Source organism: Scomber japonicus, chromosome 23, assembly GCF_027409825.1.
Source record: "Scomber japonicus isolate fScoJap1 chromosome 23, fScoJap1.pri, whole genome shotgun sequence".
Taxonomy (NCBI): Eukaryota; Metazoa; Chordata; class Actinopteri; order Scombriformes; family Scombridae; genus Scomber; species Scomber japonicus.
The window spans coordinates 11376395-11520573 of NC_070600.1; the positions used below are offsets into that span (position 1 = coordinate 11376395).

The window sequence follows — 144179 nt, forward strand, 5'->3', positions numbered from 1 at the left end:
CTAAGAGCTGAAAGGTCCTCCAATCTTACCGGCAGCTTGCTGTACTGTAAATATGTCCCACTTGGTGGGAATCAGTGTAAAAGGCAGCTAGCAGCTGGTGCTTAGCAGGGTCCTGCTGGCCCAAGCCCACAGCCGCCCCGGCTCACTGATGAAGACAGATGGATTGGGCCACAGCCCCGACGCAGGAAACACCCCCCCGAGCCGTCAGATTAGAGCCAAGCTTCCTATGGAGCCCGATAGCCCGCTGAGGGAGAGAGTGCAGACTGGGCAGAGAACTAATGCTCTGTACACCGGCGCCTCTTCACATGAACTTTTGAACCAAGAGATGATTTGAAATGAGGTTGGCTGCATGTCAATGGATAAGTGAAATGTGCACAGAGGAAACGCAAACAGCAGGAATTTTAGAAAGTGTGAAAAGTTATCGGCAGGTAAATAAACAGCGTCCCATGTATCCAACTCATTTTAGGTGGAGATTGATCATTAATGCTCGAATGGATGATTTTTCATGCCAAGGTTACTTTCAAGAGCACATTACAGGCTCCAGTAAACTAATGCTGTTGCCCAATAAAACCCTGGCGTTATGTTTACACACAACTTCCAAGTAAAGCTGTGCATAAAGGTCATGTTGGGTGTGTTGTTCCTCATAATGCTCAAACTAAACCAGCAGCCTTTTTATTTTTTCCTTTCTCTAAAAACCCTTGCTTTTACATCATGGATGGATGAAATCCAAACATAGAAAGTTAGCTATTAAGGCTACAATTTACAAATGCTGAAAAAAATGTTTTAATGCAGTCTTGCTGTGTTAGAGAATGTCTCCTCTGCTGCTTAACACAGAAAAGTCATATTTTATATAACACATTGCGTGTATTATTTATTTTGGAGTAAACAAATGAAAATCATTAAATAAGCCACCCACTAAACAATAAATGAGCCAATTAGAAAGTATAAGTGGGAAGTTTTCTTATTTATAAGATGCTATAGTACCCCATGTTTCCCTTGGGATTATTGTCCAGGAGCTGTATGCTCAGGGAAATCCAATTTGTTTTTTCTCTGTAGGATCCTAATGTTGAACTAAAATACCACCTCTCTGAGATAGCCTCATGTTAATCTGTGTTAAGGTTCACGATATAAGTAGCTTATATTGCTGGCACTCTGACAACCCACGCAGCTCATTATTTTTAAATACACTTTTTTTTTGTTCGTTTCTGGCTTCTCTGCTACCACTGCTCTGTGTCAACAACAGTTTGCTCAGCCTGCTGCTAATGTTTAATGCAACTGATGTTGAGCCGCGGGCCTTGAAAATGTCTCACACAGCTATGCAAAAATCATACAAGGCAAGCCAGCCAATATAGTGTACCACTTTACCAGACTCTTCACAAAATTAAAGTCACAACACTTGAGAAAAATCGGTTTGTACAAAACACACATTTTTCTAATTTCTCATCCACCATGCCATGCGCACTGAAGCAACATGGCAACGTAAGCGGTCAGTGCTGGATCTCTGATCATAAGACCAGTGAACCATGAGAAAGCAACACCGTTTGAGATGAAATGTATTGGGGGGAAAATGTATTACCATAAAGGACCACAGACATAATATCTGTATATTTCAGCTTTCAGACACAATGTATACAAACATGTCTTAGTCTACAAAAAACAACTCTTATTTAGAGACTGTCTGTGAGGGACCAAGCTGGTCTGAACCACAGTGGTCTTTGGAGGATAGTTTATAGATTGGTAAAGCCCTTGCTAGTGTGTTATAGTTGGCTCAGGCGCACCTCTCACTGACTTAGTGTGATGAGAGCATAATTAAGATTGCAGCACATTAACAGATGGCTGCAGTATCACACAGAGCGAATGAGAGAGAAGATGCCTGGTGTGAAAATGATAGCATACCAAAGTGTCTGCAGTATACTTCAGATGCTAAGTGTAGTTCTGACTCAGTGTATGGGTGCTGTGGTTTCTTTTTAAAAATAGTTTTACTACTATCCAAACATCATGTATTTGTTATGTAGACCTAAAATTTACTAAAACAACAACAACAACAACAACAACAGCAATAACAACAATGGTTCAAGATTAAAATTAATTACATTTCGGGGAACTTCACTGAACAAGATGCTCTAAATGGCATGTCTAATCATTATGTTTACTTCTGTTTTCCATTTTTATCCAAGCTTTCATTATCCCTGCCTTTTGTTTAGTTGTGCCCCGTACAAATGGGATAAAAAGTTTATAGACGAGAGGAACCTCAGGGAGCAGATGAGAAAACAGTAGTCATGATTCAAGCCACATACAATTTGATGACATGACCAGAAAAATCAATAGGAATTCATTGTGAGAAACCCACCACCCACCACCCACCACCCACCACCACCACCACCACCCCAGAGGTTCACTGCCAGAACAAAAGAACAATTCTGTGGTGTCTAAGTGAAGCGGCAATAGCCCACAAAACTCATTCCCCTGCAGGAATCAAACCATGCGTACTCAAGCAGTGCATTATCCTTCCCGTGGCTTACCCCTTGCCACAAGCCCCTGCCCCCCCCCCCCCCCCCTCCCCCTCCTCCATCACATTCTTGGGCTTCTGACAGTATTTTCTTTTGAAACACCATTTACAATTTGAGGGCAGTCAAAAACAAGCCGCACTATGAAAAGTTTGCAGAAATCCACAGAAACAAAAGACTTTCTGCTGCTCTTTTGGCAGCCAGTTAGCTGCTTTTGTTGAACTCTGCAGAGAAGTCATAACCATTTTGTAAATTCAAGGAGATACCAGCAGCTGCTCTAAGCTCTCCTGCCAAGCTTTGATTTGAAGGTCTGCATACTACACAAAGCACTGTTGGATACTAGTATATATATAAATGTTGAATGTTACATACACCAACATATTTTCTAGATATATCTACTATGTACAGTGATGGTTTCTATAAAGTATACTGAAAAGTCTGTGTTCTGAAATCTGACCCCTCTCGACCCTGTTGCCACTCAAAACCTCTTGCTCCAATTTCTAAAATTATTTTGTATTCCCTGTGATTCCTTCTCCCACAGCTTCTTTACTGATATCTGACTCAAATTCCACTACTATACACTATGTTCATCTCTGGGGTGGAAAATGTTCTTTAAAACTCCCAAATATTAGGCTAATGCCACATTCATGTCATGTCCTTATATTTTCCTGTATCGTTTGCTTTCTCCAATATGTACGATTTTAGCTGTGGGGAACATTGCAATCAAACAGTCGAACAGAAGCATAATCACTCTCCATTCATGGCAGATATCCCTTAAGCTTATTAAATTGTACTCTTTCTCTCAAGACTCTCAAGACTCTCCAGCCTGAAGTACTCCACTTTACAGTGGCAGAGGTTTACTTACCTACTGCCCCCTGAGCTGCTTTTTAACTCAACAGAAAACCCTTATGGGGGACAATGCTTAAAAATCTCACCTGACCTTATGTTTATTCATGTGTGTAGGAGAAACAAGAAAGGCCAATTCACAACCGAGCTAGCCAGGCAGAACTAAGGCGATCACCCAGGAGAGCGGAGACAGAGCGGGCCTAACATTTAATTTAATGCGCACCCCACAGAGAGTGAGGGCGGGTGACGGCGAGGTTAGATAAGGGCAAAAGAGTACCTTTTAACATGGCTGGCCTGATGCGAGTCTTGATGCAGCTGCCCTCTGGTCCAGCGACGCAGACAACTGAAGCACGAGGACTGGAGTGGAAGCCAGGACCGAGGACCTTTGGCAGGCACGAGAGCTCCGTAAACAGGGTCACCATTTGATCTGACCTTAAGAGGATGACTCACTGCGAATGATAGGAAGATACGGTAATAAGAAAATTGCAGTAGTATCTTACAGGCAAAAGGGACTGCATGCATTTGTTTTTAATGAAATGCTTTCGGTAGTATTTATGTCATTTATGTTGATTAAATAAAGAAACATTGACTTTAATTAAAATTTATTTTGTCAACAGGTTCCACAAAATTGATTTAGGTTAGTTAAAAGCAAAATTGTTAAGGTCATCTAACATAATGAACTTGTTTTACAGTAACAATGATTGTGAATTGAGCCAACCTAAAAAAATTACTTCTAATCAAAGAGATATTTAAGCTTTCCCAAGGTCAATTATGTAATATGGACTAATACACACTACATATTTTACATTTGTTGTTTGACTATGTCCTATTTGTAGTAGTAAAACTATATATTTCAATTAATTAAAACATTACATTTTCATTCAATGTATGTATTATTAATTAGTTAGACATAATTCTAGTTTGTCAATAGGTTTCACACAAATTATTTTCCTTATTTTCTTTATTCTCAACACAGCACTGAACATTTTGGTGCAGTTGGTCCAAAAAAAACAATACAGTAACATTTTTGGTACTGAAAGTGTAACATAGCTGCAACTATTAGTCGACTGAAACAAAAACAAACTTTAGGTTGCTTTATTTTAATTCCTGTAAAGCCCAAAATATCCTGTTGTTTAGAAATAACCTGTACACGTAACATTTCCTGTGCCTGTTTCACAATAAAAGCCTCCCGCTAGTTCACGGAAGTAAAGCTTTTAATATGAAGCAATAACAGGAAGATGGTTTGTATAATAAGTAATTTAACGGCTCTGAAACTGATAATTGAAAGTACAGACAGGCACACGGAGTAAAACTAATAAAACCATCGGTTAAAAAAGCAGCCTGTTTAGAGCTAAACACAGACATGTACAAACACTTTCTCTGTGGTCACCAGCACCAATTGACATTTAGATACCTACTATGTATGGTTTCCATGGTTCCACAGTGGTAAAACATGCCTAAGGATTGGTGGTGCTAAGCGGAAAAAGGAAAAAAAGCAGACAGACCTGTGTATGCTGCTCTTTAAAACTTCACGCCACAATAAAGAACACGTCTTGTATCACAAACCCAAAATACAATCATGCTTAACATGAAAATACTACAAAAATAGGTATAGGTGAAAAAGAAATATCCTTTCCTTTTGTAACCTCAAACAAAACAGCAACTTTGCCGCCACATTAATTGTAGGAGACTATGGAGGTCATGTGGCATTACGCATGCGCAGTCTCACTCACCTCCTTAATCATCTTGAATGTAAGAAGTATCTCAGTTCTAATTCACTTGACATAAATGTTTTATGTTGAAATGACACATTAATATTTTGTAAAGACAAAATCACATTGAATTTATAAAAACACACACACACACACACAATCCCCCATTGTTTTGAGTGCACTGCTTGATAAAAAACATTTCTCTAAAAATTAAAAGTATTGTTGTGTTTTTCCATCAGAGTGTAAAAGCATTGAAAGCATTTGAGTCAGGCTGAAACACAAAAATCACTATTTGAAAAGCTGTGGTTTAATTTGAGATTGAAATCAATACAGTACACACCAGTGTAAGCTGTAATAAACAAGTGTAGTGTGATATGTGTCTAAAGTTGGAGTGCACACTGTACTCCAATGATTCCTTGTATAATAACAAAACTTTCTTTGACCTAAATTCTGAGATGAACGTATAGTAGTACAGCTACATGGTGATGTGAAAAGGTTTTTTTTTTTCAAAATCCCATTTTTCAAACAACTTTTAACCTTAAAGCTTACAGAGACTTGAGCTTGTACTGTTCTTCAGGGTTTACACGTTGTTCAAAGCGTACTGCAGACTGCAATTTGAAAGCTTTAATCCAACAACAGAGGCAGACAAAAATATGAAAAGGCAATTTTTTTGTTGCATTAAAAATTATTTACATGGGATAACAAGAGTTTGGTGACATCATTAGGTCTAAAACATGAAATGTAAATGTCTTCAATTAGCTTTGTGCTCAGTATTTGTTTTATGCTGAGGAATGTTGGGGTGACAGAATTACTATCAATGGTAGATACATGATTACCAAGTTATATAATTAGTTTGATTCCAGATTCATTAGAAACATAGTGGAAGAAAGAACTAGTCTAGAGATCAAACTATTCCTCAATTGGAAATGTTTTGTTTTGTGTTTGCTTGTTTTCTGACAGACAGCACAGTATGGTTTCTATTTATTTTTGATTGGTTTTGTTTCTATTGTTCCTACAATTGTTAATTTTTATGATTCCATTTGATGTCTTTTGTCTGTTGTAATGGATTTGTGTTAAGGTGCATCATTTATTGTCTAAACAAAGAGCTGAATTATTTATGTACCCCCATGAAGTACTTCTTTTTTTATGGAAGATATTGACTTTACCACAAAGTGTGATAACAGATGAATGTTTTTAACAGTCAAGACATTTTCCTCCATCTTGTTAGCACAAAGGTTGAACCCTGCCCTACACCCTCCTGCAGGAGCTTTAGAAAACTACTGCACACATACACACAGTATCTCTCTTCCAAGAGCACACACACACATACACACACATACCTGCATTTCCCTGATCTCTTTTTATCTTGTACTCCTCTTCAGCATTCAAAGCATTTGAAAATTTTGAAACTAACAGTCAACTCCCTGTTCAGCTGAGGCAACAGTCCTCCTCTGAGGACGGCACAAGTCAAAAAATTAAACTTCACTCATTGTGCCATTAAAAACAACCTGCAGTATTTGAAGCTGTCAGGTGAAAATCCCCCATAAGCTGCTGAACACAACAGAGCAGATATAGGAGTGGAGCAGAAAGATAAAACATGCCATCTATTCTTGTGAGTTTCCCTTTGAAACTTCTTCAGTGTGCCTCTGAGATGGAGGTTCTTTGCTCCCTACAGAGCTGCTCCAGCTTCTCCTCTCCCTGGAGAGATTTGCAGAGCGAGACAAACACCTTGGGTTTCTCTGCGGCTGTGTGTTCTCCAAAATTTGCCTGAGGCGACTTTAAATTATTACCTAGCACTGCCCATCCCCTGATAATTATATATCATTACCCATGAATGCTGTAAACGGAGGATGTTTAGTGCTTGTATAATAGGACTAAACTGTTCTGAAAAAATCTTGTGCTGGATGTAATGAATGCTGCGTCTTTTAGAAATGTGTCGAGCATCTTTACAATTACAGGGAGCTCTGCAGGTTCATAATATTTACATGCTGTTACAGCTGCGTGCCTGCCAGCTATGCTTCCTTTTGTTGCAAGGAAACTATTTGTGCCCACAAATGCAAAATGTCAATGTCTGGGATCAGCAGAAATTTGTTGCCTGCTTAGCTCTCTACTGTCCTTTAACCAGGCTTTGTTCCCCGCTACTACAAGCAGCATACAACTCTTCTCTCAATAGCGGGCAGATTGACGAGCCTATGGAGGTTTGTAACCGACAACAATTCTCCCAGGCATGCTGAATGGTGGTGGCATGTCTCTCCTGTCACTGCAGTATGCGCCCTCTGTTGCAAGGAGACTCTGCGATTAGTGGGGGATTCATTCTTGACATGATAATTGCTGTCAAATTACAGCCGACCACCAACAATTATGATGAGTGCTGACAGGTGAAGTGTGCTCGTCCCCCAATCACCGCTCTCGCACACACACGGTATGTTTATAGGGAATATAATATGTAGTTAGGGAATACACACAATTTGCACACACAATTCGCATTTGTTCAAGGTGCTGTGGTCAAGCAGCACAGTTCCATCAAGACATAACTGTTGTGCTGATTATAGAGCGAGAGCAGTCTCCAGTTCAACTGTGGCGTTGGGGTAATTAGATGCTTTGTGATGAACAGGGAACTTGCTTCTCTGTATGAATGTGTCTTCTGTTACCACACACCAGTAACTCATCCACTGCCTCTGAACCGCATGTGCCAGAGGGAGATTTCTCCAAGCTTTGCCACTTTGCTCGGCTGGATGTTCAATCATGTATAATTCAGGGAGAGGAGCAGATTAGCGAGTGAGCTAATTACATCTTTATGGAGAATAGAATTCCATGTCAATCTGGTTGCCACAAACTAAAATAGGATATTAATTTAAACTTTTAAGAATAATTTCCCCAGCTCATCTGGTCATGATTGTTTCTATGAAGACGTAAATGGTAATTTGGTCATTTCATGTATTGGTAGGCCTGCTTCAAGTGCAGCAAAAACCAGTGACTAAGCACATTTAGCAGTTCAACATATACTAACGTATAAGTTATACTAGTTATACTTACTTGTGTCAATTTATAGGTTAATTTGTGCAGACGCTCAAATATGTTACACAAGCACACAACACACTTTTAGGACTGACTAACATAATATCTATAAACAGACTTCAACACTACAACATACTACAAACAACCCCTAATGCAATATTCTGTGTAGGAGTTTTAAACCACTACTTTTTTGATATAATTGAACACATCCTTGGGTTCTTCTCAATTTTCATGTGTCAGATTCATCACCATGGGCCTCCTCAAATACACAAACACATCAGCAATCTCCTTAAATGGAATGATCAGTTCACATAATGTTCACCAATCTTTTTTAGGGACTGTTAGCGTGGTGAAGATGTAGATTACTTTGTGGCTCATGAAGTGGCCCTCTATGTATTTTCTCCTAAAGTAAGTGGTTTCAGTGCTTCAGATCCCAAACCAAAAGAAGAGATTTGTCCAATAACACTAAGAACCACATGATCCCAAACTGGCTTCCCACCCTCCGACAAGATCAACCCAATACCGGCACTTGGCCGAAGCCAGTGACATCGCTGGATCTCTGCATCGGTGGGTGAATGTTTTTCTTCTGTGAAACCTCAACACACCATGGAAGAAGACAAGCTTACAGTAAGTCTAATTAACAGAAATCTATTGATCAATCCATTTGTATTACATAGGGTAGTTTATTGAACTTGTAAATGTGTTAGGTGTCATTATGCATGACCTTTGTTTTCCTACACTCACAAAACCATAAAAGTTTGAACATTTATAATAATAATTTGCTGCTTCAACATTACATTCAAAGCTGTAAATTGTTATAGCTACATTTTGTTAAAAACACCATATTTACATTAATTGTAATACACAAATTTTATATTTGGCATACTTACATTAATCTCATCATATAATTTACAGGTTCTCAAGTACTGATTAATGTGAATATTTAATCTCAAAAATTCACAACAAATCAAAGAGTAAATTAACCATACAAAAATGAAACATACAAACAATACTAAAGCTACCCCCCCCACCCCCAAACCACCCCATCTCAAAAAATGTTTCACTGAATTTAAGATTGATGATTATTTTATGCTAAGATGTCCTCTATTTTACAAAACAGTGTGCAATCTGTCTGCCACAGAAAGCTTACCTTCACTGCAGCAATGCAATGTGGTTGAACTGGGCGACTTTTTACAGTGCCATCAACTCTCTTTTAAACAGAAAGTAAATCTCAGCTATACACATATTTGACAGTGATTAGTTTGTAAATATTTCTCTAAGTGAGTGTCATTCCTCACGTGTTTTAAGGTCACTGCTGACAGTGAAGTTCATGTTCCAATTACTGCTTTGTCAAATAGAGAATTCATGATAACAGTACATGTCATATTACAGATGATAAAACTTTGTTTGTGCTTGTCTAGAGTTACATCTGATCAGTAGATTATAGTTTAATTTTTGGGTGTCAACTTAAAAACACTTAAAAAAAATTCTTCCTTCAAATCTCTTAAAAATGTCTTTTCAGATGAGCATTTCCAAAGTTTCTTGGTTCCAGGTCCCTAAAAATTCCAGGTCTTTACAGCACATTGTACATTTTCCTTTGGCACAATACTTTGTAAACCCCCCCACCCCACCCCCAACCTAAAGATCTGTTGTCTTGTACATCATGCAGGAGGAATAGGGTGTGTTCACATAAATGGAAATGGTCAATGGCAAACTTCAAGCTCTGAGCAAAGCATGCAATTGTACCTACATATGCCTTTGTGTTTGGTCCAAGGTTAATGATGTCATTACTGTGGTGGTCAGTCTTAAGTTGTGTGAAAGGTAATAGGCTGATTTTAATACCTTTGAGAAGGTGTGGCAGTAGAGTTTGTTAAGGTGGCAATAACTCAAAATGACTGTCATTACTGTGCCCATATTTACCACATTTTTTATCTTAAGTAAAAATGTCATAGTACTGTACTATAGTAAATAGTACAATCAGGCTTAAAATGCAGGTGTTACAGCAGCTTATGAGTGTGGAAATTTGTTGGTAATGCATTTTAAATTCAAAGTGACTTTGTTGTACCATTGCTCGTGTGGATATGACTATGGGAACACACCCTTGTCTACTACACTTTACTGAAATGCATACTCGAGGCCTCTAGCACCTTTTTTAGCCATACAGTGTACAAATGTACAGAGTTGTTACAAAGAAAAAAAAAACGTGCAAGACTCACGGATAAAAGACTCTGTTTTTCAATACTTAAGGCAAAAACAATTCTCATATATACCAATATACATATATTTGAGTTTATTACATCTATCAAAACTGTGTTTTTCTAGAGTGTTCTGGTAAACATATGTTGCGATTGACTGTGGAGACCTGTTGTATGTACTAGAGCTAAAAGTGCGGAATGACTAAGTCAAAGTCAATGCAATGCCCTCTAGTAAATACAAAAAGAAACTTTCATTATTTGACAGTGTCTTCAGTTTTGTGACTGCCTGTCAATCTATAGGCCTGTGTCTTTTATTGGAGTGTAGGTCAGGAATGTCAAGCTGAAGATCACAAAAAAAAAACAAGTGAGTGCCCAGTAGAAAAGTGCAAAATACGCCAGTGTGTTTCTTCCACCTCCTGCCACGAGCCTCAGCCCTCGACCCAAACCAGCACCTATAGCTGGGACACCTTCCTCGGCAGAGGCCTTGGTCTGGGGACTCGAGGGTCGGAGGTTCCGTCCAGCTTCATGCTTCCTGTGCGGAGCTGGTGAGGCTTGGGTGGCAGGGCTGGGGGGTCCATCTGTGGGGGGATGGAGAGACTGTGGGGCAGCGGCACAGGCCTGCGAGGGTTGTTCCTCTCATACACGCTATAGGGGGGCGGTGTCTTGTTCTCTCTGCGGATAGGCTCATCCGAACTGCTGGAGACTGAGTTTGGCAAGGTGGTGGGTGGAGGCAGCGGGTGGGTGGGGTGGTCGCCTGTAGGTAACTCGGTGCCCGACGCCTCTGACACACTGCAGCGACTGAGGGAGGAGATGCCACTACTGTAGCTGCCGGAGAGGACGGGGGAGTTGGAGACCAGGCTAGTAGACTGGCACTCGGTGGGTGAAGGGGTGAAAGGTGGCACTGTGGTCTACAGAGAGAGAGAGAGAGAATGACAGGACATCTAAGTCTTTTAGGAGTTTTTAAAATGTTGCATACAGTAGAATAGTAGTTCACAACATTTTTGGTTAATGAAACCTAAATATAGAGCTTAAACAATTAATCAGGGATTTAGAGTTAGAAAATTAATCAGCAACAATTTTGGTGATCATCAGTTATTTATGGAGTATGTTAAAATGCACTGAAGATCAGTTTTTTGCTGATCTGTAGTGCTGCTGTTGTAACAATGTTCTGCCTTTCTTAGTCTGATGTGACAGTAAGCCGATTAGATTTCAGTTTAAGTTTGTTTTGAATGTTGGACAGACAATGCTAACAATTTGAAGATATCACTTCAGGCTCTGGGAAAATCTGATGGGTCTTTTTTTCTTTTCTTTGAATACCAATAAATCAATTAAGTAAGAAAATAACTTTTAGATTAAGTGATAATTAAAACAATAATTTGTAACAGCCCTTGAAGCAGTTTCTATCAAGGATTTTGCTTACTAAATTGTTTCATGTCAAGGACTGAAGCAATCAATGTGGAAAGAATTTCACCATAAAAGCAAACATTTGAGTCAGATTAATAAACAACTTGACATAATAGACCCTTCTTCTGTAAAGAATGAAAATAAAGCATTGTGTAGGTTAGATACATTTACTTTAGATTGTATTTTGACATTTTCACAACAAAAGCAGTAAACACATCACATCATAGTCTGGCATGATATGCGTTCCCTATTCTGCTCTGCTGCAACACGTGTGCTGACACAGCCATACAGCAACAATAAATACTCAGAAGAGTCAGTGAACAGATTGAGAGGGCAGGTTTTTCCACTCCATCAACTGTTCCTGTGCACCGAGATGAAAAAACACAATATGCTGCACTTCCCCACTTCAAAAATCCGATCGCTCATCAAAATGTTTTTTCTGAGCAATTACACCATTTTGTTATTATATCTGCAAAAACTTAATTGGATCTAGTGGAGTATACAATTGATCTGTAAGGTTGTACTGTTCATGCTACAGGAGGCATGCACAAAAAGAGAGCCATTTGACATGCACGACTAGACAACCCTTTTCACATTTAGGGCCAGCATGATGAAAATCGGTAGATTTAATAAAACTCTGTCCAGCAGCTTAAACTCCTGACCTACTTTTCAACACAGAGGCTACTACTAAATATCATCTCTACCTCTGGAGATGAGTAACTGCTACCCTGTCAGACTGGCTCCATGTGTTTTCTGCAGGTTGAGTACTGTCCTGGGGTTAGTGGTCCGGTAATGGGCCCCTGGCTACACTGACTGATACCTGTGCTCGGCGCGTGTTTGCTCATGTGCCAGACAATGAGGCCTTCTGGAGGTCTACTGAGGACCCGTTGCTGGCTGTGCTGTGATGGGCAGCTTGGTGCTTTGCTCCAGGCCTCTTCTATAGAGCTCGGCAAGGAATGCAGACACACACACACACACAGACATACACAGACACACAGACACACACACACAAATCTGATTGACAGAGCATGCTGAGTGCCAAGCTGTCACTCACACTTTGGTTCCAGACTTGTGCTCACTCACTCTCTGTCGCTCTGCGTCACACACACACAAACGCAGACCACACACAAACATTCTTGGTAGTTGTCACATGTAAGAACACATCACACCCGCAACAAAGCTGGAAGCTTAGCACTGTTGCTTGTGACAAGCTCACAAAGAAGATAACAGTTAGCAGGAAACAAGCTTCGATTCACCACAGTTCCAAAACAACTTTTTACCCTCATTAAAAGCTCACTAGACGCTTAGTTAACCTTTGCTGCACCTCTTTTGCTTATGCAGAGTGTTATTAACTACTAAGAAGCTCATTAGCAATAAATCAGAGCTTGGAGACAAAGGCGGAGTAATCAGTTTATCTGCAGATAAAAATAAAAACACTTGAGGTCACAGATATTAAAAGTTGCATAAACACATCTCAGTTGAGAGCTGCTGAAAGGAACACTCACTTTGAAATTCTAATTCACTGTCAAGTACACGTAGTTAGGCTGAATAAATCCTTCTTGTTTTGCATGTTTTTGGCAAGTAGGCCAGGTGATATCCTCCCACAGTGGACAACAGTTGGCATCTACCAGGTGTACATTTAGCTCACACGATAGATGCCCTCCAGCTAGTCCTGTTTTGGGACATCCAAGTCATAAAACTACAAAATCAGCAGCTCTGGAGCAGTTAGCAGCTTCAGTGAGCAGTAATGCAAAGCTCCCCAGTCTTCAGTTGACACAGAGAAGGATAAAAACCCTGGAGCTCGCCGGTAAGCAGTACAGGATAAAAGCCTGAGGCTGTCACTGAGCAAGGTCAGGCTGTCTCGGGCAAAGAAAGAGAAACTAAAAAAAGCCCAAGACTCCTACTGGTGAACAAACGGACAGAGGGAGTGAATGACACAGACGGAACTAACCTTTTGCGGCGATCTGGATGTGGGGGCAGGGGACTGCGACCTCATGTTTTTAGCTGAGGAGCCTGCTGACAGCCAGATGAAAGACATGTGAGAGAGAGAGAGGGAGAAGAAAGGAGAGCAAATTCAAATTAGTGGACTTGTTTCTTCCATTCACCAGGATGACACAGCATGAGTCATGCAAACATACACACATAGAGCTGAGGGGGCCAGTGGTTTAAAGCATCAAATATGCGGTGATGTTCTGCAGGTTCTTTAGGCTGCCTTAAGCTGCTTTTACATCCAACAGCTGTTAATGCTCTATGCAATGAGGGCAGAAAAAGAAGGGGTAAAAAACTCTAAAACAAAACCCATTGTTGAAATGTAATGGTGTGCAAGGCAACTGAAGGACAAAAGACAAATCTGGGAATTGACTGGAATCTAATACATGTCATACCAGAAAATATCAGCATTTCAAGCAGATTAGTAGAGAAGATTCTTGCATCAGTATGTGTGTGAATGGTATAAACAGCAGAGAGTCAGTAGCTGAGAGCCTCAGGTAGAAAAACACCACAGCAAGAAGAAGGTGTCAAAAGCCAGAGCGGAAGATTAGTACCATTCTTCATTAGAGGATTCACTGTGATCGGCCAGTTTACCTGAGTACGGTGGCCTAGGAGGTACAGGAGGGCATAGCAATTTGCCAACAGATTCAGAGAAGGTTGTTGTGCCCTCTTTAACACTGTCTAGGCTCCAGCTACTGGGTGTGGGTCTCACTTACAGTACACAGAAACATCACAAGTCACTCAACAGGTCATGGATTAACACAGGACAACATGGAGAACATAGTGAAAACAAAATGTGGAATCATGCATATTTTAGATGAATGGTGTAACATACAATGTACATAAGAGTGAGCATGATCAGTTCACAGTCATTTATAAAGATCACATTGAGGATTGCAGACAAACTGCAATACAGCCAGTTTCACACCAAATATGCAAGTACACATAGTTTGTGCAAGGTTGAATAAGATGCTTTACCCTTCTTAGTGATTAGTCTGTTGATCATTTTCTATTGAATATATTAATATTAAGATGAATCGCTTATCCAAATAGTTGCAGATTCATTTGCTGTTGAATGACTAAATGATCAATCAACTAATCATTGCAGTTCTGGTTTTTAGTTACATCTTAGTTGTTTCATAATTGTTACTTTTAGTCTCGTTTTATACATTTTTAGGTCATATGTGTATGTTATATTTTTATGTCTTCTCAGTATGTTGGTTACATTGTGAGGCAGCTGGATTTGCAAGTTCATGAGTGAATCCATCTTGTCAGGCCTCAAGTTATGTGCTTGTGGCTGAAGCACCAGTAGTTTGGACCAATCAGCCTCCAAGAATTACAGGAAGCCACAGGTGTGGTTTAGGTGCGACAATAGCGAGAAGTGAGAGCCCATGACAGACAGTGATAGACAGATGGCTCATCCAATTACCAGCCAAGTACTTTTTTAATATGCCTGCCCTTTTCCAAACAGTTTCCAAGGACGACTTCTCAGATGGTTCTGTGTAACAAACCATCTGGCGCATCAGGTTAGCAAGTTGGGGCTTGTCTCAGTCTTTGATGTCTGATATGTCCCAGCTGTTTTTGTTGTATCAGTTTTCAGGGGGATTGTAGATTTAGTTCATAAATGTGTTAATCTTTTTCTTCCAACAAACACTGACATCAGTGAACATTTCCAGCAGAGAGACAACATTGATATGCAACATGTCAGCACAACAGGTCTGTCGGTTCATTTTTCATATCAGTGACTTCATATTTCCATTAAGTCATCTCTTACATTATCATGTAGGTTTTATTTGCTGATGTAAATCGTAATCCTATTTTGGTTTTCAAAGATGACTTTTAATTAGTTTCAGTCTTGTAGCTGCTGTAGAAAAAAATACCCACAAATTAAGAGAGAAAATAGAAAAAAGGTCTACTAACTAATAATCTAATAACTAAGGTCTATGTCTAAATTGAATTTTATATAAACATGACTAAACTGTAAAATATAAATACACTTGTTACGGACTTGCTGACTTTTGTTGATTGCCCTTTTTTCCCCCCCTTTTTTTAGATTTCAGGTCACAGTCAATCAAAAGTTTGCTGTTAAGTAGCTTCTTCAAGTGAAGGAGCTATTTCAGTTTCAGTGAAAAACACATTTAAAAGTTTGTTTGCAGTGTGATAAACAAATTGGTGCAAAAAGCTGTTTTTCTTTGTTACTGTATATGACAAACTACAGTCTTGTGAGCATCATTTCTTAACAACACTATATTTGATAACTGAAGTCATAATTAAAAGTTCATGACAGAAAATGTGACAAACTACACTTTCATACAATCACAGGTTTCGTGTAAATTCTTGCACCTTTGATCACTGTCATATGCAAAAAAAGTGTCAAGTTACCATATTGTTGCAGCTCATCTAGCTCTCACTGCATTATTTATAGATCACACATGGAAAGGTGTGTGTGTGTGTGAGTCACAAGGAAGCTATCACATCCTCACTCCTCACTCTTCATTTCAAGGTGTCTCTTCCGTATTTCTCTAATTATTTCACAAACTGTTCTGAACGTGGTTCTGTTTTTTTTTTTTTTTTTGCAGTGAGAAGCACTAATGATAGGACATAAAGTTCATGTTCATTGTATATATATATATATATATATATATATATTGTAGTTGTTGGAGTTCAGTAACTTATTTTAATTACACGTGGGAGGTCAGCTTTCACAGGCATATTGTTCTCAGAAAAATGTAAGAAATATGCATCTTCCCTTGATTATGCTTCATTACATGAATATCACACACATCCATCAGCACAGCAGGAACTATACCTGCAATTTTATTACTCTTCCAGGATGATGAAAAACTGTAAACTAGGCAGTGTGGCTGGTTAGGAGTCGAAGGAAAATGGGAGCCCAGCATGTGTGTGTGAATGCATTTGTGGTTTTGTGTGTGTGTGTGTGTGTATGTGTGCCCATTCCGACAAGGTAATGCTCTCTGAAGCAGCTGCGTGAAGACAGATGCCTCCAGTCATGCTGTGGTCAAACTGTCACCACACACTGCATGTCGGGACAGATGACCGCCACCCTGGACGTTTGTGTAAGCATCAATGAGAAGTAGAGAAGCTGCCTGTTACTGCTGCAGAGACAACTCTTGAATGATGGGAATGAATGCTCTTTTAAGTAACAACAAGGGACACATGAAACAATAAAAACATTTTAAATTTTACACTGTAGAGCAGGTTTAATGAAGTGTGCCTTCCCATGTTGGATTTATTATTCTACTGGAGGGGATTCCCTGAAAGGTGAGAATGTATTTTGAGGTTTTTTTATGGGTGTTGAGAGTGTGTGTATAGTAAAGGATGTGAAAGAATATGCTAAAGTAGTAGTATTTTACCTTTGTCTGGTGCTGAGAGGTTGGGGTCACTCCGGGGTAAAGTGTTATCGCCTATCTGATGAGGAGGAGCTCTCTGTACAAATAACAAGAAGCTCAAGTTACTGTCAAATCCAAATAGCATGACACAGTGTAAGTGAGATAACACAGTTGAGCGGTATATAACAAAGAACAGCACACAAGCAGAGTCAAAAAGAAATTGTGTTGAATGTGTGAAAATCCTTTGCTCTAATTACAGTAAATGAAACAGCTGATCGATGGTTCTAATAATCAATTTTCCATTAGCAGCTAATAGCTAGTGGCCACTGCTGTCAGGTTGGGGGGGGGGGGGGGGGGGGGGGGGTTGTCAGGCCTCCCAGCATCTGTTCATCTGCAGACTTAAAACGACTCTTTTGATTCAAACGCAACATCAGAGCGGAAGAAAAAAACAGGTGAGTGATGCCGGCAGCAGCAGCACCGGCCGTTTGGAGATGAATGGCCATGAAAAGCAAACACATTCTTTTTTCTGTTACAGTAGCTTTGTCACAGAGAATAGAGTGTGTGATTGCATTATGTGCTGCCCTTCAGCGAGTGAAGGAACTATGTTGTTCTGGGTGGCTCTTATTATTCTGGCAACATTACTGTAAGCTTGCTTTACTGGAATGATTTTTTATGAGGTGATACTGGACTGTCTGACTTTGGTTCATGAAGGCCAACTTTAATAAAACATCTGCTGCACTTGAAAAAACTGCTTTTCTACACTGCATTAAAAATGACTTATGGCATGTGACCTCATCCTGGAGGCAATTTGTTCCTCCTCAAGTCAAAAGTCATCCATTGAGATATATTGTACAAGATGAAGGTGACCTTGTTTTCTGCTCCAATATGCACCTTTAGGGGCCGCTGTACTGTTGGATAAATATGCCTGCAAAGAGCACTGTTCAATTTGTCTTTACACCACAGCCACCTTCTATTGTTTTACTTTTAATGATATTCTCAGTGCTATTTAACATTGTTATGATCCTAAAGATTTATGTTGTGGCTGCAGTTTAAAGTTACTTTTATTTATAAGGAGTCTCAGCAGCTGCTGTGAGGGAGAGAAGGAGCTATAACATTATAGTGCCATAGCTGTTTCTGTTTACAATTACAGTATTTTAAGCCTGGTTAGAAAACTTGGACATTTCTTGCCAAAATGCAATTTAGGAGTCACAGTAATATTACCACCTTGTTTAGTTTTGTATCTTCAACTTTTTATCAACTCAACTGATATGTTTATAACAAAGCTATCCTTCTTGTAAATGGAGAAATGGATTTGTGAACTTTTGTGATTCTTCTTGTGTCAGTATACTGAAGGACTGCTTTATGTCTCATAAATGAGTGACATGTCTTGACAAAGATGCACATTTATGATGTGTCCTTCTGCTGATGGCTTACTTTTTCACTTTCCAAATTGGATTTTTTCAATTTTTCTTTCCCTATAAATCACCAAACAAAGTACAATAGCACTTCATTTTTGCAGACATGTTTCCTCAGCATTCGGTTTTGCCTTTCAATTTTTGCATGGATATAAATTACAGTGTCAGACACTACAGAATCCAGTACAGTACAGTAATAGAATCAATCAACCTGATATAGGTCATCACATTGAGTCTGCGCACCACAGTACTCACTGAACTCTGCCTGCAAGAAAGGACTTCCTCCAACTCAACAACAAGCAAAGCATGTTAGCAGAAAAAATTTAATGAGCTAGTTTATATATAAGTATTTGGTGGTTGACAGAATCAAACGCCTTCTTGAAGTCTAAAGTATAACCCCAACAACACCTCTTTAGACCATTTTTAGTTGATGTTCTCCAAGAAGGAGCAATTTGCTACCTCAGAGGAATGGTTGGCTTGAAAACTGTAATGTGTGGGGGCTTCTGTTGAGATGAGTAGTCAGCTGTTCAGCAACACATTTCTTTGTGAATTTGGAAATGACGGGTAAAATGCTAATAGGCCTGTAATTGCTCACATCAGTCAGGACTCCTGATTTATGAACTGGCACAACAATGGCTGACTTCCAGTCCTTCAGAAACTTTCCTTCTTTAATAGAGGTTTTAATTATCTTTGTTATTGGTTCAATGAATTGATTCATACAGGTTATACCGCCCATCCCTACGTGTGCGTAGATGGTGTATACATGTGTGTGTGTTAACCTGTGCAGGGTCCAGGGGGTTGGGGAATATGGCGCTGACTGGTCTCTCCCGTGGAGACAAGCAAGTGTTTTCTCTGGAATGCTTGTGTTTCTCTGCCATCTGGGGTGAACCTGGAATGGATGGTGATGGTGTTGTTAGATGTTGGAGATGTCAGAGCGGTGACACACACACACACACAGACCGTGCACGTGCCGACCAAGAGGGACCAAACAGGAGCAAGGTGTTAGACTATTACCCGCAAATACTGGCAATCAGGAAAGGCCAATCTCTCTTTCTCCCTCCAAGCCTTTCTTCCATTCTTTCAGCCTCACTAGCTCCACAACATGATAAATGGCCTGCCCCCCGCTCCCCTCCCACACACACATACACATACAGACCCACACACACACACACACACACACACACTAACTCCCTCCTCCTCCTCTGTTAAGACTGGACAATCACGAGAGCGACACGTGCTAAACCTCGACACACAAACATATGTAAGACACAAACACACATATGCTAATACTGAAATCTTCACACCTCTCATCTGATATCAGCTTACTGTATGGATCTCCATCCATTAGTGAATGTGATAGCACTAGGAAGGCTATCATATGAGGATGAGATACCCATCGCTGGCTCTCATTCAGATAAGACCACACCAGCAATAATTCTTTACAGGCTTTATAGGTAGACAGAGGCCACTTTTATAAGGCCACCGCCCGCTGCCAGCAGCTTGCCAAAGGGGAGTGTATACACTTCCATAAACGTCTTCATATATCCTTACTTTTTATGATGTGGGTCAGGCAGGAAGGCGTTTGAACATTTGAGTACAACGAGATAAGAAGGCAGTGAGAGAAGAGCACAAGATATTCGCACTTTGCTGTAGTGGAGACTTGGATGGCCGAGACCCGGGCTGGACTTGGAGATTGTATTCAAGTCCAAGAGGGATACTCCACAGAGCTGTAATCATCTGTTACTTGTTCTTGCTCCGTCTTGCTTTTCACCAGCTCCATGTTTTTTTCAGCAGCATTTGTCTCCACGTCTTGGCCCATTTCATTTTTCATCTTAGCTCATTGTGTATTCTCTTTTTTTTTCAATTTTCTATTCAGTCTGACTTTCCATTCGACCCTCACTCCTCATTGTTCTTTTTTTTTGTTCTTTTTTTTTTGCTCCCTCTCCTTCATGTATCCCTCACTGTCTAGTATAAACTCCCTCACCTCCACGAACAGGACACATCACTGGCTTGAGAGAACATCGTGTCACTGAAAGGTCAAAAGGTTCAGTCCCCTTGTTCGGTGTGTCTAGCTGAGCCCCTGTCTGCTTCCTCTGTTTGAGTCCCTTTGGATTGAAGTATCAGCTCAAAGCCAACAACAGTACAGTATATTGAATTGAATTGAATCCTGCAGTCTCACCTCTGGCACTGGAAGGGGCTGAGCTGGTGACATTGGGAGAGGCAGAATGGTTGGAGCTGAGGCTCGAGGTAGACGGACTGGGCTGTAGGTGGGATGACAATGATAACATAATTACTTTTCCTACATTATCATGACCCAGAGCATTAAGAACTTTAATATACACATTTTACAAACTTATCTTATAATGCAATATCAAGTCTAGAGGTCTGTGATGGAGTCTTTGGAGTGGCTAAAGGAATGTTTTAAATTATTCTGATGTCAAAAGAGATGATCACAGTGTAATTTGGGGACTGTGTTTTTTCATTGACTAGCACTGCAAGGCTTCAAAGTCAAAAACTGTCAAACTCAATTTCAACTCAATCCAAGTGCTTCCATTAAAGTAGAAAATAACGTTAGTGTTAAGGAGCAACCACATGTGAATATATGTAACAGAGCAACTGTGAAGCAGGAAGTTGCTTTAGAAAAAATGGCAAACTAACCTTTTTTAAATGTTATCTTATTTTAACTACTTTATTTTAAATTGACATTTTGGAAAATCCATTCATTTTCTTTCTGTGAGTTAGATGAGGATATTGATTACACTCTCATGTCTGTACAGTATATATGACGCAAGCAGTGTCATATATACTGTAAATATTATTGGAAACTTAATTCGTTATAAAAGGTTACTTTAGCTTAGCATGAAGACTTGAAACATGGTTAAATTGCTAGCCTGGCTCTGTCCAAAAGTAACACAATCTGTCTAAAGTCTACTAATAAATTAACTAATTAACATGTTATAGCTTGTTTGTTTAATCTGTACAAATAAAAGTCCAAAGTTTAGAATCCACATGTTGTGGTTTTATTGGGGTTGTGAGCTGTATTATTTTTTGGCAAGGGGTAGTGACTTCCTGTGAGTGCCTGTTGCCTAGCGACCTCACAATGGCGGCAAGCCTAAGCTAACTGGCTGATGTCCATAGATGCATATCTACAATACAGATAAGACATCTCATCTAATTCCTGGTATAAGCATACTTCCAAAAATGATCTGCAATATTTATTATATCCTATTATAATTATAATTATTATGGTGAACTAATATGTATGATATTATTCTGCTAACAGCTTTGATTAATCTTAAAGTTCTGTTTATACTGGTATTAGCTTTGCCATTAGTTTGTTGAGTTAGTTTACTAGATTGTTAAATTAATGTGAAATGCAGCAAGCTACTTTATACATGTATCATCATTTCACATAATGGATCTTAGCTATGGGCATGAATGTTAGAGGCTGAGACAAAATGGGTCTTAAAATATCTGAGAGTTTGAAGTGTGCTTTGTTGGGACTTGTAGGCTGCTAGTTCTATGTAACTATGTGAATATGAGCATGTGATACATTCCCATCATTTCCGTCATTATAGCCATTCTCAAAAAGAGAGAAAAAAAGCTGCTATTAAAAAAAAAGAAAGTAAAAAAAAAAACAGTAAAAAAGTAGTATCTCTGGGAGGTGGATGGTGAAAGTGCACCTTGTAAATTGGAATGAACTATAATGACACTCATCTTCAGAATCACCTTTCAGTGAATTCTACTAGATCTATGGATAAAAGGTTCAGTCACATCCCTGACGACAGCTTTTTCTCTCTCATGATTTTTTCTGCTTCCTGTTATTTCCAAGCCTGCCAGGTGCGGGAGACAGCTTGCCAGGAGTTGTCGGCAGCTTCTTGAATTGGCCAAATCAAGTTAAGATTATTGCCCAAATCCAGCGAGCTCCCTGGACAGACCACACAAAGCAGTGTGTCCTTATTTGACATTATCATGACAATTTTCTTGGCTGGACAAAGCTCTGAACAAGCAGGGAGGATGACAGAGAGTGAAAAGGGCAGGCGGAGAGAGACATTAGAGTGAGGGGGATTAAAAAAGGTAGGGAGCAGGAGGGCAAATATTCAGGATATTGACTCAATCTATAACTTAAACAGCCTTTGTGTGGGTGTGTTGATTGGCAACTGTTTGTTTGTCTTTGTGTACAACGGAGTGAGAGAGGTGGAAAGGTTACCTGCATGTTGAAGACTTCATCTGAGCTCTCCGATTGCCCTGTGATGTTACTGACTTCGTTGGAGGCCTGAGATGACAGAGAGGACGAGGAGTAGCGGTTCACCGCAGGGTAGCTGAGGAGACTGAGGGTGAGAGACAGACAGAGAGAGAAAGTTACCATGTGTTTGAGGAGAGGGGGAGATGAAATGGGATTATGTCTCATCATTACCCTTGAGAGGTTTGACTTACCAAAAATTCAGCGAGAGCCGCAGAAAGACGAAAAGGAGGCAGGAGACAAACAAGCAGAAAATGTCAGATTAGAAGAAGATAATCAATAAAGCAATCACAGCATATCATTAATCACAATCATCATATTTCTGTCAAAAAGCTAAAAGGGTGAAAGAAAAGTTAGAGAACCTGTATAAAGGAAGGTTAAAACAGAAATCTTTACCGAGATGATGTAACCTGGCTTTGTGTTGTCAAACAGAGCACAAAAAAATAAATCAAGACTCAGTAAGCAAAATGTGAAATGTCACTGGGAGATTGCTGCGATGTGTGTGCCTGTGTCTTTCTGTGTGGCTGTGCCCCTCTGGGATCAGACCGTGGAGACAGAATGTCGCAGGTAGACAGAGTGGCAGGGTCACTGAACACATCAAAAGACACACACACTCAGAAACACACATACACGCACAGTCTGCCTGCTGGTCTGGCAGCAGCCACGCAGAAATATCCCTGTGGGGGCCAGCCAAGCCGCCCCCACCTATTGTATGCCCAGATGGAGCCACACTGGCATGGAAGAGAGAAAAGAAGAGAGCAAAGGAACAGAGCCTGGTGTTTCAGGTGAGGCAGGGATTCAAAAAAGTAAAATAATAGAAAGGAGGTAAGATCAGGACTGAGGTTGGCAGTTAAGAGTGGCGCATCAAGAGAAAGCAAAGAAGGTTAGAACAAGGAAGGGATTTAAAAAATATCCTGTGACTGAAGCAAAATCCCTTTTTTGATATTTTTGATCTCTATTATAATATACAGAAAGAGTCACTGACACAGATCTATTCTTAACTAAACAGTAAAACAAAAGTTTGTTACCTTCGCCTGGTAACACTTCTGCCACCGTCTGGGCTAATGATGTTGGGCACAGAGTTCCTGCATGTTCGTGGGCTTCCATTGGTGAAGTGAACCGGGCTTGCACGCACATAAGACGGAAACTCCTGGGGTTTCAAATTGAACAAGAGGAAGTGCACGTAATTAAATGCTTTTTTCATGTCAGCGTGAGGTACGTAAATAAAATACACACAAATGCAGACAAAGGAAGCGTGTTTAATGAGAGGAAGCTTTCTCCTCGGAGGACCAGAGGGGTCATTCACATGCAAGTCTGAACACAGCGGTCGGCTTCAGTCGACACATACAGTGAGTGCTTCTATTAAAGACTTCAGTTAATGATTTGAGGAAAATGATGTTACGCAAGTGGGATTGTTTTAATCTTCCTAATATGTGATTGATGATCATTAGCTGAAATAACTTGTGTTTAACTTAAACAACTAAAACTAAATTTAAATCCCTCATTAAATCTGAAATGTGTAGCATCAAGAGGTGTCAACCACCCAAAACATGACCTCTGGCCTACCTGTATGCCGAGACTGGACTTCATCAAGTGAAACTGGTCCACTAACTTCTTGTGAAGAGGTCTCATGTCCTGAGGAACAAATTTCTCGTGCACGGCAAGGCCATACTCCAAAATGTGTGCCTGCAAGACGAAAGCTGGTTTATGTTTTGGACAACATCTGAAGGTGAATTATTTCAAAATGAAACAACTCTTTCATCCGTGTAAAATGCTAAATATCTGCTGATTTGCTGCAAACCTGCTCGATTGGAATAAATCTGCAAGTTAATAAATTCCCTGCAAATATTATCCATCATAATTGTGAACTGGCTTTTTTTCTTTTCATATTTTATGACTTTTTAACAAGAACAATTTGTAAAGAAGATCGGGATAAATATCTAAAAATAAAGGGCCCTACCAGTTGATACACACGTTATATTCAATTCTCAACTAAATCACAACACAGCCTTAACTCAAGGTTCACTTTCTTGCTTTTTCAGTAAGTGGATCTTGAGTTGAGATTGTGTCCAAGGTCAAGAAAGAACTGTGAAGCTCAAATACTATAAATAATATAATTCTGTTGTCATGTTAGATGATAAACATGCTGTTCGATATAAGGTGGCATATCTCTGCTCATCACTTTTAAAAGACAGTATTTCAGATTTAGCATAAATGTATACACTCTGTTTTTATCTCCTGTTACAAACCTGCTCAAACATGAGTTCTCTTAGTCGCCCGATCTTGTCCCCATCCTCAGGATGATTCATAATATAGTCCTTCACAAAAAAGGCCTGCGTGGAGACAAAATGCACGACATCTGTTATGCACACACCAGGAGCGGTAGACTTTCTGCACTGCGGTGTTACCTGAATCCCTGCTGGGCTGACACAGTAAATAAGTGTCCACATGTATTTTTTTGTTGTTGTTTTTTTTGTTAAATCCTAAAAAAAAAACATTGACACAAAACTGACAAAAGAGGCAAAAAGAGTAAACCAACATCTGAGTCAAATGGGGAGTAATACGCCGGTTTAGACTCTTGTGTTGTGATATTAATATCAAGTTCAGGAAAGGAACCAGAATTAAACACAGACTAAAAATAGAAAAAGAAAAACGTTGTGCTAAATGAGTATTAGTGATCTTACGGGACTGATTTTACTTTGATTTAGGAGCCAATTTGGTTGGATTTTATAAGCCTTTTTATGTGGCTTTTATTCATATCTCTGCTTCCTGTTAAAGATCACGTCTCTTCAGAAATGTCATACTTTTTGATTATGGCTTACAGCATTTGCTTTCTATTCTTTTTCTCAGACATTTCCTTCAAAAAGGCGACTCAGAGGAGAAACAGATAAGATTAAATATGCCCTGGTCGGCTTTGAATGATGATAACTGTTTTTGTCATATCCATACATTTCAACGCCAGGTCCTTGCTGTTTACAATACCATCAACACTTGTGATGTGTCTACAGATTATGGTAAATCCTTTTCAATCTGCATCGGAGTGCACAAAGAGGAGATGACAAGCCGATGAAAGAGCTGGCGCAAAATCTGCTTTCAAAATCTGCCACAGAGGAAAACATACACACAGAAAAAAAAAAGATGGACTGAAAGGTAAAGGAGGAGTTCACAAAAAGATCAGCACGGTTCCTCTACCAAGGACACAGCTGTCTATCTCCAAAGAGACAGAGCCAGTTGACAGTTGAAGGGAAAAGATTTCTTACTGCTTCTTCAAACACGCGCACAGAGTCACACACAAGAAAGCACACATAGATCCCTATCAATGAACGCAGGCGTCTTTGGCTTTCAGACTGTGACTCCTCAATAAAACAAGGAATATTATTATTCCAGACAAACATCCTCAGCTGGAAATCCTTATCATGATAGAATGTATTAGTATGCACTGAACGTGATATCACGCTCCTCTTTTATATCATCATGCAGCACAGATGGACATGAAATCAAAAATATTTCTTCACATAAACATTATTACACTCTTTATAGTTGATGTACTATAAAGTACATATGTAACAGTGCCAAGGTAGTAATTCTAAACAGAAAGGTGATGCGTTTCAGAAGGAAATCCTGTCCTAGGACCTCCGGAAACGGTAGCACAAATAATCAATAAACTTCTACAAAATGATGGAAATCTCTCGTCCGGCTGCGGGGAGTGAGACCCTACCATGGAGTGGTTCAGTTAATCATTAGAAAAGTCCAATTAGAGATGGAACACTGAGGGGAGGGGAAATAAATCAGACAACATTCCCCCTTAAGGGTTCCGACTCAAACTAAAGCAATAAATCTGAATATTAATAATGACAATTTCTCCTTCATTTGTAGCCGAGTAAAACCTCCGCAGCTGTCAATCGGCATTACGCGAGGAAATTAATAGCTTTGCGTCGCGCTCTGTAGGGTCCTGCAAAGAAAAATGAGTGTCGGGTGTTTTTGCTGCAGCATCTGTGTCCAACTCGTGCGAAGTCATTGAAATGTGTTATTCCATATTATACATATATGTAAATGCAAACGGTCACTGAAATGGTTGAAAGAAATCAGTTTTTAGCCCAGAAGAATCCCATTTACCCAATTAGATACATAAAAAGATATACACTAACCTGCCAAGAGTGGATTAAAGTAATGGACTGCTCTACAAGTATGTTAGAAGCATTTTTCTAATAAAATAATGATAGTAAGAGTGGAAAGAACTTCAGCGACCCTTGCCTTTGTGACTCTATCAAGTATCCTACAAACCTTAATAGGCTACTTCCACACAGAGGCACAAAACCAATATACAGTCATTCACATGCAGTATACCGCACACGCACGCACACACATACACACAGGCATGCACGTGCATCCCTACATACGCTCTCTCAGTGGAAAAAGGTGGTTGCTATGCGACACAGAGCAAGTCGCTGAGTCCACTCAGTTTGTTGAGGGTAAAAACCATTTTCTTATGTAGATTTTTAGTCCTTTCTTCAATTGGCTGCTTAAGAAATTGTACTCTTAGAAGAAAAAAATTATGCTCTTTTGGAAATGGAGCTTTGGGATATGAAGTATATGTAAAAGCTTGTCTGTTGGATTGAGTATATTTCCATTTATTTCCGTCAACGTATGTTTGTCTTTTATGACAGGTGCATACAAACACTCCAATCTTACTCATCCAGCCATTATTAGCCATCTATTGTATTCTCCTCCTTCCTTTCACTCCTCTATGTGCCATTTTTCTGACCTGACCCCTCCTTCTCCCCACATTCATCCATCCATCCATCCATCCATCAAACCAACTCCCCTTTCCACCCACCCATTCGTGTACCACCCAGCCATCCATCTAATTTTCCCTACTTCCACCTTCCCCTGCTCTCCAGACATCTGTCCGTTCGACCAAACCCTCACCCGGCCAATCATACATCCATCCATCTCTCCATCCATCTGGTCACCCGCTCCTCCCGCCGCAAAATGGTCTCTGTCCATACATCTCCCCGCTTACACCCACCTTCATGCATCATTAGGCAATTCATATGTCATCGCTGGACTCCTGCTCAGTCTCTAAAATCCTCCAACCTTATCTTTCATCTATCCATCCATACCTCTTGGTAGCGGGCCAGCCCCCCATTGACAGCGGCGTCGATGACCCCGTTGAGGCACATGGTGAGGGGGTTGATGTTCTGCATCTGCCGGTTTTGACACTGGGTGATCAATGTCCTTAATTGTAGGTTCTTATTCTCGATCACCTCAATGGCGTTCTCTAGTGGGCTAACCTCCACCTGCAAATAGAGAGATTGAAGAGGAAATCAAGAGTGTATTTAATAACAGACTTAGCTTATCGACTCTGAAAGACTTTTACTTAACCCTTACTAAAGAGTTTTACACATTTGCATACAAAAAATGTTTCTGTATATTTCCACTTAAAGTTGTAACATTAACACATTCCCACCACCTTTTTCAAAAAATGAATTATGAAAGAGGACAAATCTTTACACCTGTATTAACACATTTTTGACCACTTGGGGGCAGCATAAACATTACTTTTTCACTTAATTGGGCAAATCTGCAAATAGCAAACAGTTGCTCAGTTACACATCCAATGGATATGAGATACATCAGCATTTGTTTGAAGAATGTCCAATACTCACTCTCCTTTTAGCTCTGTTTTGGTCTCCACCAACTGCTAAGGGAAACATCAGGCTATTTAGCTGCTAAATACTTTATGATGTTCACCAGATAGATGCTAACTTGATGTGTCTTAAATTTGATGTTGGGAAAGTAGTGAACAATACATTTAGCAGAGGTTTTTTAATGGAGACAGCTGCCTGTCGCATCTGGAGACAAGAGCGGTAAGACTGACTCAAAATAGTGACATCTTGGGCCATAAAATCAACATTTAACAGTCCATAGAGTGCTGAATTTGGTTTTAATACTCTGTGGTTTTATCACTGTGAGCGATACCTTTCACATACAGTACACATGATCATTTGATTCACTGTTAATGTGAAAAATGAACTTTAGCAGGTTGAAGTAAACTAAAATTATTATATATGGTCACTTTTGGATATGGAAGCCACAGAAAAGTTGTTCCCTTCATCCTGCAGGTTTTTCTCTCCATCTTTTTCTTCCTCCCTCTCTCTCTCTCTCTAACAAAGCTTAATCCGCTTGCTAATAAGAGCTTTTGCCAGTCTGGTATTTCATATGCTATTGCACTGCATAACCATCATAGAATAACAGTGGGTTCACAATCCACAATTTCACACCGGGCTCAGCAGCTATGCACTAACGAATATGTGCTGAGACCAACAGAGACAGACACTGTGTTATGTTTTGCATACGCTGGACAAAACAGCATTTAAAATCCTCCCACTCCTTAGAGATCTGACTGAGAAGATCCAAGACGGAAAGCTTTTGTGGGGATTCATGTGTAACACAGTATGGGAATGGACTAGATTCAAATGAATGTATTGGAAAAAAAATCCCCAATATAAAAATCAATTCCAACAAGATTGACATTTTTGTAATCAAAGCTAAACCATTGATTTTTGGGGTTCGGGTGATCCAATCCAATGGAGGAAATGAAATGTATCCAATAGCCCCAAACTCATGACCTAGATCATTATTGATGTTCAGTACAATGACTTGGATCAATACTTAGTTGTTGGTTGGCAGTGCTCTAAATTGCAACCTGCAAAATAAAAGTGTATAACAGTGTCCCCCCTGCGTAAAATGTGTTGTAATTATGTCTTCATGGCTATTTTATCAGAGGAGGTCACACTCACCAGCTCTCTCTTGTCCACTTCAAACCAGCGTGAGATGCCCGGAAGACTCTGGACCAGAGTCAGTGTTGTTCTCTCCACCCACAGGCTCTGCATAAACACACAATATAAACCTTATTGTTAAACATGCTTAAAAAAAAACATAGCTACTTCTGCCTGATACACACATACACTAGCTGTCACCACACAATTTAATCACCCATATATAGTTTGAGAAAAACACATCAAGTACACCTACTGCCAAACACCCACTTTTAGGTGTAGGTCAGATGTCATGTCTTATATCTCATATCATCATTCATGTTGCACCACTTATCCTGTCAGCCAGCATGCTTGTCAATATGCCAACATCCTACAAGGTCATTCTGACAGCACGTAAACTATGGAAACTCTAGCATTCACTGCAGGCTATTAACATAATCTATTCACACCAGAATCGAGCACCTTAGGAAACACTTCCACTACAGTCTGTTTGTTGTAAACATGTCAAGAAGCAAGAAGAATGTTGTATTTTCTGCGTACGGAATTTCTAATACCAACGTATAATTTTGTCTTCTTGATAGTGTAGAAACAATTAAAAAACAAAGCCATTAATCAAGTTAAATGTAAAAACAGTCCATGGTTTCAGCTTCCTTAAATTTGAGGATTTGCTGCTTTTCTCTGTTTTATGTCAGTGTAAATTAAACATATGGGGAATTTAGATTGTTGTGTGGATAAAATAAGCAATTTAAAGATTTTACCTTGAGCCGTGGAGTAATGTGATGCTCATTATTTTCTATGTTTCTGTGTTTTTAAAATATCAATTCATCCCTTAATTAATCTAAAGAAATAGTTCAGGTAAGGTCCAGTATTCCAAGACCCAGAAATACTATCAATATAAAAAATACAACACCTTATTTATGGATCTCATGCAAAATTAAATCTATCTTGTTCACTGCAGCTTCAACTCATTTTAACCCAACATAGATAAGTTTTATTTTAAAGGACACTAACTTTGTCTAAAAAGTAAAACATCATGAAATGATTATTCTTTTTCTAAACACTAGAAGAAGCTTTGTCCTCTACTGGACCCGCTCCACAGGCAGGTGAGTCCTGACACAGTAAAGCTTAATTTATTTTAGGCTTAGTTAAGAGTCTGGCATCTTGCTCAAGGACCCTCCAGCAGAGCTGATGAGTGCTGACACAGCTTATCGATCCAGTGTCCTCAGGTTGAAGAAGGGTCTTCCGACTCACTACACAACCCAGCTGCCTTTTATTGATTTTATGCTTTTTAAGACCAAGAAACCCACCTGAAAACCACTTGGAGGAAAAAAAAAACATGTATTACAGTGTAACAGCAAGAAGTTGAAAGGAAAATCTGACAAAAACCAAAACCTTGACCTTTCTACAAAGTTATTTTTTTATACAGATAAAAAACTTCTTTGTTGAATTTTAGAAGCTTGTGCAGCCTTTTCACTTCTCTTTTTTTATTATGACTGATCACACCATATTCTGGTTGCTTCATACTCTTGTCACCATGCGAACGTTTATCATACATATTATTCCCACCCGAGGGGCAGAGATATCCAGCCCTGATGGAAATGTGATATCATGATTAAATTTAGCCAAATAGCCTTAATGGAACCGAGATGCAATGACTGCGTGGAGTGTGCGAGTGTGTGTGTGTGTGTGTGTGTGCGCGTGTGTTAGTTTTGAATATTTATGAGCCTAATATCAGGGTCTGTGTGGTGTGTGTCTGTGTGTACGTGTTTAGATTACGTACAGCTGCATTTGTATGACTGAATTGACAGTAAAGAGTTCATTTCTACAAAGCTGTACACAGCTCTGACTCCAAGTTTCTGAGTGTAATTAGTGATACGGGTGTCACAATGAATAATACATGCATTACACACACGCTAACACCTGAGCGCAGGTTCAAACCATCACTTCTACACAAGCTCACGATTGATGAAAAAGGTAGAGAGGGAAGAAAAATGACGCTGTTTCAAATCTGCGGCACTGAAATGCTAATGATCATAAAAGTGTAATTCTAGCTTCTGCAATATACCAGAGAACTTGATCTTCCTGCCTGTTTATTTGATAGTAAATCACATATTGCCCCCTTTGCACATGTGTTTATATCGTACATACTGAATGTATGTATGTAAGTATGTATGTGTCTAAATGCTTTGTTGCATACTGTACATTCATCATTATCTGTCTTTCTAATACACGTAAATTCCTCCTTTTTTCCAGTACCTTGAACTCATTCTCCTTGTCTTTGGTGCCCTTGTGGAAGGGCCGGTCATATCTGAACCTCCAGATGTGATTGAACTTGTAGAAGCTTTTGATGTTGTCAGGCACTCCATCTCTCTGCAGCACATCCTGACTCTCAGGGATGGGGGTTACGGCGTAGATCTGCAGGTCTGGAGGCACCGGAAGTTAAGGAAAGAGCAAGAGAGAGACAGAGGGGAAAGCACTGCAGACTAAAATGGACAAGCATTCTTCAGTGACCCGAAAGAAGATGGGGATTCGCACACAGGGGACAAGGACACACTCAGGATGGTGAAATGTGTGGCTTTGTGTGTGCACTTTGACATGCACACACTTACACAAATACTACATAAATACTTTATTTTCAACAACACCTTGCTGAGGGTGTACTTACTGTATAGCTACCACAACATTACCTGGATCTGAATAAAAGTACTACACACCAAGAAGACAAATGGTGCAAAAAACAGCAATTTCTCTATTTTCTAAAGCTACTTTGAATTCTACTTCGTGGTACAACCAGAAATGAAGAACACAGAAAATAAATAAAGAAACAAAAAAGCAATGCGGAATAAAAAGTTGGAAAGCTTTTGTCTTAAACAAAGGGGGAAAAAGCACACAAAGACTTGTCACTGTGAGCAGTGGAGGAGGGAAGAGTCGTCGTAAGTGATTCAGTGAGAAGCCCCCCCGCACCACAATGAGCAGCCTTACCGGTGAAATATGAGTTGAGACAGCTAACATATAAACATTCATATGCATGAGTGTTTGTGACAAGGATATACAGATGGGTGAGCAGAAGAGACTCTATTGATTACCGTTATGTGAGAATAACAGCAGTATGCTAATTTATTCAGATGTTAGCTGTCTTGTCTTGTATGGAAAGTGCATCACACATAAAAACACTATGAAAAAGACAAAAAGGGAGAAATTTAGTGCTGCTCTCTTCAGTCTTTGTGTCATTATGTTTGCCTTTTACTGCTCCCTCTACCTCTATATAGGCCAACATTTGTCCCATACATTTGTGTGAATAATTAAAAACCTCCCCTATAGCGCAGCTGAATTTGAACACAGGTAATGCAAATTAACAATACAGCTCAAGGTGTGATGATTATTTAAATAACAATGGTGTGATAAATTAGAAAGGTTACTTAAACCATTATGATAGTAAGTAAACCTAATGTTAACCTAAAGCCCAATCAGAGGACTATGATTGTAGCCTGAGACATAGCCCAGGGTAATAGCCCTCCCTGCTGCTCGAGAAGCTTATTGCTTAGAGCGCACGATAATAATTGAGGTGACCCAGATGAATGCAACATCTTTATCAACTCATAGCTTCTCCCTACTGAATTATGGCTGCTGGTCGACGAGAAGACGCTGTTTAGTGAATAAATCCATTGAAAATGCAGGAGAACAAAATAAGGCTTTTGAGGTCTCTCAAGAGGAAATGTGTACCTTGCGTTTGTGTTGATGCATATGTTTTTCATTCTACTTTCTAGTATCTGATTCTGAATACCTCACATTATATACAGTACAGTAAGAGTATGTGCATTCCTGTAAATTAGAGGCATGGTCTAATAGCTTGTGTCTCTTTATTGGCAATTGTGTGCATGCAAACACAAGGCATGCTGTGTGTGTATGTGTGTACATATGCATGTGCACTGTGCTGTAGTCAATTTGTATGCATTTCCACACGTCTGACTGTGCCTGCTCAGCATGGACAGACGTGTCCACACTCAGTGAATGAATTTGTATGTACCCCTCTCTCTATTGCCAAGGATACACTGCGCTTCTGCCTGGTATATGGTCTGGTCCGGCTGGTTGACGTGCTGCATGGCGATGGCGTGGGGGAACTCGTTGAGCATCCGCTGCTGGAAAGCCTCCAGCCTCTCGTAGTCATGGCCGCGGCACACAAACTCCTTATTCTGCAGAGGGGCAAGGAAAAGGCAGTGTGGGGTTAGTTTGACATCTAGTGGTCACACGCTGCTACTGCGGCCTTCACCAAGGACAGGCCCTGTTACATCATTAAATGGCATTGAATAAGAGTTGCTGAATGTCACCTCACACTGAATGAGTCTTACGTAAGAAAAGTTAATTCTTCCTGTAGGCCTGTTTCTTCTTTGGAGAGGGTAAAAGTAATACTGTCTTCAACTTGCTATTCATGGATCAGTGGGAATATGGAGATTTCTTTACCCGCAAGAAGAAGGGAAACTTCTTTCCATAGAATCCCACTCTGAAGAATTCAGGTTCAAGTCTTTGCTGGTCCATGATCTTGTCGTAGAGAGAGGCCTCCATCATCTGGCAATGGGAATCAGTGACAACATTATATATGAACCAACAACAATGAACCAGGGGTTTGGTTTGGCATTGACAAAGAGTAGTTACAGTATCTTAAATTTGCAGATTTGTAGTTGCATAATATGAGTATGGTAGCTTTTCAGAATCAAATGAGTCACTTAAAACTGTCGTTCTTCAGGAAATGTTTTTAACTCTTTAACTCACCCTCATCTTGCTCAAATTCCTGTAGTCGTAGTAAGACTCATACTGGTCAGCCAGCTCTCTGCACAGGATGATGCCGTTCTCCCAACACTGAGGACAGAGGCACAAACACACATGCGCATACACTCAATCAAAGTCATGCTCTAAAATCTAGTGAAAGCAACTGCATGGAACACAAATCTTTGTTTTATGATACTTCCACACGGCATGTGTTCTGCAGGGGGGCTGCTAAACTGCATTACCTCCACTGGATGGCAATAGTGAGACAACAATATCATGGCGAGTCAAATATAACCTCTTCATGCAGGTACACGCAGCACCCAGCCATCTTGCTAATTAAATGAAAAGCTTTCCTTTCCTACCGCCTTCTAATCCCTGTGCGGCAGCACCGGCAGATGGCATAGCTCGTGAATGTGAAAGAAAATTGGACTATGACTAACGAGGAGAGCAGTTTTAATGATTCCGCAGAGCTATGTTATTTCATGAGGGAAGTTGAAGGTTTTTTGTGTGTAATTTTGGAGAGTTTCAATAGTCCTGACTACAGAACAATGAGAAAGGTAGTTAGGATAAAAAGATACCATCAGAGGAAGGGGGTGAGGCGGGGGAAGAAAGACTGAAAGACAAAATGTGCTTCCTGATGAAAAATCTGTTAAGTAACAAAGTGAAATGCTGCTACATCCTGAGTCAGCTGAGCTGTGTTCAAGCTGCCAATCTCACTGTTCATTCTTTGCTGACACCTAAAACCATCCATGCATGTCATGCTTCACCTGTCAGTCTTGCTGTCATCATCTCCCAGAACGCTTCTGAAAGGAAAGGTGTAGTATACTGTGGTACATTACAGATCCTGTTTTAATTACACCTGCCTGCTATTCATCTGACTAAACGGAGGAGCTGTTGATGCTTTGAGCTGCTGTCACGGCTCATGATAGGGAGAAATTGAATGTCTGACCAGCAGTGACGTGCATTTTTGTAGCTCTGCACAGCTTACAGCCGTGCACTACTTTCCTCTTAAGAAGGGATTTCATTTCCTGTGAATTATGTCACGTCTCCACTAAACAAGCGGGGAACTTCCATCCTGCTGCTGCTGCTGCATTTCAGTATTAATGTTTAATGAATTTGTTCATGCTTGTTATGTTAAAAATCACTGTATTTATGCCGAACATGGATTTATTCGAAATGAACCATTAATAGTTTGGCTGCGATTCTTTTTCAACACCAGGTATGAATTTGAGGTACATTTGTATTTTTTGCATTTTAGAATATGTATGAGAAGATGACATGCTGCTGGTTGTCAGCTTAGCAAAATGTACATGCACTGAGCATGAAGCGTACTCTGGCTTCACAGCGGCTTAGCATGTATTAGCTTGTTGATACAAACATGCATGTGACACCCTGCCTGCGAGTAAACCGGCAATGTGCTCCAAATGTGCTGAAGACAGTAATATTCTTGTTTCGGTTTAATAGTCAAGATATATAGTACAAGTCAAAAGTTTGGACGTGAACACACTCATTGAAATAAATGGGAAACTTTTAAATGGTACAATTGTATGTTTCAGCTCACCTTCCCCCTGTCAAAGTTCTGAACAATAGTGAGATGCAGATACTCCTTTCTTTGCCACTCGCTCTGCATGGGGTAGTTGAGAAACTCTCGCAGCGGCCTGTCCGACCACTCCAGTAACTCATCATACAGCAGCAGGGTGTACGACGCCTCTGTGACACACAAACACACACACAAACAGTCAGGAGATCATTTTCAACCTCTGCAACACTTACTGTCAAAAATATCCATCTCAAAGCAGCAGTAAGCATTTTCAGAGAAACAGTCAGGACGCACTCTCATCTTTTTTTTTTAATGAGTCATGGTAGCAGTTCAGTGCAAAACATGCAGACAAACAGTACCCTAAGGATACACATATGAAAGGAGAGTAAGGATGACTGGCAATTTCAGTAACGTCAAACAGCATCAGGGTGAACACATACCTGTAGACCAATTGATAATGTTTCACCCATACTGACATACACTTTATGTTTGGGTTATTCCCTAAGGCATACCTGTGTAGTTTTGTGCTTTCAGGTGCAGGTCGTACAATTTGTGAATGTAGCGGATGTACATCTCCTCTTTGTTCAACTCCGTTTTGTAGAAGTTCTGACAGGAGCAGTGGGCGGTGATGATTTAGGACAATTGAGAGACACACAGAGAGAGAGAGAGAGAGAGGGATTATGAAAATGGTAGATAGAGTGGGAGATGCAAATGAGGACATCTTTTAAAACTGACATATTGTTCCATGGCAGCAGCAGTGTAACACTATATTTCAGCTGCTGGTTAGTGACTTCTAATCCATCTGCCTACACACCCAGGTGCTTTTGCAGATGGCTGCTGTTACATAATGATAACCTGACAAGCAGAATGATTCATTAAAGGGAAACAAAAATAACAAAAAAACAAACCTGTCTTTTGTCATGTCAGTAAGAGAAGGATTTAAATGCATTCATCTATATAATTTCAGGCTGTTAATCAGAGAGATAAATGTATCCTACAAAATATACAACAATAAAAAAAACATTACAAATTACTTAAATAAAGTTCATGTTTTTTTCATACAGTTTTATCACCAAAATGATTCAAACTTGTTAAGATTTATAACAGCAGCAAAAGATTAAAAATCAACCTAGTTATAACAATCATATTATATTCTCCTCTTTTTAGAACAAATGAAGATTGGCCAAATACGTTAAGAAGGTTAGACCTACAGAGGAGATTTTATAAAGCCTTTTGGCTCAATGCAAATATTAAGGAAAGTTCACACGTAGGAGGAGGTCAGCTTAGCTAAGGATAAAGAGTGGGAATGAGGGGAAATGGCAAGCCTGGATCTGTCCAAAGGTTAAAGAAAAATCCATCTATCAAAGTCTCTAAAGCTCCCTAATTAACATTTTATATCTACTTTGTTTAAACCTGCTCAAAAAAGAAGTTCATTAGTGAGTTATCTCGCTTCCCCCGCTTCTAGTCTAGCTGACTCACTGCTGGCTGTAGCTTTATATCTAAAGATGTAAAACTCTTGGAAAGAAAGTCAATAAGTTTATCTCCCAAAATGTCAACAAACTGCATTTGGAAACATTTCTACAATTCAGTTGACCTGGAAATTCAAAGTATGCACTCATAAGTTGTAAGTAGTCCTTATTGGTCATAAAGATACATTTAGTCAGTAATTCTCTTGAGTTTTTTTTAAATTCTTTTTCAAATAAAAATTGTGATATTAAAACAAAGAAACAAAAATAAGTGCTCACCAGTAAACTGACAGTGCATCCAATCTTTTTGCCATCCACTTCTCCCAGCTTCATACAGTCTCTATAATAGAAATATAAAGTATGTAAGATGTGAGATATACAGTGGAGAAGAAGGAAAAAGATCTCTTAGTGCTTACATATACAAATGATTAATAAGTCATCATAAGACATGTATGCGTGCATGTGTGTTGGTGAGAGTGTATCCGCACGCTCTCACCTATAGTCTAGCAACCTTTCCATTAAACGAGTGACGGTAGCGATAAGGGAGATTCCACTCTCCCTCCAGGTCTCCCTCTCAATCTTCTTCAGTAAGCTGGAAGACAAATGGAGAGAAACAGCACAAGACAGAGAGATGTGAAGACCGAAAGAGACGGAGGGAAAAGGAGCAAATGGGAAAAGGAAAAGGTGACGTGGGAGGGAGAAAGAAAGAAGAAAGTACAAAGAAAGAAAAGGTGGCGAAGCAAAAAAGAGGAAATCAATCCCAGTCACACCAGTGTCACCTATGCTTGATGCCCTGCCTGTGGGGAGTTAAAAAGAGACAATACCATAAAGAAAAGTAGGCTGTATGAATATTAAAAAACTAAGGTAGCTGATTCACTACCGTATTTTGCCACCAAAATACATTTTCGAATTGAATCTCCAAAATGTTGGTTGCTTATCTTAACTGGCCAGCAAAAGAAGACAAATTACCCAACGTCAACCCTTCCACCCTGCTACCCTTCACACAGACGACACTGAGAGAACAAAGAGGAGAGCGTCTTACCTAGGGTACGGACCAAACAGAGGAATTCTACTCCAGGCGGGAAGCATAGGCGGAATAAATTTGTATTAATACGATTAATATCAGCGCACACTCACACAGGTTAGCTCAGGGGTTAGTGGAGTTAGTAGGAAGGAAATAAATTAGAAAACCAAATGAAAAGCAATATATATTAATTAAGCAAGGAGGTCTAAAATCATAGAGAACTTTAACATAACTTATTAACTGCATTCAGAAATTCTTTATGCATGATTACACTATGTAGATTTAATTATATGCAGTGATATCACTCTATTTTCCATAATGGTTCAACATGTAATAATGGTGGTAAGAAAGAGTGATTGACTATGAAAGACAAAGGATCAATTACAGTACACACATACTGAGAAAACACACTAGAGGAGATGTACTGTGTGTTAATGATTCCTTTGATGCAGTAATGTTTGGGAGGCTAATCTGAAATGTAAGACTGAGTTTGAATATATAGTAGTCTGTTGTGGAGGGCGACATTAAAAATATGAACAGGTACAGAACTATGAAAGAAGCAGGTATACACACACACACACACGCACGCGCACAAACAAAATAGCGTGAGTTCAAACACTAAGCATGCAGGAGCACAAACTTGGGAACACAAGGATGGAGTAGACATGGACGTGGGTATGAAGATGAAGGTGACTGGAGCTGAATATTGATCACTTACCGTTGATTATTATTTCATCAATCAACCTTATATCAACACTTGAATCTAAAGAGCTAACTAAGGCATATTCATTGAAACTATTCTTTGTTTTTTCAGCATGTTCTGTAATCAATCTAAAAGCTCAACATGTTTAACTGTAAAACACCAACAAGACCTTCTTTGAGCTCTAATTTTCTTACCAAGGTACATGAGCCACAAACTGCAGCCCACACTAGCCTTGTGTGGGTTGTAACATTTAGGTGATTAGATGCCATAAATGGGTATTTTCTCTGTCAGGGCTAATGTCTTGGTATCCTGAAATGGCCTCTGTCCAAGAAAATGTGTTTAGGCATGTGTTGTGATTTTAGGGTTAAGCTAGTTGAGCTCTTGTGGCTAAGTAAGTAAGTAGCTTCAACAGTAAGTAGCAAAAGGTGTATTTACATTAGATTGTGGCAGCTTTATCTTCAAGTATGATATCACCCTTTACTTACAATACATCACGTCAACCATACGCTCATAATCCCCATGTCTATCTCTATTGCTGTTGTTTTCCCTCTAACTCACATGCTGTTGAAGAGCTCCCTGTACGTCTCATCTCCTTTGCCCTCAGACATCAGGCTGTCCAGCTTGTCGATCAGCTTGGCCTCCACCTGAAAGGAAGAAGCATTTACAACTTCAAAGAACTGCCAGTTCAAATGATACCGATAAAACGCTTGGGAGGAAGAGCAGCTTGGATGGTTTACAGTTTAAGACTAAACAGTTTGTTAAATCAAATCACTTCACGCCATGTCAAAGTCAATCATTCGTTGCAAGGCTTTGGTAGAACAAGAACAGTCTCACACACAAGTCCAGTTTTAGGGTTTAATCCAGCACAGACTACATAAAATGATGTGTCTGATCTAATCTTGGGATTAAATATCAGTTTCAGCAAGCAAAGGTGTTTTTTTTAATAGCTGTGTACCTGTTTGAAATTGCCACTGCGTCTCTGCTCCCAGTCCATCATGTCATGGAAGATGGGGATCATGACATTCCTGAGATCAGGCTGGGGCACCAGCGTCACCTCCAAGAATGGGCCAATCATCGCAGGGATAAAGTTCAACTTGTGTTCCCCTGTAGAAGAAATAGAGGTCAACACAGAGGTTAGGCTCTCACTTTATCCCTGACAACAGAGTATTTCAGGGGGAAACTCAACTCTGGAGAGCTTCATTTCTTCAGAAATTTCAACTACAATAAAGGTTTAAGTGCACGGGCACTTTACCAAATTAAGGGAAGCAGTGTTTTCATAAACTGCATAATGACAGTGCCTGTGATTTTTTATAAGCTATTGTTAGTACAGGGACAGAGCTGCTCATACTGACATCAAATAAAACAAAAATGATTTCAAAATGTGTCTCAAATGTTCATAAAAGAGACTTGAATACAACATAAAACGCTGGAAATTATGGTTAACACAGAAAATTGTACAGATCCATCACAGGCTCAGAGAAGGAGAAAAAAAGGATCCACACAAAGCAGAGTGAAGCCTCCAGCTGGTTGCCATGGTGACATGCTTTTTTTTTTGACATTAGGAAAGAAGGTGGAAGGTTTATAAGTCCCGTCAGCTCGAGTACAAAGAAACAGAGAAATGATTTGATTTTACTTTCTCTGATATTAGGTCTGTACGTAAAACAGACTTCAACATTACTAATTTGGCATCAGAATAGAACAAATGTTGAGACTTATACTGCATGTTTTTAAAGATTATTCGGAGATACTAATTGGTTGAATGGAAAATAGCCTATGCTTATTTACAGATTTGTAGAATCAGTTATAATTTCAATTTAATTCATTTGATGAGTGTAAGTGAGTCTTTTTTCTAAAGAATATATCATCTGATGATCTGAAAAACAGCCCTCATGAAATATTTATGTGACCCATATCAAAGTAAATGTCATCATGTGTTGAGATGACAAATGATTTTCATCATCTTACCTAAATTCTGCCACATGCTGAAGATCTCACAGCCCATCATCACTCTCATGTCTCCGTACCTGAACAGATATAACGACATGGTAAGAAATGTGTGCATGCTGCAGGCTAATACTGAGAGAGGTGGCACAGAACAGCATTTTAAGTAGTTATACAGTTTTACATTATACAGTATGAGGCATACAGTTCAGTGTGTGTGTGTATCTGTTGGTGACAGACGGCAGGTGCAGGGTAGGATGACTCTTTTAGCACTGGTGCTCATTAGAGGCCCACTTAACACCTGAGGCTGTTTGCACTGGAGCCTGACAGATATATCAGTCAGCTGACATTATCACAGATATGATGGTATTAAAATATATTGCCCGATATGCACTTATACTTTTAACATTATAAAGGCAACATTTTATGTATATTTGATACTTTTTCTTAATTCAACTTTTTTTGTTGTGTATGGCTTTTGTTGTGTATTTATAGTTAGATGTAACAATTCAATTCACAATGAAGTTTACTGTTTCAGTGCACTGAAAGCCCAGTATCTGTCAGGCCCTAGTTTACACATGTCTGTGTGTGCAAATCCCCCTTCCCAAAAACAAACCACACTCACTTTTCCAGTATCTTCTTCCTCTTGGAGGGTGAGAAGGACTCCAGTTGAAGACATGGCTGGTTGATAAATATTACAGACAGGTAGAAATACGAATCCCACACCTGAAAATGTGGGAAAGGGGGAAAAGGAACATCTTGTCAAATGTGTACAAAAACTGGAAACCTCAGCCTACATTTTCGTGAATTCAGGTAAACAAACAAGCTTCACAGTTTGCCCCTGGTATCCATGGATTCTTGGCTTTTGAGTTTTCAGTTCTATTATTGTGTTACATGTTGAACATGAGCTGCCACAACAAATGCATGTGCTTCCTTTAAACACACAGTAATATTTAAACACACTAAACAATAAAACTTACAATAGGAAATAAAAAAATTATATTATTTAAGATAAACATCTCATCATAATTTAATTAACTCTTCTTTTAATTGCTGTTCATTCATTCATTCATTTGTTGGCTTTAAGCAAATTGTACAATCTGCCCTAAGATTTTCATTAATAACAAACTCTATTTTATATTTTTACTCTGTGAAAGCTTTTGTTTTAAGAAGTCTGATAGATCCTTTAATTTGATCATAATTGAATACCTGCCTGTGTGTCTGGGTGTGTGTGGTTGGGGGGGCCTTTATGAAGTAAGGCTGTTTGATAATCAAACAGCTTTGATGCACTGAAGCAATGCATGATGTAAACATACACACACACACACACACACACACACACACACGCGCACACACACCAACTGGCACATTTACCCTACCTTGTAGTCAAACTTGTCATTGAGAAAGTTTTTCCTCAGAGCGTCAGACAGGTAGAGGACAGTTGTGATGATGACACTGTGAGAACAGGAGAGAGAGTTATTGTATCACCTTGATGGAAAACGCAGCACTATGAATGATTCACATGTTATTCAAATGGCTTTTGTAGAGTAATAGTACGGCGGTAAAGTGATAAAACACAATGACAAAACACAGAAAAAAACATTTGAAATTATGTTTCAAACCACAAAACTTTGTTATGATTCAGTCTTCTGAAGTTTAATACTTTTAAGGCTAAAAAGATCCAGAGACTTTTCTACTGAAGATACATGGAGATTCATTACTACGCAGATACACGTATTTCAGTGACCTTTATAAATCAGATTATCTATCCACTGCATTTGAAAATGTCCTCCAGAGTGACACAGTGCAGTAGCCTTGGATTCACTCTCATTTGAACTGACAGCATGCATAATCAATTTTTAGGATCCTAACAATTTGGTCAAATATTTGACTTGTCTTTGTACCTCCACTGAGAAAAGTAAATATCATCTAGTTGTGTTTTTAAAAGAAAATGTAGAGAGGTGGGACACACTGTCTGTGAAGACAGACGAGGCTCTTCATACACTATCAGCAGATGAAAGCTCTTTGATTTAACAAGTTGTCATTCGGATGTTTAAAATTTCATGTCTGTATCATGTAAAACCCCTTGTCTGATTCTCACTGACATTTCTTGAATGTCATTCCCCTATCTGAATTTCCACATGCCCTCTTTTGATTTTTTTTTTCTTAACTATTTTCTATCTTGTGTGTATCTCTGTGTGTGTGTGTGTGTGTGTGTGTGTATGTGTGTATTATCTTACTTGTTGGTGACCAATCGCATGACAGTCCAGTCTTTGGGGAACATCTCTGGTCGGATTAGGATCCTGAAGACTGTAAAAATCTGAAGAAGGAAATCCTGGAACAAACACACACAGCACCGGCATGTTATCAGGAGATACAATACTGGTTTAAGGCATCGGGCTGAACTGTAGCTTAAACATTTTGGAAGTTGTCAGGCCCAAAACAAGCTCAGGGCCTAAATGAATCAGGCTGCGTTTGTTCAGTACTCTAAATTAAAGTCTCTCTCTGTGTCTCTCTCCATGGTGCTGAAACATCTGAATATGACCTCTGTCCATGGTGCTGAAACATTCAAATTCAAGCTTCAGACGGTTCAGGATCATCTTTATTGGCCAAGTAAGCTTATACCTACAAGGCAATTTAATCAGGTTTGATGGCTTTCATTGTAATAACACAAGATAACAATACAACAATATCCAGAAACATACACAAGGAATGGTGAAACGGTTCTATGAGGTGTAAACAGGATACATTATATACATTTTACATGTATTATTCAGACAATCCAAATTCTGAATATACAAATACTCAGTTCTCAAAAATAATGTGTTGGAGCCAACCTGCCTGTTTATGACAACTGCACTGTGTCATGTGACTGAATGGCAATGCTATCATTTTACACTGATTGAGGCCCCAAAGAGCTAAGCTGAACTATAGCTTCTGATGCTCCAGTCCAGACATTTACTTTTTATACTTGTGATGAAAGTACCAGAACTAGAGAATAAGAAGATGTCCTTCTCCAGTAAGTGCTTTCAAACTAAGAAGAGCATATCACCTCTCTACGGTGTCTGACATTCAGTGAATTGATAGTAATTCTCACTGGAGTGAACCTGTGACCTCATTAATTTTCCTTGTCTCTCTCTCTCTCTCTCTCTCTCTCTCGGTGTTCCCATTATCTGCTCCTCTTTGTGTGTCCTGCCACTGCTGACCTTGCAGCACAGTTATGTTACTGTACTGTATTTGTGCACAGGTCAGCATAAAGACACCTAACTGACAAAGAAGCAGTCAAGAAATAGAAAAAACAACAACATATATATGGCAATTCTACTTGCACTCTCTAGCCAATATTTATCCATGCATTTGCACAAGCTGTAAACATTGCAGGACTGCCTCTGGACAAATAAAAATGTATGGTTATGTGGCTCGAGAAGAATAAATATCTGAAAAATATTGAAATGGTGTCTCTGATCCTACACTGGGATTGCCTGGCAGGCATTTTAATTAACACCCAGTAAATCCAGCTACAGCACACGTACCCCACCTCTGTAAATATAACTCAGCCTCATTTGGCTTCTTCAACATGTAAGCTTGATACCTGGCAGCAATCACTTCCTACACTATGCAATCACACAGCAATCACAAGCTAAACTACAAGCGAGACTCAAACATCCAATCCAGTGTCATTCATTTTATTATTTATTCACTCTCTGAATCACATAGAGACACATTCAGTCGTATAGAGCTGGGGAGAGATGAAAGCGGTGGTCTTACCCTCAGGTCGTCTTTGCTGCTGAATGCTTGCAGCAGCTGCTGGTAGTGTCTGTCACTCATCTGTCGCAGCAGGGCTAACAGACACGCCACAAACTCTCCCTGAAAAGACAGCACACACAGAAAAGAAAGAGAAGACGGCGTGTTCGTCAGTATTAACACTGCGGTAAACTGTAATCATCTTTATCTTTAGAGGTACCTTTGCCCACACTATAAAAAAGAGTTTCTCTGAAATAGAAACACAGCTTATAACAAGCATGAACTGAAATTGTAATGTGTTTGTAAGCATTTATGGGGTTGCATACTCTAGTAGTTTAAAATATTTATGCACAAAGTTGTTATTTAATGATAAAATGCAAGTAAAGTATGATGTGCAGTAATTGTATCCAATCTAAGGCGATAAAATATAACAATGTATGAATGACAATAAATGAATGAATGACCCTTTCCTTTCAAATTCAGAAATTATGGTGTGTTGGAACAATCTTGTGTATCATTTTCTGAAAAGAAAGAGGAAAGGAAGCACTCCGACTTATCAAATCTGTGCCCTTTATTAACCTCTATTGGCAACCGGAAAGAATTGTAGCAACATTAGTAGAGCTCTATTACAAGTGGAAGCACCCCCACCCCTCCTTGAGTTTTCCATCAGCACACAATGATGATGATGATGATGATCTCATTATTACCCACTTCACCGTTCCCCCCCTTTTGTGCCATGTTGTATTAAAATTCTTAATTATTGTCATTAATGTTAATAATGTTGGTGGAATTACAGCCGCTGAGGTAACAACTCAATTTCAAAAATCTATAATTACTCTTGTATATTTTGCTTAGTCCCAAAACAATTTGGTGAGCACACACATACATACACACACATACACACACACACACAAACTTAGGGCGTACTGTACTATACATCAGGAAATACACATACAGTAACATCCTGAAACTGTAATCTCATGGCAGGACCGGCAGGCTGGGGGCGGTTGCTTATTTCCAGGATGGTCCTCAGTAAAACTCCCAGCAGGCTCTCCACAATCAGCTCCACCTCTTCAGAGACCACCGGCTCCTGCACAACAGAGAAAAACACAAACTCATAAAGTTGCATGAATGACCTCCTACTGTTATCTTGAGTAATTTGTATTCCTCATGTGTTTTTTTTTTCTTTCTGTCAGCACAACCTTGAACCGTGATCCACAATAGGCGTCACTTTCATCACAGTTTTAATGAGTCTTGAACTAGTGAGTGCATAGAGATTAATGAAAAGTTTCAAGGCCATGAAAAAGGATTTAAGAGAAAGAGGAGTATGGAAAAGAATGAAAGAAGGTAGAAATCAAAGGGAAAGAGACAGTTAAAGATAAAAAAGCAACACAAAGGGAGTGGAGAGAGTGAATAAACTCTGGTGTGTGCGTGTGTGTGCGTGTGCATGTGTGTGTGTGTGTGTGTGTATGTGTGTGTGTGTGTGTCTCCATCTTCTCTCCACCCCTGACAAGACAGATAGGTTTTGGACAGAGTGATAATGAGAAGGAGCTTGAGACTGGCACATTGGCTGCCACTGTTGTCACTTCCCTTTAGATGTAGTGCCTGTCTCTGTGTGTATGTGTGTGTCCTACTGGGCGCCTTTACCAGTAGCTGCCCCTCTGGCAGGCATCAGCGCATGCTAGGCAACCCGAGCAGCCACACACACACACACACACACGCAGCTTGAAATGACTGCCACAACGACAATGCCCATTGCTAAATTGATGGCTCTCATTACTGGACTGCACTGCTGCAAATGTCCCTCTTACCAAGACTAATTGACCATATATACACACAACAAAGCAATCTGCTATTGCAGTATATTGGCTAGGAAATTGCTGTAAGATTAATTCCCCTAGCTTTGACTTCCTTTAAAGTTATTTTCCAGTTATTACAGTGGTAATTCAATTGTGAGTCTGGTGGAATAGCAGAGGGAATTTGTCACAGCTGCTCAGGATGTAAAGTCAATTCATTTAGTTTTAAGTCAAAATCTCTCATCTATAACTTGAACATCTTATAGAATTTATTAATTATTTAAGGTTTCAACAATATACTGTACTCCTTTGTGGAAATTGAATCTCTACTGCTGCCACTGAAACCAGGGATCTGAGACTTTTATCAGGTCAACATAAAGGATAAAAGTTACAGAATCAGCCTAACAGCATCTAGCAAGCTCACTAATTAAAGGAGAAATTTGTAACATTGACAATAAGCATTTAAAATGGACAGCACAGCTCAAATTCTAACTACTGAAGAGAGTTGTCTCCTTCCTCCCCAGACTCAAAGCTCACACAGGTTTTTAGGTTGGGTGGAATCTATCACATTCTATCTAGTGTGTTTGCTTGCTTCCATGGCTGCAGCACTCTGTGTTTGCATGCCATTGTTTCATATCTGGCAAGCTGGGGTGTTGAAATGAGTGTCAACCTGATCTCACACATAGGTAAAATGACCACAACTGATTAATACCACATTATGTGGTCTTAAAATTGTGTGCCAGCACCATGATCAGGTTGAATGGACAGTGAGGAAAATCATACAGGCCAAAACAAAAAGAGACGATTTGCACTGGAATAGTATTATAGGTGTTTCAACTTAGCATGGTTCCTTAACATATATCACAACAAATCATGGTCATTTCATGAGTTAGAACAGTAAATATATTACATATTGGTCATTTAATTGCTGGTCTCTGCTGGTTGCCTGGCAACCTCACAGTGAAGACAAGATGACTCTAAGAAATGGCCAAGAAATAGTTCAGCAAGTCACTTTTACACTTTTGGTATTTGTACAGATGATGTTTTGTACAAATGAGATCTAATGCATTAATTAGTGAGTTTTATATGTGCCAGAGAGGCAGAGCCAGACTAGCTGTATCCGTCTGTTTCTAGTCTTTGTGCTAAGCTAAGCTAACTCCGTCCTGGCTGTGGTTTCACTCATTTATTTCCAAAAATGTCAAACTAGTCCTGAAAGAATTTGAGGAGGGGGGAGCCTAAATAATGGCAATTGTCTATCCCTCCATTACTCACCGAAGAGACATTTTCTTCCTTCTTGATGAGGGACAGCATGCTGGTGAGGATGCGGGCACACATGACGAGGTCTCTCTGCTCCTGCATGTGGGCCTGGAGGACACGGAGCACCACTGGCAACAGGATGCACCGCGACTCTTCAAATGCACAGACATAAAATATAATAATGATGCATTAGAAAAAAAAGGGAAAACTTAAATTTCCTTAAATAAATGTATTATCTGTGGCTGATTTGTTTTCTTGCTACGTATAGCTTGCGAGAGCATGCTTGAAATAAAACAATGTTGGTAATAAGTGTCAGTGTAATTTAATGTCACATGTTAGGTGCACTGTAGGGCAACAATTAGCAGTGGTGTGTCCTCAAATGAATGCAAAGCAGGAGTGCAAAACTGAAGAGTGTGATATGGACTAACAGGCTGTGTGTACAAGCTGCAGGACAAGACAAACATACAAAGTATTGCTGATCATTGTCTAAATTTTGCGGATGAATCTAACTGTTCAAATCTGTTTGTTTCCATCTGTGCTGTTTATTTTTCCTGCGTATTCATAATCTGTACGCAAGGATCTATGTTATTTGTTAAGATTCTTCTTCTTCTGTGTTGGTATTCCAGCATTTTAACAAGCTTTAATTATGCATTTACTGTACAAAGACTGTGCACCTGTCTGCTTGTATGCATTTTTACCTGGGTTAATGTAAAGCTGGCTCTCCACAGTCTTGGCAATGCACTGCAGTCTGACGGCCTCCAGGGGGCAGTCAGCGTGAACAGTAGTCGGCAAGCTCCCCAAAGTCTCCCTGACGAAGCCTGCCACCTCTCTCACTGTGAAGATCTTCAACAGCTCACCATAAACTGCAGGAAACGTCCGTAGGAACACCGCCTAAGCAGAATGAGGAGATGTTTAATCACATGCACACCTAATAAATTCATCATTGTCAAAACAGATTCTCCTCAAAGACGGGAATGAAAAAAAGGTTAATATTTTAATAGTGTTTGTATATATTGTACATATTTTTAGACATGTTCCACTACATCAGCATTACATATTTAATCTTATCGGCAGCCTGGTGTGCAGGTTCTGTATAGTTCATTGCTCATAAAAAGCGCTTCAGTGTTTTTTGGAGAGTTGTTTTGTTGGGAAAACAGAAGTAAATATTTATTTTTTTGTCATGGATCGCTGGCCAGGACCGGATTTGGTTGGAGCCCCTGACGGTCAGGGATTATGTGGATTAAACTGAAGGACTGCTCCAGTGGGATTGCTGTCCGATGCCGTTGTAGCTCTCTGTCTGATGCTCTGTATTCCTGTCATGTTCTGTCAGATTGTGGCTGCACTATTTGAAAAATGAAGATTACTAAAGTCTGGCAAAGTGTGTGTTATTGTCTCATTCGCTGTCTTTTACCTTTATCTATCTGGGAAAGTGTGGCAGAGGATTGAACCTTGTTTCACTGTGACAGATGTTCAGTTTTACAGTATTGTTACTTATTAAAGGCTCCTAGGTGGTAACTGCTTATGATAAAATGGGGACCACTAGAGATTAAAATACATAATGGAGCTTCCTTCCATCAAAAAATAAACTTGAAAATTGGAAACAAAGGTGCTAAACTCAAATTCACACAGGATCACACACACAAAATGTTTGAGAAGTCCTGTTTTAATTGCTTAGAGGATGTACGTGTTCCCTGAGACACATGCTTCCGGCTGTGCAAAGATATTAACTTGACATTCACTTCACAAACGCAACACCAATCAGAGTGTAACCTGCTCTGGCAAGACACAGCCTCTGTATTTTGTGGAACAATATAACAGTGTGTTACATTATCCTGCGATGCATTTGTGCCTGTTGATCGCATGTCACAGATTAACTGGAGCTAGCATTAGCCTGCATCCTCCCACTGCTATTGTTGTGTTGAGAATAAAGATTAGTCTAGATCAGAAGTCAGTGGAGGGATGAAGCAAGCTTTTCAGACAGGCATGGAGAGGGCATGACTGAAACAGATAATGTTACACTAATAATCTCACTGTCACGGCCTCAAAGGTGTGAAGATATTATTATAATTGGCTGCATTTAATGGGGATGAGCCAGTTCCAGCGCTCTGTTTTTGTGCATGCTCGCTCCCTGACATGGTTTACAGTGGCAATTAATTGAATGGAGTCATTGTTGATGTTTTTATTATTTATACCTGTTTTTTTCATGCTTTAACAAGTCAAAAGGACATTATTACCACACTTAGAGGGATAAGCGCACATGTCTGACTTGAGAGCCAAACAAGAAAGAGAACATGGAGTAGGAGGAGGACAGAGAAAGAAAGTGGATGCAGGTAGAGGCAAAATCACAGGTATTTCCTTCCCATGAACAGCTGTTTCTGGTGTGTAATTAGGATTATTGGTGGTGTCTTTAGCTTGTTTGTTTTGGTCTCATTTGAAATCAGTGAAGTCGGCTGCCCCGCTGTGCGAGACCTCCCAACGGAAAAGGATTCTGCCACAGAATTACCCACTCCTACTCCAGACCCTCTGGCAGCATGAAATTCAATTATAGCCGATTTCTCACCTATCACAACTGTGTTAACTGGAGTACTCAAAAAAGAAAACATAATGCGACGCACATGCTCCATCAGCCACAGAAAAGTACACACATTTACACATTTGTGTATGTGCACAAGGAGACAGACGGAGATAAACATACGTACGGGTGGAGAGGAATTCATGCAAGGCTTGTGCATACTCACACACGCACAGACATACACATACACACACCTGTGTTTGTGCGACGGGGGTGGTGCTTTTGTTTTCCTGCGAGAGGAAGAAGCGGATGGACATGAAGAGTTCGAGGATGCAGACTCGGAACTCCTCCTCGTTCTGGCCTCCCGTGGCCAACGAGAAGAGCCGGCGAGATTGGATGATGTACTTGAAGATGTACTCGCTGGCCTGGAGGACAGAGAGAAACATTGTCATTTGTTGGGTGGTGGAAATGACCACACTTTACATCCAGTGAAGAAAGAACATTGTGATATTTTAATTTTTCCCCAACGAACTTAATCCAAAGTTTTAGGACATTTATCTGGAAGTGAAACGATGTGTATACTAGTGCTGTAATGATGTTTTTGATATTTAATTAATCGTTTGAATTATTTATCAAACAAATATGCAGAAGATTGCGGATTCCAAATTCTCAAACGTGTTACTTTGCTCCTTTTCTCTATTTCATATCTTTGTAAACAACCTAATCTTTGGGTTTTGAACAAGAGGTCAGACAAAATAAGGAACCTTCTGATGTCACCTTGGATTCAGAGAAGTTATCATGGACAATTTTCATGATTTCTTTCATTTTATAGATTGCAACTAATTAACTGAAAAAACAATTATCATTTTAACCTATAATGAAAATATCTATTAGCTGCACCCCTTAGTGTACAGACTTTACTAATTAAATAGAATGGTGTTTGCTACAATCAACCAGCTCTGGATGAAAAACAATGTTAAACAGTCTGTCTGGTTTACTACCTTAAAAGAACCCTTTTTTTATTAGAAAGGTACGCCAAAAATAACCAAATTAACATTCAAAAGTTCTAACAAAATCCTACAAATCCCACAAACAAAATGCAAATGCATCTGTAGTGTGATTGATTGACAGAATAACATTTGCACGTGGTGCAGAATGTACTCCGTGAATGATAAATGAGGAAAGCGCACTACCGAAGGAGCGTGATGTGCTGCTCTGACGTGTTTCTGCATGAGTCATTAGAATAATGTGATGTGGATCCCCAACACCGGAGGCACTGCATTTCTGCTGATTAAAATTGCATGCAGTGTAATAGAGAGAGGAGGGGGATAATGAATGATGGCAAGATGTATTCACTGCTGATGGGGAGGGGGGGGGAGATAAATCAGCAGGAGTGGCAGCAAGAGGAAGCAAGTTTGTTTGTTTGTGTTTCTGGATGCATCTGTGTGGAAGATGAATCAGTGTTTGTGTGCCTATAAGGGCAGCTGCATGTCGAGTTGCGCAATCTGAAAACAACACTCGAGCTGCCTCGGTGTGTGTGTGTATGTGCGTTAGGCCGTATACAGAGTAAATCAGGCATTGTGATGCTCCTCCGCAGTGTTGCGTGGAGGTGCGGGGTGGAGGTGGAGGTGTGCTGTGAAGCAATCAAAATATTATGTTTTATTCTTCTCATTCACCAGCTTTCTCACTACCACTGCTCGCTCTCTTCATTCTTTCTCTAGCTCGATTGACCACCGCTGCTCTCTTACTCTTTTTCTCGTCTTATTAAAAATGAGACACTTTACTTTTAACGTTATCAAACAAAGGAGAACCTGTAACATCTGTGTCAATTCTGGCTCAACTTTCTCGCTGAAGGTCACTAGGACCGCTGTTTGTTGTTGCGAGGCCTGAGTTGTTGTGAATTCAGCTTCAGAGCAATACCTCACCTTGAGCACCTGCTGTATGTGGTCCTGATGCTCTGCATCAATGATGCGGTCCACGTACCACTTCAGCACTTTGATCAGGTCCCTGGGGAGGACACACACACTTAGTATCACCATTTACCTCCAGCTACATCGAACATAAATTCCCTCACTGGATTTAGGAAATATGGATGAGGCAATGCAGCGTTTTAAAATGAAACACATCACACACATACACACACATGTCAGTGGCTGAGAAAGTCCTTCGCCACTCATTTAATTTCATAAATACAGCTGATGTAAATGTTACAGCTGGAAGCAATGATCTTAAAGATGTTTTTGCTGCGTTTATAAAATTAGTTTGGGATGAAACTCCTTAAATCCAAGGCAAATATTTCAAGAGAGGCATCCTCTTTGTGCACAGATGAGCTGGTGACAGTGAGGAATAACTGAATTTTCTCATTTTTACTCAGGTCTGGGTAACATATTGGTTCCACACAAACAACTTAAGGTAGCTACAATAACAAAAGAAGAAACCGTGTGTCTGCACTGTTTGTGTGATCATTAATAAAAGAGTGATACTTCTCCTTTTAAACTGAGCTAGTTAAACGAGTTCAAAGTCGATGGATGTGTAGCAGCGTTTTGTGCGTCTGTGTATACCTGAAAGCTTGAAAAAGAAAGCACCAGCAGGGTATCTTAGCAGGTACAGAGAGTGTGAAGGAGACAGCCAGAGAGAACAGCAGGTTGCAAATATGTGAGTCTGTATGCGTGTGATGGGTAAAGGGAGAGGCGAGGAAGGAGAAACCGGCACACTTTTCTTAGTTCACTTTTCATCAGCCAGGGGGCACCATAAGCATTTTATTCACACTTCTATTGACTAAATCAAAGCGCAGAGCTGAGGAGAAATGCCTCTCATACCGCCTGGCCACGTGATATGTGATGAGAATACAATATGTGGATAAAGCTGAGGTATTGTACACTCGTGGTGCTGCTTTATAGCCTCCACACATCTGCAGGTGTGAAGGCTGAAACGCCATATACCTATACGACAAAGCTCCAGCAAAGTGGCTCTCGATATAGGTGTCCATGACGGGTTTGAAGTGCTGGAATTTGCTGTCCTGGAGAAGGTTGATGATGTGGACCTGGGAATAAACAGACAAAATATATTACTGTAGCTTTATGGTATACGAGATAAGAAGAATGAGTATCAAAATACTTATTTACTTGTACAGATTTTTTTTTTTTTAACAGAGACAAAAGAAAATGTTTCAGACAGTGGTTGCTCATATTGCTCCATATTTCTCTTTGTGTGCAGGCTGTTGTAGAAGCCACTGAATTTGTCCGGCCACAGAAGATAAGTTCACTTGTCAAACTTGTAGGATTGATCTCAAAACCACAAAAAGGAAACTTGATGACTGCACTGGCTCACTAGACCTTTTCATCACTTGATAACGCCACGCTGAGAGTAGAACGCGTGTTCATGTGTCAGCGTGAGACAGATGTAGGAGACGGAGAGAGAGATAGAGATAGAGAAAGAGAGAGAGAGAGAGAGAGAGAGAGAAAGAGAAATCGATCAATGGCCTCGCTCTATCAGCGCAGTGCAGCATGACTGGGGTGAGATTGGTTCACCGAGCTCTGAAGCGTTACATCACTAGATCTTTCTGTTTCTGTTTTCTGTGTTTGAGTCAAATGCTACGCCAAGGGAAAAAAGGAAACAGAAAATACGAAAAAAAAATAAAGAGCCATGGAAATTATCGGAGCATAACGACTAATTACTTACCAGTGAATCAAACACCTTAAGCCCATATCTGAGTGAACTTTCATCCAGAATACCAAAAAGAGTGTCCAGGGTGTCTTGTAGAAACTGAAGAGAGGGAGCAGAAAAGAAAAGTATTTACGTGTGTGCAATCTGACACAGAGCTTCACTTTTCTTTTTTTTTGAACATCCTCATCATCTCGATCTCAACTTAAAAACATGTGGACTGAATCAAATCAGGAACAATCAATACTCAGAATGCCAGTGTAGCGAGAGCAATTCTGGGTTTGGAATCAGATTGTGGGGCCTACTTTGACAATCTCAGAGCCATCGATCTCCTTCAGCTTAGAGAGGCTGTCGTTGATTCTTTCGGGGTGGGCTCGCCACTTCAGCAGATCCAGCATGTCACCTGGGAAAAGACAGAAAGAGGGAGATATGAAGAGAGACGGCGTTGTAAAAGAAGAGGATACATAAGGAGACGTTTTGTTTATTTGTAAAGAAATGTAAGCATTAGGAGAGCGACGTGCCCCTCTGATCACAATCCGTCACCACACCTTTCAATTATCACCCCCAAAAAATTCTCTGAATCTAAACAAATGATGATATTTTCAAGTAAAGCAGGATAAAGGAGATAAAAAGTCATTTTCCTGAGCCAGAGTCCCCAGACATAACCATGAATAAAACATAACCCCAAAGAAGAAAGTCTTTTAGCTGTCTCTTCAGATGCTGTTCAACCTGAGGCGGGTCTTTTTGCAACTTTGTGTTCATTTGTGTCTGCGTGTGCCATGTGTGTTTGTTTGTGTGCATGACCAAATTACTTTGTACCAATCTGTCAGATACATTTTTTCATCAGAAGTCTACAATATTTCTATATATGAATTCAGCAGCGACATCTCTTCTATTCGCCTGTTGCAAGTAAATTGTGCCTGTAGCTTTTTTTTGTTTACATATTCTAAATTTTGACTTAATGAGGTAAAATATATATACAAGTCTTTCACAGTTTTTCTGCAATCTGAAAGTAATGCTGTCTGGTAAAATACTAACAGTGTCAACTGAAATTTGGAATGAACGGATGACTCAGACCGGTACAGGAAAACAAACGTCTCCTGTGCCGCTCACGACTGTGTGTTCATTCATCTTCTCGCTACATGATGAATGAGGGCAAACGTATCAGCAGCCAACTAGTTCTGCGGAAATAAGACTACAAATCCTGCTCTGCAAGCCTAGTTCTGAGAACAGGGGGATGTACTAGTTCATAAGTAAAGCTCGGAAAATTGGAAGCTGTTCAGCCCCCCCTGCATATTCACAGGTTTATTCACACACTTGGATTGCTTCATCATCACTCTCTCACTCGCAGTGTGTGAATGTGATGTTTTTTTTCTCTTAAACATATGGCATTTGAACATTTTGTTAGCCTTTTGTGAATGTTGCTCACTATCTTTGGCAGTGTGTCTTCTATCCTCTACACAGGAGCACAGGAAGAGATAGCGTGGCACTGTACTGATGCCAATTTGAAAGGTGAACATCGCAGCCAAACTAACCTCATCAAAGAAAGCTGCTAAAATGTCAGTTCCTTGAGTCTAGTTTTACCGTTTTGTGTGAGCTTAGTGGAGCACAGGAAGCTGGTGATCCAAAAAGACTCTTTGGTGCCTTTCAGCGTCTGGTTGTTGGACGGAAGGTTGGCTTTGGAGAAAGGCAGCTTCAGGTAGCGTGTACAGTCTGCCAGGTTGGTGTTCTCTTCACACTGGAGAGACATTTAAAAAGAAAAGGACACATTTTGTGAACTGGAACAGAGAAAGAATGTGATGCAATCAAATTTCTGCTCTAATGTTGCATTTTTCATGGCCAATTTGTCAAAACATTTAATTGAATCCTATGTGGTTGATTCCAAAAATGTCACAGGCAAAAGGTTGTAGGCAGAACACTGACACCAGTATTAAACCTTCTTAGTTTCTTAGACAGAAATGCAGCCTGCTGGGATGATAAAATTGCAGAGTTCCTCAATGAGAATTTGTTATTTTAATGATGTATCGTGCAGCTTTAATGCACAGCTGAGGCTGTTTGAGCTCCAAAGCTACCACACAGTTTGGACTGATTCTTCCATGTCTATTTTGGGTCTGAGGAGAAACTAGGCCATGCCAGTTTCCTTGAGCTTTTCAGCAACTTCCATCTGGCATTAGAACAGGCCCTTTCCCCACAACAGTGGGAACACACAAGCCTACCAGAGTTGTCCATAGTTTAGTAGGGCTAAATCTGGCAGCCTGATCGGAAAAGAAGACAATGAAAAAAAGGTTATTTGTAGGCCACTGAAATAAACTACGGCTAACAGCAGAGTAAATAATCAGACTTTTTGGTTACGTTTCTGCCTCACTGCCAATAAAATCTATGAAAGCACTCCATGCTTTCACTCCACAAAGCCTGAGTTCATGCACACACCCTTCGCCTGCAGCTGAGGAAAAGCATGTAGTCTGCAATTATTCTGAATTACGCCCAAGCAGTAGCTTTTAACCAGGGATGCTGGCCATTTTATTTACTGTAGTCTTTTGATGTGTCAAAACCAAAATGTGTGAAAAGATGAGTGTGAGTCTCTTAACATGCATAAAGGTCATGCTGAATAGAGGAAAATAATCTATCACAATCACTAACACGTCTGTGCTACGTAAGTGGACATTACTTATCGGTCTGATTCTCATAATCTTATACAGCATGTAATCTGGTCTGAAGTAGCCTTTGTGACACCTGTGTGACGCAAAACAGTGAGTGTGTTTGTGTAGAGAAACCACAAGCTGCAATTTACCAATCCAGAGGATAAAAATGGAACTTAGTTCTTCTTTTCACAGTGGAAATATTTGCAACTTAACTAGAGCAGCACACTAATACAAACTCAGGAATCAATGGAAAATTGTAGAAAAAGGCTTCAAGGAAGGGAGCCATGAAATGCAAAAACATGAGATAATGGAATATATTCCACATGTGCATGAATACAAATCCTTTCTTTTTTCAAAGTGAACTAAATTATGTCTTAAAATAAGTGTAATGCATTGGAATCAGTGAAATTATCTCATTTTATGAATAAAATAAAACTTAACTTAATCCTTAATATAGTTAAAAATATGAACAGAAACCGTTCAATATATCTTACAAAGGTCACATGTTGCTCAGTCAAACACTTATTTTGATGGGGTATACAGGCCTTACCTTATGGATAATGAGCTCATGATTGCCATCTGGCAGAGTCCTGCCATCCTCCTGCATCAGAGGAACAAAGGAGTAGCCAAACAGTTTCTTCTCTCCCTTGTCTTTAGCTGTCAAACAACAACAACAACAACAACCAATCAACACATGGACATGACCATGAACACAAAATATACAAACACAGGCTCCAAAAAAACTAATGATTTATGATCTTCCTCTCAGGGGCAATTTCACCCCAAGTTGAACTCATAGTCTCTGAAATGTTTGAGCAGTGGGCCACCTTTTTGTTTACATCTTATACTTTACTAACGAGTGTATCAGCAGCATCATTACACACCAACACCGTGGGGTGAGATTAGAAGCCAATGGCACCTGTAACCACACACATCTGTGTCTACACAAGGGTGTACTGACACTGAGCCCTGAGTACATCAACAACACTTCAAACACTGGCAAAAAGTAAAACCTAGCATAGAAGATTTTTAGATGCTGTTCAGATACTCTGCGATGGTGTGATTAACGTGGACTCCTGTGTTTTAAAGAAGCTTTCTGAAATCTCTGGGCATAACTTGCATTATGAACACATGTAATCTGATTTATCTGCTGCAGTAGCAATTAAGTGCTATTGTTTGCCTAGTAGGAAGTGAGGAGCTTAGTGCTTTCATAGCAACAGCAATGATTCATTCTACCAGTCTTCTCTACGTGTGTATGTGTGTGTGTTTGCTGTCCCAAGAGAAGGACAAGTTGTACTGTATTAAACTTAGAAATTGTTGGAGCACTATTGTTATTTTCTTTCTGTACCTCTGTGTTGTGATTAGATTCTTATACCAGGAAAGTTATTGCTTACAAGACTCTGAAGATTGTGCACTTTTGCTTTTGTGGTGCATGGTTCTCTTCAGACAGGTTTTCCTAATCTATAAACCCTCATAGCCCCGAGGCACTATGAGATTAGTAAAGATCAAGTGGTACTGTGTAAAATGCAAGCTTAGCACAGCTTTGTAGAGCAGGTAGAGATGGATCTATGTTATATTTTCAAAACTGTTCTACCAAATACAAAATTCTATAACCTACATAAGACAATGTAATCTGATCTTGCTCATTTAACAGCAGCTATAGTATCCAACGATCTAATCTAACTATAAAGCAAAGATTCTGTGTCTATCTGTGCATATGTATGTATCTGGCGGGTGTATGGCTGAGGACCCAAGGAAGTACAGTGTTGAGTGCAAGCTCATTATACTCATTACAAGAGATAAATTATTGAGAATGGTTGTTTCTATTTTAACCAGCCTTTACAGTACTGGTTCAGCAGCCCAGTAAACTCACAGACATATTGCATTCATTGTTAATCATCTCACGTGATGCTACTCAGTCAATCAAATCAGAGGGAATGAGAAATGAGAAGGAGAGACTGCCAGTCAGAGAAATGAGCAAGTCACATAAAAGTAATTTCACATAGTGCGCTCTAAGTAGAGAGAAATAGACAGTGAAAACAGAGCTATTAATTTAGACTGGACGGACTCTTACAGGTTCATTATAGAACATATCAGTACAACAATCTGCTGTAATACAACAAAGTATTGCACTGCTGACACTGACAAGTCACTTCAGCCCTTCTTAGCACCATTTAGACACAGTGGACTCCCCACAAACAAACTAATCATTATCGTGGCTACATAATGAGTGCAAAAACTAGATAGCATTTAAAGGCAGAATCATAAAAAATGAGCATTGTGCTTTTTCCTTAATTGAAAAAACAGAGCCTGCTAATCATATTTCTACAGGCTGTCCCCAAGTTTGGGACCCTAATAGTATGTGTAATGTCATCTCCTTAGTTTGGTGTCACCACAGGCCTAAATTGGGCTCTTAATAGGCAGCCCTTGGGTAGCAATGCTAGCACTGCCAGAAGTAATAAGGCTATTATATCTACTGCACACAGCCACACAGCCTCCCAGCTTGGCTGCAAATGACATAATAATATCAGCTTGTTATGAGATAAGAGACTCGGCCTTCTCCCCATAGCCCAGAAAAAGGATGAGAGAGAGCGAGAGCAATATTTTGGTCATAATTAAAGTTTTGTCTCATTAGGAGGTGAGAAGTTGGACAAACTAGTCTCATTATGAAAATGCTAAAACAAGCGTACATTTATACGCTTGGACAACGTCTGGAGGTTGTAGCAGCCTCTGGGCTTGAGGCTGGAGGGTTGCCAGTTTCAGGTGGGAATGTGAATGCTCTTCTCCTGTATCAACAGCACCTCTTTACCTTCAACTCCCATAGAGAAGCAACTGAAATCACAGATTGTTGCACCAGATGACAGCTCAAGTGTTCACACCTTGGCCAATGTGTGAAAGCGTGTGAAAGCCTGGAGAAAACGTTCACTTGACCTTTAGTGGATGAATAAAGGTTACACACAACCTCATTTCTACTTACTGGAACAGTGTCGGAACTCAAACCGAACGTGCGATCCCCGAAACATGTCGACAGGGATCGGCAGCTTGATCTGCTCGGCCCAGCGGGGGCTGTTGTTGTGGTACAGGACCAAGGAGTGGTAGTCGTCCCCACCTGGTTCACCAGAGCCAGCAGCCACGTGACTCTGAGTGAGGAAGGAGGACAGAAAGGAGAGAGCAAATAGACAGAGGTGGAGAGGAAAGAATGATGCAGAGGAAGAATGGGAAGAAAAGAGAGGAAATGAGAAGCCAGGCTCAAGGGTTAGGTAACCGGACAGAATGAATAAATGTGTCACATGCATGAAAAGATATGAATATAGTCGCTGAAATCTGCTATGTATCCACCACAAACACAATGAAGTGACATGGTTTACATTTGTGTGTTTATATGTGTTCGATGGTTGCGTGCATTCAGTGGCAGCAGCACTTATATTTGAATCTATTTTCTGTCTAAGGCTGAGGCAGTGCAGGAAACCACAGAGGCAGACTGTCACAGTGCTGCACCAGAAGCGGGCAACACACTGGAGAGACTCTTAGCTCTTATCTGGGTCAGCGATATTTAAATGAAGGGTTTCTCTCCAAAATAGACACCCGCTATTAAGAAAAAAATGTAGTAAACTAAGGACTTAAACAAGTTGTTTACTGTTCTTAAACAAAGTGTTTAGCCTTGAAAATGGTTTATTTTCCCCAGTCAGTTATGTTTTATGAAATATTAAGACAAATGGACTCTGACAAACAGTTGCCAAATAAGACAAAAATACACGTTTTTACCTTGAGGATCTGTCCATCGATATCCAGCACATAGATGGTGATCTCTACATTCCTGGCGACGCTCTTTCCACCCTTTTCAAATTCTCCTTTTTCCAGTGTGACGTAAAGGTCATTCCTCATCTCTCCTGCAGGAACAGGGAAGTAAAAGAGGCAACAAGACATTGATTATGCATACAGTATTATTAATGACCTCCAAGCAGCTTGACGACAATTTCTAGCATAATACTTCATGACAGGGGTGGACAGCATTTACATTAGTAGCATTTAATGATATATTTTCTGCTGACATGAAATCCAGGCCAGTGCTATGCTAAGACATTTAATGATCTTTAAAGTCTGCTGTAAGTAGACTTGAATACATATTGTTATATTTATTTATTTGTTTGTGTGCTTTAAGACAAAGGTGTCAATTCATTAAATGAAAAAAAACATTTGTATGCTGTCGTTATCCAAAAAGTGTCAGATATGTCATATCAAACTGTCAGCGATGTGACAGTGATTAAAACAGGCTACAGAGTGAAAAGACATCGAATGTACATACAAAACCCAGCAAAACAAAAGGCTAACAGCCTAGAGTCATCACAATGCTGCCAGTACGACTACATTATTACATAATTCACAACAAATACAGAAAGATCATTATTTGTATGAAATTTGATTTCCACCTCCATCCACATGAAGTCAAGCAGGTGCTTCCTGCCTGCCAATACTGATTTACAAAGATAACAAGAGTCCATAAACAGTAACGAAGATCAACACACACAAGGGCACCTTTACTATGTATAATACCAAAACATCCACATAGTTTTGTTTTAGCCCACAGTATTACTGGCTGTTCTTCCTTCATGCAGATATAAGTGGACATCTGACCCACATACTACAGTATATACTGTACAGTATGTAAAGAAGCATTCATAATGTGCACAATGAAGAGCTGCAACAATAAGTGATTTAATTGATCAGCAGAGAGAGAAAATGAAATTGACTAATCGTTTTATTCACTTATTCAGCAAACATGCCAAATATTTGCAGCTTCTGAAATTTAAGGATTTGAAGCTTTTCTGAGTCATACATGATGGCAAACTAGATTACTTTGGATTACAGACTGTCGATCAGACCAAACAAGACGTTTTAATATAATGTCAATTTTCTAACATTATATAGTCAAATGGTTCATCAATTAATCAAGAGAATAAAATAGTTAGATACAACCCTAAAACATATATTTGTGTCAAAGAGCTCATCCCATAACCACAAGATTTTGAGTATCAATATCAACTTCAGTGACGACAACAGTGAATTGAGTATCTGGGATCCATTAAAACAAAATATGACCTATAACTGCTCCGGTAACTCAGCCTTTTCCTGAGGCTGCTGCTGCAATCTGTCAAAACACTACAAGGAAAATAATCCCAGGAAGTAATATACTACATCTTTTTTTGCTTTGTTACAAGCAGCTGCACGTACAATGTCTGGGCCAAGTACACATTTATTTCCTTCTGTAGGGGAAGTCAAAGTGTTGCAAAGCGCTCTGGGTAAAGAAAAAGAACAGGCCTGTTTCCTCTGCAGCCACGCTGTGGTCAGACACATTGTAAAAAAGGTTCCCTATATAACCTCTGTGTGAGTATATGAGTGTGTCTGTTTGTGTCTGTGTGTGTGTGTGTGTGTGTATGCTCATCATATCTCTATCTCTAGGGTCAACATTGATTTTCTGCTCTTGACAACGGTAACCATGGTAGCATGAGGCATTCTATACACCCTTACTGTATGCACGTTTCATACGGACAGGCACACAAAGAGAAGGTAGAAACACATGGGGGCAGTTTCCTGATGTACAATGGGGGGAAAAAAGGGAAGAGGAAAGAGCGGGGGTGAAGCAGCCGGGTGCAGAGAAGAGTCTGATTGTGTGCAAGTAGAAAAAAGAGGAGAAGAGATAGATGCAAATAAAGAGGAGAGAGAGAGAGAGAGAGAGAGAGAGAGAGAGAGAGAAAGAGGGATAGACGGTTTCCTTTGCCCAAGGGCAGACTTACACAGACAGGAAGGGTGAGAGCACTCAGCGTTAAGGGTTTGTAGTCAGACGAAGACAAAGAAAGTGAACATAAATCTGTGTTAGTGAGGCGCTGGGGGACCCACAGTCTGTGGTTCCTCTTTATCTGTGTGACCAGTCAGCACACCTCACTTATATAAAACAAAAGCTTTTCTAAGGATTTCCCAGGAAAAAAAAAAATCAGTCTCTTGATGTCCAGCTCTCATAAATCAATGTACAGACAAAGAGGAAGCTAATGCAGACATCGCTTTTCCTTTCTGTGATTACTTCACATGTAAATATAAACATTTACAATTTCAGTCCCTCGTTTCATGTTACATTGAAGCAGTTGTTCATTTGTTACCATGGCAACAAGGCCCCATCCTGCTAAGCCTGAGGGTCTCTGCAGGAGTCTGTGTCATTTAGAGAAGCTGCTACCAAAGTGATGCCTGTTTACCTGTAACACCCTGCATATTTCATCTTCCCGAAGGCAATATTAGGTGTGTAATTCAAAAATCGCTGTGCAGGTAGGGGTGTTAAGCGTTACCAAGGCAACCACACTAGGTGTTATAAGGCACGTCAACATATGCAAAACAAAAACGAGAGAATACTTTATAAAGTTTATAGCCTCAAAGCCTCAATAAGCTTCAACTGAAATATTATTTCATGCTAAAAAAATATGGTTTCAAAACACTGAGTGACTTAGGAATCAGATGTGTTTTGTTAAAGTTACCTATTGGTTGTACAAACGTCATAATACCCAGTTTATGAACGCCTCTTCACACCTGCTGCCAGATAGACGAGAAACCATCTGATGCATAAAATATCATATATCACATGTGAGTATATGTCACATTTCCTTCTGTGACAAGCAGTTTATTGGGAATAAAGAAACACTCCTGCCACACAATGAGAGTCCTTGTTCAAATGGGCCAGCTGGGGCCTTGTTTACAGTGTTGCGTTACATAATGTTATCTTCCTTAATGTGACGTACTTCCAGCTGAAATAGGGTCCTGGGGCGTAACACAGTCAAAGATCAAACTTAATTATGAACAAATGGAATATCAGTCATGGTGAAAAGAGCAGTTTGATTTTATAAAGTGGAAAGAAAGGAGGAATTCTGGCATTTTTTGTACGGAAAAAGTTCAAGACACTCTTTGACCGCAACCTTCCATTATTTTTTTATGTAATGTAGTCTTGCAGAGGCTAGGTTCTTAAATTAAACCCTTATATAAGGAGCAGCGGTGTACAGGAACATGCTAATCCATCAGCAGACCTAAATAAAAGCAGTCTATAATATGTTGAGCAAAAGCTGACATCTAGTAGAGAAACAGCTGAAAATGTGGTTGACACCATATCATTTATGCAATATGAGCTTGTTTGTGGCATCCTACCTGGCATGATGACATCAGAGAAGCCCAGTTTCCTGGTGATGGACACACCGCGAGTAAAGAGGACCATGTATTCCCGTCTCAGCTGCTCGATGTCCCCATGAAGGAGCTGGAGAGCCACAGCCAGACCTAATAATGACAAAAAATATAATTATTAAAATTTTAAAGAAACATATTCCTCTATACAGACACAACATGGCTGAGATTTTCCCTCCCTTATCCCCTACTCAATAAAAACACTCCATATATATCATAACCCTATTCCCAACACTGTAAACAATCTTGTATTGGTGAGCTCAGAAAAAAAGAATTCACGAGGGCATATTTCAAGTTTTATTACAGCCACATGGACGTGTGAACCAGACAAACACAGTTGTACCTGCCAACAGCAACACTTGTGAGGACGGGAAGCAAGCACACGCCCCCGCACACGTAAACAAAAGAAATGCAAACAGCCTGCGAGTCATCCCCAGCTCTTTTTTATTGAGAGGAAATCCTACGCGAAGGCTGTCGTATACAATTAATATCCTTAAGCAATAACTCCAAATGTCATTTAAATGAAAGGTCCAGCTTGTATTTAGAACTCAAAATGAATCTCCTTGATGTGTATGCGTGTGTGCATGTGTCTTATCATGCTCGTGACGAGGAGAGGCAGAGCTGTTAAACAGCAAGGGAGTGTAAAAGACTCACGAGATGATGGTTGTTATTGTTGTGGATGTTTTCTAGGAAATATGAGAGGCAATGATGGAATGGTTCATTAGCTGCAGAGGGATTTTCCGTCATAGAGAGCCAACACATCGACGTGACTTGTTTGCTAACCTGGTAGCAGTGTACCGAGATGCACTGCCCTACAACAGCATAGAGCTGTAAGAGGCAGAGAAGTTGGAAAAAAAAAACAGGTTTAAAATTTGGACAGCATTTTGTACCTTTTTAGGCTGCTTATTCTGCTCAAACTTTGCTAATTAAATCCTGATTTAATGATTATTTACAGTCCATAGTTCACAGGTGTCTGCCCATGTGCTATAAAAATGTATGTATAATATGTGTTAAATACATTACAATACAAAGTAATCATAATTATATTACAAGCTCTGGCCTTGTTTAGTTATTGAGAACAACAGACTGAATTACCAAGATGGCAGCTCATCAAAATGGAAAGTGCTAGGGATGAATCAGGAAAGGAGATTCACTGAAAGTTAGCTGCTTTCACTGTATAGTTGGCTGTTTCTCTGTGGCAGAAAGTGCAGTGTGATGGCACATGTTCAGGGTCAACAGATTACCTAACCAAATTCACTTACCGCAGCCTGAGTAGCAACACAAAGCAAAAATGCAGGAACTACACAGCTAGAGTGTACCTACTGCAGTTTGGGCTGATAGCATAATTTTGTAGGGTTCAAAGTTTTCATGTTTTGTAGTTATGAATCACTTAACATGTGTAACTAATAGTCAGATTTTGGCCAAATTTACAATTACTGGATTCTTCTCTGTAAGGATGAAATCTCTGCGACAAACTAAAAGAAAAACAGAGAGGGCATGAGAGGTGACTGAGACACGACAGAGCAGTCCTCTGATCTGAATAATTCAAAAGTAACACACACAGTCCATCTACAGTGTGTTCACTGTGGCACAAAGGCCTAGTGGGAATTGAAAGGAGAGTCCCATTAGGTTCAGGGGAGATTTTTTTTCCACCCAAGCCTAATCTCCCTGCCCCTTAATGTGGATCAAGCCTTTGGCATTTATACACACATACACACACACACACACACACACACACAGACACACACACAGGCTCTAAAAGCTACTGCAGGGCAACAATTAGGCAAACCAGCTTCATTACTATTCTAGCTGGTCGATGTAGCTGACGCTGACAAAAACAACACCCTCAACCTTTGCTGCCCTCAGCCCACCCGGCCTGCCTCTTCACAAACTCAAAACAGAGGGAAAAAAACCAAACTCAAAAACAAAACAGTTGAGTTGTCGCAGCCTCTTCTGTCACTGCCTACGCTCACATGGAGGTGGGAGCTGAATTATCTACCTGACCTGCCTCACACAGAACCAAATCCCTTTTACCGATCGCTGGGCTACATGTAAACAAAATCATCACTCACACTGTTATTTCAAATCTGATTAGCTAAGAAGCCCCCCGTGACCCTATAACACAGGTGAAGAAAAATGAGCTAGCCATTAGACTACATAGAATCAAATCACTGTCTCTCTGCCTCTTTATTACCCCAGCAGCTTGGCGTTCTTTATATTTCAGTTCTTTATATTTTAAGGGCAGTGCATTCATCTCTCCTCAGCTAATTGGCTGCTAATAAGAGACTTCTGGCACACCGCCAGCTCAGTTTAAAAGGGGAACCACACAGTGAGACACATGGAAACACAAACACTCGTGAAAAGACGAGGCGCTCACACACGGCAGAAGGCACATATATAAGTACGTGTACACACAAACACACATTACGTTATCTCACTCCACTGCACTCTGATACTCCGTTTTAATTGCACTCCTGACACAAAGTATAATAAATCGCGGGCCTTAAATTATGCATGGTGTTCCATAACTCCTGCATGGACGTTTTTACAGGGACAAACTGGAGAGGAGACACTGACCTGTTTGCTAGAAATGAAATATTGACTCCAGTTTGCACATTTTGCTGTAGAAAGCCTGACAAGCAACACAAGTATTATCTACTGTGTAATGTTGCTTTGCAGCAGAATAATGTGCCTTGGGGAGGAATTGACTGTTCAGATGAAGATGGAGCCTGTTATACAATGTGATTTTGTGCATAGCAGTTTTGAATGTAGAATGAGCAGAAAAACAGTTCAGATTTAACATTATAAATTGGAGACAGTGTGAGAGTTTGTGCTGGTGATCATTCCTGGACTTAGAATTTAAAAAAATGTTACATATTTTTTAACCTCTTGTGTCACTCCTGTAAAGTATTTGAGTAAGAGCAGGTGTGTTAGCATGTGCGTGTGTGAGAGAGTGACGGAATAAAAGAGGCAGAAAAGTTAACAGAGAGCCAATAAGAGAGTAATCCCACTCTCAAAGCTTTTAAAATGATAATTAATACATTTGATCCACTCAGATTATCTGTGCACATGATACATAAATGATACTCAACATTCAGAGCTCATTATCTAAAAAAATTGAAATTATTACCTCTAATACATTTCTACTTTGTGATTAAAGCATTTCATTTTGTTAGATCAATGTCAAATTCAGCTAAGTGGTGGGTATGTAATTTTGGAACGAGCCTACCTGAATTATGCATGCAAGAGCATTGTGACAAAAGACCTGCAGCTCTCCGCTAATGCACTTTGAAAGAGAAAGCGCTGTGGCAAATCAGGCCTTCAGTTGGATCAATTTCAGTCGCTGACAGCTACTCAATAGTTAACATCCAAGTGTTTCTGATAAAGTCGACCCTGCAGCCAAAGATTGGAGAAACTTGACAAAATACTTCACTTACATGTGTGCATGTGTGTGCCGGAGTGCACGATACTGTCAAATGAAAGCAAACGCTTGAATGTTGGATCCCTTTAGAGAAAAGGCAACATGTTGTCTTGTTTTTACCAATCAGTGTGAATAATTGTTTTTGATTAAAATTTGCTTATCTAAAAGTTTAAATATGTCACTGTCATCCACACTGTGAATCATGGTGCAGCTTTTACTGAGGAAACACATATAAGCAGAGTCAAACACCAATGGTCTCGGAAGGTTAGCAGCAACAATGTTCTACCTTATCTGTCATTAAATCTGATAATACGTGCACAGCTGTGTGTTATCTATGCTAATACAGCCAGTCAACTATTTAAGCGGCAAATAAAGCTGATACAAGAACTTCATTAAGAATTAGTTGGAGTTCAAGGTGAGATAAGGAAATAGTAAAGTCAATGGTTGCTTAATACTCCTGAGTTAGTGTCATTAAGATTTTTGCAGCACTTATCAACTGGGCTATGCAAAACGCTCCAGGAGTTCAAGGGTAGCTCCGTTATATAGGATTTCAGCTGGATCTTGCAGTTTTGTTATGAACCGACGCTGCTCGGATTACGCCCACAGTGCTAAACGACTGTGTCATTGTGTGTAATTACTGCATCTCGTCACGCTCGCGCGAGATTATTCATGATAATTTTACTATCTTGGAGTTGTATGACTTCTCCTGAAGTAATTATAGGCCTTCTGAGGGAAGGTGGAAAGAGGAGCTGACTCATGAGATCAGTCTCACAGATTCTTGACATTTGTGTAATCTCCCATTTCTGCAGTTGCTGATAGCGCTCAAACAATTATCAGACTTTTCTATGGAACAAGCTGCGGAGTTCCTCGAAGAATATACGGATGTAAGAAGATGGCGATTAACCAACAGAAGATGAGTATTTTCATTATGTAAATACCAGCATGCAGCAAGTTTGTTGGAACCATTTTCATATGAACATATTTATGTAAATCAGCATTAAGATTCTTGATTGCTTACAGTTTGCTGCATGTTTGCCCCTTGATGCAAACAGCTGCAAACAAGTGAAAAAAGTTGGTGTAGCAGCGTTTCGTTTTATATTATGTCCTCTTGCTTCACACTTTTCAATCCTTTCATGCCACATTCACTTTAGTTTATAGTTGAAGTCATACTCTGATGCCTTGTATCATTATTTTATGTGCAGAAGAATATTAGAAATATGATTCATCCGCAGCTATAGTCATTGTATAATCCACAGAAATAAAGTACAGATCTCAAACCTCTTCATTCTGTCACATGGTATTTCTTTGACGTTTGAAGAACTGAGTGTTCTGATTCTCCACCAACCTGTTGCTATGGGAAACTGCTGATGCTGTTGTTCAGTATGGTGCGAATGCAGCTATTTATAAAAATCGTCTGAATGCATTTGCGACAGCTCCGAGCTTCCTGCAGACATAAGCATGTAAGGACTTGCCTGCTCCGCCTAAAGAGGAACTTTGATCGACACGCAGACTGACCGGAAACTGACTAGCTCATGATGCAACTGAGCGGCTAAGTTTGTCACCGCAGCATAATGTGTTTTGTGAAAGAAACAAAACAGATAAAAAAAATTGCTTTCAGAAATTGTTCCCTGATTTAAAAAGAACTGTGAAATTATGATAAAAATGAAGGAGACAAACGAGTAGCATTAGTTCATCTTTCTGTGGTTTAATCCAAGAAGTGTAGGTGTGAGGAGGCAGGGTGAATAAAACTGATGTCATTCTTACCAGTGTTAGAGCTGGACAAGTTGTATCTGGAATTGGCCTTTTTGATGATGTTCTCATGGATTTGGTACCACTCACTCTCAGTGTTACACCTGAGAGAGATGAGAGAGAGAGTAACAGAAAATAAATCAGCTTTATAGATTTTCTACTTCAAGCTATTGGTTATTGCTCTTAGATAAAGTAAGGGTACTCATAAGGACAGGCTACTGAAAGAGTGGTCAATACTGATACAGCAGAGGCACGAAGCTCAAAAAACTGGGTAGTTCTGTGTGTCTTAATGCTTATAATATGCTATCGCTAGAAAATGGCACTAGTTGCTATTCTGTTGCACTGTGCCTTGCACTCTGAGTAATTGTTGCTTATAGTGTTGGCGTATGTAACGTATGATTCAGTGTAGCATGAATCACAGGTGCAAGAAAAAAACACATTTGAGGGTAGGCTGTGACTACTTTACAAAAAACCCATGATTTATTGGTATATATATATATATACTATTATACAATTTAAGTAGGGCACATCAGTTACTGTGACGTCTTGTCTGTGTCTGGCAGTATTTCTGAAAACATCCAGCTCAGAACTTTAACGCTAATCCACCTAAAACATTCCTGGTGTCCCTGCAGTTACAGAGCAGGTGGTGTTTTTTCTTCTGAGCAAAGGGTATTTGGCCAGTCAGTCTGATCCAGCTATAATTTAGGTCAAACTACGATAGCAAGGCAATATGTAGGCTGTGCTGGACCACAAAACTGGTGGTGAAAAAAACAGTAAAGCAGCAAAGAAAATACACTGTGATATTGTAACAGGAAACTTTTTTTTTGTTGAAATATTTCTATTATGTTATATTGATTGATTGATTGATTGATTGACTGATTGATGGATTGATTGATATATTTATTATCATGTCATATGTCCAGCTCACATGGGCTTACTAGAAACCACAAATTCACATTACCAGCTACTAACATGAATTTAACCTCATTGCTTTGTAAAAGGGAATTCTGGCATTGGGATTTTGAGGAATGGTGTCTGTATTCTGAAATAAAAAAAACTTGATAATTTTAGCAACAAACAAGGAGCTCTTAAAGTACAGCATGGTTCACTGTTTGTGTGAAAAGACTCATTAGCGAAATGTTGTACAGTGACTTACGCATAAACCTTGAGCAGGTGGTCATCCTTGGAGTCAGCAGTGAGGAGGTCGGCGATGCTTACGACAGCACAGCCAAACGGTCGCCTGTACTGTACACTACACAGGTTCTTTTTCTCCCCGGCACCCATTCTCCCTGCACACACAAAGAGACATCCAAAGACACAACACTACTGTTACGGAAGCCCAATAGATTTTAAATAACGTGTAGTGCTGAGCAGAATAAAGGAGCGGCATTGGGACTCCCACCTATTCTTATGATGTGTACAACAATGTAGACATCCTTTCGTAGATCACTGCTTCCCAAATCCTGACAGGAAGACAAGCAAAACATACTTCAGCATCACATTCAATACATGTACAAACAAGCAGCAGAGTATTGACTTTGCTTTTAGTTTATAGGGTCACAGAATATGACTTTACAGAGTTTTAAATTGCTACCAATCAATCTTTACAAACACACACTCATGTTCACTACTCACCACAAACAGCGTGCATTGTCTTTCTGTCTTCTCTGGCGACTTGGGCAGCCCGCTCTTATTCAGCCTGACAAAGAACCTTTCACTGTACAAGTGAGGAGACAGAGGGAAAGGAACACACAATGAGATGAATGGGGTCAGAAGTGATGGCTGACTGTCACTGTAAACAACTGCATCCAAGCCACAGCTAACAGGAACAGAATAAATATTAGAAACAATGTCAAAAATGTCAAGCTGAGCTGTGGGGCACTGGAGAGATGGCTTCAAAAGTTCAACCTTCAAACTAAAGCTGTCTGAAATCTTGAAACAGAACATGAGGCAGGAGAAAAGACAGGCAGAGACAGAGGGGATAGACGGAGAGTAAAAGATATACTGAATTTGAATTACTGAACCAAATCCCCAACAAGAACGCCTGTAACATATCCGACAACAAGTGCATCCACACATGGCTCCTCCACGGCTGACTAAAATATTCATTGTGTTGCTGCATATTGTGGATTGCCTCTGACACGTTTAAGCCCAGATACTGGACTGTCAGCAAGAACAGTGATGCGTTACAACAAAAAAATGTGCAACCTCAGTGTTATAACTGCAGAGCTGGTTGTCATAAATCTTCTGACTGTGACCCTGTTAGACAGAAACAATTAATAACATGGTGAATATATAGACACAGTGATAAAGTGATTCTGCTCAATGCTGGTAAATATATGTGTATGGTCAATACAAATATATGGACAGATACAGCTATTGTATTGGTCTAATGTCAGCATGCTAAAATGCTCAATTTGACATTGCTAACAAGATGATGTTTAGCAGTCAGAATATACTGTTTACCATGTTCCCCTTTAGTGTAGCGCCTTAGCATGCTACCGTTGGCTAATTTACACTAAACACGAAGTACTAAGGCCTGAAAATTGGAAATTAGGTGATTATTAAAGTTTTTAGAATAGAAACATAAATATTAAATTTCATGACAATCCATCCAATAGGTGTTGAGATATTAAACATAAGAACCATGAAAGTTAATCTGTGGGTAGCATTAGAGGACAAGTCAGGGCATGACAAAAGTCAGTAGGATTCAATATCTGGGACCTGGGGCCTGCACAAAATGCTGTACCAATGCATTGAGTAGCTATATAAGGTTAAAACCTGAGGTATGCTCTTTTGTTGGCATTAGATTAAGAGGCAGGGGACAACTCACAACAGTATGATTCATCATCTGGGTACCATGGATATCTGTACCAAATTTCATAACAATCCATCCTGTATGTGTGGAGATATTTTTAGTCTAGACAGGACAAAAGGTGGTGGACTGTCCCACTGACACTGCCATCCCTCACCACATGGCTAGAAATAAAGCTTCACAGAGACAATTGGGGAAGCAAATTGTCTGGCTTCCTGTCTAAACAACAATGAATCATACTTTGGATAGTTTGTACATTCTCTATGAAGTAACTTTAAATATAAGAGCTTCTCAGAACAGAATGAAGTCTGGAAATAACAACCCTAGCCTCAACATGCCCTGCACTCCCCCATTCATGCAGGCGGGAAATGAAGTGCATGTCGGTCAAAAACAGAAAGGACAGACACAGATCGCCTTTTCATTCTCTTTGTACTCTGTTCTTTTTCTCTCTATCTCACACGCCCGCTCACTCAACAAAAAAAAAAAAAAAGCGGAGGCATCCTGCTGGGCCCCGTCTCATCCTGGCTGGCGAGCGGAGGGCTAATCCAGTTAGGTGACTTTCACAGTCCACCGATAAGCAGAGAGAAAACCTTGTAATGCACCAGCGCCTGACAATGAGCCAAGTCGCTGGCACGGCTAGCAGCCCAAGCTACTCACACAAGCGCAGCCTACACCCCAACAGATCGTATATAACTTGACTTCATGCTGCATACAGCGACAATGGATTAGGACGTCTTATAATAGCTTGTGAGCTATTAAAAGCTGTTATTACAAGCTTGAAAGTGTTTCAGTCTGGTACAAGATGTAAATAAAAGGTTGCTCCTTGCTCTGTAATTCAGTGTTTTGTGTATGTAGGGCAGTGGGCGTCCATGTTTGAATTAATTAGGCTCCTCATTATTAATTATACAAATGCTTTTGATTTTTCATACATGTATTCCTTCAGTAAAGTTTTCCTTTAATCGTCCATATTGGAATGAACCAGTTGAGAGCAAATTTGATTTAGACGCGTTAGCTCCTTCATTAGCTGCTCTCTGTAACTTTCCAGGCCATTTATCCGGCCATATGGAGGAGGATTCCTATGCATCAGGCATGAGACTTTGCTCACGCTTTCCTCAACCCTAATTAGTGCTCTATTGTTAAAGCCCTGGCTGCCAATTAACAGCCACTCCTGCAAATGCAGACACACACACACAGCCGAGTGTCTCTCCTCCTCTTGCCACCAACTCCTCTCCCTCACAGCTGCAGCGTGTTGATCACCCGAGCTAAGAGGACTAGTGTTCCCCCCAGTGGGACCTTATCTCACTCTATCACTGCTCGCATTAACATAACATGAATGGCCGATTTCCCTCCCCTCTGGGCCCTCACGGAGCTCACTATTCCCTCTCCTGATATCGATGATTGCATTAGGAGCCGCGTGCCCACCCGACACGGGGGCGGAGGGGGGGGTGGGATGGTGAGTGACTGGTGTGTAAAATACTGGATAAATTACCATCCACTGCTGGCAGACCGCTGCTTCCCCCCCCCCCCACCCTCTCCACCTCCTCCACCTCCACCCCCACCCCCACCCCACCCTAAAAAGCTAAATCTACACCTAAGGGATGTATGGAAGGACAAGACGAGCTTCACAATGGAGCAGCAGAGGAAAACTTAAAACCTTATTAAGCACAAATATACAAAGACAGACAAGGGCAGACCTACCAACTACAACCATCCACATCTGTCAAAAATACACATTGAGTACACAATAAACAGCTGCACACAGTAAAAAAAGACATGTCCAGCCATCCATGGGTGACTTTGTACGAAGCAAGCAGAGGTCAAGTTTGAAAGAGGGAAGTGCGAATGTGTAATAAGTAACCATAAATGTGTGTGTTTCTTCAAAGCCAAGAGTGTGTGTGAGCGCGGTATGGTATAGCCACTGTATCCGTTTGTGTGTCCTTCTGAAGGAGCCAGGCTAGGCTAGGAGTCTGTATTGAGCACAAAGAAGCTGCCATGGTGCATAGGGGCCGGTGGTGTTGGCATGGTACCGAGACAACGGGTCGGACCCCCATCTGGTCTCTGACACTCAGTCACATACACAAACACGCACGAACCACCAGCACAGAGGGGAAGCATCGAAATGGCTCCCTGCCAGGCAGCTTGCGTAAATGTGTGTGTGTTTATGTGTGTGACCAGACAGTGAGAGACAACGTTGGCAAGCTGCCACTGAGAAATTTTCCTCGAAGACAACCGATGTGATCGCAATACACACACACACACACACACACACACACACACATACACACACACACATACACAAGACTGGAAACACAAAGGCACAATGGTTGAGGCCTCTGACTGTTTTTCTCCTTGAAAAATGATTGTTGTAATTGTAAAAAAAAATGTAATTATCCGATTCAGGGAACGAGATAAACTGTTATCAGAAAAATAGTTTTTCATTGGTTTATTATAATATTATCTGCCACTTTCATTTTGGATAAATGAGCATTGTGACTGTGATGTAGTTTGGCGTTTGATAGTATACAATAAATGACATCTTTCAGCATTACAAATGAAGCCGACTTCATTCTCTGTCAGAGAAAAGTGCCGTGAATCGACTTGAAACGCAAGGCAGATTTCAAGGAGTCTAATTACTCTTAACTGGCTGAGGTATTCAATCTTTCAAAGTAGTAAGAAGACAGGAAGAGAGAAAACGAGGGACATGTAATGACAGAGAGGCAGAGGAGCAGGAAGTGCTTTAAATGAAACTTAATATGATACCACTGGACACAAATTACCCACTTCAAGACAAAGTGTAGGGTGGGAGTGGACGCTAAAAAAGTACCTTCATAGTGTGGAAGTTTTTCACTTAACAAAAAAAAGGAAAAAAATAACCTGGATGTGTGAGTTAAATAAGAAAAGAGAGCATATTTAATAAACCTTGTGATTAAAAGAGCTTTGATCCACTGATGGATTCTGTCTTTCTCTGAGATAAACCACTTCATGAAAACCAAATCATAAAATTAGATTTCTCTTTTTCACACAGCCATAGAGGAAACCACATATACTCTACATGCAAAGTTTAAAGTAACTTTGGTTGACAATGTTGAAAACACAGTGGGGATTTCTGCCAGTAATGTGCTGAGTAATGAACTGGATTCCAGTTGTCACAGTCGCAGAGTTACTCTACGCAGAAAAAAAGAATAAAACAATGAATCCAATCAATGTCACCGTTGTGTCTTTGATGTGACCCTGCGGGGCGGTGAGCGACGTCAAACACGAGCATGACTTATCAAAAGAAGTTTCACTGCTGCCGTTCTGGGTTTTTTTTTCCAACCCACTCATTTTCTTTGCCTGACGAATCCACTTGTTTGTGACATGAAATGGAATTTCTCCGCTTTGAACTATGAAAACCGGGGGATTTAAGCGGGAGTATGTTAGTGTGTGAGCGTGCATGCAAGTGACGTCCGTGGACTCCCAGGGTGATCCGAACTCTTTCATGTGGACGCCGCTGACACTGTTTTATTATGAGAAAATAGCAGAGCCTTGCCCACTTTTATGTGTCCAAGTTCACTTTAACAACCTACTTTGTTTCATAAATCTTCTTGAATATAATTAGAGCCGACTTCTTGACATCAGAGGGGGGAGCTGTTAAGGATACCCCCCCTCTGGGTCAAAAAAAAAAAAAAGAAAACGAAAAGAAAGTGTAAAGCTATAAAAATCACAGTTTAACATCACCCCATGACACATATATCAGTCATTGCATTTTTCATGATTACTTCTTCAATTATGGGGGAATTTGTTCCTCTAAAGTCTCTACCTGAGTGGTCGGTTCTCTCTTCCATCATAAATGTGAAAGAAGACTTCTAGCTCCTCTCCTATGTTGGCGCTCATTAAACTCTTCACGTGGACGAACAAGTGATGAGTGCTCGCAGGCGCAGGGGTCTCCTTCTTGCGATGCCGGTGTTCCATCTGCAGAGGAGGGAGGAAGAGAAGAGAGGAGAGGAGTATTTTTGAGTAAGGACATCTTTATATATCATGCAGGAGTGCAAAATAAAAAATGTATGATGTCAACGCCCTGTTCTAATATAGGTGAGAAAAGGTGGTTTTGTAAAGGTTCAAAAACAGTAGGAAGCTCTAAACTGAGCTCGCTATTAAGATCCTGACATACACAATTAAAAAGGAGTTTTGCTGTGGATTGCATATATATCTTCACTTACAATGAAAAAAATAGGTTAAGATATAGATTTTCTTGATTTAACATGTAATATCCAAGACTGTCAACAGCACCAGAGGGTAAGATATGAGAATTTCAGCTACATTGTTTAACTGTTTCTTTGTTTCAGTCTAATCTTGTGCTCTTCCTCATTTATTTACCTCAGGCATTTATCCTTAAGCAGGCTAATTATTTTCTTTACACAAAGAAATAATAGTGTTGTGATTTGCATCCTTTTCAACTGGTTGCTCAATCTTGGAGCAATAACAACCTAAGCGCTAAAATTCACACTGAATATAAAATAACAGACAAACAGTAAAACACAAAAGGCAGTATCCAATTTGACCGCAGTAGCAATCTCTGATATTAAATAAATGAATCAATCTATATGAAAAAGGAATCAATATATTACACAGCACTGTGCTTGGCGTTGTGAATAAAGTACAGATCAACGTGCACATTACAGTTCTGTTTATGAGGAGGTTCATCCTAATCTGCTGTCAACATCCAAAAATACAAGGACAAACACACATACACATACACACACAGAGCACCAGATGGCCGATAGAGACACTGCCAAACTGTGCTCCACATTCACTTGTGTAGTAGGATGTAAAGAGATTGGGAGGGGGGACAAGCGGAGGATAAGGACAGAGGAAAAGAATAAAGAAAAAACAAGGACTAAGAACAGTAAATCACCACCATAAAGACAAACAGTATAAAGAGTCACACATTAAAAGGTGTGACCTGTATTAATAGATGACATGGAGTGTGAAAAGCAGGATTCTTCTTTCTACTGTATGTTTTTTATTGTCCAAGTTATATATAGCTGGGCCATGGTGCAGAAACAACTGTGTAAAATTGTATTAGTGTATTTTTTTTGTCATCATTGTGACCTGAAATTATCCAAAAAGGGTGCAAATTCTTCATTTTCATGCTTAAAAACTGCAAACCTACAAAGAAGAAACTGCAACTGGGAATGAACTCCCAGAAGTAATAACCTATCTGCAAAGGAAGTTGGATTGTTGAGGCTGAGGATTGATTTTGACTTGGGCTCATATCACCAGTTCTGAATTGGATTATTTCATGTACAAAGTGACAGTGATGGAAACAGATGGGCAAACATTTCTTCCAATTTGGCCATTTCACCAGAGATAATGAAATCAATTACCGCAATCATGAGATCACTAATTCCTGGTGGGACTATAATGTTGGAAAGTCTAACCCAAAAGACAAACAATGAGCATCATAATGTAAAAACACAGTTAGAAATTGGTTGTTTCTTCCATTACTAATATAGTGTTCAGCAGCTGACTGTCCAGGCACTGATGTTGTAACGTTCTTGAACACAGCCTAGAGTTTCATTATAATAATATCGAATCCCAAGTGTATTAACAGAGCGATGGCAATGTTGCTTTGATAAAGGCAATAAAATGTTGACCTGCAGTATCTCAAAGAAGATTTAGGCATCTGAAAGTTGATTTTCTTGCCGTAGTGAAATGTGAGTAAAAACAATGGATGCCTAGAGGGACTTCAATCCATCCTAGCTTGGAAAAAGTTGTGATATAAATATATATACACACACACACACACACACACACAGAAAAACACACGGTCCTCTAAGACTTAAACATACACCACAAATCATTCTACAATTGCAATATCTGTCAGAATGATGAATATGTTTTGCTTTGTCCTGACTTGATCTGCCCTATCTGAGATCCCAGAAGAAAACACATTAGAGAGTGATTTAACAACAAGGCACTGTTTTTATTTTTTTTCCCCAGATCAGTTTTCCTTTAACACAACAGGGTTGAGCTCCTGCTTTGGCGCAGAACGACTAGGTCTGAGGAAGGCCTAATTTATGCTGTTGGATTTTATTACGAGGTTATTTTCAGTGTGTAATTTAAGCTGCCCGGCGGGAACAGTGTGTGGTTATATGACAGCTTCAGCATGACTAGACACAAAGGACAGACATGACAGCCTTGGAATAAGTCTAGCCTAACCCTGCTGGCATCACATAATGCCGAGGACTTCAAGGAGAGGACGAGAGAGAGAGAGATAGCGGAGCAGCAAGAGCATGACCATGTGTGCTCGCCCAGCCGTCTTATTATTGTTCACTTGGTAATCTTTTCCTAAACAGCATGAAGCAGCACCAAGTGGAGTGACTGTCAAACTACAAGGAGCTTCTGACAGGAGACAGAGGTCAAAGTGAGGCTATGGAGAAACTTCTAGACTTTCTACAACCTTGTATCACAGCTTCCTTTCATAAATCACTTCTACAACTGCATTCAAGCCTCTTTTTTAGCCTCCTATCTTTTGGCTTGTGGGAGAGACACCTGTATCACACAAGCAGGAGTGAGAGAGTGTATGCAGGCTTTTAAGTGTGGGTGTCTCTCATAAGTAATACCTGAAGTCACAGAGGAAATTTTGCTACCACATGTCCAAGGCCAGATTTGAGTTATCTGTCTCTTTTGTGTGATCTGCCACTGTTACGGAATTCATCATTCAGACTCCGGTCGGCTCAACAAACAGTCTGTGCTGAACTCACTCTCTGAGGAAATGACGGGAAGTTTAAAGCAGACTCCCCTTTGCACTACAGAAAGCTTTAGCAACTGAGCATACTTAACATGAGATTGGGGAGCTAATTAGGGATTTGATAAAGGTCTTTTAACTCACTTTAAAAAGCTACTACCAAATAAAATGCTTCAAAGACTGTCTTTGGGAGTTACGTCATATAGAAACTAGGCCTGGATCTCTACAGGAAAACTTCCTTGTAACAGAGCAGCTGTGGCTCAGGGGCTAGAGCAGGTCGTCAACTAATCTGAAGGTCGGCAGTTTGACCGCTATCTCCTCCAGTCTGCATGGTGAAGTGTCCTTGGGCAAGACACTGAACCCCAAATTCCTCCCAAAGGCTGCTCCAGTGGCATGTGACTGTGTGAATGTGCATTAGGTTCGATCCTGTTGAACAGGTTGGCACTGTGCATGGCAGCCTCTGCCATTATAAATGAATGTGTGTGTGAATTGGTGAATGTTGACATGTATTGTAAAGTGTTTTAAATGTCCAAAAAACTAGAAAAGCACTATATGAATGCAGTTCATTTACTATTTACTAAAGAGAGGACATAGTATCCCTAGACTGTCTTCTCAGAGTCTATGTGCTCATCTGACCAAACCTTCCAACTGACCATATTTAAAGTTACCAAAAATTCTAGTTTCATCATTATAAGTTACTTAAACAGTTGTACTTTTTTCATAGGTGCTTTGCATTCATTTTGAGTTGTGTCTCATGCCACCTGACACATTTAAGTCCAATATTTACCCTTCTTTTACCTCTGGTTTAGTCTCCAGCATCGCCTGAAGTAAACATCTGGCTCTTTAGTGGCTAAATGCTCCATTATGTTCACTAGTTAGCAACTGACTTTGTCTGCCTTTTGGTGCTGGGCAAGTGGAATACTAGAGGGTGCTTATTTGAGCTTTTTTGCTGAAAACAGCTGTCTACTGAGGTTGGAAACAAAGTTAATGAGAGCGGGGAGAGTAAACCAAAACAGTAATATTGTCATTAAGTGTGAACACAGAGCTGAAAGATGCCAAAATGCAAATAAAGCTGAGGGGAAATGCAAAGTCATCTGAATGAGCCACACCTTTCATGTAATTATTCAATTTTATCATAAATTATGTTAAATTAGTCACTAATCTTGGCATTACAGCATTTTGGTTGCACTACCACATAAACACTTAAAATCAAATTATACATATTTCTTTTTAGAATCACTACATGTCTATATGGAATCTCACTCCTTCAGTGCACTGAATGTCTTCCCTTTATCCTTCTCAATATCCTCTTTATTTTCCACATAGGGCAGATATTATTAATCTTTGCCACAATGGTGCAGTCGGGCTTCATTTTCCCACTGTAACACCCCTCTGCCCTTTCCGCACACAGACACACACACACACACCATGTGATCCCCATCTCAATTTAATTAATCCACTCTATGGCGGCAGAGTGCATGATAGAAACAAAGACGCTGCTCTCATAAACAAAGATCTTGCTGAGAAATACTGATGTCATTTGGACTCGATGTGGCAGTGTGTTTTGCCCGAGTGCTATCGAGTGTCTGTGTGTTTTTGTATGTGGATGACAGCAGTGAATGCCTGTCCCTTTATCTTGTCCCAGTATAGGGGAATTTGCTCATTTTGTAAGCCATTTAATGGAGGTGCATTAAGCTTTCATCCTGCTATGCCGCCTTTTGTTTTGACTAACAAAAAAAGAAACAGATGGATTAAGAGCTTCAATTACCCCTGTGAAGGGAAAGCCGTCACAATGTGTGTGTGTGTGTGTGTGTATGTGTGTGTGTATATGTGTGGGTGATACAATTGTTCCCGCACTGTATCAGGGCAGAGAAGTGGTTGCCACGGTAACAGTGGTTGGGGCTTGGAGAAAATGGGAAGGAGAAGCAGGGAGCAAACAGTTGGGGAAAGGAAGGAGAGAATGAGCGGGAGAGGCATAGAGATAGATGGAAGAGGGTAGACACACCGTCCTTTTAAATACTTGCTACATATGACAAAACACACTGATGCTAGAATTGAATTGAGTGACTAATGAAAACATGTGTTTTTTTGTTTGTTAATTAATGTGAAAGGTAGATAAAATACTCAAAGTTACCAATGAATACAGTGTCTTTTAAGTGCCATTGGAGAAAAGTTGTGAAATTGTTGTATAAAGTTGGTTTGAGATGACAGATTTTAAGATAGATGGTAACCAGCTTGTTGAAACATGACCCATTCCACATATACATGGCAGAAGCACTGCAGTAGAGCCAGACTGCATTGCATCATAAATAAATCATAAGAAGAAGAAAGCAAATTAGGCATACACACATATTTCAATAGCACTGCTGAAATATGATGTCATAGACCTTGAATCACTGACTCCACAGTGACAGACATTTTCCGACAAACATGGCCAGCTTAGAAATGGATCAGGTGTTGAAACCAGGTATTATAATCAACTCTGTTCCTCCACCCTGCCTTCTAAATGAGGTGTAAGTCTGAGAGTGGAGCAGGTGATTACTGCGTGGAGAGTTGTGAAGTCACTTACCAGTCTGTAAAGCTCTGTGACACTGATTTCATCTGGGTCCACCATGCTGAACTCTTGCCTCGGGACCAGGTCCAAGCAGAGTTGTCTGCAACACAAATACACACACACACACACACACACACACACGGTATTGAATTCCAAACAGATAAGACTATATATTACTATGATTCTCAGATTCCTGCTCTGTGATAGGCAAAACAGACTTTATTGAGCGTCAATGACAAAGTGAACAAACGCACACCATACAGTCACGCATATGCACACACAGCGTCATTCACACACAAACAAGTGTCAGTCATGTAAATAAAACTAGACAGATCTGTGTCTTCTCTGAGCAACAGATGAAAGAAAAAAATCTTCTCCCTTGTAGCCCCCTGCCATGCCCACTGGTGTCTATACCCACCTTCATTCAGCTGCTTCCCTCCATCTATTTCTCTCTCTCCATCCTCTCCACCAAAATCGTCTCTGCTTCTCACTACTGACCACACTCCTTTCTTTATCCTCTACCTCTCACTTTTACTCCCTTCCTCCGTTTTTCTCTCCCCTTGGCTCTCCATGGACCAAATCAGCAGAGTGTGTGTCCTTGTCAGCAATAAAAGAGACAGGCCTGGTCAACCATACAACAGCCCACAGCAAGGGACTGTCCATCCATCCCCTCACTAAAGACTGTGTGTGTGTGTGTGTGTGTGTGTGTGTTTGTGTGTGTCTATGTCTGTGTGTCCTGAATGTTTGAGGACAGCCAGCAGCAGGGAAATGAAGGAGAGTGAAGGGTACAGATAGACAGAGAGAGAATGACAGAAGTTGTGAGGTTGTTTTTTTTAATATCACCCCCATGGCATGGAGAGGACAGAAAGAAGAAAGAGAGAGAGGAAGGATGGAGAGGGTGCTGTCTGTAAGAGAGGGAAAAAGAGATTTGATTGAGTGAGGAGTGTGCCTGCAGGGGAGGTAGGTGTCAACAAAAGACAGAGTAGCACAGAGAGAAGAGAGAAGAGAGAAAGTCTGAGAAAGAATGAAAAGATGAGGTAGAGAGCTGACAGGAAGCTAGGAAGACAGAATATACAAGTAACTATATGAAATATATAATAAGTTCATTTTCCAATTTAGTTTTGTTTGCTTTAAGTGTTAGTTCAGTTAAAACACCAGTGTTAAATGAACCAACTTGTCATTAAACCATAACAGTGTTTTTATGTGTTTTTATGCAGCCCATTAACTATAAATCATATATACTTATATACAGTGCAGAACACTTCAAACTCTACTACTACTTTTTCGAAGACATATTGTCCTAATGTGGTTATGCAGCTGTGAGCAGGGACTGCAGATGAGTTCTTGTTGCTGCTTTAAAGCAAAAGATATTGAAGATTTGCAGGAGCTAATAAAGGAACTAAAAGTCCTCTTTTCTCACTTTTCAATTACTTATTATTACATATAATTCAACAACACAGAGTTGAGTTATTCTTTGTCATTTCTTCATGAGTCATACTGTGATGGATTGAAGCAAAGACAACACACAGAGCTGGAAAGAGAGGCTAAAAAGTCCCTGACTGCCTTTCTCCAAAGTAGCAATGATGCTTTGATGAGTTGGGAAGCCAACAATATAATTTTGTTCTTAACATCAATAAACACTGTCTGTGAGAGTCAAGCTATATAAGAATTGTGTTTGACCAGATAGCAAAATTTAGCCTCAGTGGTTCTCATAACACTGGAAAGTATCGTCAGGGCTTACGACACAGGGAACTAAATTATTAGCCCTTTGTTCCTTTGAGACAAAATAGGTTAAAAAAACCAAACAGCTAAAAATGTTCCTGGGTTACTGGAAGGGTTTCTGCGGTAGAAACTGGCTATTGCAGGACAATAATAAGGAAAGATGGAAACATAAATATGGTAGTGTCTTGTTTTTAAGGAGACTGCAGTTCATCAACCAACTTTCAAATCCCTGATGTCATAACCTTTTCATAAAAATTCAGTCTGACTGAATGTTCTCGGTGATGGATTGCTGCTCTCAAGCAAAGCTTGCAATTTGATTTTCATACAGAATTGGAAAATGAATGGATTCCAATAGCTGAGCACAGGGCAGACAAATCAATCTCAGAACTTTAAGTACACTAGTGGCTGGCAGTAATTTAGTAATATTAACTTCAAGTGATGACTCATTAATGAGCTCAGACAGGAAAAAGCAAATATTTGAAATGGAACAATGTGTGTGTAAGCAACTGTCCCTGAAGTCATTTTTGGACTTGGTCTACTCACTCGTTGCCCCAGTCCAATCTCGCCGTGATGTGCTGTTTAACGTCTCTCATGCGGTCATGGGTTAGGTGGCCCACCAGCACCTGCCTCCTCAGGTCCAGGATCTCATTCATCACGTGCCAAAGCCGGTGGAACAAATCCCCCTCATTCTTCTGTGGAAGGAGGAAAACGGTAGGAGAGGAACAAGGAAGCAAAAATGAGCACTGAGTCAGTCAAGGGCCATGAATGAAAGGGAAATTGACAAGAAGGGTTAAGATTAGGGTCAGGACAGGGGTGAGGGTGACAGATAGGGGGGAAGACACAGATAAGGAGATGAAATTATACAGTCACATCGGGTCGCCCCAAAAACATAAGTGAAAAAGAAGTGACAGAATGCGCATTATAGAGCCACATCAGCACAGAGGAAGAGGCCGACCCCAGCGAGAAAGAAAGAGGAGCCGACAGAGGGACTTAAAATGGATTTGTGCAAATTAGCTTCAGTGTCCTGCTGCTTTTTGCCGCAAATGTATGCACTTTGATCCGCACGTATTCATCAGCTCAATTTAATCAGCACCCCAGATAGCTTAATAGGCCACAAACACAATCAATCCAACTAATGAATGTGTATGAAAGAGCTTTGGGTGTTTGTGACTTTTGAATTACCCAGGGCCAAATAAATTCACCAGAAGCCTAAAGAAGTGGCTTTGCTTGTGTGGTAGATATTCAAATCAATGCAAAGTCTGAGTGCGTGTGTGTGTGTGCATGTGTGTGTGTGTGTTCTTACCACATAGAGCTGTTTCCACATGGCACCCCAGTCTCGCAACGTCGACGTCATCTCTGTGATGACTGAGTCTTCAACAGGGATGACTGTCTCAAATTGCCTAAGTTACACAAAGATGCACACATAAAGAAGAAATCAATAAGAGCTTTGCCATGACCTTCACACACACACTGGAACGCAAGAAGAGAAAGAAACACAACATCACTCACCCTTTATTCTTGACGTGGGCATTCTTCAAGTGGATGTAGCTGCATGGGAAGATCCCCTTTGAACAGACGATTAACAAGTTAATGAACAAAACATGCTTTCTGCTAAGTCCATTAAGCTAGACGCTGCTAAATTCTACACACTGCACCTTTAACTGTTAGCGTGTGGAAAAGATGCACATAATCAATACAGGGCTAAGTGTGTTTGTAGATTAAAAGAGGGGAAGCAGAGAGGAACAGACAAAGGAGTAATGGGATTAAGGAGACAAAAAAGATGAAAAGTGTGTTTGTGTGCGCCCTGTTTGACGGTAATAAACTGCAAGTCGCTCCCTATTGACTCGAGGAGATCAAAGCAGAACTTATGTTTTAAGTATCTGAGGATAAATGCAACACATTCACACACTGAGACCCTGAACGCACAGCTAACACTTGACGCTCAACTACTGTAGGTTTATTATCATATATTCTTCTGCACGACAGCTTTTAGAAGCCACATCTATTACTGTCAGTCAGACCTGCAGCTCAAAGCGGGTTTTTTTTTTAAAATTTCTGAGTGTTGTGCTTTTTGTGTGTTTTGTGCTGTGTGGTGTGTTTTGTGCGTGTGGTGTGGAGTTTAATTACCAGTAATGATTCAGTTTGATTTAATTGGCTGGTTTTGAGGGTTTTCATTTTCAAACTGTAATCAGCCAAAGATTTATTGGTGCCAAATGGTGTTGGATTTGAGTTGAAAGAGCTGTCATTAACTTTTTTTTTTCCTGCCACCATTTGTAATACAAATAGTTGGAATGCTACACTTTAAAACTGTGTGAGCACATATATTAGCTATCCTATTGTAGGAGCTTGAGTGTATACAGCATGCATAGAATTAGATGAAATCATTAAAACACTGACATTCATGTCACGTAATATCAATCTGTTACCACATTAAATAATCATGTGCAATGCATTACATGTTCATTTGGCCTTTTTCAGAGCATGCATTTTGACACTAATGGTTCCATTATATTTAAATGTACCACTAAGCCAGGCCAGTGTGCCTTCATGCACACTATCAGGGTCTTGGAGCTACTGAACCTAAATGGAAAGCAGCCATTATTAATGCTGTTAAATATATTTGTGGTTTTCTTGCTACGACATGTGAGAAAAAGCTGTTTTGGGGTTTTGGCACTTTCAGCAGATGAAAGTGAGTAGCCACAAGCAGCTGTTACAAAACTGGTGGACACTTTCACCAAAGTGTTGAGGTTGAGCAACTGAAGGAATGAAGTATTTTTTGATACGAATAAAACTAAAGCTGATGAAATTTGTCACTGACAATTGTCATCACAGCATGTGAAATTGCTAGCTGCGGCCAAGCCTAGGGGAGACTTTTAAATGTCATTTTGCTGCTCTGTCAGGTGACATACCATTCAATAAAAGAAAAAATCATGAGAGTATTGATTGAGTCTACAAATTAGTTAGAGGAGTAAGACATGCGCGCACACACACACACACACACACACACTCTCTCTTACCTTGACATTTGGATTCTTCAAGATGAATCCTCGGTACCAACCTGCAGAGAAAAAGCAGCGTTTTAATTTTCAGGGTGTCACCATGAATATCACACCTTTATAATCTTCATATCTGGCTTAGATTCCGCAGAGCACATAGGGGGGGAGGAAGTGGAGAAATATGAGATGCTGTGCAATTCATAAGAGAAGGATAGAGAAGATGAATGTGAGTGTGTGAGGTGACAGTGATTTAATGAAAATGATCCAATCCTCCCCACAGCTGCATGAATTCCACCACATGCCTACCAAACATTAATGTCTATTCTAATTCAATGTCATATGAAGAAATGAGAGGTGTGCGCTCTGACTGTGTTTTGGCTTTAATTAGCTGTAAAGTAGTTGAGTTAGGTAACAGTTTACATTCTCATTTGCACTCATGTCACATTTTGTCAAAACCATTTTGAAAACTTACAAACTATTTAATTGTGATTTTAATTGAACTGCTGATTGCTTGCCCTTTCCTGTGAGAAGCACTACAGAGCTCTGTGGTACAAACCAACTTGTTTTTTGTTTTTTCCATAAGCTGTGTTTGCAGTGACCACAAGCTGACGCACAGGAGAGCTAAAAGGGGATGGGGGGCCTGACATACACACAACCACAAGGCAGGTGTGAAAAAAACATGAGACTTAACAGCATATGGAGGCTCAGGATTGTGAAATTCTACGCCAATAGTGGATACCAATAACAATGTGTGTTAGTGTTTATGTCCCTTTTGTGCCAGCTAAACAAAGAAAAAAACTGTTTTAAAGTCTTTCAGCCCTTCATCACATTATCTTTGAATGAGCACCAATTTAATGATACAAATTTATGAAATAGCCTTTAATATGACCTTCTTCGACATGACAAAAATGTTTTTTGTGACTGTTTCAAAAGCCTTTTCAGCCTGTTTACTCAATAAGAATATTTTGTCAGTGTTTACATAGCCCAATAATATTTTTTGTGTGTGAAATATAAATGAAATGTAATTAAATGTGAATGTATTAGAAAAAAGCTGGAAAATGTCAAATCAAATATAAAATAAATAATAAATACAAACATAAACCGGGCTAGCTTTCACCTCTTGTGCTCATACAGAATGTAATGTTCTTTTGTTCTCTAAGCACAAACTGGAACAACGGCTTCTTTACAAAACTAAAATTGGCCTCTTAGGAAAAGTCTTCCCATACAGAGAGCCTCACCTTCTGAATAATAATGATACATGTTTTTAATCACTAGTACATCATAGCCTACTATTTGTAAGATGAATGTTTTCTTCATAAGAATCTCTTTCTTGTTGCAGCTCAAGTCTATTTCAATTGCTCATGTGTTGAAATTGTTGTCATACACATCTCAGACACCCTCACGTAGTCCTCTCAACACCAATTGCATCATCTAGAAAGCACAGCAGAGACTGTATTTTCTGAGGCATCTTAAGAGGTTTATTATGAGCACTGAAACTCTTGTCGACTTTTATGGCTGTACCACTGAGAGCGTCCTGACAGGCTGGAGACAAAAGGAAATCCCTAAACGTTATGAAGGACACCAGCTACCCCGCTCATGTTCTGTTCTTGCTTCTTCCATCTAAAAAAACATGACTGGAGCATCAAATCACACACCACCTGTCTCTCTAATAGCTTCTTTCCACAAGCAGTCAGTTTGCTGAACAGCTGCTGCACATGTTTACAAAATATACATATGAATGCATAGTCTATTCAGGTCTGTAGTGGGCTTTTTTGGGATGCTGTGTCCTTTGTGTTAAGGCAGAGAGCCTAATCCTAACCCTTCTCTAGGTATTTGCAGAGTGGGCCATGCCTCACCTGTTCATGCCCCTGTATGTGATCAGCTGTCTCTCTACCATGTCTCTATCCATCAGCATCAAGTGGAGCTGGTGCGCATTGTTTAACATCTTCATGAAAGTAGCAGTCCTCATAGTATCTATATCCAGTTTGTTTACAGCCTCTAATAATACTGTTGTCTGTTAAACAGCGTGATCTGCGGCAGCCTCCTCGCATTAAAAGTTCTCTCAGGGCTCTCACCGGGGGCAATCACGTCGGCAGCCGATGCCTCTGATGAGCTGACTTCTACTGTCAGTTGTTCAGACAGGGAGAGGAGTGTGGTAAAGTTTTCAGCTAATCCCCACTGGTGCGCATTGAGGGTTGCAGTGAGGTTGTAGTCTGCAAGCATATGTTTCAACTGGATCTGAACAGCGTGCAAACTCAAGATGGCAAGGATGGAGCGTTCGGGTATCTTCCACATTCGAAATCCTGTACTGGCAGAATTTGTTCTTTCTCAATGTCCTTTTTTTTTCGTGGGGTTTTTGGCTTTCAGGTAATCCTTGAACACTTCATGTCTGCTTTTCAAATGGCCAATGAGATTTGATGTGTTAAAATTCTAGCCTCTAGTACCTCCTCTTGAAATGTCACTAGCACACATCATACAAACTGCATATCTCTGATCTTTCTCCCACCAGACTCACATTTTCTGTCCCTTTTATTTGAAACCAAACTATACACATACACAGCACCCATTGCCCTCTTATGTCATGCCAGAGTCATGTCCAGCCAGTGGCTTCTTCTCTGAAACTGCAGCTGGGTAGGCTACTGTTGTCCGAGTCAGATCATTAATAACCAAACACAACATTTAGCCGGCTCAACACTGATATGACATGACACAAAAACATCGGTCACTGCCATTGGGGAATGTCATCTTATCTGCTGATAGGCCAGTGGCAGTCAACAAGGTGAATATTGAGTGATACCAGTGTTCTGCTGTTAAACTGGTACATCCCTAAAACAGAAAACGGCGAAAAGGCTGCGGTTTGCCTGCTTTTCACACCATTACACACTCCAATCTGGGCTCAAGCTAAATGAGTACGTGCTTGATGCTTTTGCAAATCCCAACACTGATAGAAGCAATCTAATACATTTACATCGTAGGCTTTTGGGCTGATGCTCTTTTCCAAACTGATGCTTTAAGCTCATTCCACTGTTGCAGCCATTGTAAGTCCCTCCAGATAAGAGCATTAGCTAAATAGCTCAAATGTAAATGTATTTGATTATTCTAATCACTGCCGGGCTTCGCCTGAGCATCTGCGACTTAGGTAGTGTTTTCTCTGTGATTTGTTTGGAGCTTGGATGGTCAGAATAGCGTTGAGTAACTTGGGTCTGGATTGTGTTTCCTAGATGAGTCATTTTTTCAGCAGCAGGAGTCAAACAGCGTGGCAGCTCTTTGCTTTTCTGTTATACGCCTGTGAAGGACAGCAAGCATGTGTAGCAGATCAGCAGGATGTGATAATGGATCTGTGTTAGTACACTCAGTATAATGTATGCATCACTGTCAGGAACTTTGAAAAGAAAAGTTAAAGGAGGCATTGAGTCAAAAATCAATTGCTGAGGAGGTGCGTTTACAAGCAGGAGTCACATGTCAGTATGAAACACTTTGATTAGGAAGCTCCTGTGTGAAGTGTCAACAGTATCAACATGAGGCAGAGCCATTAGACTGTCTCCTCTGCTGTCAGCAGCCCCTCCATCTCTCAGCCTCCTCACTGCTGGCAGGGTTTTGATTTTGTTCCTCCCTTCTGGGCCAAGCATTCCGCTGGCTGTGCTATTGTCTGTTTCCTCTGGGCCTTTTTTTACCGCAATATCACATCCCTCTAGCTGGCTGCATGACTGGCTGCTCGACTGGTTGACTCTTTCAGCCTGTGTGTGTGTGTGTGTGTGTGTGTGTGTGTGTGTGTGTGTGTGTGTGTGTGTGTGTGTGTGGTTTCGTCTCCCAACAGGAAGTGAGAAAGAGTGTGTCAAGAGCTCCGGAAGAGGGAGGTGTGTGTGTGTGAGGCTGCTTATTTGTGTGAAGTTGTGTGTAAGAGCATAGATTTGCTATGGTTTATCACATTATTATGGAAATTTAAAAAAGGTGAAGACAAAATGCTGAACAAGTATATTGCTCCACTTAAAATAAATTAAATCCAGGTGTGTGGGTGTGTGATGGTCATAGTGATTGTATTATCTACTTTATCTACACGTCCCAGTTTTTTCCTAACTTTTGGATTATACAGATGGACAGATAAGGGGATGAAAAGAACACAGAGAAAAAGATAGAAGCAGAAAACTATAGATTAACATACACAGGGAGAGAGAGAGAGAGAGAGACAGCAAAAGAGAGAGAAAGTACAAGAGAAGGCAAGTAGAAGAGGAAAACAGACTCAGCGTGGGCAGAGAGGCAGAAAAAGCAGCCAACTTGTGGTGCAGGAAACAGCAGCAAACATGAATTTCCACAGGCCTTCATCGCAGAGACAATGCTGCTCATTTAGTGCACCAAGACCTGCAAGAGGTGTGATATTACCTCAGTGGACTTTCAGTACCACAAACGTACTTCAGAGCGTCCCCTTGTGCGTTTATGCCAGTAATGTGTTTGTTTTGGAGCCTGCGTGCAGCTGCAATGCATGAATGTGCGGGTCATGTATGTTCATGTGAGGATAACGTCATCTGTACACTTAAAAAAAAGGGGAAGTGTCTCTGTAATTTTGTGAGGCTGCATGGGCATGTGCCCCTTTTACCACGCAAGCAAAAGCAAGTGTCTTTTTTTGGTTTCACCACAGAAAGCAGATAATTGTAAGGTAATGCAGATGAAATATGTGTGTGTAACTATACGGTACCTTCACATTTCTCCAGGATCTGCACCGTGTCTCCGATTTCCAGCGGGAGGCCGTGCTGGACGGTCCCTCGGAAACTGGCCAGCACTGAAACAAAACCAAAAAAAACACACCCACATCAGTTTTTTTGTGTTTATGCTGAGTTAGAAAAAGGTCCTGAGACATGAGCAGAGTGATAAAAGAGTAATAAAAAAAAAGCTGCTAGAATATCAGTTTAAAAATATAACCCAGAAAGAGGAGGCGCAATCAATAATCTGTGTAGGTGAACTTAAATCAAAGCTTGTGAAATCTCTATTTTTCTGCACATACTCAAAATAGTAAAACCTTACATAAATACAATCTTAATCTACACAGATTATATGGAGTGTTATTTTTGCTTTAAGGCACAAACAGAAGTGACTTTTGTCAGGTTAGCGAGGACAGCTACAGCAAATGCAGCCGTCCGCTCCGTCCTCAGCACACAGGGGTCATAAATCATTTTGCATGATGCAGCGATAGAAGGAGCAGGCTGTATTTGATTCAGCATGAGCTGTTTACTATAAGCGCTTCTTTTCCTACTGAGAAGCAAGCCAGCAGACGACCTCAGAGACACGTACATGTGGTTAAATACCATCTCTGACGATTTCTAGACATCTATGACGACCCCTTACTTTATAGTTTATTTGATGAAAGCTGATAGAGCAGACGCAGAGGAAACAAGGGAGTGGTGCTATATATGAGAAATATACAGAAATGTCACGTTTTTTTATGTTTTGTGATTCTCAAATCAAAGCAACATAGACAGAAACCAGAGGTAGAGAGTTATTTAAAGGGACATTGCACCAATTTTACACATGAAGGTCGTAAGGTGTGCTGTCAGACTGTGAAAACAGTGGGAGGGCTGCTTTCTCAAGTCTGAAAAATAACCCCTGGTGATGTCAATGGGTTTAATTTGAATTGGACTAGAAAATGACAGTAAACCAGGGTCAGAAACTGCGGGGGCGTGCAGTTTGAAAGACATTTGTTGAGTTGAAATACGAAAAGTACGAGGGGGTTTTTTGGAGCTAAAAGGGAGTAAATAACAGGATATCTCAGCCTCTGCAGTGCCACTCGTTTTGTAATCTTCCCCACTTTGGGGTCCCCTGACATTTAAGAATCGCATGTATGTATGTATGCATATATATACATAAACATATTGAGTTGAGATGTCTGTTTATACAAGTTTTGAAACAAAAGCTAAAAGAAACAAGAGATTAAATGGGGACACAGAGGCAGAGAAATGCTGCTGATCCATTAGCAGTGAACAGTACTTTGAGCTGTGAGAGTGTAACAGGCAACAGGAGAGGCAGTTGACAGCTCTTCATGATGCGCTTTAAAAAAGAGCTGTGTCCCACTGACACACACACACACACCAAAAAAATTAACCCACACACTTAAACCTGCATGTACATATAGATATGTCAATCACTGTGCCCTGATGTTCCCACTGCAAACACAAGCACCCACTGTTAAAATGTCCACACATGTTCTCTCTGCAGCTTCACAAACTCACACAAGTAGCCTATTCAAACAGCAACAAGCACACTAACACACACAGATATGCATTCACACACACGGAGGGAGAAAAAAAAAAAGACAGCTTCACTGGGATTTGGAGTGGAAACGTATAACAAGAGTCCCTGCCATGCAGAACTGAGAGGGATCCCGCTCCAGCTAAAGTGTTTAGAGAGAATTTCATTTCTCCTGCCAACAGGGCTCGTCCAGCGTACCTGAACGCACCGTCCAAACAGCACTGGGAGTGTTTCCTCGTGCTGCACAGGGATTATATTTAATCCAGCCAAATTTAAAAACACACACAAAGTGAATTCGCACCCAGACAGCACTGAGTACAAGCACTGCCTGTATCTCAGAATATATAACATTCAATACTTTATATAAAAAACACAATTTGATTAGAATTTGGGTGATTCAGATATTGTTTGAGTTTGAGCATTTCTGTTATTGTGCTACTTTCTTAAAAAGGCACTCTGGTGCATAATCAGCAGCAAATTTACATTTTCACACCTTTTTTCCAGCACTTTCTTGAGCATTCCTGAACTAGACTCAATTTGGATGCATAAAGTATTTAAATTTGGTATTTAAAAAGTAATTTAAAACAAAAAGCATCTGGGTATTTGTTTGTTGGAAATTGTCCAAAACTAAAATAATTACTTTTATAATACACTAAACTGCACTCAATGAGAAATATCAGCTGCACATCAGAAACCGACTGCCAGAGGTGTTTCATTTGTAGTTTGACTCTTTTTCTGGCACAGTAGACCACTACCCAACAGAGGATTTAGCTGAATTACCCATCCACCCACTGTTTCATGTTGACATAGAGTACAAGTCTGCTGATGAAATCAAACAGCAGCGACACACTCTGTACTGTCAGTAAGTGTGTGTGTGTGTGTGTGTGTGTGTGTGTGTGTGTGTGTGTGTGTGTGTGTGTGTGTGTGTGTGTAAGTCTGTGTCCTTCTGCAATTTATGTTGAAGCTCCGCCAACTCCTTGTTATCCCTCGAGCAGCAAAAACACTATCTTTACAAAGGATTTGTCACAAGTGCACATCTGACTTTGTAATGCATTCAAAGACCAACCACTTGCGCACACACACACACACTCACACACACACACACACACACACGAAAAAACCTTGAAACTTTTTTTTCTAATTCATTCAAAGCCCTATCAGTCACACACACGCATGCACGCACAGAAGCAATCACAGCAAACACGCTTGTGACCAATGCATGAATTAACCAAGTGACTTCCCCAGCTGCAGTCAACTAAATTATTCAGTTTCAAGTATTCTTTTTTTCTTTTTTTTTCTTTTTTTCTTCTTCTTTTTTTTCAACATTCTGCTGTGCAATGAAAGCATCCCCCGCCTGTCGATCCACAAGCCAGCTGCTGTCTGTCTGTCTGTCTCTAACTGCCTGTCATGCGTCTGGCTCTGACTATCTGTCAGTCAACTATGTGGGCCGGCCCGACCGCCACATGATGCACTGAGGAGAGGGGAAAGGTGCTCACTCTACAGGGAATCGATCTGTTGTTGTTTTGTCGGGATGTGTCCCATTACTTCCAAAAAAAAAAAAAAAAAGAGAGAACAGCGAGTACAAATGGGGGGGAAAGATGCCGTTCATGGCTGCTCAACCACACAGCTGCAGCAGAGTGCAAAAGTGCAGGCGTAGCAGGGGGAAAATCCTATAAAAGGACGGATGGCACACGTGCTACTTAATATGACACGTCTAAGTGGATGCCACTGATGCATGAATATACTATTGCATAAACTGAACAAAACCAGACCTGCTGATGCCCTGATATGACACACACACACACACAGACACACACACTGTATTTCTATTGAACCTGTTACATCTAGTTTCCAGATGGCCTGCCCTGACCAGCACTTGAGCCACCAAAAGGCAAACTCTGAACCAGTCTGACACAAACACACACACTCTGCAACACCGTGTGACATCGTTGCCTGGTTCACTGTGAGGACACTGCTATTCTAGACCAGACTATCATGCCCCTGAAACTAGACATTACACAAGGATGGCAGCCGGGCAGAGTCATGTGCACATGGATGAGCACAGAGGAACACAAATGACAAAGAGACGGGAAGGGAGAGTATGTATGTCAATTTTATCAAGAGACAACAAGAGAGATGAATGAATGGAGAATGACAAACGCATCGACAGAGCAACAAGGAGCAGATATAAAGGCTAAAATAAAAATTGTGTGGGTCACTGGTGGAGAGTTGGTGGTTTGACATAGATCGAGAGTGTCATAATCCTTTCACTGACAAAAGTTGTGGGTTTGTGCGTCTGTATGTCTCATATACAGAAGTGGAGCCAATCAGATTAGCTATTAGCTCTGATCAAGTTGCTCATCAAACTCATCACTGGTCACAAAGTATTCTGTGAAGCTAAGAGATGGACATGTTTGATGCTTGGTTGGTCCACCTGCCAACCGTTGGTCCACACTGAAATATATCAACAACTATTCAAGGGATTCACATGAAATTTGGTACTTCTTAGGATGAACTTTTGCAATACTCTGACTTCATTAAGCACCATAATCAGGTTTTATTTGCATGCTAACACACTAAATGAAAATGGTAAACTGGTGAACTAGCAATTATCTTAAAGCAGTACTGTGCCTAAGGACATCCTCACTCACAGGCTGTAGACTCTTGCTCAGTGTTACAGTGTATTTCTACCTAAATGAATAATGATTAACCAATTAACAGATTATAATCAACATAAAATAAATCAATAATAACTCTGAAGATTAATTGTTTACTTTGGAAGCAAAAATTGTAAAATATTTTTTGGCTCCAACTGGCAGACCTACTGTATGGACTCCTGGCCAAAGAGGTTCACTGAAGATGCCATCACAGTATTTTGGAAAGGTTGCTCTTATTTTTGACAACTTATAGACTCAATGATTAATTTAATAGTTTTTAAAAGCAGGTGGTAGATTCATCAATAATGAAAATCATCATTAGTTGCAGACTGCACCCAGAAATCTGACTAAACAAAAATGCACTGAAAGCACATTAATTATTCATTTCAGACCTGGTGAAATGAAAAATACATTTTCATAGTTTTCATCCTGTGTCCCTGTTTTAATTCTTCATTTATGTCTTGTCATGACTCATCCTGCACTCAGGGGCGTTCACTAAAGCATCCAATCTAATGTCACTTTGGGCGATTAGATTAGCCACATTGCTCATATCAAACCACATTTCACCACTTGTGGGTTGTATTAACCGACAGAGGCATTTTCATTTCTGAATCAATGTGGCTGTGCTCTAACTCATTGCTCATTCACCTCCCCTCATCCTCTTCCTGATCTAACAACAGGTCTGGGTGTGTGTGGCGTCAACAGTCCTCTGTAGCTCCATATCACGCTAAACTCTCAACTACTTTTCTTGCAGCCAAATCAAATGCTAAGAATTTGATTGAAATCCCCCAAATATTGTGTTTCACTGGTAAATATGTCACAGTAGAGAAGCTAAAGACACTCTAACGTTTGTGTCACTGAAGACTTTGACTGACAGCGATTTTGTCTGAGGTCAGAGGTCGCATTTCAATCTTTTTAATACGTTCTCACCTTAATCCACGACTTTGTGTGTTTGCTTTGATTGCCAGTTCATTCTTCTGAGGGAGTCAAGAGACCCCAAGAAGGTCTACAGGCTGGGATTAGGCTTACGTGTGTTTTAGGCTGCCACTTGGAAGTGGAGGCTTGTCAAACCGTGTTACATTTGGTTTGCTCTGCGCTGCGTCTAAGCTCCTTAGAAGAACAAACACTGCCACGGGCCTCGAGTGAGAAGAACATCGGGGCTCGCTCGCTCCTTCAAGAAACAGCCCCTTCAAAAGGCGACGGCTGAACGAGGAAGGTGTAACGTCGCCGATAAAGGAGTTGATATCATGTCGCTGCTAGACTCAATTTTACAGAGATTTTACCATTAGAGTAAAAACCAACATGCAAGAAAAAGCATGAAGATGCAACTGATCTCTTTCTCGGAGCCTGCAGCTTTTGTCAGCATTTTTTTTTTTTTTTTTTGCATTAAGTAACAGCAAATTTCATTGAAAGTGCTCATTAATGTGCTTTTTAACCTCATTAGCCTGACCCTTTCTTCTCTCTAACTGATCTTACAATGATTCACGCGTATAATCCACTCCCACATGTTAATTATACAGCATTTATATCATTAATATGCTAATTTGACAGCAAGGCAACTGGTGGCACTCCACTGGCCTCCATTGCTGCCAAATGTAGGCATCATGAATATTTCATTCCTGTGTGGGAATATACATGTGAACATTATGAAACATGAACATGCAAACACCTACTGTGTCTATGAGGATGTACTAAGATCACAAGGGAAGGTTAATTTTATTGAGGGGAAGAAGATTGTGCCAAAAAAATGCCAAAATGGGGAAGTAACACTTGTTTCATTCTCACCTGTTTACAAGATGATCACTTTCATAAACAGTTAAGATATAGAAGTGAGAGTTATCTACACTAATATAAAACCTCTTCACTTCCTCATGAGGCACATTCACTGTCCAAAAAACCATAACACTGTCAGAACTGTATGAAGTGCCCTTTATTTTAGCAACGTGACTAAAACATTCCCTCTCAGACCAAAACTAGCTGAGCTATGTTTTGTCTAAGCCAACTCTGCACACACTGTGTTCCTAACCCAAGGCTTCAGGCATTCATCTCTCTATGTGGTGAAGTAAAAGGGGCTGAAATCCATCCATGTCATGCCAAACAAGCATACTTCTCCCACCGCCTCATGGATTGGAGGCCGCCAAATGTGGTTACCAACACACGAGGACTTACTCAGGGCTCTTGTACGCTGAGAAAATCCAAACCACAAAGACGTGTTTATGCATATACGGAGAGCACAAACACACACGAGTGATAACAGAGGGGTCTGACAGCCTGAGTGTGAGCTGGAGAGAGATTAAAGCAGTCGGTGCGCGCTCGTGTACATCCCCCGCTGCAAAAAGAAGGTGATTTCTCTGGTTTGAGCTTGGCATGCTGGGAAGTGGCATCATGCATTTTAAAGCGAGGGGAATCAACAGGGGTCGGCCAGCGGGAGGAGAGAGGAGGCAGATGTCTGAAAGTAGCTGTGCTGAGAAGGCCTTGAACAGGACTCAACTTGGCAGTTGTGCGCATGGAAACAGACAAACACACACACACACAGGTCTGATAGGCAGAGCAGACAAAAGCCAGGCCGGCAGAATCACCCAGGAGGAACGGCTTTCATTTCGCCTTCTCCATTGCCGGCCGCCAGGTTCTTTTCGTCTCCTTTGTGTGTGTGGAGATGGCGACCTAACCGCCAGCACAAAAGCGCTCACTAGCGACAATGACCCTTCGCTCAAATCAGATTGGAGGAGAAGGAGCTTTCACAGAGCTGTGAGGATTTTTTTTAAGTGGCTGCATGACAAAAAGTGCAGCTCAGAGGACAGCATCATCTCAGCGTTGCTTCAACGTCGGAGAACTATTGTGAAACCTTATCTTATGCTTGAAAGTAGACCAAAATAAACACACGCAAACAGACAGACACTTATTAAGAGAAGGTGTCTGTGAACTCCACAACTCAAACATGATTAGCACTCATGAACCTGTCATAAACACAAGCCCATACTTAGTCACTTCACACTTTATAAATGAAGAGCTGACAGTGGTTCACATGGGGAGGGAGGGGGTGTGGATTTAAAAAAACACAATATATTTTTATCATTGGTGCCATCAACAGCTGACGAGACGAGCAGATTATGCCTCGGTCACAAAGTGCAGAACAACAAAGGCACAGAGTGCGATCAACAAGAGCAACAATCAATCTGTCTGATGAGGCCGGGGCAGCAGAAATCATAAATGACTCAGATTAAATAGGAATATAGGTCAGTGCGCTAAAGCCTCACCTCACCTCATTCCCAGGCATTAATCTGACTATGTGGTTGGTGTGTGTGTGTGTGTGTGTGTGTGTGTGTGTGTGTGTGTGTGTGTGTGTATGTGGTTTTAAAAGCTAGCTAAGTGCATCATGCATTTGATAGCCAACTGATGCCAAAGTTGAGATGAGATGATTATAATAATCCTCTTGAGAGGATTTATCTCACCTGCATGAATGTGTTATTTTTTCCCCCCTCATCTGGACTATTTATCTTTGGATTACAACATCATTATTTCTGTTCATTATCTCACCGTGATGGCTTAATAGTCAAGGATCAATGCTCATTCTGAAGGAGTCGTTATACACAAAACTCATCTTCTCAACAGCTCAGCGCTCTCACGTCTTTGTAGTGAATAGTTAGTTAAAGTCAGTGGGGTGAATGATAACATAAGGGACACTTCCTGTGACTGGCTAGAATGGTATTCCTGCCAGCTCGGATTTCGGGAAGTGATCGGATGCCAGCTTTCCCTGGAAGACAAGAGGACGCCCGTCGAGCCAAGCCATGATTCAACTTCAGTGTTTTTAATCTCTGTGAATACAAAGAGCGCCAAACATGTCAAGCGTGAAAGCAAATTCATTACCCTCATCGAGTATGTTTATTTTCTAAAGAATAGATCTAGTTTGTTACAGCTAATCCTATTTTTGTAGTTTTGGCCACGATTTCTCAGTTATGATCCAAGTCATTGCTGATCAACAGAGCCAGAAACACTGACTTGTTACCAATGAACCAGGAGCTGTAAAGATGAATCCATTAGAGCTGACAGGTAGCTTATTGATCCGACTGCCATTCCTGCATCATCAGCGCAACGTGGACCCACATGGGGACATCACATTCAAGTGACTGACAGCAAGTCATGTTGCACTTAAAGGTTCTCTGATTATGAGGTTGATTAGAAAAGACTAACACTTCATTCCTTTTACCACTTACAGGGAAAGGCATAAAGTTTATACAACTTTTTAATCAGGAACTGCCAATATCCATGGCATCAGACAAAAACACTGACATGTACAAGTGCTACCATTATCAGCAAATGATTCACATTAATATAGACGTCACTTATAGGTTTGGCTTATGGACAGCTCACAGCTAAAGGATTTAATACTTGTTTAGATTTTGTTATATCACATAACATATCTGAGCTTCAAAGCAGACCCAGCCCAACTGTTTCAAGCTTACTCAGTACGGTAGTTTGCTCTGAACCAAACAGGTAAAGTGTGAAATCACCCCATAGCATTTTACTTGAAGACAAAACCACATGTGACCGCATCAAAATTCCCTCACTGCACAACCAACTGGGTGTATGCCCATAGTACCCAGTAGTATTATGTGTTCAAAGTTGAAGCAGGAAGCTGGTCTGTGAACTGTGAACCATTTCTCTTCCAAATCAGTTAAGACAACCTGAAATGTGCTTCCTTTATCATCTGACTGCTTGATGCCTCTTGCCCCATCAGACATCTTTTTTTAGCAATGCTGCTGTGTTCCATCACAGAAACGATGACCTGTCATGAAAATAAGACCCAGAATTATCTCTTAACTTATTTTGTAGTTAGTGGAGATCTCTGGCAGATCACATGAGACCTCTCACACTCATAACACTTCAGCTACAAATGCAGGGAGCTGCTGCAGCTTTGGAGTGTTTGGATTTTTCAATAGCAGCTGTAGTCACGCCGACACCAGTGCCTACACATCCTCCCACCCCACGGAGAGAAAGATGGAGAGAGTGGAGGAAGAAAGAATGGCTAAAATATACAGCGGGAAAGGAGGCGAAAAATTTAAGGGTGTGGGTGTGGCTGATGAGAGAGCGATAGAAGGAAAAAGAGTTGGGGAGACAAAGAGATACTGTTGAGAGAGAACGAGAGCAGCAGAGTGGAATAGCAGAGAGGAGACTGCAGCTCCCACTGACAGATGGAGAGCAAGAAAGAGAAGGAGATGAGCAGAAAAACATCTGCTTTTCTTCCTCCAGGTATAACGGTTGAAAGTGGGAGTGTCAGATGAAACCAACTGCATCAATCTGTTTCTCTCTCATTCTGACTCACTGCAGCCTCTCCACCTCCTTTCTATTCCATCTATTTTACCTTCCATCAATCTCTCTCTCTCTCTCTCCTCTCTCAGGGGAGAGGAGGTGCGACTGACCTCTATCTGCACTTCAGGCTCTTTTGGATCAAATTACAACAAATTATGCACTTGCGCTGCAGTGGCACACGAGAGCGTAAACACAAAAGTGACAGGAAATCAACGTAGTGAGGGAACATGTGAGTGTGTGTGTGTGTGTGTGTGTGTGTGTGTGTGTGTGTGTGTGGCTTGCATAGAACCCGTGCACACGTGAATGCTGCGAGTATGCGCAAAACACACATGTGGGGAGGTTTGTGACGCATCTGGAAGTGTCTGATATCATATCTCACTGACAATGACATCAGAATCACCACTGGTAACAAAAATGAAAATAAAATATACACACATTGGTTTTTATTGCTTCGGGCCGTGTAGCAGTCAGGTCCACGCTGAGGATGATGAAACTGTGATGAAAAAGTGATGAAACAAAATCCACCAAAAAACAGCATCCGTGGTTTTATCTCGCAGCTCTGGCCGGGTAAATATCAAACACTGAAGTTGTGGCATTTAGAAGAAAAAAAAAAAAGGGAGGGAAAATGCTGCCCAGAGGTGAAGTTAAATCGATGGGATTGTATCAGCAGAGCAGGTAATGGCTTAGTTCAGATTTTTATTTGTGTTACGCGCCTGTCAGGAGACTGAAAACGTGGCGAGACAGGCTGAGCGTAGCCCAGAGCCACAGCCTCGAGCCTGCAGACACACACACACACACACATACACACACACGCGCTAGTGGGGTTTGTGCTGACTGAAGAACAAGTAGAGGAAAGACTGGGTAAGGAAAAGGTAAAGGACAGATGAAGACAGCAGAGACGGCGAGACTGACAAACAAAAGCGGCAGTGAGAGACAAAAGAAAAGAAGAGAGACAGGATGAGAAGGCCAAACAGAAAGAGGAAGAGAGAGTGAATCAAAAGGTGAGAGGCAGGAGAGATAAGTGGCTGTCAGCTCTCGTGCATCTCACTTCACTTTTGTTTGCCCCCGCTGGGTGTCAGCACGTGGGGGGGGAGAGGGGGGGCTCTCCCGGTCGGCTCAGCGACCTACAGCAGGGCCAGAGGAGGGAGATGGAGAGAGAGAGAGGGGGAAGCTAAGCACATGAGAGTCAAGTGAATTGAGAGGGAAGAGAAGAAGAAGAGGTGATGATGACTGCATGTGAAGTGATACATAGGAGGGATTCAGTGGTAGAAACAAAAACATTCACAAAAGACACCTGCAATTCATACACTCCCACATTTTTATCTTTTTAACAGAACGTATACTTTTGTCAGCCCCGAGGCTTCCACTGTGATGACAGCTTCAAGTACAGAATGTGCAATAAAACTACTGAAACTTAGTCACTTGACTTGTTGCTCAATAAAAAGGCGCAAACGTCAGAGCAGCTCTGGAGACATATGACAAAGTGGAGCAGATCAGAAAACTGCAAAGCTCCATCCTGTTAGGTAACATTAAAGGGCAGTGATGTATGCAAGAGAGAAAAGGAGACATTGTCACAGCAACCACAGCAAACACTACAGTCAATACCTTTCCATAGAGACACAAGCATTTAGTCCAAATACTCTATAATTAAGTGTGCGGTTGTCAACACAAGTACAGAGAGGTGACAGATCAAAGGAATTAAAATATCAGTGTCTTTTGAAAGATTGATGTTCACCCCTCCAGAAGAGTTTCAGAGATCTATGCCAGGGCTTAGGCAGCTGTCCCAATCTGCATGTCTACTCAAGAGTTTAACAAAGATTAAGAGCGCCTGCTATTTAAACAAACTGATCAAGCCAACTGATTTTCAAGGCTACAGTTCCTGTGCTCATGTAAACTCAACCAGAAAGGATGATGGTAAGGAATCGGAGAAAAAAAGGCCAAAGATGCTGCTGTGTGACATTATGAAACACATCATCATTGCATAATTCAAACATCTGGATGCTGCATCAATCCATAAAATGCTGCTGTATTACACGAAGGCAACTTTTGTGGGAATGTTCAGTCACAGATTACAATGTCCTCTATACAGTGTTCCTCTTTTCAAATTACTATGCTTGTCCTGTTCAGTGAGGATTATCAGGAATTCTTGGCAGTGGTGCAGATGCCACGTCTGCTCTTCTATGATCTATTTTATTTATTCTCTTATCTTGTTTGTATTTACATTTTAAGGTTCATTCAAAGAGCATTTCCTTAGTTTATTTATGTTTTTGTACTAATCTTTAATCTGGGTCACAGCAGGAGAACTGTAATTTTTTATGCTTTTATAAATTAATAAAGTGGACTTTGAACACTAAAGAGGGTTTTTAAGCCTGAGGATGATACAGTACACGGTCTGTGCATCTCCACGTTTGAATGATGCCTCTCATTTGTACACTCAGCGTGTGTTGCTGTGTTAATGTGCTGGTATCATACCATTTGATTCTGTCGTATCATACTGGACAGCTGGTGCTTATCACCTCATTAAAAAATGTTTCCCCCACTCCACTCTGATGAAAAGCATGCTGCTCCGCATGCATACAGTATCTCAGCGGGCACACATGCATGGAGATTGCGCAGATAGGGGCAACTGGAAGCACACAATACGCACACAAACACACCCACACGTGTGTTGTTGGTGTGGAGAGCTTGGGGTGGGGGGGGGTGCATGTGTAGCCCAGCATCTCTGAATCAGCACCGAGCCGTGAACAGCCATATGGAGGCTTTCTTTCTTAGGAAAACCCGCTGGATTGTTGCACAACAGTAGCCAGAGAAGGGGTTACATTACATTTTATTATACACAGATGCGGGCTGACTTTTGTACACTGATTTGTTGTTAAGGCAACATACCGCTGCATCATCGCTGCCACGCTCACGATTGCAGGGTACGAGCCGTGACACAAAAGCCCACAGAGGACAAGTGAACTTCCAGCACACACAGACCACCTCCGAGCTAAAATTAAAAGTATTGTTGAGCGTTGCTCACTGCAGAGGAGATCTATCCATGTATCAAGGCACACATAAACACATAGATGCCCTTAAAAGGGTAATTTGATCATGCATGCATGATAATTAAAAGGCAGCAATGCTCTATAGCTCTCCAGGGTTTAGGGCTACGGGGGGCAGCAAGGAAATGAAAAGTGAGATTTTACAGTTTCATTTTCTGTGAAAAACCACAGCCTGGCCTCTTTCTGTGTACACACACATATGTCGGTGTCTGTGTGGCTTCATAATGCGTCTGTATGTTTTCAAACGTGTGTGTTTGTGTGCTAAAGTGCACTCATGCCAGCAGTGTCTAAACAAGCCTAAACAACAGGCTGTGTTAACACGGTCCCTATGGACAGGCAGGCTTCTGCTTCATCTGATTAGCAACACTGAGCCCAAGGGCTACACAAATGACACACACACAGAAGGCAAAGATGGCAAGAAGGGTTAGACTGAGAGTTGGGTCGATCAACAAAGGTCGACAGTAACGGTGACGGTGAAGAGATGAAGGAGTGAGACTTTTGGGAGACTGGGGAGGACAACAACATTTAAATAAGAACAGATCATTTGAGGAAGTTAAAAAAAAGAAAGAGGATGATCAGGGGAGGAAGAGAGACCCTCAAGATAATTGTCAGCAGAGGACCACAGGGTTAATATTGACTTCAACCCTATCAGCCATTTTCATCTCATTAGCGCAGCCGATCATAAGTCTTCCATTAGTGATGAGCCTGACCATACGTGTCCCTTTGAAGCACAAATATCACAGAGTCGAGGAGGAAACGACCCCATGCCGCTACTGCTAAATGCTAAGCCTCCCAGGAGACGCAGTGAATGGAGTGCAAAGAAAAAGACAAAGAAAGTGGGAGAGGAGGGAGAAGAGTTGATGACAATGTTGATGACAGGGTTGAAGCTGGAGATGAAGACAGCACGGAGAGTTTTATTTAGACTACTTTGCTGCAAACAATAGTAAAAAGAAGTGTCGCAAAAACTGATGAGAGAGAGAAAATCCCAGCAGACTCGTAGCCCAAATGCTGCACAGTCATTACTCTATACGTTCTCCTCACATCCTGGCCTAGTAGCCGAGATAAAACAAAGAGCTCAGTGACAAGCATCAGTGAGTGATTCCAGTCAGCGGGGAGTGTATGAAGAGCGAGAGAGTGAATGAAAAGACCACAGTGTCGGGGGGGGGGGGGGGGTCTGAGCTGGAGGGCCAGGTTTGGATGTGAGGGGGTATAGGATTCGCCGAGTGAGGTCGAGACAAAGGAAGGACTGAAACACGCTTGGTCACGCAAACATGACATGGCGTGAATACAGTATGCGGGCTAATAAGGGCGCACACACGCTCACTGCCAGACGGTGATAGCCTCCGAGCACAGCCAGGGCAAATTGAAGACACTTGACTTCACAGGACGTGGCAGTGTGCAGTAACTCAGAAACAGACACACACACACACACACACACAGAGGTTCCACTAAAAGACACACAGATGGCAGGTGCTACACAAATACAAGCCACTGGAGCATACCTTATTATCAGCTAAGCCAGCCAGTCAGCTAGCCAGTCACTGCCTCACAAAAGGAACCAATCTGCAGCTTTGAATACAACAGCACCCCTTAACATGAGCAAAAGAGGAACTAAGCTAACAACTTAAAAAGGAATCCTGTGAAGCAGAACGCTCAGCAAACCAAATGGAAGCTGGAGTGAAATGAAGGAAATACGGACCACTAGACTGGACAGATACCTGGGGGATTGATTGTTTCATGATAAAGACATAGATTGGAAACTCAACAGTGTGTGTTTGTGACAATGTAAGACCAGCTTTGAAAATATACCATATCACACTAGAAATGATCTGCAGTAGTGATCTCTGGCTAGCTACTAAAAGTGAAGGAGTACTGCTTTTCATAGCTTACAGATTGGTATCTATTACAATCTGCAGAACTGTTACCAATAAGAGTTTTTTTTTTCCCGAACGTATTAAAACAAAGAGGCATTCAATGGCCGTATTTACAAAGTACAAAGTGCACCATTGGGTATCAGGAAATTCTGAGCAAACAGCAAAAGTTCTGCTGCAAATCCTTCCACCGCTACAGTAGAAAGAGCCGAGCAAAGACTACAATGGAGCTGAACTAACAATGACGAGACAGCGACAGTGGTGATGGGGGGGGGGGGAACTGAACCGAGATATATGACAAGTACGGAATCTGTCATCTAACCCAAAGCCCTCAGATTATAAATAACATGTTTTCATGTGATATGCATTCCGCTTTCCACGAGCCACAAGATATGGAGAATGAATGAGTGTCAGTGTGTGTGTGTGTGTGTGTGTGTGTGTGTGTCTACATTGGCACTGATTCTCATTCTTTCCTATGAAAACAGCTTCACACACTAAAAACTGAAAAAATGAGGGTTGGATTCTGTGGCTTACTGGGCTGCCAGTTCTACCAACATCTGCTATGACTTGAGATCAATACACACACACACACACACACACACACACACACACACACACACACACACACACACACACACAGAAATATGCAAGTCAGACTAGGAAAGAAAGTTTTGACATAGGTATACACACATAAGCCCACATGACATGCTGATTTGCTGAAACCTACAGTGACTTTCAAGCAGAATTTTCCCTTCCCACAAACATACAAGGAGGCTGTATTAAAAATATATGAAGGAAATCATTTGTGTATGCTAATGGGTTTCTTCAGAAAATGGGTTTCCTTCCTTATAAGTGCTTTGGTCACCTTTCATGTCAGGAAATGTAGGCCTCAGAAGGCAAAAAAAGAAGAGTTCTCTCATGCTCATCCACAGTCTTCATAAACAAGAGTGAAACTGAGAACAAGGGCGGGTGGCTGGTTGCAAATGATTCCTGAAGAGCAACCTCTAGAATGAAGCACTTTTTTGGGTGCTACCAAATGTATGGCCTCTGTGTGTTTCTGTGTGTGTGTGTATGTGTGTGTGTGTGTGTGCACGTGGTCGGACATTCCTGCAGGGCTAAGGGGTTCAGCTGTCGTCGGGGGCTATTTTCCTGTGTGCTGCATGCCATTGGTGGATCAAGGAGGATTATTCCTGGGATTGGGAGAACTTTGGGCATACAGTAGAGAGAGAGAGAGAGAGAGAGAGAGAGAGAGAGAAAGAGAAAAGAAGCAATGCGGTTTGGAACGGCTTCGCCCAGGAATCAAAGTCGGAGCTGTGTTTGTCAAAGCAAACCACGTAGGAAATCACACAGCCAAGAGCCACACTGAGAGAGAGACACAGAGGGAGAGGGAGAGAGAGAGCAGCCACTCAAGCCATCTCACGCCATAAAAATAATTAACCGATACTTGACTGTCACACAAGGAAATCCCTGGTGCCTGCTTTGAATTTTGCTTTAGCTCCCGGAGCTGCTTCACACTCTTGCCTTAATCTTGTCCATTACTGAGTCTACATCAGTGTGAACAAAGAGGCTGCTCTCCAATTTGTTTTATAATGGCTCTCGTCCTGTCAGGGACCCCGAATGGATGAGATTCCCCAATTCCCGTACACACATCCTCCAGATTAAATTGGGAGGAGAAGGAGCTGTGGCCAGCTAAGGGCCGGCTAAACCAGGCTTATTCAGATGTAGAAGCAAAGACAGAGCGGCAGGCTGATGGACGGAGTCAGAGAGCCACAGTGTCAAACTGATGGCAGTGCTCAGCTAATTTGCTCGTGCTCAGGTCCACACAGACTAAATCAATAGAGTAGAGTAAGAAAGTTGGAGGGGGCGATAGGAAAAAAAAAAAAAAACGCCCCAGTTTCCTGATTTAGGTCAACAGCAGTTGTGTGCACCCTCTAAAGCTGTCTGTAATTAAATAAAACTAGTTAAAAAGTCTGCAGGAGCTGTGAACTTGAAGGGGGGGAGAAGAGGGAGTAGATGAGAAGAAGGGGGAGGGACAAGGCTAGAGTGATTAATTTCATCTTAGTTTTTCTCCTCCCACAGTTGCGAGCGAACACCGTTGTACAAAGTAGAAAGGTAACCTCATTTGTGTGCCCATTCAACGCCTGGCGTTCCCTGCGGGGGTAAAGAAAGCGTAAAGATTCTAATGAGCTACAGAGAGAGTTCCTGAAACACAAACGGGCAGATAGAGACACGCTGGGACGGTGCTCTGCCAGCCTTGGCAGCTAAAGCTCTGAGGAGGAACTCCATGTGGACCATCAATTGACAGCCCGTCAACACATCTTCTGTGACTGTCTGATTCTCCCCGCCTCCATCTCTCTCTATCTCCTCCTCTTTTTTCCTTTTCGTTTCCCCTCTCGATTCATATTCTGTTGTCGTCTTTTTCTTTTGCACACTATTCAGCAACAACGCTAGGTCAAAAACTAGTATATGGCTGGACTGTGTGTGAAACACTGGAGGGCGTTAAATTTGAAATGATGGAAACAGGAAGTGGCGACACAGGGTGACCAAGCCCCAAGAAGTGTGCCGGGCTATTTTACTGAAGCCAATTTGATGAAGGGCTTTTCTCTATACCAAGTATGCCATGTTCAGACTCAAATTCTCCATCATCACAGCCACTTGGTGCGAAATGTTTTATGGGATGCTTGCCCGTCCCAAGCTTAGGATGACCAACGGTGTAACTTCATCCCTGAGTCTGTGAGTCTGTGAGTGAGGGAGTGTTCTCAGGGACAGACATTTGCATTTATAGCGCTGGTTTCTGTGGTCCAGCCAAAAAAAGCCTTGTTTTGGATACAGCACTATACAGTATGTTAAGGATGCATCAATGCAACAACTATCATTATCAGAGAGTTTGTCAAGTCATTTTTAAATAAACCTGCAGTATAACAGAAATTGACTCTCTGACAACATTTCAACATGTTGTGCTTCTTGAGCTGAAACGATTAGTCAGTGAGTCAATCAACAGAAAATTAATTAGCAGTTCATTCAAATCAATTACTCATTTCATTTCTCAAACTGAGATGCCATAAAATTCTGTGGTTCCAGCTCCTCCAATGTGACAACTTTCTTTTATATTGCTGTGTATAGTGCTAATCTGACAATTTGCATAGATAGTTGGATGTAAAAAGCTAAATAAGTACATTAGTACTCCTTTGGGAATTTGTCATAGGCGTTTTTCACTTTGACATTTTATAGATAAAACAATTCATACAGTAAATAAATCAAAAATGATAATAATTGATCTGCGTAAACCCATTATGCACCAAATATGACTTAATATGACCATATTTCTACATTTATTTTCATACAAATATATCACTTTCTGCTAAATGTGAGCAGTTACATTGATGTTTAATGCAATGCACTGCACTACAATGCCATGTATTACATCAGACAAAACTCTGATGTAATACATGACATGATACATAACATTACATGATATGATTAAAAGTCTGACACAGAACACAAACTCTCAACCATGCTGTGCAATTCCCTCCTCCCCCGATGAGCTTAACCTATCTGCTGATTATGTTTAGCTTTATAGATTTAGGTTAGGTTAGGTTTGAGGTTAGGGGAGGCAGCTTGACAGCCTGACAGCATTGCTCTGCCTGAGAGAGGCTAGTGAAACTAAAAATAGCATTGTTTTAAAACACAATTTAAAAACTTCAAATAAGACAAAAACTGCATATTACTAAACGGATCAATGCTTAATTGGTAATATAAAAGTTTTGTGTTGATCAATATTGAGATGGAAATATCAAAGGCTGGAGATTGTCATTAATATATTCATATGCATTCATATATCACTGCATGTTAGTGTATCACAGCCATAAGCCTTAATATGCTCTGTCAGACCCAGCCACTGCCACCCTGTATGTATTCCTGGGTGGTGATGGTAAAGTTACTGGTGCATTAGGACAGCCTGTGCAAAGAGGATTAAGGCTGCAGTCCAGATGAGGGTCCGGGGGGAGCTTACGGGTGACGCATCACCACTGATGATGCCTGGAAACATTCCCCTACAAATCAATGGCCTGGTTCCAATCCCGTTCAATCACTGCCACCACTGCACTAACCTCTGAACTCGATACAAGCTGGAGGAGATGCAGTTGCAGAATGTTAAGCTATGTCCAATTGGGTACATGCCTGCACCTGTAGATATGAGGATGAAGTAGGTGCTGGTTCAGAGCTGAATTTTGAATATGTGTAGTCCTGGTAGCTGCCCACTGATCAAATGCCTGCTCAACAGAGACTGCTTCACATTTGATGAATATCACAAACCAGGGCAACAGCAGCATCATCAGCCGTGCTAACACATATGTCAGAAGTGTGTGTAGTGCAGCATGCTCTATTTGTGCATCAGTATTTTTAGCATCACCATACTCATTATGTCAGCGTGGCACAGAGCAAAAAGGCCCGAGCTGGTCTGAAGGACAGGAAAGAAGACAACTTACGGTTCCACCTCAACTCAGGCATGCAAGCCACTCGCATGTATCCTGGCTGTGAAGAATGTGTTTTGCTTTCCGCTACTCCAATTAAATGTATTTTTGAGGGTGATGGAAAACAAATACGCCTCGTTTCACTGCGGTAGCCACATACCAGCAAGCTTTCGAGGTGCTGCGAAAACAACGGCCAGAGGATGGGATTCATGTTTCAAAGACGGGAGACATAAATCACTGATGTTAAGCTATCCCCCTCACTACTCTTTCAAGTTAAACTAATGAAACAACATGAAAGTGTCTTCCTTCAAAAAGCCCTATGTGCTCAAAGACTGAAAGATGATACTGGACTTTGTGATGACCTTCAAGGTCAAAATGGAAGCAGTGACAGGTCATTAGGCTGTAGATAAATAGGTAGGAGGATACGTGATCCAAAAAGAGATTTCCATTATTGATCCATTAACAGCAAAGATTACTCTAAGGCAAAAATACTTCTGGTTGAGTTGAATGCTGTTTTTAAATTCAGGTGCCCTTGGGAGCGAAACGGAACCACCACAATCTCACTGCATTCTGTCACTTGACCAACAAACCCATCTGGATCTTTCTCAATAAATGCCAGTGAAATGTGGACACATGCTAACTGGCACCCAAGCTTCTATACTATTTCCATGCCAGCATTTGTATACATTATCAGAGGCCAGCTCTCAACACAAATTGCTTGTTAGCAAGAATAGCCGGGGGCCTCACGAGGTATGAGAAGCCTCAAGTGAGAGGGATCACGGTTTGTGCCCATGTTGTGCACATAGCCAAAATACATGCACACAATCCATTTTCTTTCCTGTCATCTTCTTTTCTGCACTGAATCAACTGCCCGAGGTGTCCATCCGCCATCCTCACCCAGGCCCGAGTGCTTTTACTCCCCACACAATGGCTCCCACAGTGGGGGTTTTTCCCTCGCATTTCCCCTCTCGCCCACACAAAGGGGATCCATTTCAACTGCTTTTAACAGCACCACTTTTAACTTTTAGGTCTTCACTCCTCCCCTGAGGGCAAGACTGGTTGAAGGAGGAAAATAAAAAAAATACACCAGGTGGATGCTTAGAGAGGTTAAAAGCTAATCCCACAGTGGTTTGATGTTGTCTTTTTTGGTAACGCCTGGCTAGGGGAAGAGAAACTGATACCAGTTCCTGGTGTGGCTCTAATTCCTGGCTGTGTTGCTATCTGAGAGCTGGTCAAAACATCTCCTGAATAACATATGATTTGGGTTCTTATAAAACGAAACAGTTCAATATTTTGGGAAATATGGTTATTCAATCTTCTTATCTAACAAGAGTTAGATAAGAAGATTGAGACCACTCTCATCTCTACACTAAATATGAAGCTAGAGCCAGCAGCTGCTTAGCTTAGCATGAAGACTGGAAGAAATGGAACAGCTAGCCAGGGTTTTTTTGTCTTAGTGTATTGATTAAACAAACAATATATAATGTTTTATTACATTAATACGAGCCAAGCTACCCATTTCCCCCTACTTCCACTCTTTATGCTAAGCAAAGCTAATCGGCTGCTGGATGTAGCTTCATCTTTTAACATACAGACAGAAGGGTAGTGTCAAAGTTCCTGTATAACTCTCAGAAAGGATGCAAATACGATATTTCCAAAAATGGGAACAACATGTAAATCGTAGAACTCATAAACATATAAAGACACATGATCAACATGAAAACTGTATGTTGACTCCATCTCTTCACTCTTACATGAGAAGAGAAGAAAAACCAAGCTGAATCAACAGAAGGAAACCTCTGTGCAACCTCCAAAAAAAAAAAAAAGGAACACAAACAAAGCAAATCAAGCCCGCAATGCACAGCGATGCCAACCTTTGGCGTTGCTGGAAGAATGCTGAAAAGGCCTCATTCAATCAACGATGAGAGGCAGGAAGCGGTAAGACACTGGGTCTTCTCCCCTCAGACAAAACAAAACGTCAAACGATCTGGCGGCTCAGATGTTCGGGGGCTTATTAATTCAAGGCAAGTATTTAACTAAGAAATCTGTTTCTGTCTGTGCGTGGTTTGAAGGCTTTCCTCTTAACTGGATAAACATTCCAAATAGGAGCAGTCCCCCAAGAGAGGCTGGGTTGAAAAGAGTAAGGAGTGAACTGGGTCGCAGTTGGAGGTTTAGTCAACCTGATGAATTAAACAGACTCTCTGAGGCAATAACACTCTACAACACTCACACAATTAATTTTGGAACTCAGAAGAATTGTTCAGCTGGGGAGAACCAGTCAGTTTCCAAGTAATCATATTTTTGGGGCTTTGTCACCGAGATTGTAGTTAATCTCATTGCAAAGTTGTAACTCCTCTGTGCTTTTGCCCCATAAATCTTAAATGAAGAAAAATCACATGCATGCAAGCACATGTAGAAAACCATACATCCTATAAAGCCTTTCGTCAGTAGAGAAAAGCTATTTCAATCAACTGAGCAGTCGGGCTTGCCAAAAATCAATTGCAATCGGCCTGAACACTTCAGTCTCTTCAAATTGACTGAAAAAAAAGAGCCGTGACGAAAGCGAGCAAGCGAGTGGCGGTGGGCTGCTATGAAAAGCCCTTTTGAAAGTCAACCTGACATTAAACTGGCTTTTCTGTGTGCGCGGGCAGGGAGGAAGTGAGGGGAGCTGACAGAGGAGAGGTGAGGAGGACGGGCTGCGAGCCACCGCTCATGCAGCAGGTTGACATGCAGAGGAGAGCCAGGCCATCGACTCCAAGCCACAGCGAGAGCAGAAAATACATCGCTCGCGCACACGTGCACGCACCTGAAAGAGGACAAAGAGTAAATGTGGAGTCCTCGTACACACCGCAACCACAGTACACTCATACACACATTTAGCAGGTAATAAGACAGCTAACAGTGGCCAAGGTCGGAGAAGCTGCTGCCCAGAAATCAGCCAGGCAGCAGCTGATCCTCCCAGTGTGATCTTTACAGAGAGAGTGATGAGAAACCGGCAAAACAGTTCAATCTCAGAGGAGGACAGAGAGGGATATAAACCGATCAATGTCACCCGCCTCAGCTCTTGAGCGCACAGTCAATATACACTAATAATATGGCATACCTGTGTTGTATGTGTGCAAGCATCTCTATTTGCCACTGAGATTTACACGGTCAATTCTGAAGTGATCAACACTAAAACCTGCGCTGATTCAAATACGTGTACACAGCACATAAGTAAGGGCAAAAAAAAAAAAAAAAGGAAGGACAGATAGAGACAAAGACAGATAGAGACACGCTTGGTGAGGGTTAAAAGAGCATAAATGACAAAAATGCATTTCCTTCTCCATTAAGAAAACACTGATGACACTGGTACCAAGGAGATAAACAGGCTAGATGTGACAAAAACCAAATCCAGGAAATCATCAGTCTGCCTGCTACATGACAAATAAGAAATAAAATGAGTTCTCTGCAGCTATCAGTTGATTCTGATAGCTGCTGCTGTGTGTATGGAGTTGTAGTATCAATTCAAATACAGTGTGAAAGTTACTTGGATGACTAGGCAATCAATTTGGCTAAAGAAGTAGCTATTTGATAGCTATAAAACTGCAAGAAGCCAGATTCTCAAATGCTTCTACTTTGCCCACGGCGACTACATCTGCTTACTATCAAAGGGCAACAACGTTATGATTGCACATTTTTCTCAAGCAATAACTCCAAAAACTGCAGTTTTCAGTGTTTTCAAATCTCATTTTGGAATGATGTGCTGCTGCTTAAGGGAAATGTGTTCAATAAGACTCAATGGGAGGCCGAGATAGTGGCACATTTTCTGTGGTTATAGCTCCACTCCAAAGTCTACGGGGCATCTGTAGTGCTTTATCATCTTCAGACTTCCAAGTCTCTGAGGCTGCTGCAAACACACAAGCATACCAATGCACATGTGCACTATTAAATACAGAGCACAGCTACAAATATGTATGTATGCTTGAATATACACAAGAGAGGCAGACACACACAGTATCTGGGGATATCTGGGACAGGTGAGTATGGATCCAGAGGGAAGGGGGGGTTGGGGGGTGGACACATGTGGAAGAGAGATAAAAGTGAAACAGACTGAAGTACTGAAGTAGGCTGCAGACAGAAAGGAATGCCAGATAGAAAAAGGATGAGTGAGCGACAGATGAGAAAAAAGACGCAGAAAGTGAGATAAGGGTCATGGCGGTGTTAACCTACTGTCTCTGGAAACAGGAAACAGGAAGCAAAAGGAAACCAATTTAGTACAAAAGTGTTTCTATCCAATTAAGACAAAAGTAGAGGAGAGAGGGAACAGCTGAGGACAGCAAGGTGTAGGAAGTACAACCAGTGAAGGTCGAACAATGGCGTCTACAGGTTTTCTATCTGAAGACCTTTCAACCTTTTCTTCTGTCCCTGTCTCTCTCACCGACATTAATCCTGACCGTCCTCCCGCTGATTAACTCCTGACAGCGTACTCAGTGACCCGAGCCCGACTGTGATGCTTTTCAGTGCAACTGAACAGGGTGGAGCTGCACTTTCCAAAGGGCATTACTTTGTTAAAAGTATCTGGGCACTTTGGATACATTGAGGCCACATCCATAAGTGCAACTTTAGTGCCGTGCTATCGCCTTCCATCCACACTAAGCTGGTGATTTATACTGCTCAAATCTCATCTTTTTAGATAATGCTCTGCAAAGTAAATATACAGTTTTTGCTTTTAAGTGTGAATGCTGTGGCAGTGCATTTAGAAAATGCTTAATAATGCTCGTGAGATGACTCGTCGCATATAGAGATGGATATGTTTTGTAAATTTTAAATACTGGTGCCAATATAATACATTTTAATAATAATAATAATAATAATAATAATAATAATAATAAGTATTGATGATAGCTTTGGTGACTGTAACAAGTCACACTTCTCAAACACAGCAGAGTTAATGGTCATCTTAGAACTAGCAGCTACTGTGTTAACCTTAAATAGTATAAAACTGACAAAGTTAAGACATAAACAAGGAAATATCTCATCAAAGAATATGTTAGACCTGATAAAAACGGTTGGTGCAAACCTTCAGTAAATGCTGAAGTTATGTAATAAAAATGCATATTTCGATATATATCGATCAGAGAGCATTGACAAGTTTAGTCTTTAACTGTAGAGCATCCTACTCGGTATGTATGTGCTGAAGCAATCCTTAACAAAATGTTTCTTCATGTGATGTGTTTATCTACAAAAAAAAAAAAAAACATCAGCTCATACACAAACTGATTTTTTGATCCTTCAAATACTCACATCTGCCTCAAAAATCCAGTGTCAGTCAACGACCACAAAAGAGATTGATATCATATAGATACATACATTACAGTACATATATTTTAAGCATGTAGACCTAAATGTGATCAGCTACTGTATGCTGATACTGATGACATATAATTAGCATAAGACTGAGCTGAGTACAGCTAAGTATGTCATTGGCCACATCAAAAAGGTCAAACCATGATGTTGGCAGTTATGAGAAAGCCAGAAGCCAAATGTGATCATTTTCTGTTGTTTTGGGCATTTCATACATATTTTCCCGCATTATTGTGGACATATCATGAGACCACAACGGAAGAATGAAGAGTAGTGAGTGATGCTCTGAGGAAAAACTGGCCCAGTGTAAAAATTTGAACTGAGGGTCAATCATCCCACAGAGAAATAGATTACACTGCAGAGCGAAACAAAGACATGGACCAGAGTGATCTGTATGAGACTCCTCTGGTTACACATCCCCCACTGTGACTGCATGAGAGAGAGTGTTAGAAACCACTTCTCTATTCAAGAATTAACAGGGTCATTAAAGACAGAAGACAACCACAACCATTAGCTCTTCACATTCTTAAATAATGCATATATCCTTGCAGCCTTCCTTGACAATTTATTAGACATCAATAATATATTAATGATATTAGATTTAACCTGAACAGATCATTACTATTCCTTTTTATTAGCATGTTAATAATGAATTAAGCACATTGGTTTTAGTAACTTGAGGGTGAGCAGAGGTGGCTACTGCTATAGTGAGCTCTATAGGAAAATGGAAGCCTTGAGGTCATTACAATGCACTGGGTCACCCACACAACCGCTCCCACGGATCAATGTACACTTCCTTTATGGTCAATACATGCGAGCGTGGATTACAGCCACGGGACACAGATAACTGGTGCAGGACCGGCTCAGGCGATCATTTTTCGAGCGTAAATGAGCACAAAAAACAAGTGTCTCTCAGTGCATAAACGAGCTCTTCTCACCCGCCAATCACGGTGATTGTCAGCGGCAGACGCCCTTCGTTTATGAAAATAGCACGTCAGTCATTTTTTTTCTCCCCTCCCGGCCCACACAGATGACAAACACACACACACACACACACACACACACAAACACACACATAGATGTACACACGCTTCTGTTGGCTCCACTACAGGGGCGCTACTGATCAGTTAAGCTGCTGAATTCCTAATAGGACATATCCCATTAACCTCTCTCGAGCAGGGATCACAGATTGATATCGAAGAAGGGAAACTATAAACATACTGCGCCACACCAGGCCTATTACACAGGCAAGAGAGGCTGTTTCATAACAGGGAAGCTAGCCAAAGTCCGCTCAGTATTAAAAAAAAAGGAAGAAAATCGAATCACTAGAAAAATCAATTAAGACCTGTATGTGGCATTGTTTTCACCTCATAAACAAGAACCTCTTCTGTAAAAGCTCATAGTGCACAAGAGCACCTTTATAAGCAGGATGAGAAATTAACAGACAGACAAGCAGATGAAACCAGTAATTCATGTGAAGCAAATGTGAAATAATGGCCATTATAACAGCCAAATGCATTTCTGTTAAACTGGAAATCACTCAGCCGTCTCCGTGCAGAAGCATCATCTCCCTACAGCAAAGCACGCTGGGACGCCACTGGAGTGGAAACGCAGGAAAAGCAACCCCCAGCTGCCTGTCTCAACATTATACATGGTTGTTGACTATTGCTGCATATTGGTTTGTCTGTGTCACCAACTCTGATGGGATTAACCCGATATATTAAAAGAAAGGTGAAAAGAGTTCTACACAAAACACAACTCAAGCACACACAAACACACACAGTCTTCTAATTGTCCTCAGCATCTTTGTGTTGTTGAGAATGAAACAAACAGGCTATTTGTGTGGTCCGGGTGTTTTGTTTTTCTTTTTTTTTCTTTTTTATAATTGAGGGCTCCATAATAAATAGAGCATGATTTAATTGAATAACACAAACAAACCAGAGGTGGCATTTTTCCAGCGTTGTCCTGGCGTCTCGGGCCATGTTTGTGCTACAATGCCTTTTATTGTCAGAGTGAATCAGCGATTAAGAAAAAAACCTTGAGTTCATCATACTGTATGTCACACATCCATATAGATTTATTTAACCCTTACACCACACACACACACACACAGCAATGAACAGCTGGTGTGTAGTGGGGCTGGGTGGTTAACTCTCTCTGTCTCTCTCTAGCGCTATTTTTTTCTTTTATTTTCTGCATCTGTTCAGTTCTCTGGGGAGCATCCTGCAGTGTCTTTCCATGTTGAATGATTGTGTTGGACTAGTTACGTGTGCACACACAGAGGAGGAGAAAAGGGTGCTATTTCTGCAGAAGGAGACGAGGCGGCGGGCAAGGAAGCAATTACAAGCTGGTAGGCTTCACCTCACCACGCCCCCTCCACTCCCCAGCCCCCCATCCTTTCCCATACATCGCCTTAGGGCTTGCTGCATTAGGGAATCATGGGTATAATGGTGGAATGGGCCTCAGGGTCCCCTCCAAAACAACCTGCTAATCCCCTGTGGAGTGAGGGGGGGTAGAGGGAGGGGAGTTTTGGGGTAACAGGGCAGGGCGGCCGCCCTGACAATGAGTCCAACCCCTGACACGCGCCAGCACCCTCAACAACCCATCACCCCCTACTTCTCTCCTTCCCCTACTCCCCCATCAACCACAGCGACATCCCCCCAGGGAGGAAGCGGTGATGTCAGCCGACGGAGAGCAGGAAAGCTCCAGGCCCGATGTTGGCCCTCCATCACAGACGGTCCTCCAGCAGGGAGGAATCAATTTGACCGCTGTGCCATTCTTATATTTATCTGATGCTGCTAGTTTCCTTTCTTCCCGTAACGCTTGGTGAACGGAACGTGGACGCATACTAAATCAAGCTCCGCCGATCAACCGTCAACGCAGACTTCAACCCGGATGCAAACCAGCTCGTTAAAATGGTTTAATTACGTGCCTAAATTATGATGAGCAATGACATGCTTGATTGGTTGTATCAAAGGGCCTTAATGAGGAGAAAGGCCTCACTCACTCTCTGCTGTCTAAGTATGACACAATGCAGCCTCAAGTGACTGAGTCAAAGTGCCTTGTCTTCTGTGACATTTGCGACAGATTATCCATCATCTACTTCCTCGAGTATGTCTTACTCCCGGATTCAGTTATCTCAACTAACTCCATGCCTCTTTGTATCCCAATTTTACCCAATCTCTTCATTTTTGTGTTCAGACACATGACATCATATTGACCATGAGGACTATTTTCTCCACCTTTTACATTCCCCCCAGAATAATCAGCTCTGATCATCCCTCTGTACATTATTCCAGGAAGGACAAGTTTTTATGTCTAACTCTGGGGATCAACATCTATATTATATGTAATGTTTCCATAGCCCAAGCCCAGCAAGTCCATTTAGGAATCAGATATTAACATCATCTCATCAATCTTCCAACGGGCTTCCTCCGGGTTAAAAACCAGTAATCACTCCACTGGTGGGCTAATGGGCGCCTTAGCATCAACTGGCCGAGAGTCCATTCATATTTCATCAATGGCAGTGGCATTGTCCTGCCGGGCCCCCCGCTTCACTGGTAAGACGGATCGAGATCAAAAGGCGCAACTTTCCAATTAGACAGCGAGACGTTCTGATCTCATCTCAAATGTTCCCGCAAGGATCCCATGAATTCCAAACCCTACCTATCAAAAGGGGATAAAATGTTCGCTGAGAGCACCTGCAGGAGATCGCATTTAAAATGGCTAACGTAGGCACTCACTTGTACCAATATTTAGATATCACAGCAACTTTGGCGGTGTGGATGTTCTTCAAAGACAAGTCAAGATGGCGCAGTGAAGTAAAAAAAGACGTGAGGATCAATTATGTTAATTCCACTGAGGCTTGATACCTTATCGGGTACTGTTTTGCTCTATGAGTTGTGGATACTTGTGAAAAGGCATCAACTCTTCCTCCTGCCATGAATAATTTAGGATGAGATTCTCCATGTTATTTTCTGTGTCCAGACGGGGATCAATGTTTCATTTCAGGGTCATTGCTGGTGTGAGGATATTTTGCCACTAGGATAAACATGCGATTATACATTTCTTTGCAAAATAAGCCAACAATTTAGAGAATAGCTGCCTTGCCTTGTGTAATAACCATTCTAAACGTCTTACATTTAACTGGATTATATGTTTTAAAGCACATAGTCTATCTGAAGTATACAATGATCCACTTCAACAGAATGAATGGCAGCCACTCCAGATATTGATGGAAAATGAACAGTAGAGAAACCATCCACTCGACACACTGAAGCTAAAGTTGTTGTTACCGTAACTTAAACCGACGTGTTCCTCCCCGCAACTTCTCACCATCTTGTTGCGTGTGTATCGTGTAAACCTGCATTTCACAACAGGAAAACACACTAATTCCTTCCTCAAATAGGGAGCAAGCGACAAAAGAAGTGCGCCGCTGCCAAAACATGTCTTAAAAAATAAATCACAGCCAATTAAATGAGTCTTATTGCTGTTATTGAGGAGAGGAGGAGAAAAGGGGCGGAGGGGGGGATAAAAAGCTTTAATCCAATTAACAAGGCCCCCCTCTAGTTTGAGGACAATGGCAAGTATTTAGCGTTCAAAATAAATATCCTCCTTTTTATCCAGCCAAGTGAACTCTGACAACAGGTTTAAGAAGCTAAATGGAACAAATCTATTCTGCTATACCAAAATGTGGAGGCTATGGACTCCAGAAAGGACTGGCCCGCACCGGATTAAGTATGATATAATGTAAGTGCATGGTGACTCAGGTCAGATCTTTAACACAGTGGACAGGGAAGAGGAAAAAAAGTCTATATCAGGGGAAAAATTTAGCAGGGCAGTCAAGTGACCAAACCGCAGAGTGTGACAGGGAGAGGCCAAAGGCTAGTTCCTTGTTCACTTTGCTTCACTGATTTCAGGTCAAGGTGGCAAGGTGGCTCCTGGTGTTTTGGGTTTTTTTTTTTTGTAAGTAAGCAACATTTACATGCTGTAGCCTGGGAGTATTATTATGCAACCAGTTAAGCTTCATACAAGATTTTAGGGCAAATATAGCCTAAGACAGCAAAGTGATTTGTTTCTCATCAATCCGAAGATTAAAAATGTCCCTTTTACCAGCCACTTTTTTTTTTCCTTCCTGGCATCCTTGCACAAATTACAAAATGATTATTGGCATGTTTCCACTGAGGCTGTAGGATCATGAAGGGACCGGAGCATCACACACGGAGCAGACCAATATCTCTAGGGAATATTATTATGAGACATTTAAGCCGCCTCTCAGCGGTCGCATCTCAATGAGCCCCCCCTTCTTTCTTATTTTTTGTGCGGGGTAAAAGACAGGCGAAGAAGAAATTCCTACCACATCAACAAAACACAGTCTGTGTGAAGGTTTTTTTTTTTTCACCCCTCTACATTTGGCTGTGTTGTTGTCCCTTGTTTGTCTCACTTCAGGGTTTGATTCACAGCCTCCCACAGCCTGGAACAATGCACTGTAGGATACACACATTTCCAGGACCTCTCATGGTCCTCAGCAATCTCAAACCCACATGCACTAGGATTAAAAGAAGATCTATGCTGTGCTTTGCCTCAGATTTGTCTTTCTTTCGAGGAAACGACAGAGGTTGAGCAAAATTGAAGGAGCAAGGCAACTGATTTTTTTTTTCTTCCATTCAAACAGACACAATATAGCAGGAGCAAATACAACAGCCCCTCAGAGTTAACATAGCAAACTTGTTTATGCCCTGACAATGCAAAGGGGGTAAATAGGGCAAATCATGAGTGGGGGGAAAAAATCAAAATGTGGCTGTTCATTTGGCAAACCATGGGGGGTCAGAGCGACAACCCTATGCTTTGCAATGTGGCAGTCCAAGCTCTCATCACGGGCTGTTTGAGAGACAGCGGATGCTCTCTTATAATTAAAAAATAAAGAAATCACTCACTATAGGTTAACAATTAGCACTGGTGAAAATCAGTTCACCTCTCCACACACACACACAACATGCCCTACAACTGAAGGCGAGTGAACCCAGAGGACAGCAGTTTAAAAACATAAAAGCAAATAAACTTACCGACGCCGTATTTTTCATGTTCTGTAGGTATCCACATGTTTACGGTCGGTGCATTTAAGTGTGCGGTCGGAATAGCAGCGAAACGCAGGTTTTTGGTGCTGTGTAACGCATTCTATTGGTGTGCTTTCCTCCAGTCTGTGGCAGGAGTCATTGTTTAGGTTTCAGGGGGAGAAAGCGCTGCTGCTTGCTGCTGCTGCCGCTGCTCGTAGTGGAGACTTGGGTGCATTCAGGTGCTGTCGGAAATTAGAAAAAACAGAAGTCAGCGCACTTAAAATAGGATTTTCCATGATTTCCGAGTAACATGACAGAAGAGCGTGACAGCTGTACTAGTCTGTGATATTAAAATTAACGTAACCTATTGAGAAATATTTTATTGTCTGTGCTGTTCATTTAACATCTAGTTGTCAGTTATGTTAGCACGAACACATACTCATAAGTCGTGTGAATATGTTAAGTAACCAAAAATAGTCTACTGGGTTCATAAGCTACACTAAGTTTTTTTTTTCTTTTTGACAGTTTTTGTAGCAGTAATGTTAGCTGACCATATATTTGCTTTTTTACCCTCCTTGCTGACAGTGGGTAGCCCATTCCAATTAAAACTGAACTAGCGTTTTCACAGGTCAAGAAAAATAAGCTAACACACACCAAATTCATAAAACTCAGCTATGATAGATAATAAGACAGACATTGTCTAACATTGCCTAGCTTGAGCATTTCCACAGGTGTAGCCACATCCACCAAACACACCAGTCTCCAGGCTAGGGTCAACAATTTGGTACAACAGACGTTACCTTTGTAATGCAAGAAACACTTACATTAGGCCTGTGGCCTAATTGTCTGTCACAGCACTGCAAAGTTACTAAATGTTTAATTATTCCAAATACAGGCTATCCACCAAAACCTTCTGGTTTTCCTATCATCACAACCATAGCATACTCGAATGTGAAGGTTACAACTGAGATTTACAAAATCGGATATAGGAATTTCCAAGGAACACTTGAATGCAGCGTCATCGCCAGCGCAGCGAGAAACGAGAGCAATGCATTATGGGGTTTGTAGTAGCCCTCAGTGACGTCAATGTGGATGTGAAGGTCCCGTTACCCACAGCATGTTTACTGTTGAAGACACCAAAGTGTATTCTTCTGTTTGTTTGTTTTACCAGTGTAACGATTACAAATAATCTTTTTCAATAAAAAAAGTGGAGAGGGAGGGGATGGGGGGGATGCAGAGTCAATTAAGGACAGATTTTCATTTACATAGGAGATGTAATGTAGACCCCTAATCTCAGGGTAAACGTGACCTTGTAACAGTGGAGTATGTGTGTGTCCTTTCATGGACACACAGAGGCCTTCTGCTGGGACAACTAGTGCATGAAAAATAAATGAGACTGTGTGAGGAGGTAGCAGAAAACTGGAGGGAGTTCCACAACCAAAATGAAAGAGTTCAACACACAGCTCTCTTGTGCGTGTGTGTGTGTGTGTGTGTGTGAGTTTGTACATGTCTGTGCCTGCATGTGGAAGTGTATGTGCACTGAGTGTTACACATTTTTTATGAGCAGTCTGTCCTCGCCATCTAATAGGCCTACAAAAATTGCACTCATACACTATATTCTAATGCATGTTCATTTCCCATGCTGCAAATGGTGCATTAAAATGCTTTGAAGTGTCAAATGTGCCCTCTGTCTCATCATCAGTTCGCATGTCCACTTACGCATCCACCTTTGTAGTTTATATGGTGAATTATGAATGGAGGTGCCATGAAAAAGCAAGCAACCTGAGGCTTTGTAGGTTGAAGTAGCCTACATATCCCATTTACTTATCCAACTTGTTCCTCTGAACTGTACACAAACATACTGTATGTGCAGAAATTGCCATGGAATAAAACTTGTAATTAAAAAGCAGACTAGCAGATAGAGCTGGATTAATTTTACAGTGCATTTCTATGTTGCTCTGCTTGATCCCCATTCGGACTCCTTCGATATTTCTGATTGGAGAGGTGGGGGGTTGTGGGTGTAGTAGGCATGGGTGAGGGGGATTGTCAGAATGTTCCACTCTACATATGAATAAATCATAAGCTGGGGAGCAAAGTAAGACAGAAACCCCATGGATTCATCCCTGAGAGGACACAAGATTGGAGCCAGTGTGCTCTTTTAGAAAGTAGGAACTAGATTATGTTCTACATCAGTGAATCAATGCAAGAACTTCAGCATGTTGTCACATTTGGGTTGCGATACAGAGGGGGGCAAAATAGGGGAAGGTAAACAAGACAGCAGAAATGGGACAGATACAATAGGCAATGCTGTCAAGAGCCTACAACTAAATGTGACTTGACTGCAAGGGTATTGTGTATTTTATTGTCAGCTGCTTTGTTTTTTGGGATTCATGATCATATTAAAGACCACAAGCTGAGCCAGAAATCTCAGTGTAATCATGGACTCTGGCCTAAATTTTAACATCCACAAAGACGATTACAAAAATCAGCCAAAGTCAACAAGAGTGCCACAGCTGTTAGAGTCCATTAAAGCAGGGTGCGAACTACAGGGGAGCCAGGGGGAGTCCAGCTTCTCTTAATAAGACATGAGCTCCCCTGAAAACCTGAAAACAGGATTTGTGAATTTTTAGTGAGGGAGGGGGTCTAAAATATTGACAATATGCTGCTTTTGCCATGCATGTCTATTTTTCTGTATCTTCATCATCATGGATCATACATAAAAAGTGGGTTAGTGTTGGTGTATGATTCACTCATGAGGGGTTTTCATTACTAATTCACTCAGTCTACGCATTACTTTGCATTTCTCCAAACTGCTATTCTCATTTCTCTGTTTTGTAATCAACATATAGATATGAACCAGGAAGCTTACCCAAAAGGTCACCCCCAACTGAGAGCCATGGGATAGTGTTGCACCCTGCATAAAAGCTGAAAACAATATGCCTAGTTCTTTGCACCGGTTTTCTGTATATCAAAGAGTTGAGTTTAAAATACAACAGCTGGTTTATAAAGCACTGCAAAGGAAAGGTCTAGGAAACTAAACATGGAGAGACAGCATCCCATTTTTATGCACAATATATCTGGAAAGAAAATCGAGGATTTAAAAAAATGTGTTTGCAAAGAGCCTTTTATGAAATAGAATTTGGGCCTATTCATTCACATCTTACACTGCAACTGTCTTAACGCTCCTGTCTAATTAGTTTCTATCAAGTTTAAGCTTTGCCTTCTGTTTATTGTACTCTTTTAAATCCTTCTGTGTGTCTTTTTGTATTGCAGTGTCGTTTTTTTTTTACATCCAATGTAAAGCCATTTAAATTGTTTTAATTGTTACATTGTGCTGTACAAATAAACTTGCCCTGCCTAAAATGTCAGTGGAACATAATTACCAGAATTGTGCCACTGTGCTCTTATAGTTCAGGTTATAATGAAGGAATTCATTTGTTGAATATAATGTGTGAAAAGATGGATAATTGCCTGTTTTTTGGCTCTAAGGATGTTAATGTTGGTGTGTTGTTTCATTACTTTGGCACAGACTTAAGTAATAATATAACCACACTAACTACATGAAATTTGGTACAGATATCCATAGTGCCCAGAAGATACGTTTTAATGACTTTAATGATCCTCTGATCTTACCTGTAGCAACACCAGTAGATTCATGTTTGTCATATTCAGTGAAAAAGCACCACTTTATCTAAGTAAGTAATAAGTACAGCCTCATTGAACCGCTATATGACTGTCGCCTTTTGGTCAGTAAAACACACTAAAACTGCTCTCACATTGTCCACCAAAATATAAAGACAAATGTTCTGTCATAAAACCATGTGATACAGAAAACCCACAGGCTGACAGAGAATGATGAAGTGGCAGCTGATGGGCTGAAGATGGAAAAAACAAGGAGGGAGAGGGATCAGAGGTAGTGTATCTGTTCACTGACCACACTGTAGAAGGATTATCACAGTAGACGGGGGGCAGGTCGAGTCACCCGGCATTCTGCTCAGGTGCACAATTTTTTTTTCTTTCTCCTTCCCTTCACCCCACGCTCCCGTTTCCCCCCTGTGTCCACTCCCAGTGTCATTGCTTTCCTTCATGTTTGCTCCAAGTTTCATCAGGGGAGGACCCATATGTTCCCTGCAGGGAATAGTCAGAGTTGAGGTTGGAGATGATGGAGGAAAGATGGAGTCGGCTATTGCCACTGGTCCAGATGGGCTCTGAAGATTGCTCAGCATTTCCGCCACTCAACCACGAGTCTCTTTTTATCTCTGGCTCTTGGCCACAAATAAACGGAACATCTGTGAGGCATAAATCAAAATGGCATGGATGAAGAGAAGAGAAGAGAATTGTAATATCTGTGCTTCTGTTTTAGCATCAGCCATTTCTTTGCTTATATCTAACAAAGCAAATGAGAGATAACATGGCGACTGATGTATTTTAAAGCCACAGTAGAGCTTTCCAATGTAATTTGGGGACAACCCAGGTTTCCTTTTCATACCATCTCACTCATCCCCTTCAAACCACTCCATAAGTGTATCCAGTTTATTTGTCAAAAAGTGAGACTACACAATTTACGATTTTCTTTGCTGGCCGGTTAGAGCAAAAATGACACTGGCTTATCTTGAGAGATCACTGCCCATCAGCTCTTCTCAGCACTTCTCAGCTTTGATTTAATTCACACCAGGAAGTGTGGGTCAGATGGGGGAAAAAACATATGCCTCCCTCAGCTCACGCACAGCAGGCAATATCCTCACCTCCAGTAGGAACAGGCCTCTAAATATAGCCACAAAAATAGGCTGTGCCTTACAAGAAAAACACCCCTCTCTGTACATTATACCATATGATGACTGGATCTCACAACCCAATGCCTCTGATGAGGGATTTTCATGTGGCCTTAATTACTTAGCCTTTTCTGAACAGTACATTTACAGTATTGGCACGTTTACTGTAGCTTAGAAAAGGATTATTCATTTGCTCTTTCTATATATTGTGTGTAATGCCCTCTTAGGATATAATCTGCCCATGAAAGGCCATTCATATTCACACAAACATGTGAATCTTCACACACGTGCATACACACTGATAGATATTCACACATAAGCAAAACCTGTTCCTCCAGTGGCATTTGTGGATGTGAAAGCAAAAGGGCAAATGAGAACAAGCACATATGAAAATGTGGAAGAAAAAAGGGGAAAACTTTTAAAAAAGACACACAGAGGTATGAAAAAAGGTACATATTGTATCATTCACATATATGAAAACAAAAATACCCCAACAACAGACCATTAACTGATCAATAAACTAATAAAAATGTACATATTGCTGCTTATCTGACAACATTTTATGATAGTTTCCTTCTGAACAACATGAATGATAAAGCAGCATTTGCAGATCAGCGCATCAGCTCGACTTCTCTTCCTCCTCTCCTCAGCTGAGCTTTCACTTCAAAATGTGTTTTGGCGAGATGTAAAAATAGACCTTCTCCGTCTCCCTCCTTAGCTTCAACACAACGTGCACCACAGATGATGTTTCATAGGTTTGATATGCAAAACTGCACTTACAAACGATGAAATATGATATGTTGCATGGGAATGAATCCTGTCACCTCAAAAGACTGAAAACTACAGTGTCAAACCCCCCCCCCCCCCCCCCCCCCCCCCACTTCGTCCCCCCATCCCATCTTCTCTCTTATCTAGTTTAACCGCTTCTCTGATACACTCAAAACGTTTACTATCAAAAACGCTCAAAAGATGAGCGAGATCCAATTATTTTTTATATTCTCCTAATGCTTGTTTCCTGCTGCTTTTCACCTGTGAAAAGATTTCTTTTTGCTTCTTTTGTGACAAAAAATGTTTCGCTTCTCATCGTATTCCCAAAGTGGAAAGATCTTTGATTGCCTTGGGATCTGAACTCTGATCTTGTTTTAAGAGATCAACAAGTGGAGTTGAAAGAAGCAGCTCAGTCTTCTTTACCAAACCTCATCTGTTATCTGCTCTGCTCTCTGAAGTGGCCTTTTCCATCTGCTTTGCCTCCAGGATTATCACATGGTCATTTGCGACCCTGTTAAAACTCCAGACATTTTCATCTAAAAGCTTGTTCCACTGTGTGTCTGTGAGTGGTCTTCTAGTCCATGATGATCTTGGATTCTGTGGTAAACACTAACAAGCACAGATCCTGCACAGTCCCACTGTGAATAGCTCCTTTGAAGATGAGCAGAGGAGCTCATGTAAGATTATCTCTCCAAATGCTTTCCAAGTGTTTTTTTCATGGTAAGCCTTCTTGCTATAAAATGCTACCCGCTACTTTTTCAAACATGCCAACATTCTTTGATTGTTGGATGTTTTCCCAACCTTCCTTCATTCCTTTCCATCAATGTCAGCATGACACGACCAGCCAACTGGCTGCGGGTTGACAATAAACATTTTCCTTGTCAAAGTTATGTAGAAAGCATGTGGCTTTAAAAGTGGAGGCCACTATTCATATTGCATCTCCAGCCATTATAGTAAACACTGGTACTGGGACTACTGCTTTCCCTGCCCTTAAGGCTGTTATAGCTGCCTAAACCTCAACAATAGAGGTTGCAAAAACATGGTCCATTTTGGATGGCAATGATTCACTATTTTGCTGAGAAATCTATGTCACCACAAAGTCCATTAAGTAGCTTTGGCTTGGAAAACATCAGTGGAGAAATCAATCTCACCATGAGGCCCATTTAGTAGCTTTTCTAGGACTTTCAGTCATATGACTTCAGAAGGAGTTTACCCAATTGTCATTCATGTGATTTTTTTCATTGTTTAGGGCAGGACTTTATTTCATGGCCTAGTGGAAATTATTGGATTCTTGGAAGGTGGGATAAGGGCATTTAATTTTTTGAAATAAACACAGTGTGCTTTGGGAAATGGTTGGCAGTGACTTAATGATTATGTGATTTGTTTTGCAGGGATCTGTAGCATGGATAAAACACTGACATTGTGTTTTTGATTAGGCCGATCATGAACAGGAACATAGGAGCAGCAGAGGTCACGGTCATATTTGTGATTACAGCTTATATTTATTGTTGACAATATTAGGTTTATAAAACAGTTATAACAATCATATAAAGTGTGCTAATCTGATTTTAGGGTACCTTTATTGTGATACTGATAAACTCAGGCATGGCCAGGTAAACTCATATTTCTAAAATGAGATGTAATCTGAAGTACCAGAGTTCTACAATTTTCTCAGGTTACAGTTTTGGTTCATGCTTACATGCCCCAGATTGATTCCATGACTGTGTCTTTCTGACTAACATGCTCTTCTGGGCTCCCACAACCACCGTGCTGTTGCACACTGTGGGCGCAATATTACAGTATACAGCCACCTGGACCCCTACACCCACCAGAGAAAACATAATTGTGCCTGCAAGTGTATGTACTGTATACACACACACACACACACACACACATGCTGGACAGATGGCTGTCATAAATGGCTGTATCTGTTAGCAAGTTGAAAGCAATCCTTGGCAATGTGTCCCCTCCCCACACCTACCCACCGACCCACATGCATGTTTCATCTCATCAGCCGACAGCACACTCATACAGATACACACACACATACACATACACGCACACACACACACAAACACAGAGAGAAAAATATCTGGTTTGAATAAAATAAGAATAAATATATTTATGGATGTAATATCACCAGCTGACTGCTAGCTAATTCTGACCATCAACAGTGATTGTATAGGCATAGCTTAGCAACTGTAACAGCAGCCTGTCAAGTTTCAGTTTTCTCCACATGTTTACTGGCATTTAAAATGTTTAGAGGGTCATGTCGTTTGCAGTTAGCCTTTCCAGAACCAAAAACACATGGTCAACAGTGGGAAGGAATGGTTTAAACAGTATAATTGCTGTCCAATGCAAGCTGCAAACATCTGCCCTGTTCTTTTCTTACATTACACACTCCAAAAACCCCAGTCTAACTGATGACCTGAGACAGCATTATATCCGCTAAACACATTGGGGAGTCATCCCAAGCTTTTTCTCTCCTAACATTTTGAGACATGTTTGAACAATAAAGCATATATTGAGTCTATGGCTTGATTGTCCAAGTATCTAACCTAAAACAACAGAAAATCCAACAATGCTAGAAACTAGAAAATGAATAATAGAGAAGTATCCCAGCTAAAAGTGGACAGAAAAGTTAGAATATACTTATTTTTGCTTTTTTGATGTACTCATCGAATTCCATGTTTAGCAGCGTACAATCATGCAATCTTTTGTTTCTATGCTTAGTCATCTATCTTACTTACATCTCCAAAACCCCAGACTGACAACAACCGGACTAGCTCTCAGTGTCATTTGCTCTTTTTCTGGTTGGTGTTTAGCTGTTCTGTAAGCCTGTTGGTCTGTGGGCGTTGGTGTAAGGAGCAGTCTGTGCTGTAAGTGCCCCGCCTACGTCATCTAATCCACGTAAAGAGGTGGTGTATAAGATTCACTAGCCGAGTAAGCTGTTAATTTCTGCTTTTCTGATTCATTGGGCCCTCGATGCATAAAAAATGTCACGAGGGCTGTGATTATCATGGCTGCATGTTTACATGGACTAATAACATAAAAACACACTTACACATTTAACTGCAGCCTGTGACACCTGATGACATGCAGTGGATGCGCTGGAATAACATACTGTAATTGCTATATGATTAGATTTTGTTGAAAGTCAGCAGTTGCGTTATCTCTAGAAAAAAACATGGCTGTGGGAAGAATGAGAAATATATGAGGCAAATGTGAATTTCCATATCACTCTTTAATACAGTATACATTATAGAGATGATAATGTGATCACGGGGAATATGTACAGAATGTAGTGTATGAGAAGCTGGGTGAGTACATGTGCGTGCAAGTGTGTGATTTGCAACTTCGATTCTTTGATTTTTGGATAAATCTGTAGCCAATTCCTTTTTTTTAAAATGTACACTGACTTTTTAAGTAAAGAATCTCTTCAACATTTCATTTGTGTTCTTAATTTCATTTAGCTGGATCGTGACGGACAGATAACCCAAGGTCAACGGATCAGTTAATTCAGTTTTGGTGGTGATCAGGATCTGGGATTTCCGACATTATGACATTATGACATTATGAGATTACGATAATCTTAAATCATTATTATTATGGTCATTCTCATTACGCTAGTGGGGAGGTCTGACAGTTTCCTGCAGCAAGTTGAATCACTTTCGTTTGGGTTTGAAAGACACTATACTAATACATATTATTCTTACAACCATTATTACGTATATGTGAGGATGTGTGTGTGTCTGTGTGTGTTTGTGTGTGTGTGTGTGTGTGTGTGTGTGTGTGTGTGTGTGTCTGTGAGGGCACGGCTGAGTATAGTGTGGCTTTAGCTTGTCAGTGAAACCAGAAGCAGGAAAGACTGATCAGGACTGATAAGTCAAAAGAATTACAAATCACAGCAGGATATGAAACAGCCAAGATTTACAGCCTTTGGCGGCCCTATCAGGCATACTGCCTCACATATTGTATACATATATCATTTACATACACATTTTCTTTGTTCTGTATAAAATATGGGACAACATATGAATAGTAATCATGCATTCATATATTTCACACAGCATTAAGCATACGTTTCAATGTTTCAGTGTCTTTTCAATGCCCTGACTATAGTTCATCTTAACTGGGTGAAATAATCAATGCTAATTTAACCAAGAGTGTAAATTCAGCACTATAGCACTAAATGTCCGTGCCTGCTAAAGTCTGCAACACATCAGAGTTGAGTGAACACTTTTTGATGGGTTTGAGCACTCAATCCAGAGCTGCATCAGCTCTATCAGTGAACAAACAACACTCCAATCAACAGCCAATACTAATTGTCACTGAAAAATCTACATTCATTAACACTGGAAAATTTGCTGCCCATGTTTGCTCTTGTGCATCAACTGTTCTTGAAAGAACACAAAGATGATTCAATTGATGCGTTAGCAATCTGGGTTACAGCGAAGGGGAATATAAAATTTATGTGACATGGTGGAAAACCCTGGCGAATAAATAATGTGTGTGTTTCTGTGTGTGTGCATATGGAGTTGCATTAAGGCATAGATGAAAGCCAGTGGTGGAAAGGTCTGTGTCTCCTGGCTCAGTGGGAGACACACCAGGCTTTACTCTGATAACCCTCTGACAGAGAGGTGAAGGGGAGGGCGGGGGTGGGGGGGAGGGTGTCTGTGAGCCGCTGCTTGACGCACCAAAGACAGCACGGCAATACAGACAGGCAGCTGACATTCACACATATACACATGCTTTCACTTCAAGCGTGCTGAAACATAAAAAATGCAAACATCGGTGGGGGGGCAAACGAAACAAAGAGAAGGCATAAGAGAGAAAGGAGTGAAATTATGAAACTGACAGAAATAAAGACAGACATGTGCTGAGAGGCGGAGAGAGAGAGAGAGAGAGAGAGAGAGAGAGAGAGAGAGAGAGAGAGAGAAGAGAGAGAGAGTGAAAGAAAAAAAAGAAGCTATGGGCAGATTTGCAGCAACAGAGAGACAGGAAAACAAACACAGTTCCATTCTGCCTCCCACATCAAAAAGCTTTGTCTTCCAAATGTCAGGGCAGTTGGATATCAGGCCTGCCTGTGTTTCTGTGCCTGCCCTCATGGTTTAATTTACTGTCCTTTCAACTGTCAGGTGTGTTTTCTGTGACCAGAGCCTGCACTACAGTCTTTTACAGTTCATATTTTAGATGCAGCCGCAGCTACAAGGCAAGTATACACTGTATTGACCATTTCTAGCTGGATGAATGAATGGATGTATGAGAGGTTGGGTGAGTGACAGACAGTAGAAATATACAGTGGGAAAGAAACAGCGGCTGTGTTCCCATGATCAGGATTTATCACCTCAGGTAGTGTATGTTTAATACAGACAGGCCAATCATCCTTCTGTTCTCACCATCACACATCCCTCGGAGGGGGAAGTAAAAAGGATTGCGCCAACATGCCTGACCGCAATGTTGTTGGGCGAGCAGGGCTTAAATTTATTTCTGTGCTCGGCTGTTGTTTGGCACCCTGGAGTGAAATTGAAAAAATTCACACACTTAAATAAAATGACACAAGTTCACCTGGGAAAATCGTCTGTGGATGACAGTCCAGGAGATAAAAAAGCATCAATTCAAAGTCTTTTATTCTTGCTATCATTGCCTTTATTAAATGTTCTTATTTCACTAAAACAGATTTGCCTCCCCTTTTCTTTATGTCTCTCTATCTCCCATCCTCATCTCTGGCCTGACAGACAGAGCTGAGTCCCAGCAGATATTCTTTTCTCCTCCAGCTGACACAAACAATGACATAACCTTTAAAAAGCCCTTTGGCTTGGTTTCTTACATCAGTATGCTCTATTTCTGAACAGCACCCTGCCATGATTGCTACAATTTTTCACTGAATGCTCAGCTCGCTTTGTTATTAACGATACTCGACATATCGCACTTCAAAATGAAGACCAAATCAATAAAATGAGTGCAGTGCCAGGAAATGGTACAATGCACCGTAATATGACTCTGTTAATAAACTACTAATGGTGATAAAAGAGTGAGGAAGAAGATAGAGCAACACTTTGATTCACACATAAGTTTTTTTTCTACATGCCTTTCTATACAATAATTTAATCTTTTCTACATAGTCAGTGGATGATAATGCATAAACTGCCTCTTTGCTCTTGTAGCTGACATTGTAGATGGGTGTGTGATGAACTACTGTGTATAACTTTATGTTATATATCCTGCAATATTTAGTTTAGTACTGCTCTGTTACTGCACGTGTTTTAATCATGGCCTGCCAAGGGCCTGCAGATGAAAATGTAAGCTAACTCTGGTGCAATGCATCAAATAGTAACATATATGTTTAATATTGTACATGTATTATTCTGATGTTGAAAGAGATACTCAGTGTAATTATTTGGTGACAGTTTTTTCATTGACAGCCACTGCAGGGGCTTCAAAGTAAAAAAAAAGAAAATCAAAATTCAAACTCAATTTTCAAGATCAGCAGCTTTTGCCAAAGAAGTGCTTCAGTCAAAAGTAGAAAATGACTGTAGTTTTAAGGAGCAACCACATGTGGATTTATGAAACAGAGCATTAAAGGTGACTGAAGAAAAAAGTGCAAAATATCAGTTAACTATTAAAGGAACAGTTTGACATTTGAGGAAATTCACTTATAAGCTTTTTGTGCCAAGAGTTGTCTGTTAAGGCTAGAGGCAGAATGTGCCTACTATCACCTCTGATGCTTACAAAGGAACATTTTGTATCTCTATTTTGCTTAATCTGTCCAAAACAGAAGTGTAAAAATGAAAAGATGACAAATACTCTCTTATATCATTGGGGTTATTTGTCAGACTATTTCTTGGCCGTGTGCAGTGATTTCCTGCTTATAGTTTTTACATGTCAGTTTCCCTGTTTCCAGTCTATGCGAAGATAAGCTAACTACCCGCTGGCTATGTATCCTATCAACATAAGAGGATCGATCATGTCAACCAAATCTCAGCAAGAAAGCTAATAAGCGTATTTCTCACATTTACACCATGTGATAAAGCAGTTCAGTCTGCCTATTTCAAAGCCCTGCTGTGGTGTGTTAGCAGGACTTGTAACAAGCTCTGCAGAGTTGTATTTACTTAAGGTCAGTGGTCACAAACTGGCATGGCTCTGAGCTGAGGCATCACATTAGGTGATTCACCTTCATGCTGGAGCCGTATAACGCGACTGCATATGAAAATATGAAAGGCAGTGCACAGAGGCATCTGACATCAAGACCGGCATTCCTTGCTCTCTTGCCTCGGGCCTAGTCATGGTGCTTTTGAAGATACATGCCTGTTAGCAGCTCACATACATGTACGAATGCACACACCAAAATATCATCTATGTATCTTTGATCTCTACGCTGGCTGCATACATTACCAGGGTGGATTTGTGGTAAAAGCACCTTGGAGGAGGAGAAAGCTGGAAAATTATGAATTCTACGGCAATTCTCTGGAGAGAGTTGAAGCTTTATTATACATGAGGAAGGTTGGGGGATGGATTGGATTCATGGTTGTCATTTTTTTTCTGCAAATGGTGTTTTAACAGTGGAAACAAAATGTTAACAGTTAGATATCAGTAATCCAAGTCAAATCCCAGTGTCAGTATCAAAACATACCATTAAATATGGGCTCACAGATATGAGCTACAGAATGTGCTAGTATGCCAGATGACAATAAACGATAGCTATAGCTCAAAGTTTAAACCATCATGTAGGGCAGAAAAGCATAAAAATCCTGATTCCCAGCCATGATTGTGAACGTCTTGCACCATTTTAGTGCAGGAAGACAACTCATCAGAAAGATGCAAGCACTGATATCATGTCCACACACAGGAAAACACATATGAATGTGCTTACAGGGTAAAACACACAAACACCCAGCTGCCTTAGCGGGAAGTAACACACCCCTGAACATTGTGTTAGTGCTAAAATCAGTCATCAATAAGAGGAGGAAGGAAAACACACTCATGTGGGGAGAGATAGATAGAGTGAGAGCGAGACATAGAAACAACAGCACAGATTTAAGCATACAGTAGATAAAAGCAGAAACAGATTGAACACTCAAATACACACAAGAAAAAAATATCAGCAACATAAGTAAGCAGGGAAGCCATTCTGACTCTGTGCCAGGGCTGTTTCATGGAGTTTCCTTTAGCTGATAGCAGCCAGACAGCCAACAAAGTATCCAGGTGGGAAAAAACAAAGCTTCCTCAGCCAGCTGTTTATTCCCTACCAAAAATAAAAAGCTTGTAATATTCAGCCCAAACACACCATGAGCAGACGCCTGCAGACCAAACAAAACAGGAACAAGAGCTGTTTGCTCATTGGATTTTTATTGTCTGGTATGAAAACAGACTTGAAAATGAGAAGCATCACAACTAACAAACAAATACTTAAATCATAACAGTGCTACAGTGGATTCATTTGCACAGTGATGAAATGCAGAAGTGCAGTTGTAGCACATGGTGAAAGAAAAGGGACATTTTGACACTCCTGCTGTGCTTGAAAAGGGTTAAATCCAAAAACCAATCTGTTATATATGAGCTTTAATTTAAAAAAAACAGCACTTTATTTTGGTGCATCACACAACAAGTGTCATCTCTGGCATGGTGTGTGTGTTTGTCTGTGTGGTATGATGTAAGAAATAAAGCATGAGAAAGCCCCGCCCTATATAATGCTATACATCTGGAGGGCAGGTGATGTGTATGTGTGTCTGTGTGTGTGTGTGAGTGTGTGTGTGTGAGTGTGTGTGTGTGTGTGTGTGTGTGTGTGTGTGTGTGTGTGTGTGTGTGTGTGTGTGTGTATCTACTTTCGTATCTACTTAGTTGGGGACACGGCTTGACTAATGAGGACAAAAGCAGTGTCCCCAATTTGGAAATTTTTGGATCAGTGGTAAAGGTTAGGGTTAGGTTAAGGTTAAGGTTAAGTTTATGGGTTCGGTAAATTCTCAGGAAAGTAATTTATATGTAAGTCTATATGTCATGTCCCCAGAAGTGACCTAGCTGTGTGTTTGTTTGTGTTTATGTGTGTATGTGCACTGTACCAGGTGTGCAGTGAGATGTGAAAAAACAAAGTGCAACAAAGCTGCAGCCTGTATACTGCTGGAGGACAGGTGATTTTTTAATTTACACAATATTATCTTCTTCTTCTTCTTCTTCTTCTTCTTCTTCTTCTTCTTCTTCTTCTTCTTATTATTATTATTATTATTATTATTATTATTATTATTATTATTATTGTTATTATTATTATTATTATCATCATTATTATTATTATAGGATTTGATTACTTTTTTTTCTTCTTCAACATTTATTATGTATTTCTCTGAATAAACAATTCACAATTAGTACCAGGTCAAAGTTGACCCAAACACAAGAGGAGGGTTCATTGAAGGTAATATTACTGATGTAACGTTGTAATTAGATTACATATTAGAGGTAAAGGACACATTCAAATAAAACTAAAATGATGATGATGAGTAGGTGACTGGATTTCCAACCCTGGTGTTTGAACATATTAGATGTAAAATGCACCCTTAACAAAAAGGCATTTCTCATATATCATTTATCAACATGTGGAGAGTAATGTGAAAAGATGTGGGATTAACATTTTGATGATCCCCAACTATACAAACAAACAGTACACAAACAGCACAGGCAATACTAGTATTTTTTTCAGTAGAAGGTTTCTGCTGGTCAGCACCAGCAACAGCCACCAGTTATTCATACAGTAGTATAATTAATAGTAAAATATATCTGCACACATATTAACATAATCTATAAAGTCACATTTTGCAGATATTAATAAACAGATACACAAAGACCAAATAAATCATTTTGCTGTTTGAGTTTTCCAAGGTGCATATTTGTACCTGTGTGTAAGTGTAGCTGAGGGCAGCAGTACTAGCGATGGTTTTGGGTCTCAGGAGCCCAGTGCCCTGCTTCTGCCCACGGCCTAACTGATCTCTGCTAGAGCTGATCTCACTCTGCTAGAGATCTAAGCTCTTTTTCCCCACACTCACTCTCACAACCACACACACACACACACACAATCACACGCACACACACACACACACACACACACACACACACACACGCACACACCTCTCACTCACTCTCTCTAGGTTAGGAAACCAAACAGAGGGAGGAGACAGGAGGAAAATATTGAGGCAGGGAAAGCTGGAAAACAACATAAAAAAGAAAGAAAAGTATCATAGTTTTAGACATAAATCATTGTTTAGTATCCACTCTCTGGGATTCTTTCACTTTTTTCCTTTTGTGTAATTTTTTGGAGTAGTTTTTTGTTGGCAGCTTCAAAAAATGTTGTCTGGGTCAGGAAACTGCTATTGAGACTGTGAAGCTGATTAAGACACTGTGATATTCTCATATTGGGCTGTATTATTACATAAACTTGACTTGAACTGAACAGAGACTATCCAAAATGGGAAACAGGGTATCTAGAAAAAGATGTAATAATTCATTACATTTAAGAAAACAGCTAACATGTAATTTAACATGGTATACGCCTATCTTCCAGGGTTGTCTTATTCTCTGCCCTCCTTCCTTTGTTTCTGTCTCTCTGAATTACAGAGTGCCCATTGGCTTAGCAGGCAAGCAGTTCCAGTGAGCTCACAGTGGCAATAATTCACAGTCAATCTGTGCACTGGACCGCCACGCAGACTCATTTAAATACTGCCCACAGCCATTACTATATTCTTCTGTCTGTATCATTATCTGTATCTCTCCGTTGCTTTGCTCACTTGACCTCCCAGTGCTTCCTGCCATGACTATTTTTACTTTTTTATTTTATTTTTTACCCTATCACTTATTTGTGTATTCTCTGCATCACTCCTTCACCTTCAAATAATTATCCGACCCATACTGCCTTTCATTTCTCCTCACTTCTCTCATACTATTGCTATTTATCTGTTCATCCAATCCACGGAGAGCTCATGGGTAGGTTGCCAAGATGCCAGGAAGCACAGATTTACTTATCTTTGTTTGTGGCCCCTGGCAATAATGTCGAAGCTGAGGCGGAGTGCACAGCAAGGTCTATGTCAATGTAGGAAATTAGTATGCCATCAAGATGCCTGGATGCACACACTGACTGAATACTGAATGAACATGTGCAGAGTGACATGTATAATACATGCACAGTCTAGTGTCTTTTGTATGTTTTGCACTTTTCTCTGTACTGTGTGAGGTCCTGATGTTTTCATGCCATCCATGAGTACAATGGTATGTTGAGATGTTCTGCTCAGATTCAGTCCATCAGTTTTCTATGTACATGTTGGACTGGCTGAATAAGGCAGATTTAAATGATGCTTCTTCAGAATACTGCAGCTGTGGAAATGTTAAAGGAAGTTTCCACTTTCTGGTAGTCTATCGGAAATACATGTCATTTGGTTTAGGATTAGGGAAGGCTGTGTAGGACCATCTCTGTAATTTTCACAAATGACCATCTGACATTCACACCCACTTCAAGCAGTGAATGGGTAGCTGTGCAGAATTGAGAACTTTGTCTCTCTAGCTCTCCTTTCATAAGAATTTCATCCACAGTATGAATGTTTTCCAAAATCTGAAGATATCCCCATATTTAAACAATATCACATATCTGCCTTAGAGTGCAGCTGTTTGGAACGACTACACACACTTTTGATTTCCAGTGTACTCTGAAAATGCTTCGTACTTAACACTTCCAATGAACCATAAACTTACCCTTACTCTGTCATTTTGACGAAATTGACCGTTATTATTCCTTCCCTGGAATTATTTTGTAAGAATGTTTGGTAATTTAATTCAACAAAGCATTATGGCGTGATTTCTTTGGCCTCTTGAGGGGAAGCAGAAGGAGCTGTAACCTACTATGAATGATACTAAAAGGTGAATGTGCAGACTCATTGCAACATTAATATTAATTTGGAGTGAGTCCTTAATTCGCTCTCTTTTACAGTAGCTCTGTTTAGGTCTCACCATCTCCTGGCTCTTTACCTGCAAAATACTCTTGCATGTTCACCATAGCTACTAAGTCTTTCTTTCTACTGCTAGTCCTGATCAAGTAGGGTTTATCAGAGAATTCAAACTGAAAACAAGATTGCTGAGAAGAAGTAGTAAGAGTGAACCAAAACAGTGAAGTAAAACCGAAATTACGAGCTGAAAGACATTAAAACACTGAGTGAAGTTGAGGGGAATAGCAGAGTTGGGTCGCTCTTTGTCGGTTTGTTACAGTGACCACTTCCCACTTTCACATTACACATAGATCCGTTCCTTATATAAGTATTGATTAGCTCAGCTTTAAGGTTTTCCCAAGTGAGCTCAGATTAGAGAACATGTCTGAACTTGTGACGATATGTCTTTGTTGCATTGAGGTTATACTCTATAAGGGGAAGCTGAAATCTGTCTCAACCCTAGAGAGTTCAGTTTTTGCACCGATGACTGAACTCAATGAACTGTTCTGTTTTAACTAGTATTTTTTTCTGAAAAGCAAAATACACAAAACAGACCCACAGTGCAGCATACATTATCAATAGCTATTTGTATTATTCACTCACCCCTTGCTTCATAAATATGTTATTTGGTTTAATGTAAAAAGCCATAGGGATTGTGCACCACATGTCTAACTGTAGTGGTTAAGGTGTGAGTGAGTGAGTGAGTGAGTGAGTGAATGAATGGGGGAGTGAATTGTGAGCGAGCACTATGAGAGAGGCATCCTGGGAATCATAACCATCTCCCAGTTGCTGCCCACCATCTCTCCCCATTTCCTCTCTGGTATTTCCTTTTCTCTCTTGATTCCCTGCTCTTTCTCCTAATTTCCCCCCTTCTTTTCTTCTCTCTCTACCCCAGTGATGTAATCTTCCACACAGCTGCAAGCAAATCCAGCTCAGGGTACCCATGGGCTGTGTTTATCCAGGGCTCCAGGCTCCACAGGCAGGTGGGCGAGGGAGAGAAGACCCCCCCCCCCCCCCCCCCCATCGAGTCACACTGCAGGTTCACCGGAGGTTCTCATGGCTTCACTGTATGCCACCCTGCAGCGCACAGTCAATGCTGACCTACAGAAGAGACCATGGATGGCAGATAAGTTGATCATATAGGATTATGAATCAATAGAACCAATTGTGGAAACATAGTTACAGTATTAAGCAAAATCTATGACTGTACTGAGTGAATAGGCTATGTTACACATTGAGCGTGTGGTGAGCTTGTCTTAATTCTGCTTAAATACATTTTTTCTTTCAATTTTGTTTTCCCATGTACTCTCAGGAGAAGTTATAGGAATGGATTTGTTCATTCTTTCTCCTGAAACTGATCCCTGCGGTTATATAAGGCGTCATAACCAGAACCAAATTTCCCCCTCTTCACGGCTAGAGGGTTGCCAGGCAACTCCAAGAACCTCTTTCTGCCTGCGTCCCTGCAACCTTTTGTGACACACAAACACTCCCATACACACGTACAAAAAATCCCAGTCATTTTAATCACCTGTTCTATCCTGCAAGTGTCTTGCTTTAGAGATAGATTAGGTTACAGGGATCTATTATCTGTGTTTACCTAAGCTAATAACACTGCCAAAAGGAGAAGCATGAAAAGAGAACAGAAACTTCACTGGAAACCAGATGACTGTGTGGAGTTTCCAAACTAACTTCCTGGACAGAGACGGCCAAAGGAACTTGGACCTGCACTGAGGCTTCGTCTGAGTTTGTGTCCTCTTTGAAGTCTTGTCTTTTTCGAGCCATACTTTATTGTCTTGGCCAAACTTTTTGCTGACACTTTCTGCTCTCCTGTGTGACTGATTCAGTCGGATTGAAGCTGGATCATTTGCAACAAGTACATTTGTGATACTGAAAAGGAAAAATACAAAACAGACTGAGCTATTCAGATGCACGACATCATCTGTGCAGATTTTTGCTGGAAGCATTGAGTGCCCATCCGGTGTCTGGTCACTTTTAGTCAGAAATACATGACTTTGACAAATATAGATCTTCTTTCCTAATGAATGTAGAACAATTGTGAACCAGAATCATCAGGGTCAAGAGGGCTTCAGACTGAGCTTACTGAGTTGCACTGACAGCTAAATACAAATATTCCACACCAATATATTTAAATGGGATCATGTCAATGTACATGCACACATATATGAACATATAGTAGTGTCTAAAGGGGTAGGGGTACAAAACATACAGTTTCTTATTAGCTCATGTTAGCTTAGCTTCATATCATTCATGCTTGCCTGTCTCCAATGTAACTGCCATGTCTGTGATTTAATTCAGTATATCGCAGGGTTGCTACAATATACTGTGATTACAGTCTGATTACTGTGCTTTACTCTGAGACTGGGTTGTAAGGGCTCTACGATTGAACAATCCATTCACTGTCTCTCCTTTAGAATGAATAATTATAGGCTTGAAAATGAATTCACACTAGACATCCTCTGTATGTTGAATGCAGGTGCATAGACACTGCGTGGCGTAGTAAACAGAGGCAGCCCTCATAGCCCTGAACGGACATGAATTCACTTAACAACCCCTGTCTCCAGAGAGATTTGTACAGGCTGAGCTTGTGTTATGTTGCGTTTTATAGTCACTTGAAGCAGGCTGTGACATTATTATACAGGCCATCTTTTAAGTAACAGGATTTTTCCTCAATGAGGCACTGAGTAATACTTAGAAGTAGATTGATTCGCACTTCTGTGACACATGGAGAAACTTGTTGCAAGGATCATACATCTCATACATCTGACATCTGCATATTGATTTTAATTTTCCTTGTAAATGGGTTAAAACAGAAAGGACTCAGTGAGGGGAGCAGGGGGTGAGGAGAGTGATGATTAAGGCAGATCTATATAGAGGGGGAGAAAAGAAGGCTACAACACTGAGGTATAATGCAAAGCACTAGAGATTCCCCAAAAGATTGTCTGCCTGTTCAAATAGCCTTTAGGCATAATGTCCTCTTTTAGATGGGATTCCATTGTCTGCTGCCTTCCCAGACACACACAGACTCCAGCAGCATCCATGATTACCAACAGCATTTTCTTAAAGAGGATGTCTTCTTTCGTTAAAAGCATTCTGTATTATTTGATTTTTATTCATACCTCTCAGGACTGAGCAGTGAGGCTGAAAATCAAGGAAGTCATAATATGCACAATAATAATAACTCAGACTTGTCAGATTTGAACCTTAAGGTGAGTAGGGAAGATGGCTTTCGTTTAAAATGAGTTAATCTCACCACAGAACAGTCCTCGGACTTCAAACGGCTCAGTCAGTTAGCTTCTCTGGATGGCTGTGCTGACTGGCTGCCTCCCACATGAGCCTTTTGATAGGATGTCTGCACTTACATTCAAGTACTTTCCTGCCAACCCTTTCCACAATCTCTCCCACAGTGGAGGAAGGGAGAAAATAGAGGAAATTCCCATAATAGGAAAGGGGCTTTTCTGAGGAAATGGAATTGAACAAGCTGTCTAGTATAGCTCAGCCCTCTATTGATTCAAAGCCCAAGGCTCTGGGTCTATCTGTCTGTGAAAACCTGCAAAATGGACCTCACATAGAATTGGCTTTTTGTTGTCTTCAACTGGGCTAAATAAGCAATAGAAGCAATTAGACAATTTGTTTGTAGAGCATACACATGCATCTTCATACCCCTGTTCGTAAATCAAGCTTTAGACTAAAATGTTGCCTCTTGCTTATTGGTTTAATCTTGTGTGTACAGTACAGTGCATTATATTGTACTGCAGCTGCAGGTGGAAAATGGCGGTTAACCCTAGAGAGGTAGCCAAAGGAGGCAATGAGCATAGTGGAGCAAAGTGTGTAAGAGTGCCATTTAACCCTTATGCAAAGCCATCAGAGTTAGAACTAGCCTTTAAATGTGCTTTTAATCTACTTAATCAGATGGCCAGATGACAAGAACATTACCTTATCAGCTTTGTGTTTGTGTGTGTGTGTGTGTGTGTGTGTGTGTGTGTGTGCGCGCGTGTGAGAGTGAGTGTGTGCTTGCGGGGCCTTAATGGATTTTCCCCAGGACACCGATAAGTCTATACCTGGAGTGCAAAACGCTTTCATTGCAGATTATTCTTTAGATTCTGTAGTAAATTGATGATCACAGCTTTTGAGCAAAATACAAGGTAACCTTAAAATAAGATTTACTAGAGAAATCAGAAGAAACTTATTGCAGTACACCCAGCACAGGCCATTGAAAGGTGTCTAGCTTTTAACAATTGACACATATCCTCAATGTTTCATTGGATGAATGACTACCAAACTAATTTGAAAGTAGCTATTCAAAGAGAGGCTGTGACATAGTGACTTTCTGCTCTGTGATTGTGATTAGGTTTGAAGTTGAGATGAAAAGGCAGAACAGAGTTGGGGCATACAGGTCTTTTTGGCTGACCTTCCCCCAACTCTCTCTCAACTCCTCTTTTTTTTTGTACTGTCTTTGATCAATTAAAATCTATGTTAGGGTTCTTGGTAAGGGCGCGGCACACTACAGCTTCAGAACAAAGGCCTCTCTCTGCCTCCCTCCCTCTGTCTCTGGAGCCATCTTAAAAAGGTTAATGGATTGAGATTGAAGTTGCAAAATGTGAGCTAGTGAGACAAATGTGTGCCCGGATGGAGAGGTAATTACAATGACAGAAGCGTAGCCTTGCTGTCATCATCATCTGCCTGATAAAATGTTAAACCCCTCTCAAAACAAGAAAATGAGAGGAAAGAATATGGGATTCAGCCAATGACTAACAATCTGTAATTAGGAGCTGGATGCTCTAATTTGAGCACCATGCCTCCATCAGCCAGCAGTTGTTTTATATTGCTGACAGAGCTATTTGATAAATAATGTTATTTCAAATTGTGGCAGTTGGCATCCAAAGCAAGTAGAGTGAATGCCAAATGATACAATTTACACTGGTCGCATTAAGTCAAGTTCATTTAGAGTGGTATTCATAGATAGATACAGTAAGACAGCCATGGTAAGTTAAATATGTCATGATCCCTGAAGGGAAACAGAAGTCGCATAGCATTAAAAACAGGCTACATCACAGAATATGAAATGGGATGAATGCAAAAAATATATGTTTTTAAAGTTTAACTTTTTTATGGCATCCAAATATTGCCCCAAATGAAGGCAACATAAAAATGAAAGGAAAATGATGCATGATATAGGAATTCAGAAATCACATTCCTATTAAAGGAAAAGCTTTGACATTTTGGGAAATGCACTTAGAAAGATGCATTAGCTTAGCCAGGTTAGCTGCTTTTGCTCCCTTTGTTTTCAGTCTTTCTGTTAACTCACTGAGCCCTGGCTGTAGCTTCATATTTAGGTATGAGAGTGGTATCAATCTTCTTATGTAACTCCTGGCAGGAAAGTGAATAAGCATCAAACTATACTTTTATGCTGCATATGTGCATCAGAAACTGCACACCTGAGCCCCAACTGCAAATGACATAAATACAGATGCTTGGTGATACCTGGTTTGGATGAAATTCTTACATTAGATGTCAAGAAATCAAACAGGTAAGAGCCTCTTTTTAAGGCACTTGGGGCCTTGTCTAACATAAATGACAAGTGAAACAAAAGCACACTGCAAAATGTCAAAGTTTGGGTTTTTAAGATCACCATTGCAGCGTTTTTGATGTTCCACCTTTAGACCACAGATCATTTCCTAACCCTCGCTCACTCCCCAACAGGCTTAACCCATGCAGCCTCTCCACATTGCTCCAGGCCATGTCATTTATGAATTATTTAGAAACAGTAGCATTGCACATGAAATTAATATTCAGACATTTTCTATTATCTGCTGTCAGCTCTCTCTCTCTCTTTCTCTCTCTCCCTGCTATCTGTTATTGTGGTAATGATCTGTATTCCTGTGGCATTAGGTTGGTCAGGGCTTGTGCCCATTTGATGCAACGTGCCAGGCATGCTGAGCGA

General features: G+C 40.7%; 1 protein-coding gene across 1 annotated transcript; it reads right to left on the bottom strand.

Moving 5' to 3' along the window:
• Positions 1-9131: 9131 nt before the first annotated feature.
• Positions 9132-120879, bottom strand: dock4b (dedicator of cytokinesis 4b). The gene is made up of 52 exons (XM_053313912.1): positions 120727-120879; positions 90415-90498; positions 85743-85783; positions 84235-84290; positions 84029-84125; positions 83269-83417; positions 81019-81103; positions 75519-75670; positions 70540-70621; positions 70307-70367; positions 70061-70193; positions 68920-69008; positions 63702-63827; positions 60282-60406; positions 59494-59656; positions 57067-57173; positions 55459-55612; positions 54180-54277; positions 53893-53976; positions 53154-53254; positions 52137-52218; positions 50466-50636; positions 48398-48590; positions 47715-47851; positions 45602-45736; positions 44671-44769; positions 43143-43237; positions 42282-42357; positions 41528-41628; positions 40927-40985; positions 39917-40065; positions 39520-39605; positions 37731-37826; positions 37514-37574; positions 36281-36374; positions 35790-35938; positions 34232-34318; positions 33923-34027; positions 33513-33654; positions 31718-31884; positions 29483-29569; positions 27803-27979; positions 24929-25012; positions 24246-24365; positions 23708-23829; positions 22647-22758; positions 20616-20697; positions 19216-19325; positions 17046-17118; positions 14266-14382; positions 13634-13695; positions 9132-11186 (listed from the first exon to the last, which is right to left on the bottom strand). Exons 1-52 carry the CDS (start codon positions 120761-120763, stop codon positions 10731-10733), a joined length of 5910 nt encoding a protein of 1969 aa, XP_053169887.1. The 5' UTR covers positions 120764-120879; the 3' UTR covers positions 9132-10730.
• Between the last annotated feature and the right edge of the window lie 23300 nt (positions 120880-144179).

Excerpts from the sequence above, each read along its gene's own strand:
- dock4b (XM_053313912.1), bottom strand. The coding sequence starts at position 120,763 with ATGTGGATACCTACAGAACATGAAAAATACGGCGTCG. Across the intron at positions 75,671-81,018 it reads TCACAGAGCTTTACAGACTG|ATGGAACACCGGCATCGCAA; the intron begins GTAAGTGACTTC and ends CCTCCTCTGCAG. Across the intron at positions 24,366-24,928 it reads GAGAACTCATGTTTGAGCAG|GCACACATTTTGGAGTATGG; the intron begins GTTTGTAACAGG and ends TTCGTCTTGCAG.